This window comes from Ambystoma mexicanum, chromosome 2p, assembly GCF_040938575.1.
Source record: "Ambystoma mexicanum isolate Mex_15411 chromosome 2p, UKY_AmexF1_1, whole genome shotgun sequence".
Classification (NCBI taxonomy): Eukaryota; Metazoa; Chordata; class Amphibia; order Caudata; family Ambystomatidae; genus Ambystoma; species Ambystoma mexicanum.
In genome coordinates this window covers 185,306,002-185,450,180 of record NC_090923.1, presented here as the reverse complement: position 1 = coordinate 185,450,180, position 144,179 = coordinate 185,306,002, and positions in this window count along the sequence as shown.

Here is a 144,179-nt window from a genome sequence, read left to right as displayed (position 1 = left end):
TACTACTTCTAGGGGACCTTAACATGGGTTTTAATGACCCACAAGACAAACACGCAAACAGCACTGCCAATATCTTGTCAGAACTTGGTCTTACCCATAGAGTTAACTCACTGAAACACAATAAAGGTAGAATACTTGACTGGGAGGCCGACTATAATTGCAACGCCACCATTACCTCTATCACCCCTCAAGACTGGACTGGCCACCACCTCCTGTCATTCACGCTAGCCACCATCATGTCTTCACCCAAACATATGCCCATCGCTCCCCCACGCTAACAAGGAACAAAAAGAATATTACAGCTGATAGATTTATCCCTCGCATTCTGCCCACCCTTAACTCTTTACCCGACAGTACGGATCCTAGCCTGCTAGTCGATGAGTACAACAAAATGATGACAGCATCACTTGACTCTATTGCTCCCCTCAAAATGAGACAAAGCAAACCTAAAGTACACGTCAACACTTGGTTTACCCCTCACTTCAAAACCCTATGCTTGGAAAAAAGAAGATGCAAGGCCTCTTGGAGACTACTTCCATCTGTGGAAAATAGAACTAACCTAAATAATATATCATCTCTCTATAAAAAAGAAATCTGTTTGGCTAAACGAGAATCCTACAATAACTGTATCACACAAGCTAACTCCAGTAGTAAGGGGTTATTTGTAATTTTAGAAGAATTAGAAACATGAATCTTAGTGCACGATACCTGCACTAAAGACAAAACCTGGTGTTCCAACATCCAGTACGCCCTAACCAACAAATGTACCACCCTTCAAGACAAATTGCAAAAATAAAAGCCTCCCCAGCTACCTTGACACCACCCAACAATTTCCCTGTGACCCTTCACAACTCATCAACCTGTTTCAGCTTCTCCAAAATCTCCACGCCTGAGGTTGAAAAAGTCATATTATCACTCAAACCCTCCAATTGCCAGGGTGACCAATGTTCAGCCCAATTCATTAAAGAAAATGATGTGTTATATATAAAGCGCCTTTATCCAAAGCACTTTACAGAGCACATATTTTACATACAATATCACCCAACCGAAATTGGTACTCATTTATCGACCTCGGAAGGATGAAAGGCTGAGTTGGCCTTGCTGGGATTCAAACCTGCAGATCACGCTCAGATCGCAGAAACAAGCGTTCAACCCGCTGAGCTATCTTACTGGCTTGGGCAAGATGCAGCAAGGGATCTGGCACCTTTATATCTAAGCTCATTAAGGCCTCATTTACCTCAGGTACCATCCCAATTAATCTTAAAGAATCATGGGTACTACTACTCCTGAAAAAACAGATGCTAGACCCGACCATACCAACAAACTACCGGCCCATTACCCAAGTGCTATTGCTTGTTAAAATACTAGATAAGGTTGCATATCTACAAATTCAGAAGTACTTGGAACTTCACCATTTACTTGGAGCTCGCCAATCAGGTTTCTGCCCACAATATGGAACGGAAACTGCATTAATTGACCTCAAGGCTCAAATTGACGAGCTTAGGGACAAGGGAAAATCAGCCCTACTCCTTCTCCTTGACCTCTCGGCTGCATTTGACCTGGTAGACCACAAGGTCTTATGTAGCCATCTAGAGTCAGATGCGCATTTCTCCAAGGAAGCCATAGCTTGGATTGAATCATTCTTAAGTAACAGGACCATGAGAGACTTCTCACCTTCAGCAGCTGAAGACCCCACACCCATTACATGCGGAGTGCCCCAGGGATCTTTCATCTCACCCACCTTGTACAACATATTCACCAAGCCCCTTTTCGATGATCTGGACCTTCTTGGTATCACCTACACCAACTACGCAGATGATACACAGATTCTCCTACCACTTTCTGGGGATTATGTCAAGGATTTGGCCTTGGTGAACAGAGTCTATGTCATCATCCAGGCATGGATGGCAGCACACGGTCTATGCCTGAATGATGACACAACTGAACTCATCATCCTGGGCACCGCCTCCAACCTCAAAAAACTAGGCCATGAATATACCGCCTTCATCATTGATGGTAACTCTATCAAAGTTGCCAATAAAGTAAACACCTTAGGCTTTTACCTTGATTCTACTCTTACATTCACCAAACAAGTAAACACCATGGCATCTGCCACTGCATATACATGCAAATTTATCAGAGCTGGCAAACCATTTCTTTCCAAGAATAGTTGTATTACCCTCGCCATAGCCCTCATCCTGTCCAAACTGGACTACTGCAACGCCCTATACATCAGGTCCAATAAACACATCATTAAAAGAATTCAAACTCTCCAAAACAATGCCCTCAGAGCTGCCCTCGGCATAGCATGGAGAGAACACATTACTGAGACCAGGAGACTAAGAAATTGCCTATCTACCAATGACAAAATTCAACTGAAAACTGCCTCGCTTACCCACAAATGTCTGAATAATGCTGCGCCTTGTTACCTTACCGAAAGAATCCACAGAAAACATTTGCTTAGACCATCTATAACAGCCAACACAATTGCCTTATTGTCCCTAGATTTAAGCTCTCCAAGGTCGGAGGCAGCAGCTTCCCCGTCAAGGCCGCCCATCTCTGGAACTCCTTGCCTCCACCCCTACGAACAACTTTAACTTCAGACAAAACTGCATCAAGTGGCTTAAAGCGAACGACCACTAAGGACCTTGTCACCTACCTTTATCGCATTGTAAATAGATATCAGAGTTTTGTTATTAAGATGTTTGTATAGTGATTTTCGTCTTTACCTTTCATTTGCTTACGTGATATTATGTTTCTGTACTCCTTATCTATTGATTTGTATATATTTCATGTATAACATAAATTGTGAGCCTTCTTGTAACACTGCGCCCTGATACCCTTGGGTCTGGCATGCAATACAAATGAATAAACAAACAAACACGGGACAGCTTCCCTGGATTTACGTGGTGCAGGAACAGCGCTGAGTCGCTGGTCGGGGAAGCCACTGAGTGCTGAGCAGATAGAGGCAGAAGGAAAGCACTAGGACCGACACGATTCCAAAGATGATGTCAGGTGCAGGCAACACAGGAGGAGTCACGCAAGGATGACAGGAACAGGCAGGACTCCAGCATAGAGGAGGAAAGAGGAAGTAAGGAGAGAATACAGGCTCCAAGGAGACAGAGAAGGCAAGGCAAGCAGACCTCCAGTAACAAGACTGGATTAAAGAGAAAAAGGCAAGGTAACAGAAGGCTAGAAGCAAAAACACCTGTGGAGTACATTCAGACATGTCCGTTCTGTTAAGAGGAAGAGTTTAAATGGCCAAATACCGCAGGTGGCGTTGCCATGGTTCCCCATGACGCTGATGCATCTGTGCATGCGAGAGAGACCAGTGCAGTGTCTCCATGCATGCCCGCAGTAATCAACATGGCGACGGTCTGTGCTTGTGCTAGGACGTCGAGGAAATGCCGGTGCAGGGCTGGATTCCTGGCCCCAAAGCCTGATGCCCGAGAACCCTCCTGCTGCTGAGCTGCCACTGCGGGTACAATCGCCAGGTAGGTTTCCCCAGGCCGCGGCAGTGACAAGTCCGGCACCTGACAGGAGAGAACCATTACTGGCAAGGATGTCCCAGCTGCCTCTGGGTTATCTCACCTCAATAGTGTTACTAACAGTACTATATGTAGCAGTGCTACGAGCAGTAGTATTAGTATTGAGTAATGCTACTTCTACTAATTCTGCTGCCTGTAGTAGTCACAGTGCCAGTAGTAGTGCTACCACAGAGGTCGTTATTGGCAGTAAGAATGAAGCAGCTACTACTACTACTACTATTACTACTACTACTGATACTGGTAATGGTATTTGTAGTAGTAGCAGCAGCTTTAGTGCTAATAATACCAATAGTAGCATTAGTAGCATTACTACTTTTAGAAGTAGTGGTACCAGTACTCCTCCTACCAGTAGATCTTGTAATACTATTCATAGTAATGCAGAAATAAAGTGCTATGGCCTGTACTACTAGTAATACTACTACAAGTAGCACTGGTGGCTTGTCACTACCAATACTGATATTACCAGTAGTTGTTATAGCAACAGCAATAATAACACTTGCATAAATATTATTAGGATCAGAAGTACTAGTACTAGTATTACTACTGGGAGTATTATTAATAGTTATACTACCAAGAGCAGTTGTGCTACATCTCTGGTGCTTGGGTGAGGCTGGTGCTGCGGCACTGTAAGTCATTTTAAAAAGTAAATTTTTCCTGCACCGCAACATGTGTCCCTTATCCCCTTCACCTTGTCCTAGTCCTTCCATGATTCCCATTACATCCTCCCTCCCTCCCATTGTGCATCGCATTGGCCCCTTGTCCGCTGCTACAGAGGGTCTCCAGACCTCGTAGCCCCCAGCACCATTTCACATCCTCGGTGCTGGGGTGAGGCTAGTGCTGAGGCACTGTAAGTCATTTAAAAAAGGTAATCTTTCTTGCGCTGCATCCCATTAGCCACCTGGTCCTTTTAGTGGGCCGCGCAAGCCAGCCCCTTCTGTGTCAGCCCTCTTGGCCAAGGACCAGAGGCTAAGGACAGCTCCAGTGGAAGCATTTCCAGATGGTGTCTGCCGTCGAACGCCAGGGAAGCAAGAAGCCTGCAGCCGTCATTCTGCTGCGACAAATCAGGAAAGTTGAATCTGGGTGTTTTGCATTGCTGCTGTGTTTAAAATACTAGGCCTCTTTCCCCCTTTTTGGAAAGTTGAATCTGGGTGTTTACATTGCTGCTGTGTATGAAAACTAGGCCTTTTCCGCCCTTTTTGGGAAAGGTGAATCTGGGTGTTTTGCAATGCAAGTATGTTTGAAAACTAGGCCTTTTCCCCTTGCTGGGTCACTTGTTTTCTCCTCCTGTGTCTTCCCTGTTGTTATGACCCCGGCTCCCCCCCATCCTGTGTTGTGTGGTGCTGGGCTGTGCGTCTCTCTCACTCTTCTCTCGCACCCTCCTCCTGCGACCTTCCTTCTTCGCACCCTCTATGGTGCTCTCCATTTCTCCCATCTTCTCAAACTGCTTCTCTATCTCCTATCCTATCCCTCTCACTAAGTCTGGAAGGAAGAAATTCAAGAGGGACATTCTGGTTGCCAACCCAGTCCTCCCTATCACTGATACCTACATCAGTCCTTCCTCCAAATAGACTCCCACCAACATCATCAATGTTGTTCCCTGTGGACCCCTCATATGGTCTTGGCTCTCTCTCCTATCTCTTCCTCTCCCATTAATGGTGGCACTTGGTGTGAGGTCTCTTGGCCTTCTTCCACTCCTCCAAGACCATCATTAATGTCTACCTGAATGGGACCGTCTTGGGCCAAGGCACCTAGTCCTTCCTTTTCCCGCCACTCCTACTATCACTTCTCTGGCGCCTCTGCCACCTTCTTCTTCTGCTGCCTCTCTGGCACCATCCTCCTCCTCTCTGACTACCTTGCTACCACCTGCTATCATCTCTGCCCACTCACGGGCCCCTCTATCACTTCCGCCGGGTATACCTCAAGCCTGTACCCCTCCCCGGAAGTCTTTCAAATGTGGCAACCTACTCCATGTTGCCACTCTCAACTCATGCTCCGCTGTCAAACACTCCTCTGACATCTGGCACCTCCTCGAAGAGCTTGACCTGGAGGACCTCACTCTCACTGAGACTCGGTTTGCGGCCAGCTCGGTCACAAATGTTGACACTCTCCTCCCTGATGGTTACAAGTTCCTCTCTGTGCCCAGAACCAACCGACCCAGAGGGGGAGTAGCTCTCATCTTTCTGGAGTGGGTTCCTGCCTCTGTCATTCCTATGCATGCCTACTCCTCCTTTGAATGCCTGGTCTGCAGGCTCTTTATCTCTCATGGCCTCTCTCTGATTGTGGCCACCATCTACAGGCCACCTGGCCAGGCTGCCCTATTCCTCTCTGAGTGGGCTGACCTCTGCTCCTCTGTCCTTGTCTCTACAGATCCTATCCTTCCTCTGGGCTCTTCCACAACATCTGCGACTGTCTCTCTCTCTCCCCATTCTACCCTCTGGTCTGACACACACTGCCAGACACACGTTTTATGTTCTCATCTCCTCAGACATCCCTCTCTCTAACCCTCTCACTACTCCTCTCTCTTGGACTGACCACTTTCTTCTTTCCTCTCACCTGATACTCTTTGTCCCCCAGGCAAAGCTCACCCTTGGACGACTGCCTACCTTCTCGGTCATTTGGACCCTTTGATGTGTGAGTCTGTGGATGCCTTTGTCTCTACTTTCTCTGCTCTTCCTACTCCTGTGGCTGACTCACACCCTGGCCCAGCCTTTTCTAACTTGCATCTTGCTATTTTCAACACTCTGGACATCCTTGCCCCTGCCAAGAGAATCCATCTGAAGCCTAGCTCTGAGTACACCGCTTGGTACGACTCCGAATTCGACGCCCTGAAATGCCAGTTTAGGGTGGCTGAGAGGAAGTGGAGGGATTTGGGTGCATCCTCTGACAAATTGGCCTGCCGCCCTGCTACAAAGGCAATAAAACAGACTCTCTGTCCGGTCAAAGAAGAGAGTCCACATCCAAGCCTGTGTCTCTGCGGCCTCTAACAACATGGCCGTACTCTTTAAAATCTGTGAGGACCTGGCCAATCCTTCTGCAGTTTCCACTTCTCCTGTCTCCTCTCAGGCTCTCTGTACGGTCCTGGCTTCTCACTTCACTACTAAAACTCAGGACATCCTGTCCTCACTCTCCCCTTCCTCTCCCTCTACCTCTATTGGCCCCTTCTGACTGTCTGGCGCTCTCCTCCTCCTTTCTCCTCTTTCTCTCTGATAACACCTGACAATCTTTCTAGAAAAGTGTGATCTGTGAAAGTGTCATCCAAACAGGTGCTCCCCTGCTCCTCTAGAACCCTCAAGGACCACATTAACACCCTCTCTCCAACCCTGACCGATTTCTGAAATCACTCCTTTCCACTGTAACTTAAAGGCATGGTCTAGTAAAAAATGTTATTGTCCCTAAGGGTTGGCCATGTTTTTTTAAGCCTAAGTGGCTCGATTTTAGAAAACTTTCCTATGGACCTTACCCGAGTTTTCGTCCATTAAACGCACGCGAAAACAAGCACCAGGGAGCCGCCATTTTCTGATAATCCTATCTTTTCCCCGATCGCCCTGGCTGACCTGCTTTTGCAGCACTAAATCAATTCCCCCACCGCTGAGCCTGACATTATCAAAACATTCATATTCCCCGCCTCTCCCCGTGATGTTACTGTGCTGCGTAGGCAAACGCGCCCAGTCGTCTTCTGCGCGACTCCACACAGTACCCGAAAACCAACACAGATCAACTCACAACACAGCGCGCCACAATTCGGAATATGAAACTGTACTTTAAAATGAAACAGCAACACGGTACATTTGGTAAAGTACATTTATTTGACATTAAATGTTTAGAGAATATTCAGCAATTGACATATGAACTCCGGAAGCCATTTATTTTCTTTTATCTGTATCCGCAATAACTGTTCCGTTTCATCTTGAGTCACGCGCTGTTCCTTTATGGTACACAGGGTGTTCATTTTCGTAAAAAGAATCACTTTGGAAGCACGGTGAACCGCAAGGCTGTTCCATCAACTAGGCACTAGTCCAGCCTAAAGGTTGATATGTTGCTTCTAGCCACTAGTACAGCGTAAGGGCATGTGGGCCCTTGGCGATCGTCCCATAATATGGTGATCGTGCTCCAGTTGTTGACACGAAGCTGCAGGTGTCTGCTGAAGAATCCATCCGCCGGTGTCTCAAACAGATGGCAGTGGCAGAAAGGGATCAAATACCTGTTATGAAAACAAAAAAATGATAATTAGTCTCGCTAGCCGAACTTCATTAATATTACTCATTTTATTTATTACGGCCGATCAGAAACTATTTGCTTGCAAGGATAGTTCAATGGAGTATGTTCGTCTCTAAAATCAATGCGAAAAGTAACGAGATAAATCGAGGCCAACACACAATGATAAACGACAGTCTACATGCGTGAGGAATGATATGATATATGATATGGCATTTGTAACGCGCCTATACTCAAGTGTTTCTAGGCGTAACGAGGCAGGTGGGGAACAAGGGCAGACAGACAATGATCCTACTAGGCCAGGTGTCTTTCTGATCGCGCATGGGGAAGGGCTGTACATGGTTAGTTGAATACAATTAAATAAAAGGGCCAGCTGGTGGCAAGTGCAAGGTAAATGCCGGGAGAAGGGGCTGAAGGATATAGAGACAGTCCCGTAGTGCAGGGAAAAGTGGCTGGGCCAAGGACCGAGATTGGTGAGACCAGTGGACCTGCATGCCCATGTGCCCACTACGAACAGTTTTACTTGCTTTTCCTAGCTCTTCATTCATTCATTTATTCATGCATCCATTCATTAAATCTTCATTCCGGTATAAAAGCGTGTAAAGATTTACTTACATTATATTTGAAATTTCCATTGTGTCTCTTCGTAATGCAGTCTGTAAAACGGACCGTGCTCTTGACAATGATTTTTCGTATACTGACCTAAAACTGAAACTCGGTCTAGTTTCTGAATTTTCTGCCTTATCGTCTCTTACGTTATTGCGCACTCCCTTCAAATGTAGTTCTTTCGGCATGGTACCTGTCTCAAGGTCAAAAAACAATAGACCCTTATACTTCCAGTGCAACTTGTCGGCCTCATCTGGGCGCTGTCCTTCGCATTCTTTATTTGCAACATCACGTAGTATAGGCATCTGTGAGAACTTGAAGTTTAGAATCCGTCTATGTAGTGCGCCTCAATGTGCAAATGCGAACTGGCTTCTCTCCCAAATGCCACGGACCGCTTGGCTGGCGCGTTCTAAGTGCCCCAATTTTGTCCCCGTTGTCTGCGAGCTTTGCAGCCCAAATTGAGACATTTAATTTTTGGCGGAAGGTCAGGGAAAGTATAAAGTACCACAGGAGTTGAGTTAAAAGTGAGATTTATTGTTTGTTTGTTTGTTTTATTATTTGCAATACGCAAGCCTCTCCTCCATTAACAGTGCGCAGCATTTACATTTACATGAGATGAGACATGAGAAAAATATATACATACACATATGTGAGGTGAATAGAGAGAATTCAAAGATGACACCCAGCTTGTTCGCCACCCATGATGGTGAAGGTAGGGGTTAGGTTTACCGGTACACTGTACAATAACATTTATTTACAAAAAGACAATTGTATTGCAATTATTTAAACCGGGATTTGTACTTCACAATCAGCTGTGCTTCGGGTGGGCATGGCACAGTCGCAATGTTCAGTGGCAATGGATCACTGCTCTGCACAGAAACATCCAAAATTCCATATCTGTGCTTCTCTAACACAGCAACAATAAGGCCTTTCACAAAGTCGAACTGCATTTCTTCATAGACTGGTTTGATCACCCATTGCTTACTTCATTTTGAAAACACCTTAGTGTAGCGAGGCATCGTTACTTTACCCCTAGTCCTAGATTGTTCACGTCCCACATTGCTGTTATGGGCCAAGACCGCTAGTAGAGTGCGATGTTTCATGCCCCGAAAGCTAAAATGCAAGCGCTTTGGCCTGTACTTTAGGCACATATTGTGGAACACCTCCAAATCTCCTGTGTGACAGAATTCTGTCAGTCCTCTCAAATCTCTTGATAGAGTTTTGTCGAAAACAATCTTCTCAATGGCTTTGTGTGTCGGTGAAGATGGAATCAACCACTTCTTCTTCCGTGCCTCCTCTGGGGACAAAGGGCCATGTTCACATTGATGGAAATGTTCATTTGCTGTCCAGCGGTGAACGTTGGTACAGTGGTGCATCAGTGACCGCCATTTTTCAAGTAGTATTTCCACTGACCCCTCACAAGTTTTTGAGCTCCACCAAAGATGGTTGGTGATAGAATGTGACCACTGCAAAATACTTTCAAAACCTTTTTTTTTTCCCTGCAGCCGAGATTTTCTTATTGATTGATTTAGCAAGATGCCATACGTCAAATTGATGTTTAATATGTGGGAACTGCTCTCTCATTGTCTTGGCAATTGAAACGTGTCTATCCGTGGCTATGAGGTCGATGTGCATTCCCCTTGATTGTAGATATTCCACTGATTTTATAAAACCTAGTTTCTCCATGGCCACTGAGGATGTACATTGTGTTACCTGCACGACCACCAAACTCACAATTTTCTTACTATCCATGTCCTGAAAGTGGTAGGTGCAGTACTTGGCAGAAAATCCAGGGCTGTCGCACTGTCCATCGCCCGCTAGCCTGAATCGTTTGCCTTCGAATGTACTTGCTAGAGACAATTGTTCAATTTTCCAAGCATCACTAATGGCCGGAAACAGATAATCACGTTGGTATGTGTAGTACAGCGCTTTAGAAATGAAATGGAGTCCCACAAACTGAAAGAAAGCCTCTAACTTTCTAAAACTGGAGCCACTAAAAAGTGATGCAGCTGCACACAGTAGATTGCCTGCTGGCAGTTTCCCCAGCATCGGTTGTGCAGACCATGAGAACCTATGATTTAATCTACAGGCGGCATTTATTTTGACATTACTGCCTTTTATTTGACGAGTCACATTAATCAATTGCTTCCCACATACTACTTTCCCTCTAATGGAATGCACACATTTCAGCATACTTATAATTTCCATCAAACAACTGTCGAATACAATGTATTTGCTCTCTTTTATTAGACTGCCATCCTGCGTCAACGTTGTTTCGGCCTTTGACGTTGTGGAGATTTCAACACATTGGAAAGTAATATCGCTGATATCAAGTTCTGATGCGTCTGTGGATGCTGCTGCTGGTTCATTCTCTGTCATTTCAACATCTATAACTTCCACATTGATGGGAGAACACAACAATGTCGACAGGTTTTTTGGTGGCAAATTTCTGGCGGGTGTAGATTGTGTAAATTGATCTGCAACTACTTCAGAGCTATCTTCAATACATTCAATAACATCTTCTTGTGGTGGTGCGGTCGCACTGTAGCTATGCTCCAATGCAACTTTGCTGTAGTCTCCAAACACAATTAATTCATGTTCTGGCCATTGGACATGAGCATCTCGAGCCTGAACATGCCTCGCCTCAATTAATAGTTCCTCCATAGTGTACACGGTCTGGCAAGCCACATCTCTCATTCGCTTCACTCTCTGTGTGTGTATAGTTCTGACACCCACGGGTAACTGGAGGAGAGATTGGAAAAGGGAAGTTCAGTTTAAACACAAGATGGAGTGTAGTAGAATTGACTGAAAAAAACATAAAATAGTCCCCAGCACAAACATTTTTGTAAAGTTATGAACTGTTTGTAACTAACCTTTTTTTGGTTTTTTTTCTTTGCAACTTTTTTGACTCGACCGTCAACATCAGCACGCTGTAGCTCCGATTCGTTTTTCGCATGTCCTCCCTTCCTCTTACGCTGCAACGACTATATTTTCTGTATCCGCATAAACAGCACGGAATGAGGCTCCATCGTCTCCCTGAAACATAGTACTTTCATTGCTATGTATCAAAATATTGTTAGCATAAAACACACGTGAGGACGAACACACAGGTACATCTCAATAGCCAAATACGATTTAAACATTGTGTGCAACAATCAAACGACAAGTATTCGACCAGTGATGATCTATTTCGATGGAACTGTCAGTATCCATACCTCTGGCTCTGCATGGACTGCCATGAATGGTTTTATTGGAGAGGAGGCATCCGCATCTCCCTGAAACACAGTACTTGCATTAGTATGCTTTTCAATATTGGAAACACAACATGGGGTCGACGGCACAGGTACATATAAAGAGATAACCGCAAATGATGCATTGTCCAAAAGAATCAAGGAAAATCCAAATAAGATCACATTTCATCGACTTATTTCAACGATTCCTTTACATCTGCATCATCTAAATGAGATGTTGTGATTGTGGTGGAAGCTCCGTCGTCTCCCTGAAACACAGTACTTGGATTAGTATGGTTTTCAATATTGGAAACATAACACACACTTGGGGTCGAACGCACAGGTACATATAAAGAGATAACCGCGAAAGATGCATTGTCCAAAAGAATCAAGGAAAATCCAAATATGATCACATTTCATCGACTTATTTCAACGATTCCTTTACATCTGCATCATCTAAATGAGATGTTGTGATTGTGGTGGAAGCTCCGTCGTCTCCCTGAAACACAGTACTTGGATTAGTATGGTTTTCAATATTGGAAACATAACACACACTTGGGGTCGAACGCACAGGTACATATAAAGAGATAACCGCGAAAGATGCATTGTCCAAAAGAATCAAGGAAAATCCAAATATGATCACATTTCATCGACTTATTTCAACGATTCCTTTACATCTGCATCATCTAAATGAGATGTTGTGATTGTGGTGGAAGCTTCGTCGTCTCCCTGAAACACAGCACTTGCGTTAATAGGGAAGAAAGTATAGCAAATGGAATCACGTTATATGATCACGCATGATGGAGCTGTCATTATCCATACCTCGTGCTGCTGAAGAATATCTATGGATGTTGCAAATGTAGTGCGCACTTTCGAAAGCTGTTGCGCCGATTCGTATACTTGAATGTCAGGCTCTGCATCAGGTGCAGGGGTTGACGCTCCATCAACTGCCTGAAACATAGTACTTGCATTAGTGAGGATTACAATTGTGACAACATAACACACACCTGGGGTCGACAGCACAGGTACATATCAACGGCGAACCACGAATGAAACATTGTGTAGAACAATCAAACGACAAGAATTCCAGCTCTGATGATGATGCTCGATGGAGCTGTCAGTATCCATACCTCCTGATGTTGAAAAACATCTAGAAATGTTGTAGATGTGGCGGACGCTTCAGCATCTCCCTGAAAGACAGTACTTGCATTAGTATGGATAACACTAATTATAATTGAAAACAAACACCAGTGGACGATAACTAAGGTGTATATCAATTGGAAAGCAGTAACCAAACATTCGGTAAAATAATTACACAATAGAATAAAACTATTACTGGACATGCATAAAACAAATATGTAGCGGATTAGCCTAGTAAGATTACCTGATACGCGCTAGAAGTGGTTGATAATTGCGACCACGTCAAGGATGTAGAATGTTCTTGCTTCAGATTCAAGGGATAGTCAAGAAGTTGTAAAGGTCAATTAATGATTGATAATGAAATGCCAATATTAAAAATAGCCATGTAAGCCGACAGAATACTTGAAAAATGCTCAATGCAGCACAGTTCCCTGTCCCCATATATATATACATTGCGTTTGTGGGTTATGAAATCGAAAAAGAATATATTGATAAATGTCATTATTCAAAAAACTATACACTCATATCAATATCGAAATTATTACAAGGGATAGAACACCTACAATATCAATTAATCCATTCGGCTACACACTACTGCAAGGCCGAAAGCTAAATCCGGACACTTGACTCACCGGTGGCAGAATGTGGACGAATAGAGTGGGAATAGCGTTTTCGCGCAATTTCCGTGTCGTTCGCCGTTTATTCTTCTTTGTTACCCAAGAAGTTGTGTACATGTCCAAGGAAAAGTGCCGGCTGCAGATGCGGTATCGATCACCCCTCTTGTCCTCTAAGACTTGTTGGACTCTACTTTCCAGCTCATCCAGTGGATATCCGCAATGTCTGACCCATTTTCTTATTCGATCAACAGTTTTCGGGAATACATGCATTGTAGTTCCTTCGGATTTCGCATGGGTCTTCGAAGGGCAACCGCTAATCGAACAGGCAGGCATTGTTGATAAATCTGAAAAGTAAATATCGACATTATTATACAATCTTCAAGAGTAAAGATTTGATACAAAAGTAAATGAATCATACAATGATCAATGCAAGGTTTGTTTTGGTCGCAGGAACTATACCAGTTCATTATGTGCTGCTTAGTATTTGCATAAGTTGCAGAAATGTATAATTGATGTGACTGAAACCTGAACATGTGACTCGTCCCTTGGATGTTCTGTCTTGCACGAGAAGGAAACATGCTTACATTATAGACTGGACCCCCGAAGGATGCAATTCAATGACAATAGACACAGATGAAAATAAATAGATCTATTGATAGCATAGCAATGGAAACTCAAGTCAATACCAATGAGACCAATGAACATAGCACTATTGTGTACTCTACTCGAAAATAGATAGAAATTTAAAACTCTGCGAAATATGACCAGGATACATGGCCTTACCTTGACCAACAAACAGTTGGATTCAGCAAGCAGAGCAGTATGTTGCGGGAGAATAGGTGGATGACCACAGGTAGCGCACTGATGGGTATGCTTGAAGCGGTCACAGAAGTTCACGGATAGCACGACGACGAGCAGATTAGCATAGATCTCAGTGGTTCCCAAAAGCACGTTCAGGAGTTGACTTGCAAAGCACAAAGATGTTCTCATGAGACATATCAAGTGGTTTTTAAAGTATTAGAAACTGGGGTGTGTTTGTGAATGAATGACGTATGTATGTCGTGGTATTAGGGGGGTGGCCTGCTTGAAGGGGAGGCCTGCCTGGAGACACGGGGTCTGAGGAGGCCATGTGACCGATGGCCCCTTGGCGTGGGACACCTTTTGAAGTATACATGCAGTTTGGCACCTTGGCCTTTCGCGCCCCTGACAGCCCCCCATGCCAGCGCTCATCCCCGGGTGTGAACCGCCTTTGATAGAGGGGGGTGGGATGGATGGGCCTGGGCGTGCAGATAAGGCACAGGAAGACTGCTGAATGGAGACACACTTATGTGTATTGCAGGGGGGCGGCCTGCCTCAGCGGAGGCCTGCCTGGAGACACGGGGTCTGAGGAGACCATGTGAACAATGGCCCCTTGGCGTGGGACACCTTTTGAAGTGTACATGTAGTTTGGCACCTTGGCCGTTTGCGCCCGTCACAGCCCCCCATGCCAGCGCGCATCCACCGGCGCGAACCGCCTTTGATACAGGGGGTGGGGTGGATGGCCCTGGGGCTTGCAGATAAGGCACAGGAAGACTGCTGAATGGAGACACGCTTATGTGGATAGCAGGGGGGCGGCCTGCTTCAAGGGGAGGCCTGGCTGGAGACACGGGGTCTGAGGAGGCCATGTGACCGATGGCCCCTTGGCGTGGGACACCTTTTGAAGTGTACATGTAGTTTGGCACCTTGGCCGTTTGCGCCCGTCACAGCCCCCCATGCCAGCGCGCATCCACCGGCGCGAACCGCCTTTGATACAGGGGGGTGGGATGGATGGCCCTGGGGCGTGCAGATAAGGCACAGGAAGACTGCTGAATAGAGACACACTTATGTGGATTGCAGGGGGGCGGCCTGCCTCAGGGGAGCCTGCCTGGAGACACAGGGTCTGAGGAGACCATGTGAACAATGGCCCCTAGGCTTGGGACACCTTTTGAAGTGTACATGTAGTTTGGCACCTTGGCCTTTCGCGCCCCTGACAGCCCCCCATGCCAGCGCGCATCCACCGGCGCGAACCGCCTTTATATCAATATACAGTATATCGCCTTTATATCAATGATAGTATATCATTGCTTATCAATAACAAATGCCACATACCGGAGATTCTTGTGAGCACAGACCCACACTTCAACCGGTGTATTATAGTGGTCAAGACTGTTTAATCCAATGGTAAATGTTAGTATAGATATATGTGTGACTTTTATAGAGACATAACCTACTGAAAGACTTTGAACAAGTGTGTTTTAGTGCATGCATTATCGAGAATATGTTATGTTAGCTTAGATAGATAGTGACCACCCTGCTTCACAGCAACCGGACCTTCACCCATTCGGAGCACAGATGTCTGACGTCCATCCTTGAATGGAGACACACTTGATTTATTTAAAAAATCGAGACAACCGTTGTTAAAATATATGTGGTGTTTTATTTTGTATCTTATTTTCATGACACAAAAATACAAGACTTTAAAGATTATACAGGTCAGGTTGCAGCACAGCGAGAGAAAATCCCCTGTACTGACCGCTGTCACTCGGGAACGTTTCTCTAATGGCACGAACGGCACAGGCGGGTATCACTATTCGAACGCGGTGTCCAAGCATCCCGTGAAGCCACCATGTAAAGGAACTATAGGCCACCAGCCTGTACCGCCTGTGAAAAGGAATGAAACAAACTGTTTTTAAATTACCAAGATAAGTTTAATAAACGTTTGTTGTCAATGACAATTCTTGTAACTAATGGCATTTTACACGGACAAATGCTATCTAGACAATGCACACTATTCAACGACTTACATGCGTTACAATGATATGTAGATGTAATTTTGGATATAGTAGAAGACCATGAAATAGGAGTGGCATGACAAGCAGAGTATACTTACTCGTTACTCGGATTACGAGGACAAACAGTTGCTCGAAGTTCGTGCATCAGCACCATCATTATTCTCAACACGGCCCGTGTGAGGCAGGCTGCCCTGAAGTCTGGCAGCTCGGTGATGCATTGCGGTCGTGGCTCGCCTTCCGAAATGTAGGCCAGGCATCCCGAGTTTTCTCGGCAGCAGCAGTTCTCGTCCTCAGTTGGCATTAGCTCGCACCGATTGCATGTGCACCAGGTGGAGACGCCGTCCATTCGACTAGGCCCAGGCTCTTCATCTGTTGATTCGTCCTGCCAACTGCCGTCCGAATCCCCTTCATTTTCGCGTGCTTCCCTTTCCAGTAGTTCCTCCTCTGTATACTCGGGCTCGTACATGTAGGGCATTATTGTAGCCATTGTGTGTTAAACAAACTAAAATAATTTATAGCGGTGGTACTGGTATCTGTTCGCACGTGCTACAAGCGGCAAAGGTAGCTGAATAGAGCACTGAAACGAGTCACAGAATACTCAAAGTAACACAGAGAGACGAATGGAATCGAAAATCGGCTGCTGTGTGTTGTGAAACGGTCTGTTTATACTTATTGAAGAGAGAGGCGTCCTGCCATTTCCATGGCGACACGTCATTAGCTGAAGCGCAGCGAATGTTGACACGAGACGTGCTTTGGCGTTGGGAAATGGGCGGTACGAGTCTGCTGATGACAGGCTCAGGGGCGGGGGAATTGATTTAGTGCCGCAAAAGCAGGTCAGCCAGGGCGATCGGGGAAAAGATAGGATTATCAGAAAATGGCGGCTCCCTGGTGCTTGTTTTCGCGTGCGTTTAATGGACGAAAACTTGGGTAAGGTCCATAGGAAAGTTTTCTAAAATCGAGCCACTTAGGCTTAAAAAAACATGGCCGACCCATAGGGACAATAACATTTTTTACTAGACCATGCCTTTAACCCCTCTCTCCTCAAGCACTCCCTTGTGCACCCTCTCCTAAAAAAGCCTTCTACCGATCGTACCTGTCCGGCTAACTACTGCCGGATCTCTATCACTCCTTTCATGGGAAAATATCTGGAAAAACTGGCCATCTACCAGCTTACTCTTCACAATGAAACGGTTGGTTGTCTCCATGTTCATCAGTCTGGCTTCAGAGCAGTCAGAGACATGGAAACTGCTCTCCTGAACACCCAGGAAGATCCGCTCTCCAATCTCAACTCCAGCATCCCTTCTGTCCTCGTCCTTCTTGCCCTTTCCCCTGTTTTCGACACAGTCAATCACACCATCCTGGGAATCATGGATCAGGCCCTGGAGTGGCTGACCTCTTTCCTCCCAGGTCCAACTTCGGTCCTTTCTCTCCACCACATCTCTCTCTCTCTCTGCATGTGGTGTTCCCCAAGACTCCAACCTCTCACCCTGACTCTTCAATCTCTACATGGCTCTTTTGGCCCACCTAATCTCTACCTTCTGCTCCATCTTTCAGTGTTATTTGGATGACACACAGCTCTCTTTCAGGATCCCTACAGTCTCTCCCCTCTCGCGAGCATTCCTGACTGTCTATTTGCGATTCAGGAGTGGTGTGGCTCTAATGATGTCTGCCTTAATGCCTTTAAGATGGAGATCCTTCTCATCGGGACCCCTGCTCCCACTTTTCCTCTCTCACTCTGTCCGCCCTCCATGGGCCCTCTTGCTTTGACTTCCTGTGAGTCAAAAAACCTTGGGGTCATCTTCGACTCCACTCTCGCCTTCTCTCCTCACATCACAGACCTTTCCAAAAGGCCCATTACCAGCTGCACCTCCTCAAAGGTACTCTTCATTTTAGCACTTTCCCCCAAAACCTCATTGTCTCCAGATCCCTGGTTCTGTCTAGGTTGGACTATTGTAACAGCCTCTTTCTCAACCTGTCTTCCTCTACTCTCTGCCCTCTGCAACTAATCCAGAACAGGACTGTGAGACTTATCCTTGGCCTCAACCCGAGGGACCATATCTCTCCAGCCCTGAAATCTCTGCATTGGCTACCGGTGGCTGCAAGGATCAAGTTGAAGACCCTCTGCATCGTCCACACGGCTTTCTGAAGCCGGGGCTCGCACTACATCCAACACTCTTCCTAAAAACCTTCCTTCTCAAGCCTTTCTCTCTGCTGCCTCCAACTCTCTTAGGATAAGACACTTCTCCAGGCAGAGAGTAGTAGGCAGATCACCTTCCTCTGCAGGTCCCTCCCTCTGGAACTGTCTCCCTGCCCATCTCAAACTTGAGCTGGACCACCTGAAGTTCTGGAAGCAGCTCCAGACTTTCCTTTTCTCCTCTGCTTTCTCTCTCTCTCTCCCCTGCTGACCTACTGCCTGCTGCACTGACTGGTTTCTTGGATACCCTCAGAGTTCTCACTAGGTACCAGGCTCCTTTATGACCAGTCTCCCCCATACTGCCTCCCGGCCTGTTGTGCACTAGGGGCTGTAACTGTAATCTCTACAGCCCCCTCCCTCCTTGCACTTACCCAGAGCCGCGTTGCCCCAACTGCACTTACTCAGAGCAATGCTTCCCTGATCGCACTTTCCCTTTCCCTCTCCCTTGCACTTCTCCTGTCCCCTACCCCTGCTCCTTGCACTACCACACTTGCATGATCTGAATGACACAAGGCCTAGTAAGATTGGTTGTCTTGTCTTCCCTCCGTACCCTCCCTTGTCTTGTCGTGCCTAGAAACACATGTGTACAGGCGGGTTATAAATGACTTATCATATCATTTCATATCCTACTGTAGTGATAGGAGTGTTAGTGTTAATATTGGTGGCAGTACCCATTCTAAGAGCACCATAGCACCTTGCCACGGATCAATAGCGGCCATTATGCACACTCGACTGAGGCTCTAGCCCATAAATCAGCCTTCAGCCCCATAACACCCACAGCCACGAACTATAATGATACATTATTGCAGTGCTTCAGAGCAGGAGCAATCCAGTATGATGCACTACATACAAATATTATGCACAATATGCAAACATATCACCAGACATAAAGTCCTAAAAAAAAATAACCATGTCCAACATGTGCAACACCTATGCATGTCGAAGACTAAAGATTAAATGTTTTCATCATGAAAAGACTTTTAGGCCTGGATACATGGATCTAGGTGTTGGGCTGTACGCAACGCATACAGTGCGCATGCTTACCGAATAAAAACCAAAGGAATTAAAAAATATGACCTTTTGTGTTTATTATTCCCTTCCTGCTAAAACAGTTTTCACATAACTGCTGGTACTTCACACCCACGTTCTTACACCATGGAGTACATAGGCGCCCTTTCTTAAACTCTCTGCAACACTTAAGCCTTGACAATTCGAGAGTAATTTAGTTGCACAGATATGTGTGGGAAGTTAAGCCGAACATATTTATGCATACCCAGGTGTAGAGATATCGCCAGACCCGTAGTCTTGTGAGATCTCATGTGAAAGCAGAAGTGCGAAGCTCCGCGCGCGGGAACGGCGAGTTTGGATTGAGTGTTCACTAAACTTCCCACCTGCCACCAACAACACCACGGCCCCTTCCTGACAGCCCAAGTGGAAGGTTCACTAATGGAGATAATGTAATTTACGTATGTAGTGCACACATGCGTGCATACAGCATGCACTCAAAGGCATACCTGCCTAACCTCCGGAATTTTGCCAGAGAGTCCGGAATTTTAAGCATTTCTCCCGGTCTCTGGAAAAGTCCCTTGAATCTCAGGAATTTTGAGATTCTTTCCGGACCCGTCATTTTCTCCACCTGATTGGCTGCCGCCGGTAGCCAAACGGGTGGAGAAGTGGTCGGGACCCGGAAACGGCGCGAAATGTTCGTGCCCACTGCCCGTATCAGTAAGCAAAATGAAGGCGGCGCCGCAGCAGAAATAATACTGCTTTCAATCCAAGTCATTGGTTTGAAAGCAGCATTATTTCTGCTGCGGCGCCGCCTTCATTTTGCCTACCATATCATTGAATGAATGAATGATTTTCAGTGCTATGGTAAGTGCGTGCTATGGTAAGTAAAATGAACGCGGCACCGCCGCCGTAATAGTGCTTTCCATCCAATGACATGGATTGAAAGCACTATTATTTCGGGGGCGGCGCCACCTTCATTTTGCTTATTATAGCATTGAATTAATTATTTTCAATGCTATATTAAGCAAACTGAAGGCTACAACAACCGAGTTTAACTTTTTGACAGGTGGGCAGGTGTGTGGGCGCAGTGGCGCCCCCAGCCATTTTTCACAGGGGTGGCCTGATGAGGCCACATGAAATCTTGGGGTGGCACACCAAAACAAACACATAACTGAATTTCAGGAAATCTCTTATGGTGATGTAGTATATAGTCCAGTTGAAAACTATGTGTATATGAGAGAACGAATTGCACATTGATATAGTTCCATGGATTATTTAACAGTTAACTAATTAATGTATCTGATGAGCATAGACTAATACCAGTACCACATTCAAGCATGCACACAATCCCAAAATACAGCCCACGAGACACCAAACTCGAAAAATCCTTATGCTACAAGTAAAACACTCCACACACACATAGAACAAAAAATAAACTAAATTATAACAAAGCTTGCTACCACTAATAGGGAATCCACATAGTTTCTCCTCTTGTATTCATGCACAGCCCATCCATGCAAAGAAATATGATATGCCATAAGTGCAACTAGTCAACGTGAATTCACTAAACATAACGCAAAAACATGCCGATGTTACATGTTGCTACCACACCAGGAATAGACCAGCCAAATCTGAGTGGCTACTCAAGTAGATGTACTTAGTGTACAAATTAAGTTTGGAGCCACTAAAGACCCAGCTAGCAGGGAATGTTCCACGTGGAGTAAAGATCGTGGAAGAGAACAGCTGAATTATCCTGTTTTGTGGAAAGGGACAGTTGCAGAAAAGGAACAAAGAATGGCGAATCTGGGAATAACACCTGCAGCCAAGTTGTTGGACAGCCAGGGAGAACCCATTACAGAGTGGGAAGACTTGTTCAAGTTTTATTTACTAGCAATGGGTGGCAACACATTTTCGGATGGACCCAAACATACCACATTAATGAACTGCTCGGGCAAAGAGGCAGTAAGTAAGCCTTATTAAGAATACCTTGGATCCACTTCCAGCAGCGCAAGCTATAAAAGCAGTGGTGACCAAGAAGAACAAAGCTCCAAGTGCTCGAGGAAGTCCATTAGTGGGAACAAGCTTCAAATGTGCTTGTTTCCTGTATGAATTCATAGGTCACATGGTGTCGGACCCAGGTTGTTCAGCAATAAAAGGGGTGTGCTGGAAATATAGCAGGAGAGGACAGTTTGCTAAAGTGTCACAATCATATTATTCAGGGAGGAAGCAACCCGGACAGAAAGCTCGAGTGAACATGGATGAGGCAAGAGAATATTCTATGGTGGTGGTCAGGGGAGTATCCAGCATTGCGAGAGTGGGGGTGTGAGCCACTGAAAAAGTCCTGCTACTTTCCCCCCAAATGCAGTGCCCTCAATTCCGTACGGTCTCACTCGCACCCCCAATCCACCCACACCTGCCCCAATCTACTTTTTTGGTAACATTAGTGGCCGATGGCATTTTAACACAACAAAAAAAAGAAAATTGCAGAATCATTACAGATGCAGGGAACTCATCTATTAGAGCTCTGTCCAGGCTCTCTGGGGCAAAATACATGCAAACCTCCAAATGTGCATAAGGATTGCACCATTAGAAATGACTTGACAGAAATGGAAATTTCAAGGAATATCATCAGTCTTTGATACTTGGAGGTACCATGGAAGTGCCTTTAGAATAAGGTGCCATAAGCAAGCACTTGCAACCACACCAAAAGATATTCACATCATGACAGCTCTGCTGAAATGGAAAGAACTGTACTCATGTTTGTATTAAGTAAAATGCATATCGTCGTTACAGAAACACTATTTTCAATTCAACAACAAAATAAAACCTCTACCTTTGGCGATGGTGAAACGAAGACGTAAACCACTGGCCAGACCCTGCACAATTGTTCCTAAAAGCCTTTTGAGCACAGCAACCTACATGCAGTCTAGTCGAGGATGGAAACTCGGAAATAAACACAGCCTGGCTGGAAGCATGAGCCAATGCAGAAATGCGCATGTCCAGGCTCAGGATGTGTTTATTTCCGGGTGCGTATGCCGCCATTTTGCTTAGGCCTGCCGTCTGCTTGTCTGCGTTTCTGCAAGATGAGTGCCCGTTCAAGTGTTCTCACCTTTCGGCTTTGTTTAGTGTCACAGTGGCCTCTCAGGTTCTGAGGATCTAGGTATGCACAGTGTGCTTATTCCGATACTTATTGGGAAGTATTGCAGGATAGTGGCTGTCATGGGTAGTCATTGCATGCACAGCCATGTCTGCAGTGAAAGCAAGGCTCATTTCCTGCAGCCATCAGTGGGAAGTGCAAATTCCCAATTTTGAGATATACTGTACAGATGTTCCAATTTTTAAATGGAATTTAATTGAATTTCTTTATCCCACGTATACATCTTAACCTGTGTTTGGGTCAGTTCTTGCTTACAATTATGCATCAAGAAACATACATGCACTTTTCCTAGTACGTGCAGTGCAGATGCAGCGTGGTAATAAACATGTTCTTATAGTGCTCTCAGCATCACTCTTTGGTTCCAGTTCTGAATTGCTTTCACTTGGGTTCCCTACCCAAACCAGTTAAATAATTAAATATCCATTATCCTTCATGATGGACAGGTTGGTACTGCATATCTATATTGTTTGGGGGATAGGAAAAACTCTATAGTAAAATTTACTTTAGTTTTCATGTAATGCTTGATACAGGGTTTAAGTTATTTTGAATACTCCCAAGTGTGCCAAATGAGGGGATTTAGGACAAGCGATATAAGGTGATTTGCCAAGAATCACACAAATTGCTTCAGTGGAGCTGGCATTAGAACTCTGGCCTCCCTGTTCAGACATCAATTTAGCAGCCCTTTGTTGAGTAAAGGTACAAATAGGAGACATCAATGCTCTCATTTACATAGGCCGGGTGGATAGCTCAGGGGCAACTTGACAACATACATAGAAACACAGGTTGGGATCCTGGTCTTGCACTTAGAATACCTCTCTGGTGTAAAGCGTGTTATAAAAGAATAATTATAAAGATACCCTGGTAACACATGCTCCCTACCGTCACCCAGGGATCTTTTTATTTTCCCAAGGGTATCATGAATTCAGCTATGGTATGCATTTTGTAGATAGGTAGGTGTACAGGGGCCTTCACTACATGTTGAGTTGTAGTATTTGTGCTGAAGATTCTTTATGGTCCCGTTTGGCAGGGTAGATTGCAGTTTTCAGTGCTTGTGACTAATGGCGCCTCCCCTGTTCAATGGGCTAAATGTTTGCACAGCTGAAGCAATGACGACCTGCTCAATGCGTGTGTGTGAGTGTTTGGGGGCAGAGGTGCATGGGGGTCTTCACTTTTAATCTTTCCTGCTGTAGTCATTTCATAATCTTTCCTGGTATGTTTTAAAAAGATAGTTTAAAACCTGAGAGGGAAATAGTCCACGTGGCCGTGGTGCTTGCGGCATGGAAGGGCCTGTGTCTGGATGGGATGGCAAAATGGCCTTTCACCCAGAGCAACAACAAAAACGTTCACTGCCACAGCTCCAGTGCTTATTCTCGTGTGCACTCAGTACTAACAATAATTTGTAGCGTGGAGTGAAGGGTTTCATGTTCATACATCTCTATGTAGTGGGCTGAGAGAAAGAGGGTGTTCTGGAAGGACAACAGCATAAATTCAAATCTCAGCAAGTTTTTTGCTTGTTTGTTCAGAATATAGAGGGACCCAACTCGAAAGGAAAATGTAACTAATTTAAGCCGTGACTTGGACGGAGTGGGGGCAGTCACTTTCCCTGCTCGTGCTTTCTCCCCCCCCTCTGTAGTCGCTGAATCCCCAGTCCACCTGCTCTTGCTTCCTCCCTCTCATCATCTTTTGTGTCCTCTCTCCCACATGATGCCTTTCTATTTCTCCACCTCAGGCCCTCACTCGGGGTTCACTGACTGAGCATGTGAGATCAGTCAGCAATGGGGGGGCCACCATCATACGTGCCTCTCTAACCCCGGGCCGAGGCAAAAAAGCAAAAATAAAAAGACATTTCTTTTCGCACCAAACTGTGCATGTTATTTGTCCATGCACAGTTCAGTGCGGAAAAAAAAATATTATTTTGTTTGCTTTTTTGCAGGGTGGCCGATGGGGGGGCCAGCATTTTTATAAGGGTGGCCATGGCCCCCCTTGGCCACCCCCTGGGGGCGCCCCTGTGTGGGCGGAGCCGTGTGTGGCTGTGGGCGGGGCTTAAATCTCAGGAATTTTGATTTTCAAATGTAGGCAGGTATGCTCGAAGGTTGCACTTCGCATTTGGGACTTAAATTCTTGAATTGCATATAATGTTTTACTGGATAATGTATGACTTTTTTTTAGTTTACTGCACATTATTTATTTGTTTCTAACGCACTGAAAACCCGACAGGCATCAGGGCGGCAAACCAAGACACAAATGCACAATAAAGGAACGGGACAACCTAGGAGCGTGTCAGGATAGACGATTATTCAAATAGGGTCGTTTTTAGTTTGTGTAAAAAGCAGTAAATCTTCTACTTGTCGCAATGTTTGAGGAAGTGCATTCCAAACTGTAGCTGCAAGGAAAGGAAAAGATCCTCCATTTCCCGGGGTTCGGTTCAGCATGCGGCAGACCAGTAAAGGACTGTTGCTTCATCTCAGCAGTCTATGTGGGTGGTAGTGTATTTGTTTTTCTTTCAGGTAGGAATGGGCTTTACCATAGACACACTTGTGTACCATGGCCAGGATCTGGAAGAATACTCTAGAGTTCACTGGGAGTCAATGGAGTTTTTTCCTATGCTCGGAAATATTGATTGTTTTATTTTTATCTATGTATTTTGCATGTGTAAGGCGCTTATACATCAAGTCATTTGTGGTTCAATGCACCCACAATGAAAGAGGGAGGCAGTGCTACTAGGCCTTGTGAGCATTCAGAATGTGCGAGTGCAGAGAGAGAAGGGAAGGGTGACGCGGGAGAGGGGTTAGTGCTAGGAATAGCACAGAGGGAAGTGCTAGGGAGTAAGCTGCAAGCAGCTGTTAAGTGACTGGCAGAGGCGGGGAGCGCTAGAGAGCCCAGCCAAGATGGCTGCAAGCCCGTGAGCTCCCACACACCTACATAGATACAGCAATTATTGGAAGGTTTTCCCTGATGAAACTTAATATCCAGAAGTAGCGCTGTGCAGTGTAAGCCCACACCTGTCACAACCCTCGCCCCAAAACCCCCTCTGGCAAACCCATTGGCCAGGTGGTGTCAGGACTTGGGCCTCTAGAGCCTGGCATCCTCTTCCAAAACCCGCTTGGGGCCAGTCCTGGCGCCTATGGTGCCCAGGCTCATACACCATGAAAAACAATGTGCTTGGGAACTATTTTATTGTGTTGTCAGCCAACATGGAGGCATCCACATAGCTTGGTTCCTCAGAACCAAGCTATGCGGTCTAGTGTTTTGGGTGTGGCAGCGTAGGGACTACTTTACCTGGACTATTTTGTTGGGGTTATTTAAACTACACCCAAGCAAGACAACACGCTTCTCGTTACTTTGCAGCTTGCAACGTGACGCTCACAGTGTCCAGGTATACTCCCGAACCTCGGAGAAGCAAAACCTGCATGGAGACAAAAGGAACATCATTAGCAGCAGCATCTTAACTGCAGTCTTCATCTTTAAACACTCGCAGCTACTGAGAACAGCTTTCCTTGGATCTGCACGCCTCCCAGACTGCACGACCTGAAAGAGGAAGGTAGAGGCAACATTAAGAAAGCAGAAGAGACATTGCAAATTATGAACAGCTCAAAAGGCTTACCTGGCTGGTCGCCTCTCGGCTAGCACCACTCCGGAAAATTCCAAACGCGCTGAAGAACACCGCGACCTGCAAGGAAAGAAGACAAAACAGGTTAGCAAAGGCAAGCCATCGCAGCGCTGCGCATAGCGCTTACTTACCGCATCATAGCGCTCTTAAAGCGCCATCATTTACCAGCGGGGCTCAACCAAGCCAGTTCGCCGCGCTGAAGCTCTGCATACCTAAGGGAGAAAAAGAGACATTATTAAACAAGAGAGGCATGCAGGATAGCAACAATACTAAAGAACAGCAATAAGACCTACTTGAACGAAATCAAAGGGGCTGGCGTCAGTGAAGTAACTGGACCGCACACGCCCACGAAAGACAACGCGCCCCTGCAAGAAGGCAGGACGGAGAGCATGCCTAACTCTACCACAAGGTGAGGAGATGGCCCCTGAGGGGCTGAAATCATTCGGGGGTGGAGGGAGGACACTTACCCCGGTCGGCCAGTCCTGAACACAGTCCTCCTGTATTTTCAGGCAGAACCTTCCCCGCAGACCACATCTGGGCAAAACTGAGAAGCATACCAACGAGTAACCCGGCTGGGTGGCATCCCTGTGGATACCAGGTGAGCGTAACAACACCTCCTGTGGGGTGAAATCCTGGAATCAATCGGAGACTGCAAGGTGTAGCACCTAGAAACACATGGAAGCCCTGAGACAGGACCGCTCGAAGTGAGTGAGGAGGAGCAGTCCTTGGGCACAGAGACGCAGTGTTAGGGAGAATTCTCTTTAAGGCTAATTTCCCTTACCTATAGAGTCCCCCAGCAGCTTTGGTGGATTTGAAGGGTTTATTTTTTTCTCCTAATAAGACCATTTTTTCCCACTCTTTCCCACTCTTATACAGATTGCTAGTGTACGTTTTAAGCTATCTTGTGTGCTTATGGTCTATGGGGTTTTTCTGACCCTCATAGGAATCATCTTTTTCACATGTGTGTTACACAGCACACTCAGTGCAGTAACACAGGGGCGTCATAGTGACTCCCAAACATAGACTCCATACCCTGGGACTGACTACTGTCTCCCAGGGCATGTAAAGTCCCCATTGACTTTACTAGTCAATAATTATGAACTAAACCAGTACAACCCATCTTAATATGGAAGTACTGGAAAGGGTTAATAGTTTTTCCCTAGTGTTCATTTTCGAGGGGGTACCATACAGTCCCTCTCTCAAAAGTTTCTGACTGGTGGCAGTGGTTACTGCCGTAAATATTCGACCGCAAATATTTTCCTATGGGATTTTCCCATTGTTCGAGGCTACCACTTTTACTGACAGCCTCTAACACACCGCCGGTTTATTTTAATATTACCTTTAATCCAGTGTTTTATTTTTGCCAGAACTTTAATAATATTTCTTTCTCGTGTCTTTCTCTGAAATCCTAACCCAGGTCGGGGATCCTTTGTTCGTCCTTTTGGTGGGCCTCTGCCCAGAAGCCCTCCTCTCGGCGCCCTGAGTCTGGGGTAGACAGGATGTGTGGGAGGGGGAATAGGCACCCTGGACAGCGTTGCCTACGTAACCCAAGTCGCACTCTGCCCTGATAGGCTGGGGGGGTTCTCCCACCAGGAGAGCCACCCCATTGTGTGAGTGACAGCTAAACTGTATGAATGGGGGTCTTGCTGCATAAAAGCAGGGTCCTGAGGACTGGAGGACAAGATGTTGCCACTGGAACTAGAAACACGAAGAGGAGAGAAGCTGAAGACATCTGCAACGACTGAACCACCGGTGAAGCCCTGCTGCAGATCCTCACCACTTTTCTCCAACGACTCGAGAAGATCTTTGCCTGCAAGAGTCTTCTTCCCTTGAGCTGATGGGGCCAACCAGTTCACCAATTGCCTTCCAGGACCTGTCTTGGTCGAATCGCCAGTGCTCTGCACTCGGAGACCGGATAGCCAGGCACCCGTCCACCACAACCGCGATTTAAAGGAGCGTACCTTTTATTTGTTTTGGCAGCACCGCCGCTGGCTTCATCCCTGGGCAGTGCAGTAACTCGAAACTTCCTCCATGACGAGAGCCTCTCTTCCTCTGCTGGATCTCCCGAAATGCAGGAACTGCCAGGAACTACCGCCACCGCAGGAGCCTCTTTCACTTTAAAGGTACATTGTTCGCCAGGTCTCCTGTTTCGTTGGGTATCGCTAAAGGTGTTTTAAATCCTTTACTTACCTATTGGGTTGGCTGCCCCTATCGTCTAACATTGTCTTTTACCTTCTGCAACCGCCTTTTCAATTCGTTAAACAAAGACTTGGCTGCAGCTACTAGAACAGTTTGATCCTGGGCACATTGCCTTTTACCATTGACTCTGGCACACGCCTAATGACTCTGGCTAAATCTGTTACAACTGCCTTCTCTAGATTGCTTTTCACCTAGAAATGTGTTGGTTCACCTAACTCTTAAAACCACCTTTTTCCTTCCCCTTTTTAAACTTGTGAAGTGCCATTTTGCTCTGTTTTCACCTCATTATTGCATATGCTAAAGTACTGCCTTTCCTAACTTGTTCACAATCTACTTGGGAAGTGTTGCTGGTGTGTTAAAGAGTCTAAACCTGTATAACTTGACTTTTCCCTCCCTTCTGAGAAATTGTTAGAGTGCCATTTCTGCTTGGTTTACACTGTGCCGTTTTGCTCAGTTTGCACTCTTGCTCAAACTTGTCTACAATTTAAATAGGGAGTTGTGTATACTTTTCTTGACTGATTTAACTTGCTTTAATAGTAGTGATTTGTGTGTGAACATCAGAGTGTATAAAATAAATATATATTCTTTTTGATACAAAGCTTTGGTCAGTGTTTCGTTGTGCCATAGTACTGAAGCCCTAATGTGTAAACGCTGAATACTGCTCATCTCCCTCTTGGGATAAGTCTGACTGCTCAGCCACAGCTATCAACTAAATCTTTGTGGCACAGACTGGTAGCAAAGGGGATTTCCTTGCATATACCTGTAGACTTAATCTTCTGTAGTGATCCCTAAGGGAACTGCACAGGATTCTGCCTAACACGCGGCACACCCCAGACCTGAAGCGGGGAGGCACTGCAGTGAGAAGGTGGGATTTGAGCAAGTTTGGCGTTGGGGGCACATCCCGACCACCGACCACCACTGGATGGACCCCTGTGGGGAGACCAGACATTGAGTCCCCAGGCTGTGGCGAAGCACAAAGGGGTGACCACGCTTTGCGGGGTGCTGGTGTGCTCTGTGTATAGAGGGCGCAGGCCTGCTGCTGGTGCCGGCCAGAGCTCCGGTGGCCATCCTCGGATGACCGATGAGGAACCAACACCAATGTGAGGCGCTATCCGGATGGCACGGTGGGGAGACAGCGGAACCCACTCTCTGGAGCAACAGAGATTATATGCACTGCAAGGGAGGCTCCATACCGCAGCACACGCCTGAGTCGACAGCGGTGGGGGCAGCTGAGGAGACGCTGGGCACTGGGGATGTGCTGCTCATTTAAGGGGTGGGATCCCCCTACCATTCACTACTGCTTCCAACGCAGTGGATCCGGTGCTCCCATGTGGAGGATATTGGGCACCGAGTCGTCAGAGACACCCTGTGGCAAAGGGGGGCTAGGGCCCTTCCCTGTGACCGAGTTCTGATCTTCCCACCTGGAGTGGGGGGATGACGTGTGAGTCTCCCCATCACAAGTCACCCTTGCCTACACAAAACAGACTATGTTGGTACAAGTGAACCTGCGGGGAGGGGTAAAAATGTACTCAAGTGTCCCTGCACTGCCGCGGTTGACTGCGCCCGTATCATCATTTCAAAAGAAATTATGCAGCGGGGATACACACACACGATCTGGAAAACAGCCAAGCCTCATCCCCACTCTGTGGCCAGGGTGGAATGAGCCTGCAGCAGTGAATAGGAATATCGAATAAGTGGAAGCAAAGGGACGGTGCTGGCATCGCTCGGTGTCCCAGTACCCACAAGCAGACCTGGCACAGCGCGCACTGCATGCACTACAAGACAGGACATAACATGCAGCACGGAGGACATGAACGAGCGCCTTCTCCCAAGCAGCAAAGCTACGCTTTTATATCGCTGATAGCTGCTGAAGCTGGAAAGAGACCTTCCAAGGCATTGGCTGCCCGGACAAACTACGGCCGGACTTGGAACCTCGGCTACATTGAAACTGGGTCTGCATAGTGGTCGGCTGGGAAAGCGCATTCCCAAATGACTGCACACGCGGTAGGCAGAGCCCAGTCATTAGTGCAGGATCTGAACGCCTCGCCTGTGTGGAGTCCCGCCATCGCTGCAACTAATGTGACACTGTGACTTGTGAGGGGGTTGTCGGGGGGGAGAATTCTGCCGGGGTCGGCCGGGCCGTCCGCAGACCTCCAGGCAGAGAGGCCCCAACTCCTCCCGTATAACCCAAAAAAGATAGAGTATGAGACACACGCAAGAAGCAAGGTGACTCTGCTGTTTATTAGACAAAACGGCAGGGATGGGTCAAGGAGCGTACACGTCCGTCCTGACACACACACAATCGTGGGGCTCGCAGGCCCTTTTTACCTTAGTATGACGCGCTACTTGCGTCATTTTACAAAGTTTAGTAAAAAACCTATTTCCACTCTGGATTGGTTACTCGAGTGGTAGGGTTAGTATAGCGCACATATAGAGAACAGTGTTAGTGGCTGAGGGTTAGTCAGGTGGTATACCTGGGCTGTCCCTTCAATTTGATACATGAAAATTGTTACATGAAGACCTCTGAGGATTGGTCAATGTTAATGGCGTCAGTGATAAGAGCCCCCTGTTCTGATTGGTCCGCTCGCGAGCCTCCCAGTCTGGGACTATCGCTGTTCCCAGCTCGCGGTGCACCTGTAATTTGCAACAATGTTTTAATATGGGTAGGTGTAAACAATGTGAGGATCTATTCATATGTTGGGAGGTCGACTACTCCCACTGCTGCAGATGTCCAATGAGTCTTTTAATTGTATCTGCCGGTGTCTTCAAACGTGGGATTCAGGCATCTTCTTCCTCCTTGGCTTGGCATCTTGTCAGGTTTGGCTTTGTCACGTGACGTGGGACCGTGTTTGAGGCAAAATTCAACATAATTAATATTGTTTTTCCTACGGTGTGCCTGGTTTATCTTGCAGGTGCGACCTTGGCGTTGGCTTGCAGCCTGCGAGATTGCAACATCGTGCCCTTGGCGGTGTGCTCTCGCCGGGCTCATTGTGCAGGGTCAGCAACCCAGTTCTTGCTCATTCAATGTTCATGGAAGCTTTTGCTTGCGGCCTACTTGGGCCTGGTGCGTAGGTGGAACCGTTTGATGCAGAGCGCTTTAGGTTACGGTATCATATTGCTTTATCCTCAGTATCGTGTCCGTTATATTCTTCATTATGGTACATGTCTCTTAGAAGAAGCGTGAGCAAGCCTTTTTAGATAAGTTTATTGTGCGTCTTGCGTTTCTGCATTTTGAGAGCCTATGTGGAAAATAATAAAGATGCACGTCCGTGAGTATGTCTGTCGCCTACGTCATAGCACTGAGTATATTCTTCGTGTGAATTGGTGTGGGAGTGGCCGGTGTGTATATTTGCACAGGTGTGCTGACCGTGGCCAGGTCGTCATGGCATCTCTAACGACATGTAGGTTTAGTCGAGTTGGTCCGTGCCGCAGGTGTCGGCATGGACAGGGCGAGCTGCTGGGCAGGAAGATGGGCACATCCGTATGTTCCTGTACCAGGGTATTTGGTCGTCTGGTAGACAGGCAAACTCCTCTCGTGGCGGGTGTCTAGGCCGTGATCCTCTAGGCCAAGCACGAGGGGGGAAGGGCGGGAGCCTGGTCTTCCATTCTCCCGCTTCAGGGTAAACATATCCTAGCGATCACCTAAGTCTGCAACAGACTGTGCCATCTGCACCCAGGGCCAGCTACTAATTTTGGGCACCAACACAAGCAGGGTGCTGGGTGGAAACCTGACTCCCCAGCTTAGAGTCCACATAGAGAACGTTGGCGTGGAAGACACTGCCAGCCAAGTGGTAACGGGGGGCACAGCATCAGTTCATTATTGTAGGATTGCACTACCTTGATGGAGCCCTTACCTTTGCTCAATGACTCGCTGATGATAATCCCTGGGTCTGTTGTGAGGGAGCCATAGGAGCTTCTACAGGGGGACACCCGACAACTGCAATAAAAGGCACACAGTGAGACAGAGGGTTAATCATCACACTGTGAGCCCACATCACTCAAACCCCAGAACAATCGAGGTAATCCAGGACATTAAGGAAATGTTTAACCAACTACAATCCAGCATACAGTCCCTGGACGGGAAAATGGATACTCTAACCTGCAAGGCAGGTCGACACATGCAAGTCCGCTTAGACAAGCCCCGTGAGAGACTCCATACTGCACATCTCTGATTCCCTTGATGCCCTCCATGCCGATGGTACTGGTGCATTTCTCCCATCTGGTGAGCTTGATGGGGGAGTGGGGCCCGCCGCCTGTTGCTAGCCCCTGGCTCCGATTGGCAGACAGTATATTCCTCACACAGAGGGATAGGTCATCCCACCGCTTCTTGATGTCATTTACCGTGCGGGTGATGGTGGCCGACCGCACTGACCTTCCTGGCCACTTCCTCCCATATCTCCTTTTTCCTTATTTGTGCGTGTCACCTGAGATCTGCAGCAAAAACCACATCAGCATTCTCAAGCAATGTGTCTGCCAACATGTTCAGTTCGTCTTCAGAAAAGCGCACCTTGCGCTGATGGGCGGCACCTTTCTTGATTTATTTGGGCATTCTGGTAGAGATGTATGTGGTGTTTTGGGGGTCCAGGTCCTGTGTGTGGAGGATTGTAATGGATTGTGTTTTTCAAGATGGCCGCCGTTGAATTTCCTGTTCCAGTGCAATGACGTTACTTCCGGTTCCAGTATTGCCGAGCCCGGTATTGCTGGACCCGGTATTGCCAGTGCCCGTTATTTAGGGGTGGACAGAGGTGGAGGAGGTGGAGGCGCATTACATGATGCCGCTAATGGGGGTATAAGAGTTGTTAGCGGCAAGCCGGTATGAACGTTACTGGCATGCCGGTACGCGCGTGCACGCCTTCTCGTAATCGCCCACTGTTAGCGGCGTCAGAGCTACTCGGACGTGGTATTGCCTCCATGCCGGTAAGGATTCGTTTTTACCGTGAATCTCGTAATGAGGCCCAATGTCTTTCCTCCGCTTTCTCCCAATAGGTGATATGCGGCCCAGCAGTAGTTGCGGTGCATGAATCGGAGCCAGTGGGAAGAGAATGGAGTTTGCAATGCTCCGATGGAAGGTGAGTGTTGATTTAAGGTCTTGCGTGAGGATTTGTCAAAGCGCAACCTTAAACATAATGGGCCTCATTACGAGGTTGGAGGTAGCCATGGAGCTATTAGCTCCTAATTAGCTCTTAGGGTTTTGGAGGCACCCATCCAAAACCCTTCCGACACCGCCCTGGTGAATTGAGCAATTACCGGTCCATTCCGAGGTCAGAGGGACTGGTAATTCCCCATTCACCAGGGCCATTCCCCATTCCCATTTGAGCCCCCATAGGGCTCAATGGGAATGGGGAAGGCGCTAATAACGGTACCGCAAATTGCGGTACCGTTATTAGCTCTAGAGTCCCTTTGCGGGTCCCGTCCTTAACGTCTGCAAAAACCAGGCGTTAAGGAAGGACCCGCAAAGGGAACTCGTAGTAGGGAGGTAAGGGATTACCGGCACCAGTGCCCTTACCGGTGCCGGTAATCCCTTACCTCCCACCTCGTAATGAGGACCAATGTCTTTTGCGAATTCTAACCTGTCTTTCTCGCTTTCTCTTGCAGGTTCCGTCTTCCAATGGATTGCTCATGGTAGAACGATGTCGGCGTGAACGCTGCGTTCCGGAGGTCCAAGCGGGCGAAGAATTCCTGAGTCTACGGTGATGCTGACCGGTAGCTGGAAACCAATATGGATGTGCTCAAGCTGCGGTAGCTGGAAGCAGATAAAGATGCACTTAGGCTGCGGTAGCTGGAAGCAGGTAAGGATGCGCTCTGCCTGCAGTAGCCGGAAGCAGGTAAGGATGCGCTCAGGCGGCGGTGACCGTTACGCTGCTATAAGCAGATTAACGCAAAGCGCTTGGCTGCAGGCGGGGCAGGTTTAAATAGCCTGGCTCCGGCCACGCCCCTTAGTTCAGACTCATGGCCCCACCCTGCCACTCCTACAGGATACTGCACATGCAGCCCATCTCCTCCTCAAGGCCATGCCCGAACTGGGTGCACGTGGTGGTCCCTGTAGTATAGACAAACACTTTGCACAAAAATACAAGTGTGCAATGCATACTTATTCATGTGCCTGGCGCCAAAGGTGCCAGGACTGGGTCAAACTGGACCCTCTATGTTGTGGGGTCTGTGGGTCCTGGCCAGTGGCCATGACAGGTAGAGACCAAATTTGGAAGGAGCTGGGACTGCCACAGATACTTTTCATCGTATTTCACATATGCAAGGGGTGTGAGCACCCTCATACACAGCTCTGTGGGGTTCCGCCAGACCAACGTTAAAGACTGGGTGGGAAGGGTGCTTGTGGTGCAGGGTACTATTCAGGGGAAACGTTACACCTTAATCAATTACTATGGCTCGAACCAAGATACTACAGGCATGCTGGACTGGATAGAACAGCAGTTGGGGAACCTACCTGAAGGGGAGCTAATCTGGGCCGGCGACTTCAATGCAGTGATGGACCGTCCATGTGGTCGGACAGGGGATAGTCAACACACAGGAAGCAGATGAACAAGTAAATTACAGGGGATGGGCCTTATGTTGGAGATAGAAGATGTATGGAGGGTTAGAAACCGGAATGCACATCAATACATGCACCACTCTGCACCCCATAACTCAGCGTCGCAGTTAGACTTCTTTCTGATATCACAGTCACTGCTGGAACAGGTTGGAGAGGTTGTAATCCTAGCCCGCACCCTGTCGGACCACACCCCTGTGCAGCTAACAATTGAACTATCAGGCCATGCAAGAGAGAGACCCCCCTGGAGGTTCAAAAGTAAAGGCCTCACAGACACAGTGGGGGTCATTACGAGTGTGGCGGTAAGGGGTTAACGGCACCGGTAAAGGTGCCGGAGCCATCAACCCCTTACCGCCGCATTACAAGTCTGCTTGTGGGAACCCGCTAAGGATGCCTGGTTTTACCAGGCAATCTTAGCGGGTCCCGCGAGCATACCAGGGTGCTAACAACGGGCCTGTTATTAACGGGCCCGTTGTTAGCACCCTCCCCATTCCCATTGAGCCCTGTGGGGACTCGAATGGGAATGGGGATGGGTTCCTTGAATGAGGAATTACTGGGCACTCCAAGGTCGGCATGGCCCAGTAATTCCTCATTCAAGGAACACGGACCCGGTACCCGGTAAGGGGGTAGCCATGCCGCTAATAGCGGCATGGTTACCTCCTAACTCGTAATGACCCCCAGTGTTTCAGGAGGGCTTGACGGCAGCCATAGACTCCTTTTTTAAATTAGCAAGGGATCAGTGAAATCCGCTCGGACATTATGGGAAAGTTTTAAATGTGTGATCAGATGGGAATGTATATCCAGGGAATCGGGATTATGAAGCAAATTAGGAAGTAGCTGGCCACCAAATAACGTAACATAAAGGCAACGTAAGCGGCCTCGCCCACCCCACTGCTCCTCCTACTGCCCGATATCTTATCAACCTTGACAATAGAATCTAAGCCAAAGTGTTAGCGGCCCGTCTATCACCCTTGCTGCAAACAATGGTGAAATCGGATCAAACTGGTTTCATACCAGGGCGCTCCATCTCATATGGACTCAGGAGGATGTTCGGGCTGATCCCTGTGGTGCGACAAGACGACTCAGTAGTGGCAGCTTTGCTCAATGCCACCAAGGCGTTCGATTCCATCGAATCGCCGTTTCTGTTCTCTGTGCTGTGCCGTATGGGAATAGGGGAGCGGGTCATAGCTATGGTGTCATTATTGTATACCCGCCCGGTTGCCAAGGTATCTCAATTGATGCGGCAGGATATCTGTGATTAAAATGACATTACTTCCCAGATTTCTATATGTTTTCTTAAACACCCCCATAGCGGTACACAGGGAAAACTTCAGGGAACTGAAATCAGCAGTGTCACAGTTCATATGGGCAGGTAAATAAGCCAGGGTCTCTTGGGACAAACTTAAGTCGCCCATACAGAAAGGGGGCCTAACGTTGCCTGAGTTTGAAACGTACTGTAATGTGGCACAGGCAGGATTTCTCCTCTATTGGTTCGGTGTGGGGGGGAGATACAAGGCACGTTGCAATAGAAAGGGCAATTGCAGCGCCAGCCTTGTTGAGGTCTGTAATTTTCACAGTGCGGGGCAGAGCACACCGGGTACACAACATGTTAAAATGTAACCTGCAAGGCCTGGACATGCATAGAATATAAGATCGGGGTGAGGTTCTCTATTCTCCCAGGCTTCCGGTGATACAAATTCCAGACGTCCCTATCACTAGTGAAGTGGATTTGTGTCCCTGATGAAACGGCTAGAAGTGACACACTTTGAAGAGCTTTTCCCCAATTGGATGTTTTTAACACTGGAAACGTTGAAGGAGAAAGGGGGACTATATGCATTGGATGTATTCTTATATTATAGACTGAAGATGACCTTACGTGAGCTATTCTCCACCTTCCACAGACAGTGCACAGGTTAATCGCATACTTGATAGAATGCTCCAAGGGGGTCTGGGTAGCAGGGTAACATCAGGACTATACACCATGAGCCTCCAGTAGAGCAGGGAGGGGGTGGCCTCTCCTTGAGTTAAATGGGAACTGACCCTGGGGTGAGAGATCTTGGAAGAGGTGTGAGATGACTAGAAAGGGGGCCATCAACGCAAGATTCAAATTAATCAATTAACCTGCACCAATATTATTACACACTGCACCAACTGACAGAATACTTCCCAGACACGTCAGGTAAATGTATCAGATGTGACAACGCATCGGCAGACTTTCACCATGAGGCCTGGGGATGCTCTATTATCCTCTAATTTTGGGAGCAGGTGTTTGATCAGTGGCATCACAGGGCAGGAATTGGAACCAGATCCATTGACGGCTCTCTTGGGTTACACTTAACTGATACCCAAGTACACTAGGAAGTTGCCCTTCATACTGGCCAGGCGGCGGGTGGCAATGCTGTCGGGGGGCGATGCAGAGCCTGAGGATAGCTCAGTGGAGAGAGGACATTTTATATTGTGATGATATGGAAAGCGGATGGGGCTCCCTGACCCGTAACCGACATGGAGACAGACACGTGTGGGACGCTTATATGCAATTTCTGCTCAGACAACCCGAGGAAGGGGAGTCGGATCCCTCCACATCCTAGTCTCAACCGCGGAAACTGGTGGGGTTGAGGCACGCCTGGTACATATGTTCAGATCTCCTCCAACATACAATCATCACTACTAGCGGAAGCAGAGGAACCAAAGCGACATTATATGATATATGTACAAAGCATAGTTCTGTAAACAAGATGTATCATGCAAAATGTGGGACGTGCCAAAGGGACATGTTGGCACATGGTGCCTGTTTTGTTTTAAATGCCAATAAAAAGAATTTCAAAAAAAGTGACTGGCAGAGATCACTCGGTAAGAGTGGTCAGCTGCCAATAAATAAGAGCAGGCCTGTGGTGGCATAGGCCAGTGGGTGCCAAGGCAAGTGCTGGGAGAGGGTGGAGGGTGAAGGCGATTGGAGGTGGGAGGCAGGATCCAGGTGGATGCAAAAGTGCCCTGGTCACAAATCTCAGTGACTGTGAGGATTAGCAAAGGAGAGAGAGGGGGATGGAGGAGGTGAGGGGGAAGGAAGAGGTGAAGAGGAAAGTCTTGAGGAGCATCCGGTATTTGAGGAGATCTGGCACAAGAGGAAGGGGGAGGCTTGTGAACTCAGAGACCTGAGTCCTGTAAGAGGAGGTAGCAATACTTAGAGGTGGATGGGGATGCAGAAGTTACTCAAACATCAATAATCAAAACGACTCAGGAAGTTGGCAAAACTTGATTCTGTTTTAATATCAATTATCTAAAACAGGGAGTACAACAGACATCATCCGAGGTACACACGATCTCAATACATTTTAGAAAAACTTAACATTTATAGCAAAAATGTGTCATCATTGACGTCACACTATGTGGCAAACTAAGAAAACTTATCTTGGAAAGTGATAGGCTCTCAGTGAACATCAAAGTATATGTTCTATATAGCTGGGGGTTGTGATGGACCATCTAAGGTCAGGCGGGCAACTAAACCCACCCCTAGTGAACAGTCATCTTCATCATCACAAAATACATGACGATTAATTGGTTAGACAAACTATAGGGCTCCTTAATACGTGGCCCTCTACAATTGGTTGGCACACTTGTACCCTTCTGGAATATTCCCCACGCTAGCAGCATGCAGGCTAGCATCCCAGGTTGGAGTGGTCTTGCCTCCCCACCATTTAGCCAAACATCTATCATCACCCCTACAGTCTGCCAGTCAGTTAAGGCTTTGAACTTGGCCTTGCAGAAGCTGTCTGTACCTGAGAATTAAAGGGAGTGTGGCATTGTCTTGTCTTCTGGTTTCGGTGTAGCTTGACCCAAGCTATTTCGTTCTTGATCATGTGACTGGAGACCACTCTTTCAAGCCTTTTGCTGCATTTAATTCTATTAAATGATGAGCTCTTGATGCCTTCAGTGTTCTCACGTTCGTTGTAGCCTTTTTGACAGGCGCTCAACTCACTGTGGCCTCGACTTCTTGGTGCTGGGTCAGCCACGCCTTTCTTGAATTTCTCCTTCGCCATCAGTCTAATTCCAACTGCGCCACACTGAAATCCTTTCTGCTCATGGGGTTTCAAGCCTTGCTAAATTGCATTGTGGAATATCCAGGTTCTCTACATTCCTATGTATATACATTGGTGTATCGCCACAATCTATTTACTATGTAAACAGTCTCATGAATTCTTTTCCTACTTGCATTTCAGCATCTGTACAGGTATAAAATGACTTTGCATTTTCTTTGGTGCTTCTTTGCATGAACATCTTCATTTCAATCCAGAAATGTTGCTTCAACTTCCATGCTTTTATCTTCAGTTTCTATGGGTTGTATATATCTTCTTATCACGTGTGTCTTTTCAAGGTGTGTCAGTTCTGCTTCGTGTGAAATCACCAGTGTTCTTTCTCGCTCATATGCATACATCTTCCGGAACCCCATCCAAAAGAACACTGTTTCTTCGTGCATGCATATAGGGTTTTCTTAAAGGGTACCTTGTCTCAAGAATTCTTCGCGGTACAGGCGTCCTTATTGGTAATGCATGTATTACCATTTCTGGTTCCCAACAAATAGGCATCATGGGGGCAGAGCTTTTGATGGGGGTAGTTGGCTCCTCCTCTATACTGTTCCATAGGAGGGAGCCAGCCGAGGAAAGCGATCGGCCACCAGCTCGCTGTTTAGTGAACTGCTTAACACGCAGAGAGTTGGTGCCTTAGGAACATAAAGATCTGGAGGGAGAGTATTTAGTAAGAGCCAGTTGTAGATAGCTTGGTCCCTGGCACCAGACAGCCTTATGGATGATGCAGAGGGATTTGAATTTGATCCTTGTAGCAACCGGGAGCCAGTGGAGAGTTTTTACGGCTGGAGAGCTGCAGTCCCTGTACTTGAGGCCAAGGATAAGTCTTGCAGACCTATTCTGCATTAGCTGGAGGCGATGTAGAGAGGAAGAGAATATATTAAAGAAGAGTCTATTGCAGGAGTCTACCCTAAATATGTTCACAGCGGCTCACGATTTTGATAACACGCATTGCATTGTTCTGGACTTTCTGAAGTTTTCTAGTATTACCTTTAGTTACACCCCCTAATTACAGTAATCAAGTCAGGAGAGAATCACTGCTCTGGCCAGAGTTTTGCAATTCTTCTTGGAGATTAAGGGTTTGACTTGCCTGAGCAGCTTCAGATGGTATTGCATGTTCTTTAATAGGTTGTTGAACTTAAGTTGGAGCTCAAGGAGGTGTCCAAGTAGGTGCTGAGAGTTTTAACCTTGCTCAGGGTCGGAATGGTACAGCTATCAATACCAAAATTAGCGTAGCAGGGGTCTAGTTTAGATCTGATGTGGGGTGGGCCAAAAAAGTAGGATCTTGATCTTGGAGTTGTTTAGACACATCTGGGGCAGTCATCCACTGCTTAACCTCTTGATAGATGATGTTAAGTTTGGTGGAGTCTAGATCATAATCTCCATCTAGGTTAAGTAATACTTATGTGTCATCTGCGTAGTGTAAGAATTGGGCAGATGTCTGGAGAAAGAGAATTCCATAGAAGTGGAGCAAGAAGAGAGGAAGAGCGAGAGGAAGCACAGCGAGGATGAGGAGTCACAAGGGTAGTCGAGGAGGCAGAGCGGAGATCCTGAGAAGGCTTATAGAGTTGGATAAAGGAGGGTAGATACAGTGGTGTCTTACCATTGATAGATTTGTGAATCAAGAGAAGAAATTCAAATCTGGCCCTGTTTTGCATCATCAGGCATCCAGCCTGGTGATGGTACGAGGAAGTAGGTGTGAAGTGAAAGAGTTCATAAAGAGTCCTGGTAGCAAGTTAATCTTTTCAAGAGGACAGGACGCATAATTGGGGAGACCAAAGAGGATGCTGGCACAGTAGTCCAGTTTAGAGAAGACAAACTTGGTGGTGTTGAAGGGAAGGAGGTGCCTGATTTTGCTAATATTTACGAGGTTGAGGTGAGCTAATGTACCAGTTTTGGAGATGAAAGAGAAGATGTGAGAAGGGTTATAGATGACGCTGAGGTTTATTGATGAAGAAGAGTAGGGGAAAGTGTCAGGAGGGAACAGGATAGGCAGAGGAATAGATAAGAGAGAGCATTTGGCAGGGAAGAAGAGTACCTATGTCTTGGTATAGTTTAACAACAGAGAGTGCAAAGCCATCGAATATGTAATGGCAGAGAGACAGGTTGACATTTTGATAGAGATGCCATGACAGAGATCAGAGGAGAGTTCAGGAAAAGAGAAGAAAATGTGGGTCTCATCTGTGAAGAGTTGGTACGAGAACTCAAAGGAGGAAATTAGTGCCCCAAGAGCAGAAATGGAGAGTGTAAAGAGGAGCGGACCCAAGACAGAGCATTGTGGAACACCAACAGTTAGAGGAGTGAGTTGAGAGAGGTTGTTGCTCCATGAGACAGAGAATTGGTGAGGTGCAAGGCAGGGTTCAATCCAGGAAAGGGCTTGAGCGCGAATCCGAAGAAAAAAGAGAGTATTAAGGAGATCAGAGTGATCAACAGTGTCAAAGGCAGTAGAAAGGTCAAGGATACTTACGATAGAGGATAGGTTTGAGTGCTTAGCAGAGGCGATGAAGTTGGACACATTCATCAGAGCCGTTTGCGTAGAGTGACAGGAGCAGAAACCTGCTTGTAGGGGGTCTCAAAGGTTGTGGATGTCTAATTAATTGGTAAGACGATTGAACGCAAACCTTTCAAGCACTTTAGGGTAGTGCAGAAGGAGAGACATATCATTTCTTTACGTATAATTTCTCCCAAAATGTGACCAAACTTCCTGAAATGTCCAGAATCACAAAGTCGGACCTCAAAATGTTTTTCTGCCATTTCCTAATGTTTAGGTGGATATTTGCAACATTAGAAACTAATACTGCTAGTTTCACTAAAATGTGACGTATTTGTTTTCCACTTCATCTGATCATTGACATTCATTTTTATGAATTACACCTTTGTACACTGGCAGGATTTGTATTTCACACACCCATGCCAAAAGACATCTTGGCAAGCATAGCATAACAGGGTGCAAGGACAGGTCACTTTTCAAAGAGCAGATTCTCTATTTTCTGAATTTGCCTCATGAAAAATTCAAGATAAGCGGTGACTCTCTTGTGAAATGGGGTGATGGATGCCTCTGCAGCTAAGAGATTTAATAAATATTATAACAATCTGTTTTTGTGATGTAGACGCCTCAGCAATCGGTGTGCGCAGTAATGTATTGACTGGATAATGCAAATCATTTCTTGTAGGTTATTTTCTGCTTCCTCTAGAGGAGTCTGTTCCCAAAGTTCTGCTTATGATGCATTTCAAGTAGCTTCAAGATATTGTTTCATACATAACTCTGAGTTCTGTCAATGTTAGATATCATAATGTTGCTATTTCTATTTTGTTTTCCGTTTTCTTTGTTATACAATGCAGGTAACAGTGTTTTGGTATCTCAGTGCTAAATAACTATGCAAATTGCTGAGCAGGGTATGGAAATAAAATTGGTGGAGCTCCACCTGCATTCGTGTGGATTTGGTGCAATATTATTGGAAACTTGTTGAGAATTCCAAAGGAAAGTGTCCTCAAGTGAGAATTCTCAGCCACCATAGAAGAAGGACCGGACAGTTTGAAGTGGAAAGAAAGAAAATGTAGGTAGCACTACAAGGGCACTAACAGAGAATAGTGGAATGTACCGTTTGCAACGCTGAGCGTGTGTGATGCTTTTCTCAAGGGAGCTCCAACAACAACTGTTCAGGCCATTATTGATATAGTCACAGGTTTTCATGTTTTGAGGAATCCTTTGGGACGCTATAGGTTACAGATCATATATTTATGAGATGGAAGACATGGCGGTAACCAATCTTCTGACTATCTTAAGTTGAGCTGAGAAGGTGAAATAGTGAATAATGCAGTGAATGGACGGAACGGGTTAAACACATGTAGGCCATGTTGATGCCATAGTGTAGGACTGTCACAGTCACGCCAATTGTATCTTTTCACAATTCTAATGGCAAAAGGACAGGGACCCATGCAAAACTGCAAAAATGTGTTTTCTTTTCTCCCTGTTGGGCTTCAACCGATTGTGGGACATCCAGCCATCAATGGCAGCAAAACATTTAGCAAATGGAGAAGGACCTGGTTGTGAGCGGTGTACATAAGGAAACAAGGCCCGGAGGATTGAATCAACTGAGCCAAATGTGCCATGTAAAGGTTGTAGAGATGGGAATTAAGTGTTTAGAACTGTGGTAATGTAAAGAAAATAGGAACCCAAAACCTGAACAACAAAAAGAATCCAAAAGGCCAAATAGTCACTGCACATCTCTGCAAGGGAAAATAAGGTTTATCGCATGCAAAAAGGTCTCAGACCGTGCTGTTGAACCAAACTGACACGGAGCGTGTCACTCGCCTCAAGTTGCAGGTTATATAGCGGTAAACCGCAGAATGTGGTTATATGGGTTACAATGTTAACCCACCACCCTCATTGGCTACTGCCTATAGAACATGCTAATGTCCCTCTATAGTCCTTAGACCGATTGGCCACACCTTATCTAAATCCATTCCCCTAGACACGTGGTCCTCTACATCGTCCAAGTATGAGATGGATAGTTTTGAACTTATTGGCATATTAATACATTAGGGGTCATGCCGAGGTTGGAGGTAAGGGATTACCGGCGCCTGTAAGGGCACCGATGGCGGTAATCCCTTACCTCCGTATTCGGAGTTCCCTTTGCGGGTCCCTCTTTACCTCCTGCTTTTAGCAGGAGTAAATTACGGGACCCGCAAAGTGACCTTGGAGTAAATTACGGCACCGTAATTTACGGTGCCGTAATTACCTCCTTCCCCATTCCCATTGAGCCCTATGGGGGCAGAAATGGGGATGGGGAAGGGCTATGGTGAATGGGGAATTACCGGTCCATCCAACCTTGGAATGGACCGGAAATTACTCCATTCACCATGCCGGTATTCCATGGAGTAAATAGCTCCATGGTTGCCAACCATGGAGCTATTTACTCCATGGTGTAGTCCTAACTCGGAATGAGGGCCATTGAGACTTCCACGTGATGGGCATCCCTACGATCCAGCTGCGATCAGTGTAAACTGCAGAAGCCAACTATGTTTTGATAAGACAATAGGCCTTCTCATTATACCAGACACCCAACAACAGAATATGTATAATACTGACAGGAATACACTTACACCTTAGGTCTGAGAGGCAGATCCTAGGTCCTAGGTCTTGAAGGAATTTCCTAGAACAATGAGCCAGACTAGATGCTCTTGCAGCATTATATGGTCTTTGTTGGGACTTCTGAGGAGAGTTTCAAAACGAATTAAGCAAAAGTCCCACTACACCATATTTTGGAAAAGATAACAGGGTGCCTCACCTGTGCCCTTCAAAATGAAGTTTCAAACCAGGTGGTAGAAAACAATCAGATAGCGAAGAACACATAACAACTATTTGACTAGCTGAACATTTAGAAAGTTGAAGTCATATTTGTGCTTTTCAATGATCCTTTTCATACATTACAGCATTTCTATAAGTGTGTGATATCCAAGAGTTTTGGCTTGCTGTATAAAGTGGGGATCGACAACAAGGCTAGAGTGAGAGATGGCGTTTATGGAGAGGATCATTTTAGGGCTAGACAACACGTTGGAACTGTATAATTAAAGAAGACTGAACTTACATCTGCCAACGTCTTCCTTTCATTGCCCACGATACAATGTTTCTTACCAGTACCAGGGGAACTGCTGATTCCATGGAAGAAGGGGCTTTGAGCATGATTCTCAAGCTACACACGGTTCCCAAATTGGCTGTAGAGAGCAAGAAACCGCTTCTCATTCATTGCCATGGGCCAACTCCTCAGGACCAGTTTGAATAGATGCCATTTCTGGCCCAAGTGGAAAACACACGACTCAATGATTATGATACATCTAGCTGATGGAATCTTTTCCCAGAAACAACAGGATTTACCACAGCACCAGTCTGAAATAGCATCTAGAGTTAAACAGTATGGTTGAGAGATGAAACCTTGTCATTAAAAGGAGCAAACAAGCGACACTCATCTATGGTATAACATGGTGGCAGGAGGTTACTGACATTGTAGTGGCCAATAGATTCACCCATCATTCAATTACAGGGATTTCCCCTTTTGAGCTACTAAGAGGCAGGAAACCCAGCAAAATGGCTGGGGATAGCCAACCAGTTGAAATTGGTCTAAACAAAGTAAGGAAGAGAACCATGGAAAGACAAGTGAGTAACAAAGTATTGTGTGATAAGTGGAAAGCAGTCTCTATGAGAGAATGCAACATGGGGATTGGGTACGCATCATGCTACCAAATAACCTAAGTGGTTAATCACAAGCATGATCACAGCCTTGCAAGTTAATAGAAGTATTGCACAGGGACATCAAAACATGAGACAATAGTGTTTGGAATATGAGCAGGGTGCATAGAATTAGCAGGAGTAGCACGGATGACATGGGGCAACAACAAAACCATTAGGGGAATGGAACAAAATCACATAATTGCAAGACAAGTGAGATAGAGCAAGGGCTAGTACCACACAGAGACACACAAGATCATTACACAGCCTCTAGCTGCAAGGTCGTGTTTGATAAACACAAGAGAGGGAGTATGTAACCCCAATATTTAGAAGCTTATGTGTAATAGTAAGCAGGAAGGGGCACATCCACCACCAATACCCCAATAGCCATATCAGCACCTGCAACCCAAAACCCCAGTCACTATACTCATACGCGTAGGTATCATATTGAAAAGCAATTGAGAGAAGGGAGCTGTGTGTCGTCCATGAGCAGTGGAATGTAGAATGAAGGGTAGATCACGAGCAAGGGTGGAGTGAGAGATGACAGTTACGAGAGGATGATGGTGGAACCCAAGAGAGGTGAGTAATGCATCAGAGCTGTATAATTAAAGAAGACTAAAGTTACCTTATGCCAGTCTGCCACTTCAAGGTATAGCAGTGTGTCAGTTTTACAAAAACATCTGTCACCATCTCTATAAGCATTTTACCGGACAACATCAAACAATCATACACTACTAGAAAGTATAAGATACCAAGAGACCAAGCCCATTTATAAGGCATTCAGACACTCCCAGAGGATACAGGGTACTAAGAGACTAACAGACAAAACAAGACAAGCACAGACCAGCAGAAACTTTAGAGCACTGATAGACTAACATGCACCAACAGACACCCAGAAGCGAGCAGACTATAAAATACCCATATACACTAGAGCTCACAGGGAGACCAAAGGAGGCTCTAAGAAAACTAGAGACCAGCACACATCCAAGGGCTTGCTGAAGCTATAAAAGAACCAGAGGAGAACAGACACTTACTGAAAAAGGGACAATTAGAAACTTTTGGATCTCCACAGACTATTGAATATAGAAAGACTCCAAGAGAGAAATGTATACTTTCAAGCAACTAAAGACAAACAGACACTATGGGCCTCATTACAAGCCAGGCGAAATGGGTTACCGGGGTCCGCTAATGGGTGCGGACACATTATTCCCATTCCGCCTGATTACGAGGTCCCCTCGCGGGACCCGGTAAGGACGCCTGGTAAAACCAGGCATCGTTTCCGGGTCCCGCGAGGGGACCAGGGAGCTAATAACAGGCCGGTCGTAATCGGCCCGTTGTTAGCTCCCTCTCCCATTCCCATTGAGCCCTAAGGGGCCTCGAATGGGAATGGGGAATGTCCGGGCCAGGGTTCCCTGAGGGAGGAATTACTGGGCCCTCCGAACTCAGAATGGCCCGGTAATTCCCCATTCAGGGAACCCGGACCCGGTTTTGGAGGCAGCCATGCCGCCAATAGTGGCATGGCTACCGCCAAACCCATAATGAGGCCCTATAAGTTGACCTGAGTTCAAGCAGTTCTATGGGGCATACAGATACTAAATGATAGATATTGTAAGACACCTAGAAATCAGCAACCTTGTTTTATTTGATCAGACTACTACAGTTTATGCATAGCTATCTGAACAGGTCACTATTAGCCAATGTTATGGTTCCATTGTATCAACCTCAGAAGAATGGAGAGCTGTGTTGTCTCTGGGATTCAATCCTGAGATCTACAGGTCACAATCAGATCGCAGGAGTGAGCATTTAAATACCTTACATATCTGAGAGCTGCTTTAAGAACCCAAGTATTAACTATTGCTCAAGTAGAAGGACTATCTGTCAGAGTGCATGACTCTGGAAAAGGCAGTGTAATGTATGTGTTCACTGTAAATTCACATGCATCAGTGAATGGCTTTTCAATACTAATGAATGTATAATCCATGCCAATATTCCATAATTGAATTGAAAAGGTATGTAAAAGGGAGGGGTTGATAGAGAGAGGAGTTGAGGAGATTGAGAGTTAAGGAGAGTCAGAGTAAGATAGACAGGAAGAGAGACAAGGCAGAGAAATAAATAAAGGGGGGAAAGAGAAGGGCATTTAAAGATAGAGAGAGCAGAAGAGTGGACAGGAGAGAGGGTGATAGGTAGAAAAACGAAGGCACACCAGTCACTGGCAATGATTAGATGTGGCACAGTAAATACACACTGGAGGCTTATGCAGGGATCCAATCCCTGCCTTATTCTACTGCTTAAGAATGGCAGGGGGTCTTTAATCTGAGGCTGGTGATGCCTCATCATGGCCTATGCATGACTTGTGTATGACCTGTGTATGTGAGTAATTCAGCACAATGAGAGCCACTGCAGGACCTAAATGTGCAATTTTGCAACCCAAAACCCTTTTGACGATGCTCAAAGGTCCACACTCTGTCATCTGGGTTCCGCATCTCAAATCATAGTTCTTCAGTCTTTGAGGAATGGCAAGTAATCCAGGAGGCTGCAACTTGACCCCCTCGACCGAGCAGGAGTGGGTGGTATAGGTGACTGACTGAAATCGGTCTCCTCATCGTTACCCAATAGGCCGATGGCTGGGATAACTGTAAAATGAGTCGGTTGCCATCTTTGAGTTCATCATTGCTAGTGTTGCTCCATGGAGTCACAGAAGAAACAACGCCAGTCCATTGACCCCCACTCAGCCTCTTGAAATGCATCGAGTTGGGGGTCATAGACCCTTCTGGACTCTCAGTGGAGATTATATCCCGCTTCATTTCCATGACAGTCAGGAGGATACATTCAAGGTGGGAACTCGCCTTCGCTTCAGTTTACCTTATACCTATCAGGACCCGGCCTACTGGTCATATGGTAGGATCCATAGAACATCATGTGTTGCTCCTGTGGGTATTGTTTCCTTTGTCTACTCTATATTGGGTTGTTGGTGGGTCTGGTTGTATTCCTGGACCCATGGGATAGTAGGATGGTATGGTTGACGTGGGCGGCCGACTGCTTGGGGAAGTCGAGTGAATCCTGTGGATTAGGGCAGAGCCAGGTACTAGGGCATCAGTCTTTTTACAGCAGAAATTCCACTTCAAATTTGTTTAACTGTGTTTTGTTATTTCTGAATGTCTGACGCAAAATGCAGGGGAGGGATTTGAGTGAGGAACTATGGGATGGGGAGGGGACTAGGTGGGCAGGTGTTAGGGGATGTGGGAGTCTCTGCCTGCATTGTTCAGCAAAAATAAGTCTATAAAAAATGTGGTTAAAAATACTGCAGTTACTTTTTTTGCAGAAATAACACATTGAACTATGCGGTAGCTCCTCCGGAATTTGTAGAGCTCCAGTTCTAGCTTCCGTGTCTTGTGCAATGCGATGACTTTGTTCGTTGATTTCATGTATCATTCTGCATCTCTGTTGAATTAAGGTGAATATGTACTGATGCCAGGATGCCAATGCGAGGCAATTCATGAAAGCTTTGGAACGACTTCCCTTGAATAGGCGGGCCATTGTCTTTTTGCCTTGGCAATAAACAGGAGTTGACGCTGACTTCTTCCCAGGGTCTGTGCACCCTTTCATGTGTGCATTTGAAGGAGTACAATCAGCATAGCTGGTGCATAGCATGGACACAGGTATCACCTGGAATCACACTTTCTCATGAAGCAGTGGTTTTGTCTGGATGATGGCTACCACTGGTGTGATCATTGAATGACTCTCATGGTCAGTGATGCCAGGATGGGCCTCATTACAACTCTGGCGGTAGCCGTGCCGTTAAAACCAGAGTTGCATTTTTTCCGGCACCAGCGAATGGGCAAGAACCGGGTCATGCTGAGCTTGGCGGACCCGGTAATTGCCCATTTGCTGGTGCCAGAAACATGGGACTCCCCATCCCCATTTGGCCCAATAGGGCTGAATGGGGATGGGGAGCTCGGATGCACCGGCACACACAGAGTTGTGCCGGTGCATCCAACGTGCTGTGCTTCCCAGGTGCCGGTCAGCCCACCAGGAAAAACCTGGCAGGTTGACAGGCACCTGCGAGCACAGCCTGTAGTATGGCGGTCCGGGAACTACGATATAGGCATGCTTACCGGTACCGTAGTTCCCGGACAGCCATGCTCATAATGAGGCCTGATGATGAGTATTTGGGATACTGTATTTATGACTGCAAGCTTGATTCCTTCAGAAAATACGTCACACTGACTTCCTTACACCATGATAATATCATATTTAATTAGGTCAACAACGAGGCCAAGACGTTAGGAGGCTGGCCTTATATATTTTTTAAAACATCTCTGATTGGTGCATTGTTTTAACTTTTGCAAGAATTAGCCGAGCTGCGGAACCTTTACTTTTGAATTAATGGTATTGTTGTAATGAAAGTCTTCCTTTGTTACCATCCCTCAGGTTTAGCTACAGAGCTTTTGTAGTGCTTTTTCTAACCTATCATCTTGGGGACTTAATGTCTCGCCCTTCTTGATCTTTAGAGGACTCAACCTTAAGGCATATAACCCAATTTTACTAGAAGCAGGAATTTCGTAGATGTTGTCAAACCACATGAACTTTACTTACTCTTTTCCCATCTCACATTAAAGGACATTACCTGAATTTAAAACTAGCTGGAAATGTGGATCTTTAATAGCTTGTTGCCAGTTTGGTTCCTTGATCTGACCCTCATGTCAGACATTTCTCCATTGTTTTTCTCCCTGACTCTATGCCTCCTTGTTCGGACTCTCACAGAAAGATGAGATGAAAAAAGAACAAGTTTCTTTCTACTGTGGTAAACAATGTGCTCTTGGAGCTTAATTTCCTGAGACATCCTCCACGCCATGCTTTTTATTTTATAATTCTCTTTCTTAGGCTTTGTATGAGGTTATTAACAAAGTCGCTCCTGTTAGGTCTTTTCAAATTAACCCTGAATCCAAAGCTTGTCCCGTATTTAACTGGGAGATTTTAGAGCTTAAGCGAAAGCTTAGAATTTTTAGAGACTAAATAGAGGAAAACTAGACATCCAGCTGAGAAGCCTTTTTGCAAGGTAGCTTTTACTTCTTGTAAAAAGACATTTTTTGTGGCTAAAAGAGTTGATCTACCTGAAAAAAATCTGTAAATCTAGGAACAGTGCTAAACAACTGTTTTGGGTAATTCAGGAGAGTTTGTCCCTTTCATTTATTAAGTGGGACTTTACACCTTCAATGGAAAATTGTGAGGACCTTAATTTATGTTTTGCTAACTTATTTATGAGGAACTTGAGTAGGATGTGTCTCCAACTTTGTATACTCATGCTGAATGACAGTAGAGGAGTCATGTTCTGTCAGTCAGCGTGTTGACATTGTGCAGACAGGTGTGTCATATGGTCCCCTGTAGCTCCGTGGTCCATGCTGAGGGTTGAACCAGAATAGGTAAGTGTATGTTGTATATGAAATGTGTGTGTATGTATGTATGTGTGCGCATTTGTATGTGGGTGTGTTTGTTATTATGTATATGTTCATGCACAGAGTTGTTTGAATGATATATGAATGGGTGAAAGAGAGTGCTGTATGAGAGCGTGTGTGTCTGAGTGTGCAAAGAGGAAGCAGGGCTGATAAATGTAGGGGTGGGTGCTTCTGAAGGCATGGCATTCCTTTTTGCCTTACCCTTCATGCACAGAAAAGAAACGTTACTGTTCATGAAGGGTAATGCAAACATGGTACATGTTATTAGGTAGCATGACAGGCCTAGATTTGTGGTGCCAGTCTGGATTTACATTCTTACTGTGGAATGGCATTTTGGATAAAGCAAACATGATGTGTGTTATTACATGGCTATGCTGACCTGCATTGGTAGCATCAGTCTGCCCATATATTCTTAGAGTATCATTGCATTTTTGCAGTGGGCATCAAGGGTAAAAGCAAACAGAAATGTTGGTATATTCAGTCTGGATATACATCCTTTTTGTGGTATGGTATTTTGTACTAGCTGGAAGGTCTTATATGATAATACTGGTATATATTGGTGCAGCCTGCATGGGTGCGTATGGGCAGAGCCAGCCTGAAAATATGTGTTTACTGGCATATGTTGTTGGCAAAGGCTGCATGGAAATATGTTGGAAACTGCTCCTGTGCACTGTTGGTGACTTGTATCTATTGGGTTTATTCATGTGCTACCGTACAAACACGATTTGTATACACTGTGGCATTTTACTCAATGTTTCAAAGAAAGTACTGCAAAATACATCATTTAAGCCATTATTTGAAAGCTTTTCATGGGGGGAAAACCCTCCCAAACCCTGCTTCATTGGTTCTGGCTCCCTCAGTCGCTCCCACATATTCGGGACAAACATTTACGCTGATCTTATTAAAAAATTCACCAGCCACCACTGGTTTACTCTTTTGCTGCATGAGAACATGCTGAGGCTTTTGGTCCCTGACTGTCAATGTTGTTTAATCTCTACTTAACCTCTGAATTCGTACCTTGGGGTCTGAGGAGCTCTACCAGGACCCTGCTAATAAAGCAGCCTGGTTGAGATCTTAGACTTTCTAATAACTACCAACCTATTGCAAGGTGGCTTGGAGAGCTAAGGTTTCTGAGAAGGTTGTAGTAAAACAACTCCAAGTCGAACTTGATACTACCAAAGGCCTGGACCCATACAGTCCGGTTTCTAGCCTTTGCATGGGACAGAAACTACCCTTTTGTCGGTGTATGACAATATTTTCAGCCAGGCCGTTTGAGGACACCTCTACCTTCTTGTACTTTTAGACCTACCTGCGGTTCTTGATCCCATGGACCACAGTCTGGTATGTAGCCAGCTCTCTCAAATGGCTGTGGGGAGCTGAACCACTTTAAAATGAATGGCTCAGATCTTTTGGAACTGAACTGGAACATCCGGTGGAACTTGGCCACTTTCGGTCCACTTCCCTTTCGATCAACTTCGTCCTGTGCGGTGCAGCAGAGAACTCCCTTACCGCCACTTCTTTTTAATATTTATATGGACCTATTCTTCTTAAACTACCAAGATCCTAAAGACTTAAACGTCACGCTTATGCAAATGACATTCGGACCATGCTTAGAGTGACTAGTCCTTATGACTTAGCCCCATGTCTTGATTCGGCCAATGGTTGAATGCAGAGCAGTGGGAAAAAGCTGAATTCCTCGAAGAATCTAAAGTGAGGTCACTCTTTTTGGCGCATGTTCAGAAAATGGTAAGAGAAGCAGTGGCAGGTATGAGATTGGCATTTGCCAAGCACTGCCATAATGATCCTACCTGAAGATCAAAAAACTGAAATAAATGTATCATTATCTCGTTATATGATAGCAGTGCCTAGCATATGCCAACCAAATACCTATTCTTAAGCCAAAATATTTGGCTTTGTCAATATTTGTTTATAACAGAACCTCAGTGCATGTAACATATATAAATAAAATGGCTAACAACACACTTGGTTAAGATATTTTTATTACACCAGTGGTGCATTTATAGCTACAATTAAGCCATTTACTTTCAGGAGACTGCCTAGAAAAAAACTGGCAAGCCAAAGTTTGATGTTACTGCTTGATAGACCTAATTTAAAGAGCTAAGAGGGTGGGTTTTGGGGAGGAAGGGGCAGCTGGTGGGCGGGAATAGCTTACTGATTAGCATGGCCATGGACAGTCAATTGGCCGGAAAATAACCAAACAGCACCCACATGTGCAATTGAATGAAGCTAGACCTTTGCTGCTGCATTTGATGTACCTGTTCTGCATGTCTTTGTGTCAGGATGTCTTTGTGTGTGTGTGTCTGCATGTCTTTGTGTCAGGGGTGAACAACTGCTGCCACTGTTTACATCTGAGTTGTTTGTGGCTGCAAGGAACACTTGGTTAAAATATTTGTATTACACCAGCAGCAGATGTACAGCTGCATTTAGGCCATTAACTCTCAGAAGACTGCTTCGAAATAACATTGGTAGGTGCTATACAACACAAAGTTCTATGTTACTGCTTTATAGAACTAGCTGAAAGCAATCTCAGAAGGATGTTTTATGTACAGGAAGGGGCAGGCAGTTGGTTGGAATGCTAACAAGATCAGCATGGCCATACTCAGTCAATGGGTGGGTAAACAGCCAAACCACACCGACCAGCAGTTTGGCACTCTTCATAAGTCATCTTTCTCTAGCCGTACGCTCATGCAATAGCTTAGGCATATAGGGGATGCTTAAGCCAAAACTAAAGAGGAACACACTGCACCATGCATAGATAATGATCATTATACAAGAGTTTTCTGCGAAATATGTATCAAAAGAATACTCTTCGGCCCAAAATATCTTGTGAAACAGCAAAACTTCCCAGATGATTAAAGAAAGCCTCCCAATGAATTACCGTGATGCAATATCTCGGGTAGTATAGCTCAGTGTCAACGTGCTCGTCTTGGGAGCAAGACGACGCAGCGCTTAGAAACCTCTTTGGTACTAAGCACGTTATAAAAAAAAACAGTTATATAATGTAAGGATTTTACAATGAGTCTAAGTGATCTCATGAAAATGGCAAAATTGATGATATGGTGCACTACCCTAAAAGCTTTTAGCCTCCACGCTGCAAATCGGCTACAAGCTCACAGAGCGATGGAGACTTCTTAAGACCAGTGTCACAATTGATGGGATTTAGCAGAGGTGGAAGGAAGCCTGAGATACAATCATTCTTAAAGGCGACATGCCGTTTTTTACGAAAATAACATATTTTTTCCTTACTGTTAATGTTTTGTCTTCTGCCTATATTCCCCTCCATCTTTGTTCAAACATTTGTGTATGCTTATTTCTGTCTACATTTGTACTCTATTTTATGTGCTTCTTTCAAGCCTTTAATGTGTTCAACTTGTTTTGCATGCAATGTACCTTCCCCTCCTGCACTTCCCTTCCTCCCCCTCTGCCCCCCTTTCATGTATAGCACTTGCACATTCCATTTCGTCTCACGACCTAGTCAGAACGTTTTTTTGTTTTGTCTCCTTCCCTTCTACCCCTCTGCCTACACATCCCCTCTTCCCCCTCTCGCCTGTTCTTATGTTTAGCACTTCCACGTTCCGAATGTCTCAAGACCTTTTAAGAAATTATTTTTGTTTTTCACTCTCTTCCTTTCTATCCTCCCTATTTTGATGCACCTTGAAACTCCATTGTTGCTGTATAGTGCGAATAACAAATAACCAATAAATAAATAAATAAATAGGAAGTGACATCAGAGAAGGAGAGGAAGTGCAGTCTGCAGGTCCATTACAGCTGAAAAGAGACTAAGGGCCTCATTACGACCCAGGCGGTAAGGGGTTTACGCCAGCGTAAACATCGCCGACCCTTACCGCCTGAGTACGAGATCCCTTAGCGCCATGGCGGATTTAACACCTGCTTTTAGCAGGTGTTAAAATCCATGGCGCTAAGGGACCTTGATGTTAATTACGCCACCGTAATTTACGGTGGCGTAATTAACGCCTTCCCCACTCCCATTATGCCCTATGGGGCAAAAATGGGAATGGGGAAGGGTAAATGGGGATTGGGGACTTACCACCCCGCCAAGGTCGGAATGGGGCGGTAAGTCCGCCAACCACCATGGCGGAGTTGGCAACTTAGCGCCATGGTCCATGGTGCCAATAGCGCCATGGACCTCCGCCAAGGTCGTAATGAGGCCCTAAGTAAAAGATTTAATTTTCTCTCACTTTACACACAGGAGTTTATATACCTCCTAATCCTTCCCCATCTAAATTAGTCATACCAGTAGTAGTAGTGCTCTCTCCAATACTAGTAATAGTACTGCTCGCATCAGCTGCACCACTACTGCCAGCAGTAGCATCACGGCCACTCATAGCTCGGACAGTCTAAGACTAACCACTCCCCAGGTAAAACATGTCTCTTTCTGCCCCCATTTTTCACAGCCCATTTGCTAACCAGGATATTTGATTTTATCCCTCTTCCTATATTGCTATATTCCTGATATTATTAAGGTATTACTATGAATATTGTGTTTTTCTGCTTATCACTGTTTACAATTGGTATGTTATAATTATTTTGATTGAACACTGTTGTTGCTATATCCAACGTCTGGGTTTGTAATTTCATTGTACATCAGTCTGCTACCCTAGGGTTAGGATGCTTTTTATTCATTTTATGAATAGAATAACTGAATAGTGCTATTGTCTGTAGCATTAATAGTAATGCTATTGTCATTAGCAGTACATTTAGTAACAATGAATACCACTAGTATTAGTAATATCAATTTAATCATTTTATTTATTTATTTATTTATTTATTTATTTAGATTTTTAGAGCACTCTGCAGCCCAAAGGCATTGTGGCACTTTACAAGAAAGTGTACGAAGGCTTAATTGATGGAAAGGAGAATACAAGCTTGGTTACAAAGCATGTAATAGAAATTATACAAGGGACAGAGTCAGACTTAGAGCAAGCGTAACGGACAAAGACTGCATGAAATACACGTTGATGAGTCAAACACATAGGGCCTCATCACGAGTTGGGCAGTAACGCCGGTGCTATTAGCGCCGGCGCTAATAGCCCCGGCCCTAATAGCCCTACTGCCAAACCCCCCGGCGCAATTACCGCCGGATCACGGGTTTGGTGGAAGGGTTATTGCCCATTCCCCATTGGGCCCATTCGGGAATTCCTCATTCCCCATTGGGCCCAATGGGGAAAATTTGCACTATTACCGCCGGCGGATTTCCCGCCGGCGGTAATATCGCTGAAAATCGGCAATTTTGTCGCGGATTTCCCCCCAGCTCAAAGCTGGGGAGAAATACACCAAGGCCATGATCTGGCGGACCCTTAAATGCAGCGGTAATAGCGCTACCGCCGCATTTAAGGGTTACCGCCAGACTCATGATGAGGCCCATAGTCTCGTTTTGATGGCTTTGCGGAAGGCCATGTGGGAGTCAATCATCATGAGGTGCACTGGAAGGGCATTCCAGAATGCAGCAGGCCATGGTAGAGAAGCTGGTGCCGCCTGCCTGCACTCTCCTGGTCTTGGGTGTGGCGATCAGGTTGGTGTAGGCCTTCCTATTAGGCCTAGAGAAAGAAAGTTTCTCAATTCGAGGTGTGAGGTAAGGAGGTGCTAGGTCATGGATGCATTTATGTGCCAGTGAGAGGGTTTTAAAGACATTCTTCTCTTTGACCAGGAGCCAGTGCACCTGCCTCCTTATTTTGGAGATGTGGTCTTTCCTGGAGATCCCAGTTGCAGCCCTGAGGGCATTGTTCTGGACCACCTGTAGTTTGGCAATGTTTTTTCCAGAGGTCCCTACAAGGAGTGCATTGCAGTAATCGAGTCTTGATCTGATGATTGCCCTGGCAATGGTGAGGCAGTTGGGTGGGGAGAGGAAGGGATTCGCTGCATTAAGTAACTTGGAGAAGTAGGCCGATGAGGAGACAATGGCGCTGACTTGTCTGTTCATAGTCAGGTAGGAAGTCGAGATAAACACCCAGTGTTTTGATGGTTTGAGACACTGTGATGGGGATGTTGTCTATGGTGAAGGAGCAGTATTTATTATCCAAGTTGCCCAGCATGGTGGGCGACCCAATCAGATGGAGTTCAGTTTTGTCGCTGTTGAGGCATAACCACTTCTCTGCCATCCAGGATTGGATCTTGGAGTAGATTGAGTTAAGGATGTTGCTATCGGCCTCATAGTCTCCTGAGAGGGGGATGAGCACCTGTGTGTCATCTGCATAATTTGTATATGAGATGCCCAGGGAGTCCAGAATGTTGAACAGGGGCCTGGTGAACAGGTTGTAGAGAGTGGGTGCAATGCGGGACCCCTGAGGGACTCCACATTTAATGTGACTGGGGGTGGCACAAGCTAAGTCGGAGAAAACTTTCATGGCCCTGTCTTTAAGGAATGATGTGATCCAGGCACACGCCTTAGGGGAGAATGTCGGGGGGAAATTCTGCCGGGGTCGGCCGGGCCGTCCGCAGACCTCCAGGCAGGGAGGCCCCAACTCCTCCCGTGTGTATCCCAGATAAGATGAGATAGAGTATGAGACGCACACAAGGAGCAAGGTGACTCTGCTGTTTATTAGACAAAACGGCAGGGATGGGTCAAGGAGCGCACGCGTTCGTCCTGACACACACACAATTATGGGGCTCGCAGGCCCTTTTTACTGTATTATGACGCGCTACTTGCGTCACTTCAGAAAGTTAACAAAAAACCTATCGCCACTCTTAATTGGATGTTCGAGTGGTAGGGTTAGTATAGCACACATATAGAGAAAGATATTAGTGGATAAGGTGTAGTCAGGTGGTATATCTGGGTTGTCCCTACAATAAGATACATGAAAATTGTTACATGAAGGCTCCTGAGGATTGGCTAAATGTGCTGGCGTCAGTGATAAGAGCCCCAAGTTCTGATTGGTGCACCCGTGAGCTTCCCAGCCTGGGACCACCGTCGTTCCCAGCTCTCGGTGTACCTGTAAGTTGCAACAATGTTTCACTATGGGTACATGCAGACAATGTGAGGACTTATTCATAGCTAGACGGGGTACCGTTCCCACTGTTGCAGATGTCCATTGAGCCTTTCAAGTGTATCTGCCAGTGTCTCGTAGCGAGGGATCCAGACGCCTCTGTTCTCCAGGGTTTGGCATCTCGTCAGGTTCGGCTTGATCACGTGGGGAGGGACCGTGAAAGAGGCATAATTCTGCACAATTAATATTGTTTTTCTACTGTGCGTCTGGTTTAATTTGTCGGTGTGACTTTAACGTTGGTGCGCGGAGTGCGAGATTGCAACATCGTGCCTTTGATGATTTGCTCTTGGAACGTGGGTTTGCAACATTGCGACCTTGGCTGGTTGCTTCGCCAAGCTCATTCTGTAGGATCAGCAACTGACTCTTGTCTTGTTGATGTCCACGGGAGCTCTTGTTTGAGGCCTACTTTGGCCCGGTGCATAAGTTGTTCGTTTGGTGCACAGGTGCTTTAGGTTATAGGAGCATATAATTCCATAATCGGTATTGTCTTTATTATATTTCTCATCGTTGTACCTGATTTCAAAGAGAAGCGTAAGCAAGCTAATAAAAGTTCATGACGCGTCTTGCGTTTCTGCATTCTAAAAGCCTATATAAAAATAATAAAGATGCACGTCCGTGAATATGCCTGTCGCCTACGTCATAGCACTGAGTATATTCTTCGTGTAGGTTGGTGTGGGAATGTCCAGTGTGTATATTTGTACAGATGTGCTTCCCGTTGTCTAGGTCGTCATGGCATCTCTAACGACGTGTAGATTTTAGTCTAGTTGATCCGTGCCGCAGGTGTCGGCATGGCCAGTGCGGGCTGCTGGGCAAGCAGATGGACACATCCGTATGTTCCTGTACCAGGGTACCTGGTCGTCTGGTAAATGGGCAAACTCTTCTCGTGGCGGGTGTTTGGGTCGTGACCCTCTAGGCCAAGCGCGAGAGGTGAAGGACGGGAGCCTGGTTTTCCATTCTCCCACTTCAGTCCCCCCTCTGGTCGACTTGTCGACCACAAACATATCCTTCTCGTTATCTCCTCTTACTCGCCATATCTTGGTTATTCCTCCGAGATGTCCATAGTGGTTTACATGATCTTCAAATGACCAATACATATATTCACAGGTACCCCCAGGAGTACAATATACCCATCTTCCTATGTAGCTCCTGGGGTTTCTTGGGTTCTCGGTCTTTACTGACGGTGGGTCTAGATGGTTGGTAATTATTTGGGTGCGCAGCTTCTCCCTTTCCTGTATAATTACACCTGTATGCTGGCCGTCATCTGCTGGCATCAAGGGGTGCATTCCCACCATTTCCAGCAATTCGTCAGTATTGCGTGCCTTTCGTGCCTTCCAAAATCTAATTATGATCAGGGTAGCTCCAGCCAATATGGTGCAGCCCACTATTATTTTCAGTCCATCTGACAGCCAGGATGGCATCCATGACCATAATAGTGAAAACCAGCTCTCATCCTTGTTCACACCATTGCTTTCATCCGTCATTTTAGAGTGCATTTGGGCTAATTGTGAAACTGCTTCTGTCAGTGTACCATTGTCAGCATCATTGGCAGGTATGAACGTGCAGCATGATTGTCCTATCTTTGCACAAACTCCTCCTTCCATTGCTGTGAGAAGGTCCAATACATATCTGTTCTGTAGTGCTACCATCCTTACAGCTCGCAGCTCTTCTTTTATTGCGTTGAACCCATTTACTGTAGAATTGATGGTCATCATTAGTTCCCATCTAGTTATTTGGAGCCATTTTGCGTTTGCGTAAGCCTGTAATCCCGGGTGTATTATTGAGGAGAAGAACATTGCTGCTCTGCTGAATAGTCTGTGTTCTGGCGGTATTGATGTTAGTGCCGTTTCCGACCTTCCCCATAGGTAATTTCCTGTCAGCGGCTCTCCTTGTCTTTTTCTTCTATTTAGGACAGTGTCATTGCTGTTGGTCCTGTTCCTTTGCTCCTCCTGGAGTGGTGCAGATCTCTTTCTTCTCTTATCCCCCTCATTCATTCTAGGAAATTTCGCCACATCGACGTGCTTCTTAGGTACCACTAGTGATGGTACATTGACGTGTACCATTGTGCACACACCATTCCACAGGGGAGGCAGTGTATGGTATGCCTTTTCTCCACAGGCCCAATAATGATCCATTATTACTGCTGTTCCTGCTCCCCCCTCAGGTAACTCCGTCACACTTGCGCAATTGATGTTATATCCTACGTCCACCTCTCCTTTATGCTGGTAACATACCTTGGGCGCAGTCAACGGTAGTATCGTTATTGGGTCTTCATCTTCTTCTACCCATGTGAGCATTGGTACATACTTGATCCACGTCGTCCAACATCGGTGATTGTGTGTCTCGATGGTTGAGATAGTTTCTTTTGTTACCATGTTGCTGCCAATCACTCCTATCTCCCAGCTGTTATCCAGATACACCTTTCCCGTTATCGTCAGTAGCGGCCTCTCCCAGCATCCTTGTTTACCCGGAATTTCAGTGGCGTACCAATCACATGGTAGATACTTCAGTGTTACTTTCTGTGTTTCTCCTTTTGCAGGGCCACTTGTTATATATTTGAATGCTTCAGCATGTAAACTGGTCTTGTGATAACTCAAGTAGGTCTTGAGGAAGTTGTTTTCATATGGGTATGAGTCTCGTGTTTTCCATGTCATGTGCACTACAGTTCCTTGAAATCTTCCTTTCGTCTGGAACAGTGCCAAGTATATTATGCACTGTGCTACCTTCTCATTTATTTCTGTAGCAACAAATGTTCGTGACGCACTCATGGCGTATGGTATTAATGAGCAGACGTAGCAGCTATCCTCAGTTGTCTGCTTACCAATGCGGGTCATGTGTTGGTACCATATATTGTTTGTGACGTGTGCTGAATCTTGTACATAATTATCAATACCTTTATTGTCTGAGTATGTGCTGCGTTTAACTCTATTTTTCTTTGGTGTAATGTTACTACTACCACCTGACGTAACACCTGTTGCAGCAAGGAACGGGGGTATATTAGGTTTGGGTGCAGCAACAAAATTGATAGCACAGCTATACTGCCATACAGAAGCAGCCAAAAATCCGGTGATTATCAAAATCCCTATTATTTTTATTACAATTGCTAATCTCACCGGCATTTTGCTCTTACCTTGCTGCAGTCCTGGCAGCTTATTCTTGCGACGTTAAAGTTGCCCGCCTAAAAATTCTCAGAAATGCTCGTTTTAAATGTTAGTTTTGTTTTCTTTAAGCTCTCCCTATCAAATAGTCATTCAGTGCCCAGGCGAAGAGCTGCTCCCACGCTACTCTAAGTGATTGGTCTCTTAAGACCGGCAAGTATGGGCGGAGGTGGGGCATGTAATATTCTATGGCCAGGAGGAAGGCTGTGTAGTAAACACGTACCCTTCTTCTTTTTAGGTATGTTGGCCTTTTTATTTCGTATACAAATTGGTGTGACAATTCTTCTGGGTAGTTATCGTCTGGGAGTACCATCTACGCCTGGACAGTGGACTTTGTTAGTTATCTTTCTACTTAACAATACAATAATACGCAGTTCCTGTATGTGCGAGAGAGAAAGAGAACATTCACGTGTTTACATGTGTATTTGTGCGACCAAGTTCTTTTAGTTTATGTTACAACTGTCCTGGGGGGGGGATGGCGTAATTATTTTTACTCTTTGAACGTGTGACCATGGGGTGGGCAGTGTAGTGATCACCCCTTTCTTCGTCAGTTATCGTCTCTGGGGTGTCTGGGTAGTGAGAAGGTAAGGGAACAATTGGGTCGTTATCTGTGGTAGAACTTCCTTCCGCTGTCAGGGATGTTGTTGCTGTTGTTCCAATGGACCTGTCGTTGGCGCTGGGGCGGGTCTGCAGTTTGTATATCTTTACATCATGTAGGTGGTTCCAAGCACGCTTATCCTTTAGTTTTACTGCTCTTGTTGATACGTCTTCTACCAGATGTGGACCGGTGAACCTTTTATCGTTCCATCTTCTATTGAAATTGCGAAGTAGCACGTGGTCACCTTTGGCAATTTTGCACAAGTTCTCTTTTTCTAATTCTGTACTGGCGCCTTCTTCTTTATCTCTGGTGGACCCGCCCCGTGTGCGCTCGAGCTGTTGAGACACAAACACAACACTAGTAATCAAAGATGACACATATTGATACATTTCATCACCTAGTATATTCGCTGAACTTTCGTGGTCAGTGAATGCCCTTGACGTTGGCGTTAGAGGAAGGCGCATTTGACGTCCAGTAACCACCTCGTGTGGGGTGAGGTGGTGGTCGGACCCTGGCCTGTTCCTCAGCTCGAACAATGCTAACGGAAGGCAATACAACCAACTTTTCTTTGTTGTTTGTTGTATCTTTGCAATTGCCTCCTTCAATAAGCCATTTAGGCGTTCACATACGCCATTAGCCTGTGGGTGATATGCACATGCAAATTTGTGCTTTATGCTCAGCAGGGCTGTGATATGTTGGAACATTTCGTTTGCGAAATGTGGGCCATTATCTGATCTTAATACTTCGCACACTCCCCACCTGGGGAAGACCTCTCTTACTATGAATTTGGCTGCTCTAAATGCATCTGGGTGTGAACAGGGCCCTGCTTCAATCCACCTAGAAAATGGGCATACTACTACAATCATGTATCTATTACCTTGACATATGTTGATCATATCAACATAGTCAATGTGGAGGTGCCGAAAGGGTCCTTCTGGCCGGGGTATGGTACCTCTTATCACTTTTAGGGTATGACCGGCCGTAAACTGTTGGCATGTGAGACAATTGCTGATAAAATTTGAAACATGAGAATTTAACTCGGGACAGAACCAATCATCTCTAATTCGTGCTGCAATTATTTCCTTGCCTGTATGGGCTGGGTGATGTAATTGGCTCAGGGCGGCATTTAAAAGTGCCAATGGTATTACAACTTTCCCAGTACCACTCTGGCGCCATAGTGCGTCGGTTGGTGACATTGTACATCCTCTTTTTACCCATATTTCCTTTTCGGCCATTGGTGCTGCTGCTTGTAATTCCATAATCTGTGTGGCTGGGAGATGGGTATACCCTTCTCTTATTAACATCTCCCTAGCCATTCCCCTCCCTCTCCCTCTCTGTGAGTCTGTGGGGTCCCATATCTCACCAAAGTATGCAGCATATTTCGCATGTGCGTCTGCTGCTGCATTCCCTTTTGAGACATGGTCTTCACCATTGGTGTGTGCGGTGCATTTTACTAGGGCTAGCTCTTGGGGGTCGTTTATTACTTCAATTAATTCAGCCAACAAGAGGGCATGTTGCACTGGAGTGCCGTCAGCTCTCCTAAACCCTCTTCTCCTCCATTTTGTTAGCCCTGAGTGGACAGTGGATGTAACATATGCACTGTCGGAATATATTGTTACACGTTTGTTAAAACTTTCTTTCAATGCCAATATTAGTGCAACTAGTTCAGCGGCTTGAGCAGAGTAATGCTGTGGTAACTGTACACATTTCATAGCCACACACACCGGAGCCTCCATCATTTTTACCACTGCTGCCCCAGTTCTCCTTATCCCATCTCCTTGATCAATAGTTGATGACCCATCAATAAACAAAAGCTCACCTCCCTCTAGTGCATTCTCTTCAACTTTTCTAGTACATGAATACATTTCATTTAGTTGGGTGCAGTCGTGGGCGTAATCTCCCTCCTCAATTATTTCTGCTAGGAATCTTGCAGGGTTAACAGTGCTACATCTAACAATCGCTAGTTCAGCCCTAGACAAAATGATCTCATAACCTGATGCCCTTTGTGTCGTTAGTGTGGACTTGGGTTTATTCAATATTGCAAATAATGCATGTTCCACAAACAGTGTAGTTGGACACCCCATGGTTATTGCTGATGCCTTTTCTACTGCAAAAGCAGCTGCAGCGAGGCCTTGTTCGCAAGGGAAGTGGCCTAACATCACGGGGTCTAAGTGACCGCTATAAAATGCTACTGGTTTATAGCCCATGCTTGTTTTTTGGGCCAATACTGCTTTCATTACTGCTGAGTCGCAATGTGAAAATATAAAAAATCGTCGCTCATAGTCTGGGGATGCCAGTACTGGAGCTGTTGATATCGCGTCCTTCAATTCGTCAAATGCCTCCCTCATTTCCATAGTCCACCCCAACCTTTTCTCCCCTTTATTTGCTTCCTTCAACCCCTCAAGCAGGGGTCCTATGTATGAGCTGTAATCAAATACCCATGCTCTACAGTAGTTGCATAGCCCCAAAAATTGCTGCAGTTCTCTCACAGTCTGTGGCATGGGAGTGCTTGATATGGCCTGTGCTCTTTGTGGTGCAATCTTTCTTCCATATTGGGATATCAGTTGGCCAATGTACAGTACCTGTTCCTGACAGTATTGTATTTTTTCCATGTCTACTTTATACCCTTTTTCAGCCAATATAGTCAACATTTTTAACGAGTCCTCTCTGCATTTACTTTCATTTGTACTGCAAATTATTATGTCATCCACATATTGTAACACTGTGCTTTCCACCTCAACGTTACCCAAATCCATCTGTATAACTCTATTGAAAATTGAGGGTGATTCACAATACCCTTGTGGTAACCTGGTATGTTTCCATTTAGTATTTCGGTAAGTGAAACTTGTTAGATCTTGTGAGTCGGGGTGTAGTGGTATTGAGAAAAAAGCATTTTTAAGATCTATTACTGTAAATCGTGATGCCTCTGCTGGAATGCCACACAATATTGTGGCCGGGTTTGCTGTTACTGGATATTCTGCTTCCACTATGTTGTTCAAGGGCCTTAGGTCCTGTATGAAGCGCCAAGACCCCCCTTTAGCCTTGCGCACTGGGTACACAGCCGTGTTACATGGTGATTCTGAGGGGACCAATATGCCATTGTTTATAAGGGCCGTTATAGTTTCATATATGCCCTCATCTGCCTCTTTTGACAATGGGTACTGTTTTACTCTTGGTAGTATTGCACCTTTTTTCAATTTTATCCGTACACCCCCTATGCTTTTAATGCATCCTACGTCATAAGGGCTAATGGTCCATAATGATTTGGGCACCTTTGCCATATCCTCCTTAAAGAAGGGGACTGGGGTGCATGCAGGTGCCTCAAGTGCCATAGCAATTTTCTGCGCTATATGTTTGTGAGCCACTCGTACCCATATTTCTACACTCATCATGAACACCATTTCCCCCTCCTCTTTTTCTTCTGAAAACAGTTCCTCATCTGACACCTGGGTCAACCTACATCCTTCTGCTAGTGCAATCACTGCCCTCCATGCTCTTCCTTCTTTGTCTTGGGCGTGCACAGCAATATACTCAGCTGTTGTAATAATGCTTTCAATGTCTATTGCAAACACTTTTCCTTCCTGTTCATTAACAGGTGTTTCTGGTCGGAACAGGTAAGCTGCTGGCCTCCTCCATATTTTACCTTCTATCCCTGGCATCCATGCAATTGCCATGTCTGTCCCATACTGGAATATCTCGCCATCTATTGGTTCCGCCCTAATCGCTGTCTGCCCACAGTATGCTTGCATAATCTGTCGTGCTGCTAGCATGTTAATCCCTGGAGTAGAGCAAATTATACCATCCTCTGTAAAGGAGATTGTCATATTTAACCTATTCATTATGTCCCTCCCCAGTATATTTACTGGTGAGGCACTATAATACAATAGTGGAACTGACAGATCGTAATCTCCGATAGATAAGGGAACGTTATCAGTAAAAGGAACCAATCCTTTAGCCCCAGAAAATCCTTGGGTGTTCATGGCTTCGCCTGACATCTTAAATTTACCTTCCCTTATGCAAGACCGGGTTGCCCCGGTGTCAACAAGGAAAGATAATTTTTTGTCACCTATCGTTACCTCTATGCGTGGCTCCTCCGCACTATTAGGTGTTACTGACAGGATGGGACACACCAAGGCCGTCTGTGGGCTGTCCTATTGGGGGTACAATGATTGGCCATTTCCCGTGTAAGGGTTGTGTCCCAATACCGTCACCCTACCCAATTGTGTTTGTTCATTTTGGGGTTGTTGTGTTATCACTACTTGTTGTTGTGGCAGTGGCTGTTGTTGTGTTAATTGCTGTTGCTGCAGTGGCTGTTGTTGTGTTAATTGCTGTTGCTGCAGTGGCTGTTGTTGTGTTAATTGCTGTTGCTGCATGCCCTGCTGTTCTTGCGATGGCCTAGGTTGTGCCTGCTCATTCCATGCTGGTGTCCCTGGCCTGACCCTACACGTGCGTGACATGTGTCCTAGTAGTCCACAACTCCAACACACGGGTGGTTCTCTGTTTTGCCATGGAAAGCTCCCTGTGTTGTCCTGGTATACCTGTTGCCCTGTGGGGTATGAACTTCCAACTCCCCCCACCTGCTGTTGGGTATTATATCCGTATCCTCTCCCTCTCATAAATCCTCCTCTCCCTCTGTTATACCCATAATACCCAGCTCCTTGCATCTGGTACCCTCCTCCCACGTTTTGTGCGTGTAATTGTAGTGGCGGCATTTGCTGTATTATACTTTGTCGAGGTGCTATTAGAGCTGGGTCTTGTGCAGCCACTATTTGCGTGGGGCTTTGGGCCATTGTTGTGGGCGCAGTTATTAGTGCCCCCTCCATTGTATATTTAGTTAATTTTTTCTGTACTAGTTTGGCCTCTTCCGTTTTCCTGTCCTCTTCCTTTTGTTTCATTTTTCCTTGCCATATCCTGCAGTGATGTACTATTGTCAGCTGTATTTCAGGCCATGGTTTTACTTCCATTCCCACTACTTTCTTTAGTTGTTTCTGTACTCCTTCTGGGAGCCCTTGTACTAGTATATGATAAAATATGGCTGGTGTTTTATCCCATTGTTCTCTCGTTTCCATGCGCCACTTTTCTTGAATATCCTGTATATAATCAACGGGATCTTCATTCTCACGCATCTTACGGGAAGTGATTGCTCCTATATCTGATGTGTCTGGGTACTGTACTCTCAGTGCCTGCCATAGCGCATGTCTGCAGTTTGCAAATGGCGCCCCATCATGCGATGTGTTTGTTATTGTTATCCCATGGAATCCCGCTCTCTTCCAAATGTCGTCCGCTCTATCCCCTAATATTGATATTAACAGGCCTTTCACATCTCCTACTGCTAGTTTCTGCCCTGCGGTGTGTTTTTCCATTTCATATATCCACTTACCCGCACCTCCACTTAGTGATGGGAGCCTACATTTTATATTTTCTTTATCCGTATGCTTCCATGGTACATACTGCGGTCTAACCCCTCCTCTCTCCAACAGTGGCATTAAGTTGTGTCCTGTATCACCCTTTATGTTCCATAATATTGAGTCCTCACACCCCTCCTCCTCCCCTATTTCCCTTACCACATCAAATTCTTCCTTGCTACCCCTCCTCCTACCTACCTCTCCTTCCCTTCCCCTTTTTTCGTCATCCTCTGTGCTTAATATGGGTATGCTTATCTGTCTGTCTTGCCTGCGGCTAGGGAGGTCTCTAAGCCGGCACGCATAGGGAGTCACTTCGTCCATGAATGGCGCAAGCTTTATTTTGCGCAGCGTGCGTGTGGTTGTTGAACATGTAGGGTGCGATGGGGGAGGGCGTGATGGAGATGGCGATGGTGTGGTTTCATGGGTTTGTTTTTCCACTAGTTGTTGCACCCTCTCCTCACTTTGTTCCAGCTCCTCCCTTCTCTTACGGATCCATGGCGAGTCTATATTGGTTCTAGTGAGGTACAGCTTATCTAAGCTTTCCCTTTCACTCTTTCTTCCTACCCTTTCTACTCCTTCTTCCTCCTCACTGCAAAAATCATTCATAGATGGTATCCCCCACTCTGTTCTTTTCCCTTTTACTGTTACTGTTTCTAAGTCTATTCGCTCCATTTCTCCTCTTCCTTTGTTATCAACTGTTCCCCCAGGTGTTGATGTTGTCGCTACTTCTCTACTTCTATATACATCCCCCCATTTTTCACTCTCCTTATTTCTCCCTCCTCTTTCCCCATCACTCCTCTCCTCCATTTCCCTACTATTTTCCTCCCTTTTCCTTTTTAATTCCTCCATCACTTCGTTGCTCATCTGTTCCAATATTCTTTCATCTTCTTTCTTTCTTTCCCATTTCACCCTTTCTCTTTCTATTGCTTTCTCTTCTTCATATTTCTTAGCTGCCTCTGATACTACCCTCCTCCTCCATATTTCCAATTCCCTTTCCTTTTCCTCTTCTTCCTTCTTTTTTTCTCTCAATACTACTCTTGACACCCTTTCTGCTGCTGCTCTTACCCTTCCATCTTCTATCCTTTGCTCCTCATTTCGTTCCCTTAATTTGTCCAATTCGTTTTTACCCTCTTTCCTTTTCCTCACTCTCTCTTTTTCCCCCTTCTCAAGCTGTGTTAGTAATTCATTCTGCTCATCCCTTAGTTTTGCCAATTTTTCCTCCAAAATCTCTTCTCTTTGTATTAGTAGCTCCTCCCCCTTCATCTCACTCTCCCTTCTACTATCCTCGCCTGTTCTCTTTACAGCCTCCCTTTCTTCTCCCGTTAGTGATCCCCGTAATTTTAATAATATCTGTGCAGCTACCCACTCATCATGTCCTATCTCTACAATCTGTTCTTCTCCAATCCTCCCCTCCCCCACTATCTTCCTGTGAGCCACATATGGTGGAGGGCTGTAAGCCGGGTTCGAGTATCCTTCAGCCGCCCTTAACTGTCCTTCCATTTCTCCTAGTTCTCTTAAAGGTTACAACCCTTCTCTCTCAGTTTTCACTCCCGGTGTTATGGGTATCTCGTTGCTCGGTTCCTTTTTTATGTCTTCTAAAGTGTCAATCTTTTCTCTTCCCTCTCCTTCATTTTCCGCATTCTTTTTCCTTTCACACCCCTTTTCCCCATCCGTTCCCTCCTTCATAATCTCCTTTACTTCCGGTGTTTCTCCCACAGAGAACATTCCATTTGGTCCTGGTCGGGATCCCTGGAACATCCTCCATAAGTTAAACACCTCCATATGGCTCGCCAACTTCTTCCCCTTGTATGTATTATGCAGATGGTTTAGCAATGAATGTTGGGCATATGGATCGAAACTACCATTAGGCGGCCATGGTGTTAACATTTTGTTATCCGTCCCCTGGGTCCACTCTATGCTGTACTTAATTAATTTCTCCCTATGGGGTGGCAGTGTTGTGCATATGTGTTGTAGTGGGGTAGTGAGGGTGTTCCCCCACCCTCCTGACCCTTTCCCAAATGACATAGTTGTGCCCTACTTGTTACTCCTCCCTTCGTTATCAGTTTACAATTTACAACCTTATATTGTTTACCTGGCCCCGTAAGTGTGGGGACTTACGACAATCCTTTACAAAGTATGCAATAATAATAAAAAAAAACAAGAAATAATAAAACACAAATATATATATATATGTATAATTTTGTATTGTATATTCCTTCCCCTACGGCCCCCTGCGGCCGAAGCGCACGCAGCCCCCTGTGGCTGCGTACCCCTTACGACGATCTTATACAGTCGTCCTTATTCCTCGTTCTCCTCCCCCTTTTACATTTGCCGTGGCTGGCGTTCTCCGTGCTCAGCCACGCCCCTCTCCCCTTCTCCTCTTCCAATCCACTCGTTTATTGTTTATCTTCTTATCCGCTCCCTCATCATTTTTCTCTTCCCCACCACTTTCAAAACTCAATGTTCCTTGTGCTCGTGATATCCTATAAAATCCCTACTGGTGACGTCACCGATGTCTCTACGCTACTAGTACAGTCTCATTATTAGTTTCAAAATACACTTGCAATTTATCCCCGCTAACCCTACAGCTGTCTTCCTGTCTCTCCTGGAACAAGGTAATCTCATCAATAATATAATTGGACTGCACACGCTGCGTCGCCTCGCGTGTGATACGCCCCTCAACAGGAGGGCTTAACCAGCCAATTATCTTCCGTATTTGGCAACTATGCAACTAGCTACCCCCTACAGGGAAACGTCATCTACCTATCGAGTTTCTTGCTCGAACAATAGGAAACCTCATCTACCTATCGAGTTTCTTGCTCGATCAATAGGAAACCTCATCTACCTATCGAGTTTCTTGCTCGAACAATAGGGAACCTCATCTACTCATTGATCAATAAATGCCAAATCGTAGGAAACCACACACGCCCACCCCTACACGTTAGTCGCGACCACACGTGATGTTTCGTGCTCCGCCCCCCTCTTTCACGTCACTGCTCTCGCACTCTTTTCACTCCCTTTCATTCCATTGCCAACACTATATTGTCAACCCTTCGCCGCGCACCTGTGCAACACCTCCCTCCTCCCTTATTTAATTCCTCCCCCCTCCCTCACAATTTCGCATTGCTCGTTGTGTGTGCCATGCTCACCAAGTTCTCTCGATGCAGGGCCGCTCGACTGCGTGCACCCCTCCAAGCGGCTCGCCACCTCCCCTCGTCTAGACCACGTCTGGACACTCGCCAACCGCGGGCGGGATACTTCTCAACCGGCTCCCGAGGGCCAATATCCGGATTGCGCTGTCCGGTCTTCTCGCAGCTCCGCGATGGTCCTGTAGTCCTCAGAAGGGGGCAACGGCAGAGGGGGCCGCGCCGCCGGGCCTCCTCGCAACGGGAGTGCCTGGAAAAAGTAAAAATAAAAGTCGATCTTAAACAGATCTCAGCAGTGCCTCCAACTTGTCGGGGGGAAATTCTGCCGGGGTCGGCCGGGCCGTCCGCAGACCTCCAGGCAGGGAGGCCCCAACTCCTCCCGTGTGTATCCCAGATAAGATGAGATAGAGTATGAGACGCACACAAGGAGCAAGGTGACTCTGCTGTTTATTAGACAAAACGGCAGGGATGGGTCAAGGAGCGCACGCGTTCGTCCTGACACACACACAATTATGGGGCTCGCAGGCCCTTTTTACTGTATTATGACGCGCTACTTGCGTCACTTCAGAAAGTTAACAAAAAACCTATCGCCACTCTTAATTGGATGTTCGAGTGGTAGGGTTAGTATAGCACACATATAGAGAAAGATATTAGTGGATAAGATGTAGTCAGGTGGTATATCTGGGTTGTCCCTACAATAAGATACATGAAAATTGTTACATGAAGGCTCCTGAGGATTGGCTAAATGTGCTGGCGTCAGTGATAAGAGCCCCAAGTTCTGATTGGTGCACCCGTGAGCTTCCCAGCCTGGGACCACCGTCGTTCCCAGCTCTCGGTGTACCTGTAAGTTGCAACAATGTTTCACTATGGGTACATGCAGACAATGTGAGGACTTATTCATAGCTAGACGGGGTACCGTTCCCACTGTTGCAGATGTCCATTGAGCCTTTCAAGTGTATCTGCCAGTGTCTCGTAGCGAGGGATCCAGACGCCTCTGTTCTCCAGGGTTTGGCATCTCGTCAGGTTCGGCTTGATCACGTGGGGAGGGACCGTGAAAGAGGCATAATTCTGCACAATTAATATTGTTTTTCTACTGTGCGTCTGGTTTAATTTGTCGGTGTGACTTTAACGTTGGTGCGCGGAGTGCGAGATTGCAACATCGTGCCTTTGATGATTTGCTCTTGGAACGTGGGTTTGCAACATTGCGACCTTGGCTGGTTGCTTCGCCAAGCTCATTCTGTAGGATCAGCAACTGACTCTTGTCTTGTTGATGTCCACGGGAGCTCTTGTTTGAGGCCTACTTTGGCCCGGTGCATAAGTTGTTCGTTTGGTGCACAGGTGCTTTAGGTTATAGGAGCATATAATTCCATAATCGGTATTGTCTTTATTATATTTCTCATCGTTGTACCTGATTTCAAAGAGAAGCGTAAGCAAGCTAATAAAAGTTCATGACGCGTCTTGCGTTTCTGCATTCTAAAAGCCTATATAAAAATAATAAAGATGCACGTCCGTGAATATGCCTGTCGCCTACGTCATAGCACTGAGTATATTCTTCGTGTAGGTTGGTGTGGGAATGTCCAGTGTGTATATTTGTACAGATGTGCTTCCCGTTGTCTAGGTCGTCATGGCATCTCTAACGACGTGTAGATTTTAGTCTAGTTGATCCGTGCCGCAGGTGTCGGCATGGCCAGTGCGGGCTGCTGGGCAAGCAGATGGACACATCCGTATGTTCCTGTACCAGGGTACCTGGTCGTCTGGTAAATGGGCAAACTCTTCTCGTGGCGGGTGTTTGGGTCGTGACCCTCTAGGCCAAGCGCGAGAGGTGAAGGACGGGAGCCTGGTTTTCCATTCTCCCACTTCAAGAAGTTGGCTGTTTTGGAGAGATGGTGCCAGAGGGTGTTGTGGTCAACCAAATCGAATGCCGCCGATAAGTCAAGGAGTAAGTTACTAAACGAGCTTTTAATGCCATATCCAGAGATAACAAAACTGAGATCATTCAGGCCAAAGCGGCGTCCTTCAATACCAGGACTGCCAATGCCAAATCAGGGACAAAAGACATTTTCACAACTATTAGAGAGCTGGAAAAGCCATCTGTCCCTCCTCCTACTTTTCTAAAGGATGATGAATGGTGCAACAACATTCAATCGGCTATGCTAGACAAACTGAACACCCAACATTCCAAAATTCTTGCCCACCAAAAGGCGCTTAGCCACATGATCACTGACCTAAACAACAACCAACCTGTGGCCACGCAACCAACCCATCCACCTCCTTCGAATTTAAGGAAATGAGTGAAACAGAAGTCACTGCCCTTCTCAAATCAATCAAACCCTCCAACTGCAAAGGAGACGTCTGTCTGGCACAACTCATTAAAGATTGTGCCCCCACCTTGGTCCCTTTCCTAACAGCATTTATTAACGCCTCCTTCCAAACCGGCCATGTCCCTACTGGCCTTAAAGAAGCTTGGGTACGTCCGCTCCTCAAGAAACTTCCATTGACCCTTTGGTCCCAGGGACTATAGGCCCATCACCACTGTCCCCTTCCTTCTGAAAATTCTGGACAAAGCAGCCTACCTGCAAGTCCAAAAATACCTTGAGGACAACGGCCTCCTGGGCCTCTGGCAGTCTAGCTTCTGTCCACGACATGGCACCGAAATGGCTCGTTGACCTGAAAAATCAAATGGATGACCTTAGAGACGCAGGCAAACCAGAGGGCATTGTTTTTTTTTATCCAGGCAGAGGGCGCAAGCCTCTTCTTTGAGCGTAATTCCAACAGCTCTTGAGAGAACCAGGTATTAGAATGCTTGGTTTTCTTTGCTTTCCATAGGGTTAGGGGAGCGATCGTGTCAACGGCTTGGGAGATTGCGAGTTTGAATGCCGTGACAAAGGTGTCCGGGTCCTCTGGGAAAGGGGGCTGCAGGGTAGGCACATTCAGGAAGGGGGAGATATTTTCCGCTGTAAGTTAACGCAAGCTTCTGGTAAGTGCCGCAGGTAGTGGGATCACAGGAGTCTGAGGTTTAATAAGAGTGTTAAGGTCAAATTGCAGGCTGTGGTGGTCTGACCATGGGATAGGGGTATTACTGATGAGATCAACGGAGCAGTTGTGGTGACTGACCCAATCGAGTGTGCAAGTGTGAAGTCCAAGATTAAGATCGCCTAGGAGCAAGACTTTGGAAGTTTTTTTCAGATTATCTGCGAGAGCATGCAGCAAGGCCTTCTGGAATTCAGTACTCGGACCGGGCGGTCTATAGACTAAGTGAATGGCAATGGTGCAGTTGGTAGAGATGTTGATTTTAATATGAAGGTAATCACAGTAGTTACTGAGCTGCCCTTCAATCTTCCTAATATTAAGGGAGTCTCTGGCGATGAGAGCAACTCCGCCCCCTCTCTTAAGGGGACGGTCTTGTCTGAGTATGGTGTACCCTTCTGGGATGGCGAGGGTGATGGCAGGGCCAGATGCGTCATTGAGCCAGGTTTCAGTGATCATGAGGAGGTCAATGTTATCCTTGATGATATGACCATGGATATCTATGGCATGTGCTGGTACTGAGCGGGCGTTGACAAGGGCACATTTAAGCGTGGTGTTGGGCAAAGGAGTGGATATGGCAGATTTAGGATGTGGCAGGGGCGGGCAGAGGGGTGATGGAGCCTGGCGGTGGTCGCATGCACAGTTTGAGGCATGGGTGGTGACACAGAAGTAACATCATGGGCACATAGGTTGGCATCAGGCTGGTACAAAGCTTGAGACATTGGAGGTAACACAGTAATAGTATCATGGACACATAGGTTGGCAGCAGGCAAGTGTGCAGTTTGAGGCATGAGTGGTGGCACAGAAATAGCATCTTGGGCACTTAGATTGGCATCAGGCTGGTACACAGTTTGAGACATTGGAGGTAACACAGTAATAGTATCATGGACACATAGGTTGGCAGCAGGCAAGTGCACAGTTTGAGGCATTGAGGAGGAGTAGGTGAGGGGCGAGGCACCTGCATGAACGTTAAAGTTGTCATATAAGTCCATATCATGCTGCGTTTGCACGGGTGTGGTACCTGTAATTACTGCAGTATTGGGCTTGTGGTGTCTGCAGATGGTAGCAGCGGGACGGTGGAGGCCAGCTTAGTAGAGATTCCTTCTCGACTACTTCGCTGTGATGAGTCTCGGAGGGAGGAGTTCTGCAAGCTTAAAGGAGCCGTGGATCCCGATGGGCCGCACAGGCGAGCCCGTGGAGAGGTGCAGGTAGGCGCTTGGGGCACAGGAAGTGTGGCAGATTGTAGGTCAGGGTACAGGTGGGCAGGACAGAGGACGGGGCGTGCCTCAGAAGTCACAGGAACTGATGCTTGAGAGCTGGCCATAGGGGTGTGGGCAACCAAAGGATGACACAGATTGGAGCAGCCTTGGCCCTGGATGGGGCCGGTGGAGTGGAGGAGCCTGCCTCCCAGCCAGAGGATACGGTCGCATGAAGTCGGAGTGTAGGTACGGGGTGGGCACGGAAAAGTGTGCGCACGGAGTCGGGCGTTCCTGGTAGCGCATGGAACATTTGCACGGGGTATGGCTGTAGCGATGCCTTGACTTACACGGGGGAGTCTAGCCGTACCGGAGGCGGGACCCTTAACTTGATGGAATGTGCTGGGGGCTCTGAATCGCAACGTCGAGCAGCGGAGAGCTGCTGAAAGGGAGCTGGGCCTTTTCTCTCAGCCTTCGCTCTGCGGCTTCGCCTCGCGGTGCTCCTCCCCTCCATTTAAAGCAGGAGGGGAGGGCCTGCAGAGGTGTGGGGCTGAATCAGGTCGCATTAGGGTAATTTGTTTACCGGTTGCCTTGGAAACGCAGGCGACAGCCATTTTAGCATCTCGGGCAGCCTCGTGGGTTCCAATGGGTGCTGTATTTCTGTTAGAGCACTCCTGTGCTTTTTGGATCGTCGGATCAGCTGGCAGGATCAACAGCTGATGGTTCCCTCTCAGCGGAGCTGCTGAGAGAGAGCTGGGCCTTTTCTCTCAGCCTTCGATCTGCGGCTTTGCATCGCGGTGCACCTTCCCTCCATTTAAAGCTGGAAGGGAGGGCTTGCAGAGGTGTTGGCCCGAATCAAGTTGTGTTGGGGTAATTTGTTTACCCTTTGTATTGGAAACACAGGCGGCGCCCATCTTAGCATCTCGGGCAGCCTCGTGGGTTCCAATGGGTGCCGTATTTCTGTTAGAGCACTCCTGTAATATCTGGATCGTCGGATCAGCTGGCAGGATCAACAGCTGATGGTTCCCTCGCAGCGCAGCTGCTGAGAGGGAGCTGGGCCTTTTCTCTCGGCCTTCGCTCTGCGGCTTCAGTTGTAGTATATGTAGTATTGCAATACTAATAATACTTCTACCATTAGAAGTCACAGTAATAATACAACTGCTACTGGTTGTACTACTCCTACTCCTTATGTTATGTTGTATTAAAGGTTCTTATACTGTGCACGTTGGCCACCTGCACAGTCTGTTGGTGCTCTGGCCGATCTGTAAAGCAAGGAGGGAGGTGGATAAGTTAGTAGGACTGAACGGCAAAATAGAACAAGAGAGATGTGATGCGTTGTTATCAGCTTCAGTTCGGTGATGCCATTCACTGACCATGGGTGTGTTTTTTGGTTGTTAGCCGCCTTGTTGCGAGACTATGGGCCTCATTACGACCCTGGCGGTAAGGGGTTTACGCCAGCGTTAGCTGCGCCGACCCCTTACCGCCAATTACGAGGTCCCCTAGCGCCATGGTGCTTTTAACACCTGCTTTTAGCAGGTGTTAAAATCCATGGCGCTAAGGGACCATGGAGTTAATTACGCCACCGTAATTTACGGTGGCGTAATTAACGCCTTCCCCACTCCCATTATGCCCTATGGGGCAAAAATGGGAATGGGGAAGGGTAAATGGGGATTGGGGACTTACCGCCCCGCCAAGGTCGGAATGGGGCGGTAAGTCCGCCAACCACCATGGCGTAAACGTAGTTTACGCCATGGTGGTAAAGTCACGGCCCAGGCGGTAACTTACCGCCTGGGTCGTAATGAGGCCCTATGTGTTGTTTGTTTCGTCGTTGTGTTGTTGTGAAGTGCGTGCAGTTTGTTGTGCTGTAGAGGGTTGGTTGTGTTTAGTTCAGAGTTTGAGGCAATGTAAGCAGAAGGTCGAGTTTTTAGTACGGTTATTTAGGGCAGTACCTTTCCTACCCCTGCTGGTTTGACTAAATGCGGCCCATATCTCTTCCCCTGTCGTACATTCTGGTGTGCAGCAATTACCACCCCTACAGGTTTCTCCGGGTGTGATGTGTTCCCTGTGCACTGCAGTCCATCCGTCCAAGATATGGCTCACTAACACAAATGGGCTAAATGTAACATATGCCTCACTGACACAAATGGGCAAGACGCGAGACATGGCTCACTGATCAAATGGGCTGAATGCTACATATGGCACACTATCACAGATGGGCCAAATTCAACACATGACTCACTGACACAGATGGGCTAAATGCAATACATGACTCACTGACACAGATGGGCTAAATGCCTGATATGGCTCCCTAACACAGGTGGGCTAAATGCGAAATATGGCTCCCTAACACAGATGGGATAAATGTGAGATATGGCTCACTGACACAGATGGGCTAAATGCAACATATGGCTCACTGACACAAAGGGGCTAAAAGAGAGAGATGGCTCACTTACTCAAATGGGCTAAATGTGAGGTATGGCTCATTACACAGATAGGCTAAAAACAACACACGACTCCCTGACACAGATGGGCTAAATATGAGCTATGGCCCACTGACACAAATGGGCTAAATGCAATTTATTACTGACTGACACAGATGGGTTAAATGCAACATATGGCTCACTGACACACATGGGTTAGACGAGAGACATAGATCACTGACCCAAATGGGCTAAATGCTACACATGGCTCACTAACACAGATGGGCCAAATGCAAGACATGACTCACTGACACAGATGGGCTAAATGTGAGATATGGCTCACTGACACAGATGTGCTGAAAGTGAGATATGACACACTGACACAAATGGTAAAAATGCCTAATATGGCTCCCTAACACAGATGGGCTAAATGTGAGATATGGCTCCCTAACACAGTTAGGCTAAATGCGAGATACGGCTCACTAGTACAGAGAGGCTAAATGCAGCATATGGCTCACTGACACAAATGGGCTAAATGCGAGATATGAATGACTAACATGAATGTTCTATGTTCTTACCTTATCAGTCGCTGCTGGTTGATGCAGCCTGCAGGCAAACACGGGCAAACACAGAGTGGCCTATTTCTTCAGGAGCTGCCCTTTGCCTTGTGACCCTTAGCCAGTGGCTGCCCAGGCAGAGGATGCACTGAGTGGAAGTCTAGAAATGGGCCTCTAAGGCCCCATCAAGAGCACAGTGGGTGGGCTGGGAGGTAGGCAGGATTGCCGGAGATCCTGGAAGCCAAATAAGAGGCTGTGCTCAGATGAAATTTAATTACGGGAGTGACTCCCTTACAGGGTCGTGGGCCTTAAGACCCACTTACCCTAAATCTGGTGCAGAAATGCCTCTGGAGAGGCTTCCATGCTGCTGATCACTCTCATTGGAAACAATGGGGCTCAAAGGCCAATCAGGAGCACAGTAGGTGTGCTGGGAGGTGGGAGGGATTGCAGGAGACCCAGGAAGCCAAATGAAGAGGTGTCTGAGGGGGAGACTAGCACTGAGGTGCATGGGTGACATTTAATTATGGATGTGACTCCCTCGCAGGGTCGCTGGACCTTAAGACCCCCTTACCCTAAATCTGACACCGAAATGCCTCTGCATAGGTCTGTGTGCTGTTGACCAGCCTCATTGGAATCCATGGGGCTCTAAGGCCCAATCAGGAGCACCATGTGCGGGATGGGAGGCAGACAGGATTGTTGGAGAACCAGGAAGCCAAATGAGGGGCTGTGGGAAGGGGAGACTAGCGCTGAGGTGCAGGGTCACTGGGCCTTAAGATATACTTACCCTAAATCTGATGCAGAAATACCTCTGAAGAGGCCTGCATGCTGCTGACCAACCTATTCGGAATCAATGGGGCTCTATGGCCCAAACAGGAGCACATTGGGTGGGCTGGGCGTCAGGTGGGATTGCCGGAGAACCAGGAAGCCAAATGAGAGCCTGTGAGAGGGGGAGACTAGCACTGAGGTGCATGGGTGACATTTTATTATTGATGCAACTCCCTCGCAGGGTTGCTGGGCCTTAAGACCCACTTACGCTAAATCCGAAACAGAAATGCCTCTCGAGAGGCCTGCATGCTGCTGGCCAGTCTTGTTAGAATCAATGGGGCTCTAAGACCCAATCAGGAGCACAGTGGGTGGGCTGGGAGATGGGCAGGATTGCCGGAGAACCGGGAAGCCAAAAGAGGGGCTGTGGGAGGGCGAGACTAGTGCTGAGGTGCGTGGGTGAAATTTAATTATGTATATGACTCCCTCACAGGATCGCTGCGCCTTAAGTCCCACTTACCCTAAATTTGATGCAGAAATCCTTTAAAGGCTCTTAGTAACACTAATATTGCTACTGCTACTAGTACTGGTTGTTGCAATGTACGTTGTAGTAGTAGTAGCTTTAATACCACTACTAACAGCAGTAATGGAATTACTATCAGGTGTAGGTGTAGCTGCAGTGGTAGGGTTACTAGAAAAAATAGTAGTACAATTACTATTTCCTATAGGAGTAAAAACACTATTAGTTCTACTAATAGCATCGAAAGTAATACTAATACTACTAAAAGTTATGCTACTACTATTGGTAGTGCTACTGGTGTTATGACTTCCACTGGCAATAGAACTAGAATCTGTTGTACTAGCTGTAGCACTACTACTATTAGTACTAATTCTATTAGTCCAGTAGTAGTAGTAGTAATAATAGCAGGAGTAGCAGTAGTAATGGCAATAGTAGTATATCTACAACAGTTAGTAGTTCTACTACTATTGGAGTAGTAATACTAGTTGTGCTAATAAAATAAGTAGTGCTAGTCATGGTAGCAGTAATGTAGCAAAAGCAGTACTACATGTAAGGAACTCATGGTGACAACAGTAAAGACAGTCACAAGTGATCACAGTTCAAGGGTGTTTATTAAACTGAGTTTGCAGGTTGAAAAACGCCTAATCTAAACCTAAAGCTAATATGGGAGCAAGCTACAACCATCAAATGAAAAATAAGACAGTCCTAGTGGCGTCTTGTCAAATAAAGTGGCATATACTTTAATAAAAACTATTGCAAGTTCTTACAGCTAAATACAAAAAGAGTGTGGGACGGGATTCACAAGAATGAAAATAGTGTTCACAAATGATAAGTCAGGATGAGTTAGCCAGGATTCTTGGTAGCTGAGAGTCTCCCTTCTCCATGTTTTGAGCATAGGACAAGGAGGGACTCCTGAGCACAGCACACATTCGAGCTTCCCCAGCACGAGACGACAGTTCCGCTTCTCACATATCAGGACCGTCGATGGTCAAGTCCCTTTTCTCGGTTCCATATGTTAATATCCCTGCAGAAATATCACCATACAAAAATATCGCCATATTTTTGCTGCAATATTAAGGCATGGATCCTGCGGGGGACACCCCTGCAACCGCTGCATTATTTTTAAAGGAGCGGGGGACACCCCTGCAACCCCCGCTCCCAAGAACCCCAAAAACAATACCCCCAAAAAATATTGCCTATGGCTGTTCCAGACGACCATATATACAGCAATATTTTTGGTGGGGATAATATGTAGTGATACCCTTTTCTCTTAAAAGTCTCTTTTCTTTGAGTACCTGATGCATTCAAAAATAACAAATCAAAGTTCCTTTTTTAAATGGATGCTGGATGATGACGTTTCACCTCTGGATCCCCTTCTTCTGGACTGAGTTCCACAAACAGTTCCTAGCGATATCAGGACCTTCGGTGGTTAACTCTCTTGCTTCTGAGGGCCCGATAGATTCAAAATAACAAACAAAAGTTCCTTTCAGATTGCACTTGGGGTGATGATTCTTCACCCCTGGGTCCCCCTCTTCTGGGCTCAAACCCCTCTCGAATATTAGTCTCCCTCCATCGGTTTCACTCTCGATTGTATACAAAAAGATCTCTCTGTTGCATTCACTTGTCAATGGGGTGCTGGCTTTTCACCCCTGGATCCCCCTCTTCCGGGCTCAGATTCCGCTCGAATGTTAGCCTCCTCCCTTCGTCGGGTTCACTGTAGCTTTTTCCCAAATGATCTCACTGCTGCATTCACAAGGACAGCCGGCCAATTGAAAATGGTTTCACTCAGGCACATCTAGAGACAAAGGACAGCCATGTTTCGGGATCCTCCCTCACTTCCTGGCTTTCCAGACACAATGGAGCCTGAGCGGGTTTCAGGGCTGAAGCCCGTCAAAGGCAAACTACACAAAGGACTCAAACCTGATGCAATCAACAGCATAAAAGCCCAAAAGAAATTAACTAACACAAAATGGTGAAAAAGGAAGACAGGGGCCATTCTGAGAAAATGGTCACCCTTGGGTGCAGCACTGCAGCTGAGGTATCAGCCTGCAGATACATGTCACTAGGTAGTAAAAAAAGAGACCACTGCCACCAACCATTCAAGTAAGTTATTGTAACAAAATGTTACATGATGAATGGGTTAAAGAATTACTATGTAAACCCCCAGAACTCCATATAGGGTGGATTGTGTTGGACCCACCCATAAAGTAAAGGTAAATAAGACCGGGGTCATCTTACTATTTTTGGGAACAGTAGTTTACCCAAGAAAATTTAGCTAAACATTTAGGACTTCTCAGTGGCACTGCACAAAAGGTACTGCGTGTTACAATGCAAAAGCAGATGCCTATGGAGTTTACCAGACTCCATAAAACAGTAAGGAACATAGAAAATCTTAGTCAGGAAAACACATGAGTGAGTGGGAAAAAGGCCCCACTCACGCAGGAATAAAAATTAAAAAGCCCTGAGTCCAGCAAAAGAACTGGGGGTCTCTAATGTTAAAGGGAATTGGCACAGAAATAAAAATTCTCCCTAACAGTGACGTTAGTAGAATGTGTGCTAGTGTCTGCAGCCATTTATTACTAATGTCACCCGTTTAAATCTATTCTGAAAAAAGTGGCATTTTTAAAAGCAATTTGACAGCCCACAGTGTGCGCACAGGTACTGCCCTCAAAAAGAAAAAGAGTCAAACAGAGCTCTTCCAGTCTGAGCTTGGGGGAACTGGGAAGGCTCTCAGCAGCGGACAAGTAAGATCGTGAATATTCCCTGTCCCAGACAGGTTGTCTACAAGATGTGGGACTGAGGCCATTAAATCAGGACAGTCCTGAGGTAAATAATGGAAGGTCGGCCACCCTATACAGAGTTCGAAGTGAGATGAGACTAAGAGGAACTACTCTCTTTGAAATTCATAATTTCACTTGCTCTCCTGCTGATCTAGAAAAATGTAAAGTATAACAATGTTATCATTGCTTTTTGACTCTTCTGTCCTGGTGGCTGGTGTCACGGGAGGGAATTTGTCCTGATTAAAAAGGACAATGCATCCTCAGCTTAATCATTTGCCAAAGGCAAGTCATTCCATTGTAAATGTCATCGCTCTTTAAACTGGAGTAGTAAAAAAATACATGTTTTCAGGCTATACACACAAAAACACTTGTTTAGTGCATGATCTAAATGTGACCCTTTTTACACAATCAATAGCTGCACTGAAAACATGCTGTGGTTGTGTTTATCGAGGCTTGGCCCTTGAGACGCCTGGTAGCTTTCAGAATTTCTCCTTAATCACATAGGGCCTAATTACACGGACGGCGGTGGACCAAGGTGCTATTAGCACCTTGGTCCATGCCGGTAAAATACCGGCACCGCCTTGGTGGAAAGGGGAATTACCGCCTCATTCCAAGGTTGGTGGGGCGGTAATTTCCCCTTCCCCCATTGCCCTTCCCCATTCCCATTTTTGCCCCATAGGGCATAATGGGAATGGGGAAGGTGATAATTATGGCAGCGCAAATTGCGGTACCGTAATTAGCTCCCTGGTTCCTTTGCGGGTCGGTTTTTAACGCCTGCAAAAAGCAGGCGTTAAAGTCTCCAACCCGCAAAGGGACCTCGTAGTAAGGCGATAAGGGTTAACGGTCACCTGTACCATTAACGGTGACCGTTAACCCTTACCGCCGTCCGTGTAATGAGGCCCATAGAGTATAGCCTGTAAAAAAGCTGGGCAAGTTCAGCCCTTGACTCAAACATCAGTGCGCAATCGTAGTCACAGATTCAAATACTAGCCGAGTGGTCTCATCCTGCCATTCTTCTAAAATGTCGATTAAGCAAGTACCATTAAAGCACGTGAGATTAACAACTGATATTATAGTGCTTAGGAGCAGGAAGAATCCAGCATGAAGCGCTATATATAAAAGTATGATATCGTTATTAAATAGTCATGAACGTGATATTTTTGTAAAGATTTGATTTAGATTTTGAAATGTGTAATGTGCATATGCCAAGTGAGCCGTGCAGAGACTGCACCTGGGTGCAGATGAAACAATAGAGCAGATCATACAGATGTGTATTGCTTGCTTTGATAGAAGGGTGGATTTACATAAATAAATGTGTTTTCAGTTTTTTTTCGAAAGATAGACAAAGGCTCAGTTTGTCGTAGGTTCAGTGGCAGGGAGTTCCAAGAGCGAGGGCCGGTAGAGGAAAAGTGTCTATCCCCCAGGGAGTGGTCCTAGAACAGGGAACCACCAAAAGACCCTGTCCCATAGATTGCAGGGATCGGTTGGGGCAGTGAGTAACAATCTTGGATGTCCAGCCAGGCCGTGAATGCATGTAAAAACCATGCAGAGGATCTTGAACATCATCCTATGCTGTACCCGAGGCCAATGAAGGCTTCTTCAGAACTGCGAAATGGCAGGTATGCATGGCAACGTAAAAATCGATCTCACCCCAAAATTCAGAGCAAACTGCAACTTGTATCTCGGTATTCCCATCAGAAGGGCATTGCAATAGTCCAACTTAGAGTTTGTGAGTGTGCCAACTACAATGTGGCGATCCTTCTCAGAGATGAGAGGGAGTAGGGGCTGTAGAGGCTTAAGTTGAAACGATACAGACTTGACGGTCTGGTTGATGATTTCTCACAGTTTGGGTGAATTTAGTGGGGATCCCAGAAAGAGTTGGGCAAGGGACGGAATGTAAAACACTTGCTAGCTTATTTCTTTAACCAAAGACAATGCTCTCTGTTTTTGATGGATTCAATTGGAGCTTGTTTTGCAGCATCCAGCTTTGTCTTTTGTCTGCACTTGTTACTACTTGCTCCATTGCCCCCAGTGGTTGCTTTAGCTGGACATAGATCTGGGCGTCATCAGCATATGAGTGATAGCATACATCACACTGAGAAAAGATGCCCATTTCTCTCTGGCACACATGCGCGCTGCTTAACCACAGCTCTATCACACCTCACCTAGGATCAGAGAGTCCTGATGTTGTTACCTGGGTTATGTCACTTTAAGTGTCATTTATTTTGCTTCTCGTTCTTAAAAATTCTTCATGTCAAATGCCAGAATAAGCCCCTTCTCCCCAATAGCTCCCCAAAAAGCTCACTTTTTTCATTGTTCCTATGTTGGAAATTATACTGGATAAGTGGATAGAGCTGTACTCAGCATGACTCCTAACTCCTGTCAGGGCATTAATAGCCAGCATAAATAATTAACATCATTCTTGAACCTATGCATCTTTTTTTGGTGTTATCGGTATGAATCCAATTACATGTTTTGTTGAATCTCATTTGAATCTCTACATTATCACACATTTGCAGATAAAAGGAGCGCACATTTTATTCTTCCCCTAAGCAAATCCAAACTCTGGCTACTTTAGAGTCCCTTTCTGCCTCCCAAACAGCCTCTGCAGATCCTGGAGCTTCATGGGCAGAGGGAGACATGCAGGTCTGCCAAGAAGTATTGTGCTACATAAAAATTCAGGGCTTTCCCCTCCACACCCTCAGTGTAGGATTTTCAGAACACAGCTGTACTGCACCACTATTTCCTTTAATTCTGTGGTATTGTACATCAATGGGGGGAGAAGGGCGCACAGTCATGGAAGATGTCATAGTGGGGTGAAAACTAAAGGTACCCTCTCATGCATGGACACTGAACAGAAAAATGCCCGCCCATTCCCTGAATTCGGAACAACGAAACCTTTAAGAAATGACACCTAAACGGTGACATGTTTGCTCCAACCAAAACAGTAAAGTGGGAGGGCCACTTCTGTTAGCTGTCTGACTGCCCCCATCGAACCCCCAATACACCTCCCAATGCCCCTTGATAACTTCTCTGCCTTCCTCTGTCCATCCCCAACCTGTCAAAATACTAACACGTTTTCAACAGAACCACGTCCTTTCATCTGTGTTCTTTTTTTAAATCGGACTTCTGCATTGTGCATTCTCCACTTTTTATTTCTTACATTTTATTGTCATTGCTTATCTTTGGGTCTGACTAAATGTGCTTTAGCACTCTAGTCTTTATGATACCTATTGGAGAGACCATGGTGCCAATCAGTTGTTCCAATGTGCAAAATAAGTTTGCCGGTCCAGTAACAACGATACCGGTAAGCTTGACGTTGTTACCGGACCGGCAAACTGCGAGTTCTGCTCGCGGGTGCCTTTCTGCCCGCCAGGACTGGCCTGGCGGTTGTACCGGCACCCGCGAGCAGAGCATGTCGCATGCACCGGCACCATTCTGATTGGTCCCGGGGCATCAGACCTCCCCATTCCCATTGAGCCCTATGGGGCTAAAATGGGAATGGGGTGCATATTTTTCCGGCGCCCGTGGATGGGCAATTACCAGGTCTGGTGGGGCCGTAATGACCCGGTAATTGCCCATTTGCGGGTGCTGGAAAAATCACAAGTTTGGCTGCAGCCTGCCGGTTTTACTGGCAAGGCTACCGCCAAATTTGTAATGAGGCTGTGCTGAAGCCTTTGTTACAGTGGCTGCCATTTTATAGTAGTAAATGGAACTGTGTACGTTGGGGACAGATTGTTGAAATATGCTCTAAAGAGCTTGTTTTGCATCCATGCTTCTATTTGTGCGGCATTACGGTACGTTTGCTGTTATCGGTATCTTTACTAGAAGTTGTGCTTTATATTATTTTGTATTTTGCTATTATTATGATTGTGTCGCGTTGTGATGGCATCTGCAGACTTACACATGTTCCCATATCATTAGCCCACTAAGTGCACACAGACATCATTCTGAACGTGCCCGATGCTGTGCCCTAGACCCGCATTCACCTTTTCAGTTTGCGTGTCATTGTAGCTGCCATGTTTGGAAGGAGGAGAGTCCACTCTCACCATTGGCATTGCAAAATACTGCCCATCTCTTAAAGCACAAAAGGCTCCCTTATTGAAATGGCAACTAAAAGAAACGTGTTCTGTTAACATCTGTTAACTCAGCAGCTCCTGCTGCCACTGGGCGTCTTTAACCACAGCCAACCCCACCTCCATGACTCCTGCATTTCTCTATTGTCTTAATTCCCCTATATTCGCTCACGGTGACTGAGAAACATTTGATTTCCAATACCGCCACTATGCAGGCACTCCTTGGCCTCTAATACATGCCAGCATTCCCCGTTCCAGTCGGAGGATGCTCGCCATGAATACAGCCAGACATCAATTCACACTCGTGCATTTATCAACATAATTATCCCCACTTACTCATTCAATCAATCTCACTCATCCATCGATCCGTGATGAATCCGCACAACTGCAGCCATTCCTCAGTTCACACAGACGCACCTCTCCATGCAACCATCTACACCCACCTTTCCGCACACGCACATAGATACATTTACAAAACGGCATCCATCATCCATTCGCACCATCAATCACACTCATCCATGCTTCCGTCCATAAACACACACTTAAAGCCAGAACAATTTGGGCTAGCAATGCTTCTTTTGAATGACGCTTTGAATTCTCTCTTGTTGCCTTTCACCAACGTATTCCATCTCTTGTTTTGTCTCTTTGAAATAACCCACAATCAATATGCACATTACATCTCAGAAAGAGCAATTGGTTGCTGTGCACACAATGTGCTGCACTTACTTTATTTTAAACACAAGTGGATGCTGTCCTCCACATACGACCAATGCTGGTATAGCTCACATTGACCTATAGCAGGAGACTCAAAAGACAATAGCTGCACCTGGGTAATAGAAGTGCCTTAATAATTGAAGATGAGCAATCATTCAATTACAAATGCAACATCAAACAGCTGGCTCAATACGTCAAGCTCATAATGAAAACAGGCTCCATCATGTGCGCGTGCATTTGTTTATGGTTCAAATCTGGTTGCAGCCCAAACATGTTTCGAGCCCTCCAGGGCTCTTTTTCAGGCCTTTCTTAATTAGCAACATGTAAAACCTCCTGACTAGAATTGTTCAGCTGAGATTTTTAATGATTTAAATAAATAAAATGTGTTACTGTGAATTCTGTACCGATCTGGCAGCATTATAAAAGTTTTCTTCTTACTTTCTCCTTGTTTGGTTACATTAATGTTAACTAGTCCTGAAATGCATGGAAAAGTGCCTTTCAGCTGGGTAGATCAAGGGCGGTCCATGATGGTCCCTCCAAAGACAAACATGGGCATACGTCCCAAAAGGCTCTTCAATCACGTACCGCGTTCACCTGGACTGGAAAAAAGCCTGCAAGAAAGTAGCAACGTGTCATCTTTTGTTACTACTTTTTCAACTTATGTTTGGGTAATGATAATGATTTGTTATGTGTCTCCCCTGCTGATCTGCTTTCTCTCTCGGCAATCCTGCACCTGGCCCCCCTCTGCCCTTCGGGCCCAGGTACCTGCACACCCTGCCACCATCCTGCACTGCCCCCTGGCCATCCCTTGCACTGGGGCCTGTATCTGTACCCGTACAGGCCCCCCACTCTTTTTCCACACTTATCAGATTCTCCCTATCTGACTAACCTTGCACTTGCCACGCCAGGCTGCACCACCACTGTTTTGGATCACCTTATATATTTATTTATTTACTTACTTATTATATCTTATCCTCTCTTATGCTCTAACACTTTCCAATTTCTCACCCTCCCATGCACTTATCCCCTTTTCCCTTCACCATGCACTTGCCCGTTCTCAATGTCACTGGGCCTAGTAAGATCGTTGTTTCTGTTCTCTCCCCTATTCCCCTCCTTTTGCCTGGTCGCGCTCTGAAACACCTGTGTACGAGCACGATATAAATAAAATATCATATCATATAGCACTTTCGACAAAGGGCTTACATAGAACCATTTACATACAATTATCACCCAACCGAAGTTGGTAGTCATTTATCGACCTCTGAAGGATAAAAGGCGGAGATGGCTTTGCAAAGATTCGAACCTGCGGCCTGCAGATCACTCACAGATCGCAGCAGCGAGTGCTAATCCCACTGAGCAATCTTACCAAGATATGGTATATTTTGAATTTTGAAGTCTGCCAAAGAGCAGCACCGTCTGAAATGAAGAGCATATAGAGAGGGGTGGTGGGAGGGAGTGAGGTAAAGAGAAATACTGAGAGGCACAGAGACTGGGGGTGGGATTGCAGAAAATATCCTCAGGGGTGATATTTTCTTGGTTGGAAGTCATTTAGAGGAGGTGCTCATTTTCCACTGTTCCCCTCCGGGTCCCTAGTGGAAGAGGACCAGTGAATGTCTGTAAAAATGGGGGTTCAGAATCAGCCCTGTGAAAAGATTCGGAGAGGTCGAGCCAAACTCTATCTGGGTAGTGTGACTGAGCATCCAGGCCTAGACTTAGGAGGGCATGAGAGCGGAGAAGGGTTCAGTTAAGCACACACAGAGCATTCTTAACAATTCAAGTTAGGAAGAGTGTACACAAATATAGTAGGACTTGGACAACTCATCATTTAAAAACCACAGGTTAGTAAAACACTAAAAACATAAACACATTCACTATTAATATATATATAGGGCCTGCAGTTATGGTTAAGTTGCTCAACCCATAGGAAGAGCACATTTTGTGCGGCTTATAACATGCTCCCCCTGCCCCTGGACCAATCCTCACGAACCTTTGCAGACAAAGTATAAAGCCCTGTCAGATCGATGTTGCAAAGTTTGGTGATGTTTCGTCAAGGGGAGTGGTGGCAAACTGATAGGGGGTCCCAAAATGTGTGTTTTTTCCCATAGACGCAATAGCCGTACCTCTCTATGGAACAAGGGGGAACCAAAACAGGTGTTTTACTCACCCCCTCTACTCCAATTTGCTCAGGGTATGATATGATATGATATGGCATTTGTAACGCGCCTATACACAAGTGTTTCAAGTCCACTGTAGAAGTTCCTGAATTTGTGGGGCATTCTGAATTCGTGTCGTGGTACCATTGGGGGAAGCCCAGGGGTCACGAGTGCAGAGGTCTCTTCAGGCGTCAGGTTCTTGAGTCAGGCTAGTTGGCAGTTTCGTGCTCCGATGGACCGGATTCTGGACAGCTGGGCATTCAGAACATACCAACTTCGAGACCACCACTTCTGAAATGACCTCAGAGGATTCCCAGGATTCAACACAGGTGGCGAGCAGCGATGGCTACTTGTTCAAAATGGCAGAAGACTACCCCAGTGCTGAGAACAAAGAAGCTGGTCCTGCGAGGACCCTCTTTGTGGAGGAGAGATGCTTTTCACAGAAATGCTTCTTGGTCTATAACATCTGCAGAGTCCCAATGCTCAATATGGGACACTGACCATTGCAGCAAAGTAGCCCAGGAGAACGTCTGGCTAGCCCACAAGATGGTACTGGGCTCCAATGGCTGGATGTTCGAGCAGAGGTTGTGACTGGTTGTTCCCATCGGTCCACGGTCAAAGCACCAATGAAGTTCTACTTGAGATTTGCAGAGAGGCAGGGCTTCATGGGGCAAATCAAGAAAGGGCTACTGGTGATCTTCCAAGCACTAGTTCTGAGGTTTCTTCAGGCTACTCTCTTTCCTAGCAATCTTGGATTCAATCTGCTGTGCGGCTGCAGGAGACCTCCTTTTATCCAACCCACCAATGGCAAGAATCTGCTAAATTCAAATTGCTGGGGCTGTCCAATCGTGGACAGCCTCTTGTCATTGCATCTGTCCAGCAACAGAAATGTTTTGTCAATGATGGGTCCAGACAGGCCCATCCCCCAACATCCGGCCACAAACACAGACCACAACTTTACCAGCACAATCTGGAGCTTTCCCCGGGAAAGGGCTTGCCACACATGAAAAAAGTTCATAAGCATGCAAAAAAGAAAACACTGTAGAGGTATCTGCTTTCTCTGCCTTTCCAGGACACTTCATTCAAGTAACGTTAGCGGAAAAAAGAGAGTCCCTGATGTCTTATGCAGGGAAAGCAGCAAAAAGTATAATCGTTCCTAACAGGGTCGCAATACAGACCTGGCCCCTGACAATGAGCCTGATGCAGCCACTCCCATGGCTTATTCTGGCTTTATTTCCTCTTCCTGAAATGAAGGAAGATTAGAAGGAAAAAAGAGAGGAGAGGCGAGGAGAGGTGATAGAGACTACTGTAGATGCCAAGAAAAGGAGAAACAATGAGAAGAGGGGAGAGGAGAGGGGAGGAGAGACGGGAAGGGAAAGGAAAGGAAAGGAAAGGAAAGGAAAGGAAAGGAAAGGAAAGGAAAGGAAAGGAAAGGAAAGGAAAGGAAAGGAAAGGAAAGGAAAGGAAAGGACCAGCCATTCAGCTTAGATCTGTAGTATTTTTTTAAACAAGGACACTGAACAATTAAAACATTTTCACTGCCTTACAATAACACTTGTGTAAACATGGGCTAATGTAGTGAAAAGTTAGCAGTGGATAAAATTATGTATGAACAACTACATGATACGATCCGGGGTAGAGCTAGGCCATAGAAGAAAGAATGTGATAAAGAGCGCTGTTACCAGTTCAATGTATGCGATCCAGCCCCACGTCACGATGCACGGGGAAGTAATCAGCACACAGTCCCTGCTCCTCAGACAGTCACACAGAACTCGCCAGTATCGGATAATGAATGCATTGTTGTATGGCTTTTCGTTTTTAGCCTGGACTCTCCTGCCATCTAGTGCTTAAAACGTTCACTGCTCGCGGAAGTTCGAAAATGAAAGTTGCACAACATGTTGTTCAATGTTCATGCGGACTTTCCAAAGCTGCAAAGTGGATGGAGTCCAGCCAAGGTGGCCCAGCATCGCCATCCTGCCAATCTCAAGCAGCTATAATTATTTTCCAGAAATAATGATCCTCATAACAGAATAATGAAAAATGTTTCCAACCATGGGTCTTGAAATTAGGAATGATTATGACGTCCTAATCTGTTAGAAGTATAATACAAACTAATGAAAACCTGCAATTACCTGTTCACTGCTCTTTCGTGCCCCTGTTGATCCTACTTGTTAAAAATTCTATTTAATAAACGTTTGCATTATTTATGAGAATAAAAGGTGTGTGCTTTTCATCGTCCACGCAAACAAATTATATTGAAATCTCCCACACTGGGGCGTTTTTTCCAAGTGCATATGACCACACACTCTTTGTAGATAGTACGCAGGTGGAAAGTCAATATTCTAAAGGAGGTGGCCAGGCGTTGTTGTGCCCCCCCATGTTACAATTGCTGTCTTTTGTGCTGCTTGGGGTCTATTCCCACTGGGGCAGCGACGTCTTTATGGGAGGGCAAAAGGGGCACTTACCCCAGGCCCCCACCTTGGAGGGTGGGTCCACAAGGCTGCCATATCTAAAGAAATCACGGACATTGTTCACCAAACTTAAATAGTTCCTTTTATGACATGCTGCGGATACTCTAAACCTATTTTGTATCTGTTGTTGACCGGCACATTCTGCTCTGCTATCTGTGTTCACTTTGGCATACCTAGTTTGTGGATTGACTGCAGCCCAACTCCTGTAGCATTCCTCCTATAGTTGAAGGGGTTCTAGAGAGAAATGAATGGACCAAATATCACAGGCCTCTGGCAAGCATATTTAAAGGTCTGCTTATTTGACACAAAAAAGGTTTACCCTTTTGTACAATTCAAAGGTTTTTCTGTATGCCTATAAATACCAATTTCACAAGCCTGTGTTTTGGGCTTATTTAAAGCTTTAAAATACAACATAGAAACCTGGATAACAATATATTAGGATCACATCAACTAAAATGCTGGTACTCATGTATTTCCCTTGATGATGGAGACAATAAAGCTAGAATCATTCCCATTATGCAGAATATGCTTCTATAACATTTTGTTGTTAGAAATAGCCATGTTGGATTATGTGAATTGTGTACTTTTCAGGTCAGCTCTATAATAAAATGAGATTATTTTAGTTCATGGTAAGAACTGGAAAAGAAAATGGTATAGTGCAGACATTACATAGTGGGTGCAAATCCCAGCCTCTCCTCTTAACCAATGTCTGATCCTGGTCCTCTCATTTAATTTCGTACTGCCTAGTCTGTCAAAAATACCAGTCCCAAAATTGTTACCCTTCAGAGAGATTTTGTTCTCAGGGTTTCATCGTCAAAAAAGTCTCACTCATGGTTTCACTATCTATAGTGTTGCTTCCGCTGTAATAGCAGTGAGCATTGATATATTGCACACCAGAGCTACTTTTCTCTCTAATTGCAGCACTTCCTGAAATCCATGACCCTCGTCTAATCTCGGTATGCCTGAATATGGACTCGTTCCTGGTAGTTTCTAATCTTCATCCACTAGCTATCCTATGGTATCGGAATCTTTCTCCTTGCTTTCAATTGGTTTCTGGGATATCCATGCATGAGCACATCTGCATTCTTTTATGCACCTTATCCGGTCTATTCTGGACCATAGGCACCTTGATCATAAGATCTGTGTTCTGCATTTATACTATGGCCAGTCTACCTTCTGCGTGCCTGCTTTTGATGACAAGTGTCCTCTACCTATGCTAGAAACCAAGTCCCCTTGTTGTTGACTGCTAAGGTTGTCCTTGAAATGCTACTTATTTATCATTCAGATTACAGCAAGAGTGAAGAGGGTAGTGGAACATAGAGGGAGGACCCATGATTAGTTTGATTGTTGCAAAGCAGCACATCAAGCTATGGGTTGTGAATACAATGAAGGGGGGGGGGCGTGACCAGATATTTTGGATCTTTTAATCCCTTTGGTTCAGTGGAAGGGGCCCCAAAGATGTCCGTGCACTGCAGAGTGTATAGGAGGAGCTAATATTAATTGGATTGTGTGTTTATTTGTATGTATTTGCTGCATTTATTGAAGGCACAAGGTGCTTCACCCAGAAACACTTACAAAAGGAAACATCAGTAAATGGGGCAGTCCTGAGGCGGTGCCGTACATTAGCGGGAAAGATAGTGAGTAACTGAATGGGAGAGGTGGTGGCATAATTGATAGAGAATCCGTGGACAGGCTACACCACTCATTTGATCATACATGAGGTACTATTTACACTGGAGTTGGGGTAAATCAGGGTATAATGTGGAGCAATGTGGGAGTGAGTGGAGGGCGTGTCTTTAACGCCTAGTAGGTAGATCTTCAGGGCTGATTTGAAGGAATGGATCATAGAAGCATTTTTTACATTTTGGGGAATGGAGTTCAAGTGGTTTAGGGAAAGAAGAGAAGAGGAGGTGAACTGAGAAGAAACACAGGGCAGTCGGGGGTGAGAGAGGTTACGGGGTGAACTGGAATGAAGTTTGAATGGAGAAGAATATCGGCAGAGAATGTGAGGTACCGGGTGCAAGCTCGTGCAGGGAGTTGGACACAAGGAAAAGGAACTTAAAGAGCGACTGGTTTTTACTTGGGAGCCAATCTGCATGAATGTGATGGTTAGCAGGGGGTGAAAAATGAGGCAGAATGCAAAGAGAGGCAAAAGTAAGTTCTTAGTCAAGCAGGGAGGAGTAGAGGGGTAAGCCAAAGAAGCATGGAAGTTTTGGTAGAGTTCTATGTGAGAAGAAGGCACATTTTCTTGAAATTAAGTCGGTTAATGCTGGTCGCCATCGAGGTAGACATAATGAAGTGGTGGATGTTAAGTCCACTGTGCAAAAGTACCCTGAGGTCATGCACGTTATGGAAGGGGAATGGGTGAACGAGGGTGAGGCGGTAGTTAGGCAAGGAGATAGATGACATCAGTCTTTGAAGAATAAAACATCAGGCAAGAAAGTGCCTTTCAGTGGTGGATCTCAGGGATAGAGTCGATATGCAGGCTGAGAGGTCAGGAGTGAAAGTGTAAAAGGAGTAGAGTTGAGTGTCATCCACAAAAGGTGGCAGGAGAACCCAAAGAACAAATGACTTACTATAATGCTGTTTCTGATGGATGTTCCTCCCACGGATTTCTCATCTATGTTAGTTATCTCCCAGTGCTACCTGCTCTTCTGAAACTTTTCTGGGGTGGCAGAACAGCTCTGCTAAACACATCTACGCATCCCACGCCAGACATGATGTTGGGGTTAGTATATATAGAAGCGCTGCGCCCCATTATCACAGATCCAGCCTTTTTCCTTATCACTCTGACAGTGAGGGACCACAAACTAATGTGAACTAGCTGCCCCAAGAGGGTCAGGTATGGAGGGCGATGAGGAATCTGTGAGAGTAGCGACCATCAGAAAGAGTATGTCATTTGTTCTTCAAATTGATTCCTTCCTCCCACAGATTCCTCATCTATGATAGACTCCCAAAGTAGTACAACGGTCTGGAGGAGGGAGATTAACAAAGACACCACCTAAACCACAAAAACCGGAAGGGCAGCTCTGTCAAAATGAGCATCTTGACCAGATATAGAATTCAAGCAGTAATGCTTAGCAAACGTGTGCGAAGAAGCCCACATGGCCACTTGGCAAATATCCAGAACAGGTAATCTACTTTGCAGAGCCGCGGTGGCAGCCACCCTCTGGTAGAAAGAGCTCCTAGAACCTCAGGGACTTGCTTGCCGGACAGATCATAGCATTCCGAGATGCAGAGAATAATTGATCAAGAAAGGGTCTGTTTGGTGACAGCCATGCCAGCTCGAGCACCCGTGTGACTAACGAAAAGTTGCTGTGTCTGACAGGTAGAACTTGAGGGACCCCACTGGACGCAGCTGATGGAAATGCTCCTCTGCCTTGCAAGGATGAAGTGGAGGAAAGAAGACGGGTAGAGGGACCTTTTGAGAGAGATGTAAATCAGCGACCACCTTTGGAAGGAAGGAGGGTCCAACTCTCAATATCGCGGTCTCCTTGGAGACAACCTAAGTAGTGAGTATTAACAGACAGAGTCTAGACATCACTCACCCATATGGCGGAAGTGATGGTAACCAGGAAAATCACCTTAGGGGTGAGCAGACTTAAAAAGCAAGAATGATGGGGCTCAAACAGAGTCCCCATTAAAACATCAACACTAAATTTAAATCCCACACTGGCACAACAAACTGACATGGGGAAAACATACTGGAAAGATCCCATAGGAACTGAATGACTGTGGGATTGTGAAAAGGAGTCCTGCTCCTGGGTCCTCTTGAAGACCGAAATGGCCACAGGATTCCCCTTCACTGTACCAATCTGTAAACCAATTCCGGGCCAAAGACAGGGTACCATGTTCTCCGGAACCAGCCGGAGCAAGCAGGATCATCATGGACCAGAACAGATGCAGTCATCTGAGGACCAGCAGATAATGACAGTACTCGGCGAGAATGCATAGAGTGGGTCAAAGTCACATTCGACCATCAAGGCATCCTCCAGAGCATCATGCAGAGAACATTTCCTGGAACATAACAACCTGCACTTTCTGTTGAAGTTAAAGTGGGCCACCTGGGGAGTACCACAGTGGGAGAAAATCTCCTCCAGAACTTCCTGGCAGAGCTCCCGCTCATGGGAGGCTGATGACTGTCTGCTCAGTGAATCCGCCAGAATGTTCTCATTGCCGGCCAGATGGGCCACAGTCAGAGGCACGCTGTTCTCCAGAGCGCAGAACCACAATTGCATTGCTTCTCTGCACAGAGGCAAGGAGCCCACACCACCCTTCTTGTTGAGGTAATGCATGGCTACAGTATTGTTTAAGCGACAAGGGCCAGCAGAGTGATGTGTTCCTGGCACTCTGATGAGGACCAGAGCCCACTCCCCATAAGGCCTTCGAGGTGAGAGCCCCAACCTTTCAGGCATGCATGTATGACCAAAGTCACTTGTGGGCAATGTAGATGAAAAAGTGACCTGTTCAGGAGGTTACCTTTTAGGGGCCACCATTGAAGGTCTCTGGACACTCTCTCTGAGACCAGTTGGAGGGTTCAAACTCAGTCCCAAAACAAAGGTGAACTGCCCTGAGCACCATGGGCCTAAATGTGCAGAGCATTGAACACATTGTGGAATGGCAGAGAGGCCAGCTATGCATTTTCAAACTACAAAAGATAGAGGTCATAGAAATGTGGGCCTTTTTGGGTATCCAGTCTTTCCATCGAATTAGGGTTATTTTTTTAAAATGGGGGTTGGGGAGTGAGGTTAGGGAAAAAGGACCCCTTGGAGTTGGGGAGGCTTGGGTGGGACACCCCCCCAATAAACAATAAGCATTACAAATTTGAGGGAGCTGTCAAGTGCTGAAATGCATTATAGATATCAGCACTGGACAAGGGTTAATGTTTGAAAATGGGGGTCGGGGTGGGAGGTTAGGGAAAGGGGACCCCTGGGAGTTGGGGGGTTTGGTGGAACACCCCCCAATAAATAAACAACACACACCACAAGTTAGAAGGAGCCTTCCAGTGCTGAAATACATTATATATTTCAGCACTGGACAGCTCCCTCTGACTGGTGTAGTGTGCACTTTCATTTAATTTTCTAGGACTGGGGACCTTTATTTCATTTTATTGGATCCCCCCAATAAAATAAAAGTGTGCACTACACAAGTTACACGGAGTTGTCCATATTTCAGCACCGGACAGCTCCATGTAACGTTATAACATCGACTTTCCATGCAAAAAAATGTAAAGTATTTATATAACGAAACCCTTTTCGATGAAAGGGTTTCGATGCATACTTTGCACTTTATGTATGGTAATTCGATGGAAAATGTTTTGTTGCATAAATTTCGATGCATTCCATTTTCGATGGAATGCATTCGATGCAAAGACTAGTAACCTCTTTTTGCAATGGAAAACCAGGGACATGGAATATGAAACCACACTGCAGAAGGGAATGCAACGGCAGCATTTTATTCTCAAATGCCACATCAAAATGCTGTGTCGAGAGAAATAAAATTAAATAGGCCTTGCATTTCAGTGACTAGGCCAAAGGCCTGAAACTACTTTTCATCACATATGACTGATGTCTAAAGTACAAACTTGCTGACACAGAGAGCAAAGAATGAAGGGAATCTTTGCAAAAATGAAAACAGTTACGATGGAAAAGTGTGCATTTGCAGCTTAGAAAAGTGAACACATGGGAAAACAAATCTCTGGTACCAAAGTCATGTGAATAAATATTAGGATATAAAGATGAACATTGAACGCATGATGCAAGATATAAAAAGGCCACATATGTAAACAAAACCATCATCATTAAAATGACAAGTTTCTGTTCAGAAGAATTGTTTTCAGTTTCTGTTCAGAACACTGAAACAGTGACCTTCCCCTTATGTTCTATCAATCTAAAACATGGGTGCACAACTTACGGCCCGCGGGCCAGTTGCGGCCCGCCATGCTGTTATGTCCAGACCGTCAGCAACAAAGACTTTCCTAATGGAGGGCGGCCCGTGGCCGCCCTCCATTAGGAAAAATCTTTGTTGGTCTTCCTGGCCGGACAAAACACTGGCCCTCATTGGCTCAGTACACATGCACCACGTAGCTCCTATGAGCCACGTAGTGCGTGTGTGCTGCACCAATGGAGTGCCAGCACTACGGCTGGCGTGGTCAGTAAGGCTTGATGCCGGAAGGCATTTCAGCCTTGACACACCAGCCATAGTACCGGAAACATTACCAGCGTTCCAGATAGCCTGCCTGCCAGCACGTCCGATAAGTACATATTTGTGGGGGGGCTGTTTGTTTGTGTGTGTCAGGTCTTTGTCCTGCCTGTATGTTTATGTGTCGGGTCTGTCCTGCCTGTATGTTTGTGTATGCTGTGGTGGGGGGCTGTCGGGTCTGCCTGAGTGTTTGTTTTTGTGTGAAAGTGCAGTGTATGTTGTGATGCGGGGGTGGGGGGAGTGTCGGGTCTGCCTGAGTGTTTGCTTTTGTGTGAAAGTGTAATGTATGTTGAGATGCCGGGGTGGGGGGTGTCAGGTCTGCCTGAGTGTTTGTTTTTGTGTGAAAGTGCAGTGTATGTAGAGACGCGGGGGGGGGGGGTGTCGGGTCTGCCTGAGTGTTTGTTTTTGAGTGATAGTGCAATGTATTTTGTGATGCGGGGGTGGGGGGTTGTCGGGTCGGCCTGAGTGTTTCTTTTTGTGTGAAAGTGCAGTGTATGTTGAGATGCGGGGGTGTCGGGCCTGCCTGAGTGTTTGTGTGAAATTGCAATGTATGTTGAGATGCCGGGGTGGGGGAGTTGTCGGGTCGGCCTGAGTGTTTGTTTTTGTGAGAAAGTGCAGTGTATGTTGAGATGCAGGGGTGGGGGGGTGTCGGGTCTGCCTGAGTGTTTGTTTTTGAGTGATAGTGTAATGTATTTTGTGATGCGGGGGTGGGGGGTTGTCGGGTCGGCCTGAGTGTTTCTTTTTGTGTGAAAGTGCAGTGTATGTTGAGATGCGGGGGTGTCGGGTCTGCCTGAGTGTTTGTGTGAAATTGCAATGTATGTTGAGATGCGGGGGTGGGGGAGTTGTCGGGTCGGCCTGAGTGTTTGTTTTTGTGAGAAAGTGCAGTGTATGTTGAGATGCAGGGGTGGGGGGGTGTCGGGTCTGCCTGAGTGTTTGTTTTTGTGTGAAAGTGCAGTGTATGTTGAGATGCAGGGGGGGGGTGTCGGGTCTGCCTGAGTGTTTGTTTTTGAGTGATAGTGCAATGTATTTTGTGATACGGGGGTGGGGGGTTGTCGGGTCGGCCTGAGTGTTTCTTTTTGTGTGAAAGTGCAGTGTATGTTGAGATGCGGGGGTGTCGGGTCTGCCTGAGTGTTTGTGTGAAATTGCAATGTATGTTGAGATGCGGGGGTGGGGGAGTTGTCGGGTCGGCCTGAGTGTTTGTTTTTGTGAGAAAGTGCAGTGTATGTTGAGATGCAGGGGTGGGGGGGTGTCGGGTCTGCCTGAGTGTTTGTTTTTGTGTGAAAGTGCAATGTATGTTGAGATGCGGGGTGGGGGGAGGGTGTCAGGTCTGCATGAGTGTTCGTTTTTGTGTGAAAGTGCAATGTATGTTGTGATGCAGGGGTGGGGTGGGGTGTCGGGTCTGCCTGAGTGTTTGTTTTTGTGTGAAAGTGCAGTGTATGTTGAGATGCAGGGGTGGGGGGGTGTCGGGTCTGCCTGAGTGTTTGTTTTTGTGAGAAAGTGCAGTGTATGTTGAGATGCAGGGGTGGGGGGGTGTCGGGTCTGCCTGAGTGTTTGTTTTTGTGTGAAAGTGCAATGTATGTTGAGATGCGGGGTGGGGGGAGGGTGTCAGGTCTGCATGAGTGTTCGTTTTTGTGTGAAAGTGCAATGTATGTTGTGATGCAGGGGTGGGGTGGGGTGTCGGGTCTGCCTGAGTGTTTGTTTTTGAGTGATAGTGCAATGTATTTTGTGATGCGGGGGTGGGGGGGTGTCGGGTCTGCCTGAGTGTTTGTTTTTGTGTGAAAGTGCAGTGTATGTTGTGATGCGGGGGTGGGGGGAGTGTCGGGTCTGCCTGAGTGTTTGTTTTTGTGTGAAAGTGCAATGTATGTTGAGATGCATTGTTGGGAGGGGGGTAGGTCTGCCTGAGTGTTTGTTTTTGTGGAAAAGTGCTGTGTATGTTGAGATGCGGGGGTGAGGGGTGTCGGGTCTGCCTGAGTGTTTGCTTTTGTGTGAAAGTGCAATGTATGTCGAGATGCCGGGGTGGGGGGTGTCAGGTCTGCCTGAGTGTTTGTTTTTGTGTGAAAGTGCAGTGTATGTAGAGATGCGGGGGGGGGGGTGTCGGGTCTGCCTGAGTGTTTGTTTTTGAGTGATAGTGCAATGTATTTTGTGATGCGGGGGTGGGGGGTTGTCGGGTCGGCCTGAGTGTTTCTTTTTGTGTGCCTGCCTGAGTGTTTGTGTGAAATTGCAATGTATGTTGAGATGCGGGGGTGGGGGAGTTGTCGGGTCGGCCTGAGTGTTTGTTTTTGTGAGAAAGTGCAGTGTATGTTGAAATGCAGGGGTGGGGGGGGGGTGTCGGGTCTGCCTGAGTGTTTGTTTTTGAGTGATAGTGTAATGTATTTTGTGATGCGGGGGTGGGGGGTTGTCGGGTCGGCCTGAGTGTTTCTTTTTGTGTGAAAGTGCAGTGTATGTTGAGATGCGGGGGTGTCGGGTCTGCCTGAGTGTTTGTGTGAAATTGCAATGTATGTTGAGATGCGGGGGTGGGGGAGTTGTCGGGTCGGCCTGAGTGTTTGTTTTTGTGAGAAAGTGCAGTGTATGTTGAGATGCAGGGGTGGGGGGGGGGGTGTCGGGTCTGCCTGAGTGTTTGTTTTTGTGTGAAAGTGCAGTGTATGTTGAGATGCAGGGGGGGGGGTGTCGGGTCTGCCTGAGTGTTTGTTTTTGAGTGATAGTGCAATGTATTTTGTGATACGGGGGTGGGGGGTTGTCGGGTCGGCCTGAGTGTTTCTTTTTGTGTGAAAGTGCAGTGTATGTTGAGATGCGGGGGTGTCGGGTCTGCCTGAGTGTTTGTGTGAAATTGCAATGTATGTTGAGATGCGGGGGTGGGGGAGTTGTCGGGTCGGCCTGAGTGTTTGTTTTTGTGAGAAAGTGCAGTGTATGTTGAGATGCAGGGGTGGGGGGGTGTCGGGTCTGCCTGAGTGTTTGTTTTTGTGTGAAAGTGCAATGTATGTTGAGATGCGGGGTGGGGGGAGGGTGTCAGGTCTGCATGAGTGTTCGTTTTTGTGTGAAAGTGCAATGTATGTTGTGATGCAGGGGTGGGGTGGGGTGTCGGGTCTGCCTGAGTGTTTGTTTTTGAGTGATAGTGCAATGTATTTTGTGATGCGGGGGTGGGGGGGTGTCGGGTCTGCCTGAGTGTTTGTTTTTGTGTGAAATTGCAGTGTATGTTGAGATACAGGGGTGGGGGGTGGCTGGTCTGCCTAAGTGTTTGTTTTTGAGTGATAGTGCAATGTATGTTGTGATGCAGGGGTGGGAGGGAGTGTCAGGTCTGCCTAAGTTTTTGTTTTTGTTTGAAAGTGCAGTGTATGTTGAGATGCAGGGGTGGAGGGGTGGTGGGGTGCCGGGTCTGCTTGAGTGTTTCTTTTTGAGTGATAGTGCAATGTATGTTGTGATGCAGGGGTGGGGGGTGTCGGTCTTCCTGAGTGTTTGTTTTTGAGTGATAGTGCAATGTATGTTGTGATGCAGGGGTGGGGGGTGTCGGGTCTGCCTGAGTGTTTGTTTTTGTGCGAAAGTGCAGTGTATGTTGAGATGCGGGGTGGAGGTTCAGGTCTGTATGGGTGCATGGTATATGCTTGTGAGTTTGTATGCTGAGTTAGGGGTGGAGGTCTATATGGGTGCATGGTGTATGCTTGTGAGTTTGTATGTTGAGTTGGGGGTGGGGGATTCGGGCCTGTATGGTTGCATGGTGTATGCTTGTGAGTTTGTATGCTGAGTTGGGTGGTGGGGGTCTGGGTCTGTATGGGTGCATGGTGTATTGGTGTATGCTTGTGAGTTAGTATGCTGAGTTGGAGGGTGGGGGGTTCGGGCCTGTATGGGTGCATGGTGTATGCTTGTGAATTTGTGAGCTGGGGCGAGGGGCGAGGGGCTGTATGGGTGCATGGGGCATTGGTGTATGCTTGTGAGTTTGTATGCTGAGTTGGGGGGTGGGGGAGTTCAAGTCTGTATGGGTGCATGGTGTATGCTTGTGAGTTTGTGTGCTGAGTTGGGGGTGGGGGGTTCGGGCCTGTATGGGTGCATGGTATATGTTTGTGTGCTGAGTTGGGGGGTGGGGGGTTCCGGTTTGTATGGGTGCATGGCGTATGTTTGTGTGCTGAGTTGGGGGATTAGGGGTTCGGGCCTATATGGTTGCATGGTGTATTGCTGCATGCTTGTGAGTTTGTATGCCGAGTTGGTGGCTGGGGGGTTCGGACCTTTATGGGTGCATGGTGTATTGGTGTATGCTTGTGAGTTTGTATGCTGAGTTGGGGGCTGGGGGGTTTGGGTCTGTTTGGGTGCATGGTGTATTGGCGTATGCTTGTGAGTTTGTATGCTAAGTTGGGGGGTGAGGGTTTCAGGTCTGTATGGGTATGTATGGGTATGTATGCATGGTGCATGCTTGGTAGTCTGTATGCGAGATGGGAGTGGGGGGTGTGGGTCCGTATGGGTATGTATGCATGGTGCATGCTTGGTAGTCTGTATGGTGAGGGGTTCGAGTCTGTATGGTTATGTATGCATGCATGGTGTATGCTTGTTAGTCTGTATGCTGGGGAGGGGTGTTCGGGTTTGTAGGGGGTAGAGGGTGAGATTGTGCATTCAGGATCCAGGGGGGAAGGGGTCTAAGTGTGTGCAGTGGAGTACAAACATCAGAACTGCTGGTGAGGTACCGGGAGGCAGCAGAAACGGTGATCGTGGACTGAAACCCACATTCCTGGCCTCCTGATTAGTCAGTGCCTCTCTCCCCTGGATACCAATACATCACTTACCCATGGCGGCAATTACTTAATCTGCCGCAAAGTCTAGTGATGGAAGGTTTTAACAATCATGTTTCTCTATAAATGGCCCACACATCCTACTTCAAAAACCATCGAGGGGTTATCTCAGATGAAACAGCAGACAGAGGAGTCCTGATGGCCGCTCCCAGCTCCATGGCATACAGCTATGGGAAAATGCCTCTCGAGATAGAGGCACAAACATTTCCTTATCATTTCTTTCTCCACACCATACCACCAGTGCAAAACCTACTGAATTCCTTGTGTCTATTTAACACTGCATGGCCTTTCTTTCCTTAATGTTCTGCTCAATGAAAAACAGTATCTATTGCCAGTGATTCACTGTTCCCAGGCTGGGCGCTCCCCATCACCAAACACAAAACAATCTATTGCTGGTCATCCACCGCACCCTGACCAGGCTCTCCCAATCACCAAACAGAAAAAATCTATTAGTTTGGTTGGGGGGTGGTGGCCATGGGGCACAGTGTTCGGTTGGGGAGTGGGGGCCATGGGCATAGTGTTTGGTTAGGGGCCATGGGGCATAGTTTTGGTTGGGGGCCATGGGGCATAGTGTTTGGTTGAGGGGTGGGGTCATGGGGCATAGTGTTTGGTTGGGGAGTGGGGGCCATGGGGCATATTGTTTGGTTTGGGGGCCATGGAGCAGATTGTTTGGTTGGGGGCCATGGGGAATAGTGTTCAATTGAGGGGTGGGGGCCATGGGGCATAGTGTTTGGTTGGGGGCCATGGGGCATAGTGTTTGGTTGAGGGGTGGGGCCATGGGGCATAGTGTTTGGTTGGGGGGTGGGGGACATGGGGCATAGTGTTTGGTTGAGGGGTGGGGGCCATGGGGCATAGTGTTTGGTTGGGGGCCATGAGGCATAGTGTTTGGTTGAGGGGTGGGGGCCATGGGGCATAGTGTTTGGTTGGGGAGTGGGGCCCATGGAGCATATTGTTTGGTTGGGGGCTATGAGCATAGTGTTTGGTTGAGGGTAGGGGCCATGGGTCGTGGTGCTTGGTTGGGGGTTGCACTCCAAGAGTGAACCCAATAACAAAGCTAAAACAGGCACACTTAGGAGATCTACATCCTTTGCTTTTTGTGGACACCTGACTCAACGAAGGCCATACTCCTCTTGCCCAACCCAAAGAGAAAAGTTGAGCAGTCGAAAATAACGGAATGTCCAATCAAGGGTCAACAAAATATATATACTTTAATTAAACAGACGATATGCAATAACTAAATGGAAATAAATGATAACAATGGAAAATGTGTAGTACAAAATGTAAGTTTGAAATACAAAAAAAAACACTGTTACTCCTCAAAAACGTATTCTTTTTTCCATGTGTTTAATGAAAAGGGGGGGGGGGTTGAAAAAGCCACTTGCTATGCCGTGCCCTGCCGTGCCTACCGCCCCACCCACATTTACTTTTCGGCCCACCATAGGCATCATGTAAGGTGCTTTCGGCCCTCTGTCAAAATCAGTTGTGCACCCCTGATCTAAAACATCTTTTTGAAGCCACAGCAGTGACAAAGAAGGAATTTATGGTGACGTGATCTCATGACAACTGGGCAAATAATGGCAGCCTTTAATGAACTCAAATTTGTGGTCCCACTCACCGAGCTGATGACTTTTGACAGACACCAGAAGGTGTTTTATAAGGTAAGAGGTGGATCTTGCCTTTCTGCTCTGAAAGATAAGGATCCAAATGGGCATGTGCTCCGGGAGAAAGAATGTAAATGACTGCATTGCAGGCTTGAGTCAACAAAGGCCAGGCCTGGACAAAGATCTTGGGAACAAAGAAAATCTGCCAGGTAACTAAAGGGAAAATATGCATGTCAAATATTGTTACATAGAAGTGTATGTAGGATCACATTTTGTTCATTTTTTCAGGAACCTTAAGGCACACTTAAATCATTCAAATATCATTATGAAGCTTATGGAAAGCTCCATCCAATGATTTAACTCTCATAAACATTCAACCTTGAGAACTAAAGCTACCACCTAAACTGTGTTTGGAGTTCCCCAGAAAATGTCATAAAGCAGAGATTTCGGAGATGATAGCTTATTAGATTAGATATCTGTATAGCCAATTTTGTGTTGATAACTATTATATTTGGTGTATACATAAGGAAAAACTCTAATTCGAACCTGCAACTTTGTGCCGACATGGGACATGTTTCAATGAGTTGGGGCATGATGAGAAAAACCTATGTATATATATATATGTATATATATATATATATATAGATAGATATATATCTATATATATATATATATACATTATATATATATATTGTTATGCTTAACTATAAAGTAAAAATATTCACCACGTTGGAGTTTTGAAGTGCAAAACTGAAATGTGAGGAAATGGAAATTGAAGGGGTTGGACTGATCCCTCCCCGAATTTGGTCTTGGTAAATGATGGAACCAATCAAAAGAAAAGGGTCTAGGACTGTGTTATGGGGATGGAAAATAGTGGTTGAATCCCAATTAAGAGCCAATAAACTGACCCTTCCTAATTTGAATAATTGGGTGTGTGATGATTGGTTCATAAGGTGTTGCACAAAGGGAATGGAAGAGAACTGCCTGATATCATCTGAGTGGGACTACTGCTGACCAAATTGTTGGAGGAGACTAGGGAAGGACTACAATCTGGCCGGGGTCTATACAAGGAGAAGCAGATAGAGAGATTAATGCAGGGGGTCATTCTTGACTGAACCTGGAGAGGCCTCTAACCCAGTCCTGATGTTTCCCTTGAGCATCCAGAAGGAGTGAGGACTTTTCCATGTGAGATGAAACACAAAGATATTTTATGTAAGTACATTTGTACAACCAAACCAAGTCTTGTGGGAATCTGTTTGATTTAATATATTCCCATTTTTGATGGGGTGGGCAGACTAAGTAGACCCATAATATTTTTACCATATCATAATTTAATTAACTCCCCTAAAGCCAACTAACACTGAGTGATTTTGTTGAAATTCGAATTCAACAACATTGCTTCCAGTGTGAATAAAAGAAAATAGTCTGTTAAAGTAATTGGCGAGTCATATTTTCTTCTCGCCAACCCCAAAACTCCCTAAAAGGAGGGGCACATGAAAAACACAATTCCTAACCGTTGACCATTTCTCAGACCCTGCCTTAAAGCAGAGGAGTGCTGAATGTCAACTGGATATCTAGATGTTTGTGCTTGTACAGAAAAGTGTCTTGCAAATTCAAAAAAGTGAAGTCCCTGAGTGAAAAGCATACTCTCTATTGAGAGTGGGAAAGTGATTCCTGGAAGATAAGAGAGTCTCTGTTGCATTCTGCTGAAGGAAGAATGGTTCTATATCTATAAAAGTGTTTTGTTTTATATGTCTGTTGTGCTCCAACACTGCTATTTATGTATAACATTAATGTAACGCCCAGACCCAAGAGTATCATAGTGTTTGGTACAGTAATAGAGAGACAGTGTAAAAGATAAAGCAGTTAGTCACATTTGTCGGGATAAAAGAGCCAGGTTTTAACCAGCTTTTTGAACGTGGTGTACGATTGTACATTTCTGATGGCTGCTGGGAGTGAGTTCCAGAGCATGAGAGCAGAGACCCCAAAGCTAGCGCCTCCTGCTCTTTTGCTCCTATAGCACTGGAGCTTGATCTCAAAGAGGACACAGACGTTTGTTGAGATATAGAGGTGCATCTTTATAGACACACCTGTGGGCTATAGTCAGTGCTTTAAAGTCAATTATTTGAGCCTTGCTAGGTAGCCAGCGGCCTTTGCATCTGGCGGCTAAGATTTGGTTGGATCGCTGTAGTCCAAAGGCTGCACAAAGTGCTTTATTTTGCAGAAGTTGCAGTTTTTCCAGATTTGCTGCAGAGGTGCCCAAAAGGAGAACTTTGCTGTAATCCAGTTTGGAAAGAATAAGAGCTCGAGTAAGTATGAGACAGTTGCTTGGGGAAAGGAATTACCTTCACAGGGAGATGAGTCTGGACGTGTAGGCAGTAGAGGATGCCAGGGTGTTAACATGTTTGGTCATAGATAGCACTGCTTCCAAATGGACCCCCAATGTCTTAGCCTGTTTCAGGACTGGGATAAAATCGATGCAGAAGGAGGTAAGGCGGTGCCCAGTTTTTTCAACCAGAAGGGAGAACCAACAATGAGGAGCTTGGTTTTCTCATCGTTTAGGCAAAGGTTGTGGGTCTCCATCCAGTTTTGTATGTTACTGTACACTGAGTTGATTGAGGTAGTGTCCTGGGAATAGTCACCTGTGGGAAAAGTCACTCTCTCCATAACATGCAAAGTAAGTGCCATCTCCTCTGCAGCAGCCTATTCAACAGAATTGCTCAACGCCGCTAGGCCCTTCCTTACCAGCGACAACTGTCTAACGATCATCTGGGCAGTGGTGGGTGCCAGGCTTGACTACTGCAATGTCCTATTCGATGGCAGGTCTACTCGGAATATTAAATACTCCAAACTTTCCAAAACAATGCCTTACGTGCCGCCCTCAATATTCTCGGTCAGAGCATTTCTCTGCCCCCCGCAGATCAGCTCACTGGCTACCTATCGGTGAAACAATTCTATTCAAGAGATCCTCTCGATCACCCATAAGTGCATTGTCAAGTCAATCTTATTGGGTTCGGAAAATATCCAAAGTTCAATCCAGCAGACACAACAGAGCCCAAAACTCCCACAGGCTGGTCCAACCCAAATTGAGGCAATGCAGGAGGACCAGTTTCCCAGTCTTTGCAGCCAAGCATTGGAACTCTCTCCCACCTTCCCTAAGAGCGGAAGAATCCTACTGGGCCTTCCGTGAAGCCCTCAAAACATGGCTGTTTACTTAAACCTACTTGACCTCCACACTCTACTTCACGCACGTACTCAAGACTATAAGTTTACTATTGTAACCAATCCATCTATGTTTTCTACAACTGTATCTATATATTCACAACTGTATCTGTGTTTACGCCTTACCTTGGGCCCCATGTAACTGATTCAAGCGCTGCTAGCTGGAAAGGGATGCAAAGCAAGCCCAGCGGGAAGCCAGGTAAAAGGCAGGCTGGCTCAAGAGAGCTCTGCAGAGGAAAGCTGGAGCTTCCCTCTGAACTGGAGAAGCAGCTGGGGAGAGCCGGAGGAGCACCGCAGAGTGAACCGCAGCATATCAGGGGCTGGCGGTGTCAGGGAGGCAGTGAAGTGCATCGATGCGATCGGCAGGTGAGAAGGAAGCTGTCCATAGAGCTGTGGGAGAACCGGCAGGACAGAGCACACTTCCAAGAGACATGATAGGTACTGCAGCCCCACATCCATCACTCGTCGGACACGGCACGCAACACCGGAGAGTCTGCCCAGGATCGCTTGGAGTCCTGGACCATACCGACACTGGTTTCATGGGGATATTTACAATTTATGGCAAGCGGCAAAAGGAAAGAGAATGTAATTAGATGCAATCCCTCATTTAAGTGCATTTGAGAAAAATACAGAATAAGTACAACAAGCAGGTAATGAAGAGAAAATATTAATGTCATTTGAGTGAATTGGACGAAGCTGAGATGGAAAAGCAATGTTAATAAGCAAAGTCGAGTAATAAAGCATTAGTGCATTTTTTGGAATAAGCATTGTCAAGCAGATATTATTGGCCATTATTGAAAGAAGTGAATGATTGAGAACAGTGAACCTGAATATAATAAAAACCTGGCAACAAAGGTGTCAAAGGTTTGGATCAGAAGAGCTGAAACAGTATATAGGTTTCCTAGAAGAAGAGTGTACTGGGAAGCTTATGATGGTTTGTGCAAAAAGGGCTTTAAATGAAATTTCCTAGCAGGAGAGTGTACTGGGAAGCGTGTGTCAGTCATTGCAAGTGAAAGCTTCTAAAATAGTGAATAGTGATGAAAGAAGAAACAATAAAGCTTCAAGGGCAAGTGAAAGGAATAAGGGAAGCTTTATTGTGAAGCTGGAACTGTGGTAAAATACTTATGAAGTAGAGGCGAGAAAGCTGTTTGTCAGTTGTGTGACCCTCAATGGGTGGACCGTGTGGTCCAACAACTGGGCCTAGACCAAATACACCCTACCAAGGACAGGCCACTTTGTGATTGAATAAAGGAAAAGCTGTGTAAGTGAATCTGAGGAATTGAACTTATAAACAGGTGAAAGATAACCAAATTGAAGAGATGGGCAGTGACTCAAAGAGTTGTGTCATTTTGGAACATTGAACATTCTGAGGAATTGTGCTATTGTGGAACTGTGATAGACTTGAAAGCTTGGGGAAGGGAACCCCTCTTTTGTGAAGTGAACTGTTTGAACTTTGGAGAAGGGACTACCCTTTTCCACCGGAGAGCTGAAAGAAGCTCTAAACTTTAATTTGACCAATTTTCATGTGATGCTGACATCCCTACACATTGTATACAATTAGATGTGAGGGCAAGTATAGTTTTTGGACACAGACAGACATGTGCTTTGGACTTCCTGACACAGACTATCATTAGTTTAAGTTAGGTATGGAAATCCCACCTTAGTATTGGGCAAGGTAGGCCATTTTGCAACCCTCAACTTTTAGGCAATAAAAGTTTGTATATAAAATTGTATTGAGTTGCCTGTGACTACTTCACGATACCTTCACGGTTGGTACCTGCAAAGTGATATGTATGCATCAATGTGTGTATTCCAATTATGGATATGTGTCTTTCAATCAAACTCCTTTACTGCTTCTTAATTCTAAAACATCTTTATTGATATCTTCACATTCCTTCAGCAATGAGTGAGGCTGACAGTCCTGGCCAATGCATTTTGGACATTAAGGTCTATCTTCAGGGCCTTCAACTGTAAATAGTATACTACATACAATTAAAATGTGACCCTTGAGTGGAGATACCTCAATAAGAAATGCTACATAACAGAAAACCTAAAAACCAATGACAAGGTCATACCTGTCTTTAAGCAGGAATGGAAAACGCCTCAGTGAGACATGTTAGAAAACATGCTCCATTAGGATGGCATCTATGGATCATCAAACAAACAGTAATTGTGAAATTATATCTCACATCGAGGAAAAAACTATAAACAGACCATGTTTATGTATAGACTCAAATACACAACCGAAAACTAAATTCTGAGAGTCCACATAGCTTTTCCCACAGGGAAATAGGTAAACACTGTATTTGCTCAGGCTCAAGAAGCAAAGTCTGGAAAGAAAGAATTACACAAATACAATGTTTTTTAAAGATAAAACTAACTGCTTCAATAACTGCCTATTTCTCCACTTAGTCTTACATGTTATTCAATCAGCAAATGCATTGTATTCAACTCACCAGAAAAGAGTGTACCTTGTGCCACCAAATGCAGCACTACTTCCAAGTGCATTCATGTGAGCAGTCCTTTATATATTCGTGGAATAGTGGATTGCGAATGTCAGAAAAAACGTTCACACAATTACGCAATCATGTCATTGCGTCCCGACGCGATGACATCAAAGCCCGAGGATGGTGACATGCCTAGCGTTATTATGTCGATTTTTGTATCTACTGCAATTTAAAGTTGTGTGCTGACATGCTCTGAGATGAGTATATTCACCCAGGGTTGTCCAACTCCAGGCCTTGAGGACCAGAATCCTGTCGGGTTTTCAGAATATCATTAATTAATATTCATGAGAAGAAATATGCATACATTTAGAATCATTGAATGCAAATTTACCTCATGAATATTAATGAGTGGTATCCTGAAAATCTGCTGTTTCCAGCCCTCGAGGCCTGGAGTTGGATAACCTTAACCTATACAATGGGCCTCATTAGGACCCAGGCGGTAAGGGGTTTACGGCGGCGTAAACAGCGCCGACCCTTACCGCCTGATTCCGAGGTCCCTTAGCGCCATGGAGATTTTAACACCTGCTTTTAGCAGGTGTTAAAATCCATGGCGCTAAGGGACCTTGTTGTTAATTACGCCACCGTAATTTACGGTGGCGTAATTAACGCCTTCCCCACTCCCATTATGCCCTATGGGGCAAAAATGGGAATGGGGAAGGGTAAATGGATTAATGGGGACTTACCGCCCCACTCACCTCGGAATGGGGCGGTCAGTCCGCCAACCACCATGGCGTGAACGTAGTTTACGCCATGGTGGTAAAGGTACGACCCAGGCGGTAACTTACCGCCTGGGTCGTAATGAGGCCCAATCAATTTTAGAAAGTTGTGTACTTTACAGTTAAATACAGCAAGAGTAAACAATTAGTTCCTTCTAATGACACATCGAGGAAATAAACAATGACAGCAATTACAGAGCATGTCGGCACATAATATATTCCTCTGCACCCAGCTCCAGGCTTCGTTGCAGGGCACAGCATTGGTGCTGGTGATTCCCTACTGAAGGGCTCAGCCTTAACCTGCTGGCCTTGGAAATGGCTTTGAAATTGGTCATGGAGCCTCTTATACTGCACCCAGTATTTGAAGATCTCCTGTTGCACTTTCATCTTCAAGCACATCCTTTATGTCCCAACAGTTCTCTACAACTGATGGCTTAACTGGTGTCAGGGTACGCTGGTTTTACAAGAGGCATTTCGGAGACAGCTTTGTCACGTATCAGGAGTCCCGGCTCCCGATACAGTCAGGGCACAAAATGCAAACTGGGTGGTGTGGGATCACATGTAAGTACAGAGGGGTCTGGATCTCTTTCACACCAGATTAACATAGGTAGTACATTTGATTGATGACTAATCTTCCTTACAATTCTATACATGTGTACAGATTATTTTGTCCAGGCATGCTTTGGTCAGCGATTTTCTGCTAGGGGGATATCCACTAGTTTGCAAGTTTCCCATGGCATAATGATCTCTAGTCCTTAACCTCCTAGTTTCCTTGTTCAGGGAGGGGCCTGACAAATCTGACTTGTCCATTCAGGATTTTGCTGTGAAGCTGAAGGTTTTAATGTGTTTGGTCTCCTGATGTCAAGGCTTGACAGCTATTTATTTTCCTTGTTTTCTTTTTTTTCTGCCTAATATTGCATGATGCATTGTTTGCATGCTGGTGTAGCCAGGATGGCCTGCTCTGAAAGTCCTATGGTCAGTTACTTATTTCTTGTCACAAACCCGATCATCTGGTCTCTTCTCAAACAGTGGCTAGGTCAGTTATGGTGCAAGCAGTGTCTCATACCTCCATCTTTGGGGCCCATTCTGCAAAGGGGCCATGTATTCCAAGGCATTTGGGTCTGGGGCCAGACTTCAAGGCATTCTTCAGTCAGCTGACTGGTCCAATGACCGAACTGTCCATAAGTTTCATTGTCAGCCAACTATCTTTCTTGTATGACATCAATGTACCATTATTATGTTCTGTGATGGAAGGCTGGAGCTGCAAAGTGTGCACTGACATTAGTTGACAGAGAACAAAGGCGCCTTGTCTACGCTCGATTTCCTGGACAAATAACATAAACATTATCATTTGCCGGCTGGCTCTCTTCGTGTCTGTGTGTACAAGCCGAACTTGAACACGGGGGAAAAGCTGCTGGTTCCATGTCATTTCATCACGGGATGTCTTTTCGCAGGGTTTTTTACCGCAAATCTTAATCGAAAAAACCCATCAAATTTTTTTACATTTATTCTTGGGGGGTCCCACCAACCCCCGATTCCGTTTCTGTTTTTATCTATTACCAAAAACCAACATCCCATACATATATGTTTTTAACACCCCCAAAAAAAAATCGATGCGTTTTTTTGATAAAAAATTTGCAGTAAAAAACCCCGCCAAAAAAACGTCCGGCGATGAAAGGACTTTGTACCAAGCTGCTGCAACCTTTGACACCAGGACTACCATGGGTGTCATTTTAGGGGGGTACAGGGGTGTCTGCCCCCCCAACTTTCATGACACACCATTTTGTCCCCATTCCCTTTTCTTCAGATGTCATGTCCCCCCCAGCATTTTCAGCAAAGTTACTCTACAGAAGGATGGTCATTTGCTCAAGGGAACGACTGTGCTGCTGTCTAACCTGAGCCTTGGAGTGCACCCCACTCTTAAACACCCTGAATCAACATTACAGGAGCCGTGTGAGCCCTGGCCATGAGGGAACCAGCTTGGAGAAGAAAGGGGGAAAAAGCACTGCATCACTACAGTAAATGAGAATGTTCATGAGACTACCTCCCTTAATAGTGGCACTGGGTGATTAATGTATTTGAGCCCTGATGTGCATAGAAAGGTCCTACGCACCCAAGATGAATATCATGAGGGAACGACGCAAATGCTACACACTCTATCAGCAGGCAGGTGAGAGCATAGTGTAATATGCATCAATGTGTATGACTCCTTCTATGATGTCCATTTGGGCCCTTTTTCAGTGAAGTAATGAATGATCAGCTCATGGTGAGGCTTAGAGACAGACTAGGGGAAATGTATGGTTGCATCATGGAGGCTATCGCAGCCTAGACGAAGCCCATTGATCAGAATAAGCCTTTAGCTGAAGAATTGGGGGAAGATAACTGATGTACAAACTGTTCCAAAGTTCATCAAGCGTCAGAGTCCAAATAAATGCAGCAATGACCGTATAAAGGTGAGTACCACAAAACAAAAGGTTGAAGTGCTTAAGGCTCCCTGAGCCACTGGGGCAACTCCAAGTCATGCCCGGCTAAAGGTACATTATTTTTGACTATTGGTAAATAGGACACCTCCTTAAGGTTTGTAGGTCAATACAAGACATTTAGAAACCATACCAATCCCAACCCAAAGTGGCATATGTGGAGGAAGAAGACTCAGACCCACAGATGGACAGCCTAACAATCAAGACCATTAATTGTCTTGCAGAGCTAACTCCAAGCTCCACTGAAGGACCCACATCCAGGGACAAAATCTGCGTTACAGGCTCTGTGATCCGGGTCTTATCTGATTCTAGATCTTAGTACACAATTAACGTTAGGAAACTTTACAATAAAATATTTGAGAACCTAGTGGGTCTCCTCAAACCAGCAGACATCAATCTAAGAGGCTACTCAGGATATGACTTGCACAGTATTTTCAGCACCAGGATACAAATGCACTGCACTCGGCTAAGTAGGCTGGGAAGTGCACTGTGGGCTGTCAGACACAAGGGCCAGCATTTAATTTTCAACTGCCAAATATTCCAATATGGTCTACAAAATAGTAAAAATAAAAATATTAATTTTGCCCGTTGTTTCAGTGACAAGGCCAAAGGAAATGAGGCCTACTTTCCATTACAGGTGACAAATGCACTAAAGGGCCGATTTGCTAAAACAGGGAGCTGCCACTGAGAAGTCTGTGCATTTAGCAACTTGGATGGAAGTATGAACACATCAAACATGAAACTTCATTTCCAGAGTAATTTCACATATATCAAAATGTAAGGTTGGACATTAATGGCATCGGGCAGGCGAAAAATACATATGATGTGATGTAAATATTAAAGCAGGCCTCATGAAAAGAAAGAAAAATGCAGGTTTTAAAAGCACTTGTTTCTGTTCACAAGAACTGACTTCAGCCTGTTGTGGAACATTCATAATAACCTTCGCGCCCATCAGACCACAAAGGTCAAACACCCCTTCACCTCTCTATCTGGAAACTCTTTAAAGCTCAACAGAGCCAGGAAGGGGGCAGAGCTTGTGTCTATGACAGAGGTTATTGGGGTGAAATGACCAACTCGGAGCAAATAAAGATGGAGAACATGGATATTTGAACTCTGTAAAATACAGAAAATTAAATTAAGTTCCTGGATGAATGTTGTCAGGCACCAAAGAATCTCACATGAGTCAGGGGCCTCTGCTCAAGGAGATAAGAAAACGTTTGCTCTGGTCTTAGCCTTGAAGCTGGAGCTTCTCTCTGAACTGGAGAAGCAGTTGGGGAGAGCCGGAGGAGCACCGTAGATTGAACCGCAGCATAGCAGGGACTGGCAATGTCAGGGAGGCAGTGAAGTGCATCGACGAGACTGGCAGGTGAGAAGGAATCTGTCCATAGAGCTGTTGGAGGACCGGCAGGACAGACCACGCTTCCAAAAGACATGATAGGTACTGTAGCCTCACACCACTCGTCGGACATGGCAAGCAACACCGGTGAGTCTGCCCAGGAGGGCTCGGAGTCCTAGGGCATACCGACACTGGTTTCATGGGGATTTTTACAATATATGGCAAGAGGCAAAAGGAAAGAGACTGTAATTACATGCCATCCCAAATTTAAGTGCATTTGAGAAAAATACAGAATAAGTACAACAAGCAAGTAATGTACTTTGATAAAGCAAAAGAAAATATTAATGTCATTTGTGTGAATTGGACGAAGCTGAGATGGAAAAGCAATGTTATTTTATTTATTTATTTTATTTATTTGGATTTGTATAGTGCACATCTGCCCAGGGGCATCATGGCGCTGGTCAGGTAGGCTCACTTAGTACATGTCATATCAAGATGCATACCCTACAACAGGTATGTGGTTTGAGCGGTTTATATACAATAGTTACAAGTGTAGTTGATATATACTGTTGTCACAAAAACAATATGAACGTTGTTATTACACAGATGTCACCTATGAACAATATGGAGAGAGCAGATCAGCGTTAGTTGAAGAGGGTGGGTTTTAGCTGTTTGCGGAAAGCTTGGTATGATTTTTCGTTCCTGAGTGCCATGGGAAGGGCGTTCCAATTTTTTGGAGCTAGGTGCTGGAAGCTGGATCCCCCTGCTTGACTTCTTTTGAAGGTAGGTACATAGGTCTGGTTAGACAAATGTGATCTGGTGGGTCTGGAGGATGGGATGTGGGTGATCCTTTCAGATAGATAGGGTGAGGCGTCAGCGGAGAGGCATCTGTGAGTAATAGCCATGGATTTGAAGAGGATCCGTTCTTTTATAGGTAACCAGTGGGCCTCTTTTCTAGCATGGGAAATGTGTTTCCTTTTCAGAATACTCAGGGCTGTTCTTAATGCGTTGTTCTGCGTGACTTGTATTTATTTTTATGTTTTTGTCGAATTGCCCAGGAAGAGGGCATTTAAGTCGTCCAACTTGGTGCCTACTATGGCTCTGGCTATTGACAGGCAGTTTTTTGTTGAGAGGAAAGGTTTTACAGCATTAATTACCTTGCTGGTAAGTGCAGCAGAAGACGCTATGTCATTTACTTGACGTGACATGGATAGTGTTGAATCATGATATACTCCGAGGGTTTTTACAGCCGAAGAGACTGTGATGGTGGAGTTATCGATTTTGAAGGTTTTGTATTGAGCTGGGAGTTTGTTTAGGGTTTCTTTGGTGCCAACTATAAGGATCTCTGTTTTGTCTCTGTTTAGGCATAGGCCATTGGCTGCCATCCAAGTTTGGATGGCTGTATAGATCTTGGTTAGTGCCACGGCGTCTTGTTCGGTTTATAGTGAAAAAAACGAATTACAAAATCTCGAAAAAAAAAGCTCGAATTCAAAATCTCGAAAAAAAAAATCTCGAATTTTTTTTTTAATACGTTTTTATTTCGAAATGGGGGGGTTCCCCCCCAACCCCCCTTTTTTTTTTACCCTTTTTTTATACTTACCTGAACCCACAAATACATATAAATAAATAAATAAATAATTCGAAAAAAAATTTTTTCGAAATTTTGGATTCGAGATTTTGGTAATTCGATATTTTGTTTTCGGTTTTTTGACCGACCACCGTCTTGTTCATAGATGCCTGGGAGGGAACTTGAGTATCATCGGCATAGTTGGTGTAGGCTATGTGGCGGCGATCTAGGTCATTGAAAAGTGGGAGAGTGAAGATATTGTATAGTGTGGGAGCAGTGCATGAGCCTTGTGGGACACCAGATGGTGGTGGGGGTGGCGCAGGCAGAGTCTGAGAAGACTGTCATAAGTCGACCTTCGAGGTAGGAAGTAACCCATGAGATGGCTTGCGGAGAGAAGTAGGCTTCGTTTTTGAGTCGCGTGCCTAAGATGTCATGGTTGACCAGGTCAAAGGCAGCAGACAGGTCCAGCAGAAGCAGGAGTGCTGGTTTACCTTTGTTCATGATGTCATTGAGTTGTACTTTAAGGTTGAATTGGGCCGACTCTGTCCCATGTCCTGGGCGGAAGCCTGATTGTCTTTTCCCTAAGATATGGTTTTCTTACAGGTATTGTTGGATTTGCGTGTAGGCCACCTTGTCCAAGATCTTGAGCAAGAAGGGGACGGTGGTGATAGGTCTATAATTGTTAGCATTTTTGGGATCTAGGGTGGGTTTTTTGAGAAGTGGGCGCACCCACGCTTCTTTTAGGCTGTCTGGAACTGAGTTAGCATTGAAGGAGGCATTGATGAATGATTTGAGAAATGGTGCCAGTGTTTCTACGCAGTCTTTGTCTAGTTTGGCGGGGCAGGCATCGCCTTTGCAGTTAGACGGCTTGATTTTGTTCACAATTTCTATTATATCTAGTTCCGAGACTCTCTAAATTTGAATGGCGTGATGGTTTTTTTGCTTTCTTTGACCTCAGGCACAGTTTCCTCGTGTGCAGTTGATAGTAGGTGCTGAGTGAGGTTTTTGTGGTGGTCTAGAATTTTATTCTGGAGGAGCTCGATTTTGTTAAGGAGGGCGGCCTGTATGGTGTTGCACCAAGCTTGATCTTGAACGATTTCTTGACTTGGTGGCAGGTGTGGATAGTTCCTTAAATATGGCGAAGAGCTCTTTAGATTCTGAACTGGCATTGGAGATTCTGTCGTTATAGGAAGTGGACTTTGCTGTAATGATGGCTTTTTTATATTGGGTGGCCAAGGATTTATAAGAGGATAGTGAGGAGGCGCAAGGTGAGCTTTGCCAAAAGTTCAGTGCTTTGCATTTTTTGGTGCGTAGTTCTTTTAGTTCTGATGAGAACCAGGTGTTGGAGTGTTTGATGTTTTTGGATTTTTTCTTTTGGAGAGGGGCGATGATGTCTATAGCTGTACTAATAGTGGATTTGTAGACGTCCGTCAGTACTGCAGGGTCTGAGGTGGCTGAGAGGTTGTTAGTGAGAGTGACTAGATACGGTAGGATCCTTTCTTTAGTAAGGTTTCTGGTGCTTCTTGCCAAGGCTGGTGGTGCGAGGCTGATTTTTTTCTCTGTGCTTGCGGGGGTGGGGATGAAGAAGTGAATAAGCGAATGGTCAGACCAAGGGATAGGTGTGATGGACCTGATATTGATGCTACAGTTGTGGTCAGCTAACCAATCCAAAGCCTAGTTCTTGTAGTGCTAGAGCTAGTGCTGTGGATGGTCTGTCCTTCTTGTCGTTAAATCCCAGGGTGAGATCGCCTAGGAGGATAGCTTTGGTGGTTGTTTTTAGATTGTCAGCTAGCAGGTGAGTAAGGTTTTCATGGAAGTCAGATATGGGGCCAGGAGGGCGGTATACTAGGTTGATGGTAATGGTGGAGTTCGCTGATAGTGAGATCTTAGCGGTGAGGGAGTCAATGTTGTCTCCAAGTTCCTATGAGGATTGTCTTATTTCTAGGTGTTCTTTGACTATGAGGGCTACTACCCCACTTGTGGTTAATGGTCTGTCCTGTCTAAGCATGGTGTACCCTGGTGGGATAGCTAATGAGAGGGTAGGGCCAGCGGCACTGTGGAGCCAGGTTTCCATGATGGCTGAGATGCCGAAGTTGGTTAGAAGGTCATAGATTTCTGTGGCGTGGGCAGGAAGGGAGCGGGCATTAATCAGAGCACATTGCAAGTTGGAGGGTGTCATGGCGGTTGACTGTTAATAAGCAAAGTTGAGTAATAAAGCATAAGTGAATTTTTTGGAAGAATCATTGTCAAGAGTCAAGCAGAAATTATTGGTCATTATTGAAAGAAGGGAATGATTCAGAACAGTGAACCTCAATATAAGAAACACCTGGCAACAAAGGTGTCAAAGGTTTGGAACTGAAGAGCTGAAACAGTATATAAGTTTCCTAGAAGAAGAGTGTACTGGGAAGCCTATGGTGGCTTGTGGAAAAGGGGCTTCAAATGAAATTTCCTAGCAGGAGAGTGTACTGCGAATCTTGTGTTGGTCATTGCAAGTGAACGCTACTAAACTAGTGAATAGTGATGAAAGAAGAAACAATAAAGCTTCAAGGGCAAGTGAAAGGAATAAGTCAAGCTTTATTGTGAAGCTGGAACTGTGGTAAAACACTTATGAAGCAGATGCGAGAAAGGTGTTTGTCGGTTGTGTGACCCTTAATGGGTGGACCGTGTGGTCCAACAACAGGGCCTAGACCAAATACACCCTACCTAGGACAAGCCACTTTGTGATTGAATAAAGGAAAATCCGGTCTAAGTGAAACTGAGGAATTGAACTTATAAACTGGTGAAAGAAAACCAAATTGAAGGGATGGGCAGTGTCTCAAAGACTTGTGTCATTTTGGAACATTGAACATTCTGAGGAATTGTGTTATTGTGGAACTGTGATAAACTTGAAAGCTTGGGGAAGGGAACCCCTCTTTTGTGAAGTGAACTGTTTGAACTTTGGAGAAGGGACAACCCTTTTCCACCGGAGAACTGAAAGAAGCTCTGAACTTTAATTTGACCACTTTTCATTTGATGCTGACATCCCTACACATTTTATAGAATTAGATGTGAGGGCAAGTATAGTTTTTGTTCACAGACAGACATGTGCTTTGGACTTCCTGACACAGACTATCATTACTTTAAGTTAGGTATGGAAATCCCACCTTAGTATTCGGCAAGTTAGGCCATTTTGCAACCCTCAACTTTTAGGTAATAAAAATTTGTATATAAAATTGTATTTAGTTGTCTGTGTCTACTTCACGATACCTTCACGGTTGGTACCTGCAAAGTGATATGTATGCATCAATGTGTGTATTCCAATTATGGATATGTGTCTTTCAATCAAACTCCTTTACTGCTTCTTAATTCTAAAACATCTTTATTGATATCTTCACATTCCTTCAACAATGAGTGAGGCTGACAGTCCTGGCCAATGCATTTTGGACATTAAGGTCTATCTTCAGGGCCTTCAACTGTAAATAGTATACTACATACAATTAAAATGTGACCCTTGAGTGGAGATACCTCAATAAGAAATGCTACATAACAGAAAACCTAAAAACCAATGACAATGTCATACCTGTCTTTAAGCAGGAATGGAAAACGCCTCAGTGAGACATGTTAGAAAACATGCTCCATTAGGATGGCATCTATGGATCATCAAACAAACAGTAATTGTGAAATTATATCTCACATCAAGGGAAATACTATAAACAGACCATTTTTATGTATAGACTCCAAAATCACAACCGAAAACTAAATTCTGAGAATCCACATAGCTTTTCCCACAGGGAAATAGGTAAACACTGTGTTTGCTCAGGCTCAAGAATGCAAAATCTGCAAAGAAGGAATTACACAAAAACAATGTTTTTTAAAGATAAAACTAACTGCTTCAATAACTGCCTATTTCTCCACTTAGTCTTACATGTTATTCAATCAGCAAATATATTGTATTCAACTCACCAGAAAAGAGTGTACCTCGTGCCACCAAATGCAGCACTACTTCCAAGTGCATTCATGTGAGCAGTCCTTTATATATTCCTGGAATAGAAGATTGCGAATGTCAGAAAAAACGTTCACACAATTACGCAATCATGTCATTGCGTCCCGACGGGATGACATCAAAGCCCGAGGATGGTGACATGCCTAGCGTTATTATGTCGATTTTTGTATCTACTGCAATTTAAAGTTGTGTGCTGACATGCTCTGAGATGCACGCAGGGTTGTTCAACTCGAGGCCTTGAGAACCAGAATCCTGTCGGGTTTTCAGAATATCCTTCATTAATATTCATGAGAAGAAATATGCATACATTTAGAATCATTGAATGAAAATTTACCTCATGAATATTAATGAGTGGTATCCTGAAAATCCGCTATGTGTCCAGCCCTCGAGGCCTGGAGTTGGATAACCTTAACCTATACAATCAATTTAAGAAGTTGTGTACTTTACAGTTAAATACAGCAAGAGTAAACAATTAGTTCTTTCTAATGACACATCGAGGAAATAAACAATGACAGCAATTACAGAGCATGTCGGCACATAATATATTCCTCTGCACCCAGCTCCAGGCTCCGTTGCAGGGCACAGCATTGGTGCTGGTGATTCCCTACTGAAGGGCTTGACCTTAACCTGCTGGCCTTGGAAATGGCTTTGAAATTGGGCATGGAGCCCCTTATACTGCACCCAGTATTTGAAGATCTCCTGTTGGACTTTCATCTTCAAGCACATCCTTTATGTCCCAACAGTTCTCTACAACTGATGGCTTAACTGGTGTCAGGGTACGCTGGTTTACAAGAGGCATTTCGGAGGCAGCTTTGTCACGTATCAGGAGTCCCGGCTCCCGATACAGTCAGGGCACAAAATGCAAACTGTGTGGTGGGGGATCACGGGTAAGTACAGAAGGGTCTGGATCTCTTTCATACCTGATTAACATAGGTAGTACATTTGATTGATGACTAATCTCCCTTTCAATGCTATACATGTGTACAGATTATTTTGTCCAGGCATGCTTTGGTCAGCGATTTTCTGCTAGGGGGATATCCACTAGTTTGCAAGTTTCCCATGGCACAAGGATCTCTAGTCCTTAACCTCCTAGTTTCCTTGTTCAGGGAGGGGCCTGACAAATCTGACTTGTCAATTCAGGATTTTTGCTGTGAAGCTGATGGTTTTAATGTATTTGGTCTCCTGATGTCAGAGGTCGAAATGGGCGGGAGCGGTCGGGAGCGGTGCTCCTATACTTTTTATTTTTCAGTTTCACTGTTCCTATACTTTTATTTTAAAAAGAAACCATTCCGGAACGGTTTAGTTTTAAAATAAAAGTGTAGGAAGAAGTTGAAGCTTGCACTTCAGTGCACTGCACTGAACATTCCCTTAAATAGTAGGTGAGTTTGTTTGGGAGTTTGGACTGTGTGTGGGAGGGAGCGCAGCAATGGGGTTTGTGGAGAGTGGGGCAGACTGGCAGGGAACATAGCTCCACTACTTCTATTCGTACACGTCGACCACTGCCTGATGTCAAGGCTCGACAGCTATTTATTTTCCTTGTTTTCTTTTTTTTCTGCCTAATATTGCATGATGCATTGTTTGCGTGCTGGTGTAGTCAGGATGGCCTGCTCTGAAAGTCCTATGGTCAGTTACTTGTTTCTTGTCACAAACCGGATCATCTGGTCTCTTCTCACACACAGAGGCTAGGTCAGTTATGGTGCAAGCAGTGTCTCATAGCTCCATCTTTGGGGCCCATTCTGCAAAGGGGCCATGTATTCCAAGGCATTTTGGGTCTGGGGCCAGACTTGACGGCATTCTTCAGTCAGCTGACTGGTCCAATGACCGAACTGTCCATAAGTTTCATTGTCAGCCAACTATCTTTCTTGTATGACATCAATGTACCATTATTATGTTCTGTGATGGAAGGCTGGAGCTGCAAAGTGTGCACTGACATTAGTTGACAGAGAACAAAGGAGCCTCATCTACGCTCGATTTCCTGGACAAATAACATAAACATTATCATTTGCCGGCTGGCTCTCTTCGTGTCTGTGTGTACAAGCCGAACTTGAACACGGGGGAAAAGCTGCTGGTTCCATGTCATTTCATCACGGGATGTCTTTTCGCAGGGTTTTTTACCGCAAATTTTTTATCGAAAAAACCCATCAAATTTTTTTTACATTTATTTTTGGGGGGTCCCACCAACCCCCGATTCCGTTTCTGTTTTTATCTATTACCAAAAACCAACATCCCATACATATATGTTTTTAACCCCTCCCAAAAAAAATCGATCCGTTTTTTTGATAAAAAATTTGCATTAAAAAACCCAGCCAAAAAACGTCCCGTGCTGAAAGGACGTTGTACCAAGCTGCTGCAACCTTTGACACCAGGACTACCATGGGTGTCATTTTAGGGGGGTATCGGGGTGTCTGTCCCCCCCCAACTTTCATGACACACCATTTTCTCCCCATTCTTTTGGCTTGGGCACCTTTTCTCCAGATGTCATGTCCCCCCCAACATTTTCAGCAAAGTTACTCCACTGAGGCCTTCAGAGGGATGGTCCTTTGCTCAAGTGAACGACTGTGCTGCTGTCTAACCTGAGCCTTGGAGTGCACCCCGCTCTGAAACACCCCAATTTAACATTACAGGAGCCGTGTGAGACCTGGCCATGAGGCAACGAACTTGGAGAATAAAGGGAGAAAAAGCACTGCATCACTACAGTAAATGAGAATGTTCATGAGACTACCTCCCTTAATAGTGGCACTGGGTGATTAATGTATTTGAGCCTTGAAGTGCATAGAAAGGTCCTACGCACCCAAGATGAATATCATGAGGGAACGACGTGAATGCTACCCACTCTATCAGCAGGCAGGTGAGAGCATAGTATAATATGCATAGATGTGTATGACTCCTTCTATGATGTCCATTTGGGCCCTTTTTCAGTGAAGTAATGAATGATCAGCTCATGGTGAGGCTTAGAGACAGACTAGGGGAAATGTATGGTTGCATCATGGAGGCTATCGCAGCCTAGACAAAGCCCATTGATCAGAATAAGGCTTTAGCTGAAGAATTGGGGGCAGATAACTGATGTACAAACTGTTCCAAAGTTCATCAAGCGTCAAGAGTCCAAATAAATGCAGCAATGACCGTATAAAGGTGAGTACCACAAAACAAAAGGTTGGAGTGCTTAAGGCTCCCTGAGCCACTGGGGCAACTCCAAGTCATGCCCGGCTAAAGGTACATTATTTTTGACTATTGGTAAATAGGACACTTCCTTAAGGTTTGTAGGTCAATACAAGACATTTAGAAACCATACCAATCCCAACCCAAAGTGGCATATGTGCAGGAAGAAGACTCACACCCACAGATGGACAGCCTAACAATCAAGACCATTAATTGTCTTGCAGAGATAACTCCAAGCTCCACTGAAGGACCCACATCCAGGGACAAAATCTGCGTTATAGGCTCCGTGATCTGGGTCTTATCTGATTCTAGATCTTAGTACACAATTAACGTTAGGAAACTTTACAATAAAATATTTGAGAACCTAGTGGGTCTCCTCAAACCAGCAGACATCAATCTAAGAGGCTACTCAGGATATGACTTGCACAGTATTTTCAGCACCAGGATACAAATGCACTGCACTCGGCTAAGTAGGCTGGGAAGTGCACTGTGGGCTGTCAGACACAAGGGCCAGCATTTAATTTTCAACTGCCAAATATTCCAATATGGTCTACAAAATAGTAAAAATAAAAATATTAATTTTGCCCGTTGTTTCAGTGACAAGGCCAAAAGAAATGAGGCCTACTTTCCATTACAGGTGACAAATGCACTGAAGGGCCGATTTGCTAAAACAGGGAGCTGCCACTGAGAAGTCTGTGCATTTAGCAACTTGGATGGAAGTATGAACACATCAAACATGAAACTTCATTGCCAGAGTAATTTCACATATATCAAAATGTAAGGTTGGACATTAATGGCATCGGGCAGGCGAAAAATACATATGATGTGATGTAAATATTAAAGCAGGCCTCACGAAAAGAAAGAAAAATGCAGGATTTAAATGCACTTGTTTCTGTTCACAAGAACTGACTTCAGCCTGTTGTGGAACATTCATAATAACCTCCCCGCCCATCAGACCACAAAGGTCAAACACCCCTTCACCTCTCTATCTGGAAACTCTTTGAAGCTCAACAGAGCCAGGAAGGGGGCAGAGCTTGTGTCTGTGACAGAGGTTATTGGGGTGAAATGACCAACTCGGAGCAAATAAAGATGCAGAACGTGGATATTTGAACTCTGTAAAATACAGATAAATTAAATTCCCTTTGTGGTGAAGTTCCTGGATGAATGTTTTCAGGCACCAAAGAATCTCACATGAATCAGGGGCCTCTGCTAAAGGAGATAAGAAAACGTTTGCTCTGGTTTTAGCCTTGAAAGAATGTTAAGTGATCGTACTGCAGACTAAGGGCAACATTACGAGTTCAGCGGTAACCCACTGGTGCTACCGGCGGGTTGCCACTGAACTCATAACCCCATTCGGCCACCTGATATCCCAGTGCCACCGGGACATTACAAGTCCCGGCGGCCCGGGATGTCAGGCAGCGGAAAGTGTAGTTCCCCATTCCCGTGGAGTCCCATTGGACTCCACGGGAATGGGTACACGGAAGCACCGGCACTATTGCTAACAGTGCCAGTGCTTCAGTGAAAGCCATGCCTGCCGGGGCCAGTGCTCATGAACTGGGGAACCATAATAGATTTTGTAAAAACACAATGCTCTTTTGATCACAAAAGAACATACAAAAGATAATAAATCAGATTTGACAGGAAGCAGTGAGCTTCTTGAAATGGGGTGAGGTTGAAGGACAATTCTGACCAGATTGTTGAGGGGAGTAAATGGAACAGTCACCAGGGCCAATACATAAATGGACATACATAGAATAAGGAAAACAAACATTGCACATTTTTAAGTGCAGGTAGGTGGTATGGCCAGCTGTCCTTGAGATGAGACCATGATGGGTGAAGTGCTAGAGAGGAGGCAGAGTAAGTGAGGGACTGTACAAGGAAGTAGGTGTGAATTGAGGGAGTTGAAAGAGAGTCGTGGTAGCGAAGTTAATGATCTTGTCTAGATAAAGAGATGGTTCAGACCATTCCATAACGGAACAAAAAAAACCTATCTGTGGATAGGAATCCCCTCACAATTCAACCTTGAGAACTAGAATTATGAGCTAAAATGTGATTGTAGCTTCCCAGAAAAAGTTACGGATCGGGGAGTCAGGAATAGGGTAGCTTATTGAATCAGATACCTGTCTGTAGAATGGCAAGATTTTAACTGTAGTCCGTTCTACCGAAATCGCAAAAATCTGCTGTTCACACATGCAACCATGTGCCGATGCCAGACACAGGTCATTGCGACTGGCATTATCCAACTAATTTAAATGAATTGTGACCCTTATTTGTAAACTAGAAAAAAAGGGCATGTTGAAGACTTTTAAACTCATATCTGAGTTGTCAGAAATACAATTTCAGATGGGTGGAGCAAGAACTCCCAGAGTTGGGGACTGAAGACCTGTGATCCAATTAAATTGACATCATCATGTAGAGATTTTTGGGGTGTGGGTAGAAGATTTTAAAAGTAGATGCACAGGGGTAAAAGTGACAGACTGACGGAGACAAGAAGGCAAGAAGGAAGGTGAGACTAAAACCTGTAGGACAGAGTCAGGAGAAGGGCTGTTGTCATCCATAATAAGAGGAAGACAGAAGGATTGAGGCTGAGAGTCATTCATAACTAGAGTCAGAAGGGCTTTTGGAGTGTCATTCCTAAGCATGTCCCATTGCTTCCCATGAGATGGCCCAGGAAGCCTGCTCACTTCTGTGCACAATCCCAGAGATTCAAAGTGAGTAAATTTGTCCAACAGAATACACCAATGTGGGGTTCTATTTGACTCAGTGTCTTCCCTTATATAGACATGCACGGGTGGGCATTGAGAGCAGATCTCTAGCATGTTCTTATTATTTAATGATTGTATTCATTCCCACATAGTCAACGGACACTGGGGAGATCTTGGGGATATTTGAAATCTTCAACATCTTTCCACACGTGAATAATGATATAGTCGTTAAAGTAATTGTGGATCACCTATTACCCTTTTATCAAACCAAAAAATCCCCTAAAGGTGAGGGGTGCATTTAAAAAACGAAATTCCGAATTGTTCAACATTTCCTGAATCCTGCATTCAAGCAGAGGGGGTCAAAATGGTAAACTGAATCTCTGGGACTGTGCTCTGCAGAAATGTGTCTGCCGGGGCAAGTAAAGGAAAAATAACTAATTTAAAAGCAAACGTTCTCTACAAAGAGGGCGTAAGGAACTCAAAATGGTTTATTTTCACTGCAAAGTGGCAAAGGAAAGGGTTTCATCATCTGTTGAGAAGAGACTGTTATTAAACGTTTTTTTGTGCTAGAACATTGCTAGAAATGTGAAGTGCGCAGGGAGGTCAGAAATAATGTGCGCTGTGCATGTCTATTCTTTTGCCCAACAGAAAGGCGCTCCATGTATGCATCACTGCACTGTCTCCCCTCCACTACAGCTCTCCTCTCCCGCTTGACTGGTCCCACCACCTAGCTGTGCCTTTCTACATCCTGCACACAACCCTAGTCAGAAACCGATCAGACAAACATTCAGGTCCTTCAAGAACTTCCCGGGGAAGGCCCTCATGGAAGATCTCACCAACCTCCACCTTACATGGACTGAACACCCCCAACCGAACTGCGACTTTCTACTGGAAGCAGTCAACACTAGCCTCTCAGCTTCCGTCGACCGACACTGCAAACCGAAATCATCAGCACCCTGGTACACGCAAGAACTCAACCTCAGCAAAAGAGTCATCAGGAAACAAGAGAAAACCTGGCACTCCTCAAGGAACTCCGAGCAACCCGCTGACAACTAGTCAACACAGACAAAGCCTCCTACTATCAGAATACCATAGCAGGAGCCAACAACAAAAGAAGAGCTCTCTTCAAAGCAGTCAAGCACTGCATGAACTCGCTACCCAACCCTGCCATATCATACTCCATTGAAAAATCACCAGTCATTGAAACCTTCTTCATCGACAAAATCAACAAGATTCACTAGTACATAGACTCAAGATCTGCATCCTCAGACCCACCTCACGGCCCTCCTCCCAAAATCTCTAAACCCTGGACAACATCCAAGACACTCGCAACAGAGGACCTGGTAGAAACCCTGACTGTCCTCAAAGCCGATTCATATGCAGACGACATCATCCCATCATACATCCTCAAAACCCTTCACCGCAGAAGCTCTCCTTCCCTAAGTGGGGATCATCAACAGCTCCCTAACTCAAGGCACCTTCCCATTGACCCTAAAAACAATACAAATACTCCCTCTATTAAAGAAACCCACTCTTTATTCCGACAACATAGGTAACTATCGCCCCATCACCCATCTTCCCTTCCTAGGTAAGATCATTGAGAAAGCGGTAGCTGTACAACTGCAGCAAAACATTGACCCAAACAATCTCCTCCACCTGCGAATCCAGGTTCAGACCCAGATGCAGCACAGAGGCAGCAACCATACAGGTGGTCAATGATGCCCAAAACATCCTTTACAAGGGCCACCCCTGTATCCTGGTTCCACTGGACCTCTCAGCTGCTTTCAACACAGTATAGCACCAGGCGCTTATGTATACCCTACATTAGTGCATTAGGGTCAGCAACCTTGTCCTACGCTGGTTCAAGTCATACAAAAAAGGGAAACACAAGATAATGAGCTATTCTGGCCCTCAGGAAGGACACCATAGTCCTATCGGGGGTGCCTTTCCCTAGACGGCGGATGGTGCAACACCTATCTAAGAGGGATAGGTCAAGAAAGTGTCCCTGACTCTATACAAAATGTATAGTTAATTGTGTATCAAACACACTCAATGTTAGAAAAAACAGCCTAAAAAAGGCAACCACTGGAAGTGAAGGTGTCTACGAGAGTGTGATTAGATCTCGTAGGCTGAAACCGGGTTGCATCAACTAGCATGTGGTAACTGGGGTCATCAGGAATTTTTCTGTATGTTTAATCACCCTGATGGCTCCTTTTCTCTGCATGCTGGTGGTTGTCAAAACAAGGAAGGAAAAAATAAACAAAAAAATAAGAGGATTGAGTCTTCTTAAAAATGCAAAGCCCAACACAGCTATAGGGCTTGCTATAGAGAAAACTCACTCTATGTGTGTTTATAGTTAGTTTTCACTGTGCCCCCTATTAGTCTCGGGGGTATCTGGTTATGTTGTGGTGGAGCCACAACTGGTATGGTCGACCAGTTTCGATCGTGCACTGGTAATCAGACCATCTTCTTCAGGACGAAATGTCTTCCAATGTCAATCTAATGGATGTTCCTGCTGGCTTCTGAATCGGGCAGCAACGGCAGGCTGCTTGAAATCCTGGATTCATAGATGTGGTCCAGGAAACGGTGTCTGTTGTAAGAAGGCAATGTGGTCAGAGAGGAAACAATGCCTGAGAGAGCTCTTGATGAATATCCTTTGCGAGCCGGCTGCAGACAACCACCAGCATGCAAAGAAAAGGAGCCATCAGGGTGATTAAACACACAGAAAAAATCTCGAGGACCCCAGTCCCGATGCCTTTTTTATGCTGTTTGTTCTAACATTGAGTGTATTTGATTCACAATTAACTGTACATTTTGTATAGAGTCAGGGACAGTTTCTTCACCTATCTCTCTTAGATAGGCGTTGCACCATCCGCTGTCTAGGGAAAGGCAACCCCGCTAGGGCTAGGGTGTCCTTCCTGAGGGCCAGAAAGGCTCATTATCTTGTTTCTCTTTGTGATTACCCCAAAGTTGCTACAATCACTTGTTTTGACTTTTATCCGCAGATATATATTTTCTTTCTCCCAAGGAACTGTTCTTTTATGTACCAGTACTGTTTTTTACGGTTAGGGAAGGCACTAGTACTTCTGGATTTTTTCAGCCCAATAAACCCTGTTGTTATTTCAAGTCATACCTTGCCAGCCGTTTGTCCAGATGGACTCCTCTAGATCATCAATGCTACCCATCACATGTGTAGTACTGCAGGGTTCCATCCTCTCCCCAGTGATCTTCAATCTATACATGGAGCCACTGGGAGCCTTCCTCGCCACACACAACATCCACATCCAACAATATGCTGATGACACACCTATACCTCAAGATCGACTCCATCAAGGACATCCATAGGCTCAAAACCTGAATCCCACTGATTCAGTCGTGGATGTCCAGTGCATACTTGAAGTTCAACCCCTACAAGACCGAATTTCTACTCCTCACCAACAACACAGAGACATCTAGACCTAGCTATCAACTATGAGCTATGAAGGCTTCACACTCAAGCTCGCCTCCTGTGCCAAGTCCCTTGAGTTCCACATCGACAAACACCTCTCCTTCCAGGCACACATAGCTAAGAAAACTCAGGCAACTTGGTATCAGCTCTCCCTCCTTCGGAAAGTCAAGCCCGTCCACCGTTCAAGCATTGGTCGTATCTTACCTGGATGTGGGCAGTGCACTCCTCAAAGGCCTCCCATCGTCCTCCTTTGTACCCCTGAGAAGTGTCCTACACATGGTCACACGCCTCATCAAGGTTCTACGCAGATACGACCACATCATCCCAGCCCTCATAGAACTTTGCTGGCTCCCACTGCACGCATGAATCACCTTCAAGTCTTGCTGCATCATCTGTAAGGCAGTCACCCTAAAGTCACCCAACTACCTCGTGGAGAAACTCAGCATCTCTGGCAGACAACACACCACCAGAAGTCAGGACACGTGTAGACTTGAAATCTGCTGCTACAAAAAAGAAAGGACCAGAAAACAAGCCTTCTCTGCCTATCCCCCAAGACTATGGAACCTCCTCCCGTAAACATCAGACTTGCCCCAACGCTCCTACAATTCAGAAAAGAACTCAAGACCCACCTCTTCAAGGAGTCTCTCCTCCTCAACATCTAGGCCATCACGTTGCCCCTTGCATCACTTGACTCACTAGATGCCGCCCACCCCTCTGCTCCCCGCCACCAAGTACAGTTGTACCTCTCCTCTGTGTCCCTCTGTATCCTACCCCCTGCTGTATATCTGTTATGTTGTTACCTCTGAAAGCGCTCCGTTATGCATCTAAATTGTTGTATACCTCTGTAAAGCACTATGTTATGTATCTGTATTGTTATATACCTCTGTAAAGTGCTCTGTTGCTTCTCGGAGCTATGTTCGCACTCAATAAACTCAATAATAATAATAATAATAATAATAATAATAATAATAATAATAATAATAATAATAAAATAAATAAGTTAAGCCATTTACAAATTACACTGTCAAATAAAATGATCAAGTCCTGTTCTAGGGTGCCTCATTCATTATACATACATTAGGGGTATCATTGCAAGTGACCCAATCAACTGAAGTATTCGCTAAACTGTGTTTCTCTTAACAAGTCACGAGGGGGGAGTAGAGATCTGAACGAAAACTGTGCAATTTTGTTGTTTTAGAGGCTCTGTGATTTTTCGTTTCCAAAGTCAAACTGTGTTTTCGACTAGTGTTTTCAATGTGTGTGTAATGTCTAATTACGACAGGAAGGAAAGGTTTGTATGTTCATATGCTATAGAATGTTGCATGAAAACACCAATTTGAACATACGGGTAACCACATTCTTGAGAAATGTCTGTGATTTGAGTTAGTGTTGGCAAAGGTTGTTATTATGTCCTTCGCGAAATAGGATGATGCACAACCACATTGTTAACTTTATCATATCGTCAATTTTATTTGAGGTTATCTGTATGTATATCTTTGGACCCATGAGTCTGAGATGAGTTTTTTAGAATTAATTGTAAAGTTTATATTTTAAGACATGTTTTCTTTTATCTGTTAGGTATGTTTCTGATTCTCTCTCTTTTATTCACCTATTTTGTAAAAATGTACATTAATTGTGGATTGTATTTTATATACTTCTTGTTTCTTTTTGTAAAGGTTTATAATAAACCAAAACAAATAAATAAAAAATAAAAAAAGGTTTGTGCCTCTTGATAATCAGTATGTATATTTGGATTTTGTCTGGTAATAAAAAGCAAATAAATTATATTCTTTCTGCTTGAATGAAGACAGTTGTTTTCTTTATTGGTTCACCTACCCTGGAATCATTACCGTTCCAATGTCAAGCCCCCATCCCTTCAAACCAAGATAAACATGAAGGAATAATCTTTGGCAAAAACTTTCACTAGAACCACAAACTGACTCATTGGCACAATGTAATGTAACGTAAGCGTTCTTGTGTAGCGGCCGTCTACCTGCACTTGACTCTGTGAGAAGTGGGGTTAATTGGTGGGACAGTGGGAAAGGCAGATTAAAAACTGGTGGTGTTGATGGTTGAAGGTCAGAAGTACCCGGTTCCCGAGTGCCGATGGGTGCAGGTCAGAAGTACCCGGTCCCTGAGTGCCGATGGGTGCAGGTCAGAAGTACCCAGTTCCTGAGTGCCAATCTGCTTTCTATGAATTTGGCTGTGATATTTGGGAGTATGGTATCGCAACAGTCACACCTACAGCTGCACAGCTGCACATCCCTGGGAATATTTTGCCCTGCCTTGGCATGACTGGTTCCATGATTTTACATCACTGACATTCGCTGCATGGGTTTGTGCCCTTCAGTGAATTCCACCATTCACTTTCCCTCGCTTCAAGCCACCTGCCCCACCCATCCTGCTTCTACGAAAGCAGTCTCCCTTCTCCCTCCTTTCTGTAGCCCCGTTTTTCCAGGAAGAGGGGGTCCCCCTTCGCTGCTCCTCTTGCCCTTTTAACACTTAACTGTCTCTGTAGCCGCCATCTTGGTGTAAAGCTGTGCTTCTGCTCCCGCCTCTTCTTCACTGACAGTGCCCCTATCCCTATGCACCCTCCCCACCGACTCCCCGCCCCCCAATTCTTCACTGACTAGTGCCCCTATCCCTATGCACCCTCCCCACCGACTCCCCATCCACCTCTTCTTCACTGACCAGTGCCTCATTCCTATGCACCCTACCCACCAACTCCCCGCCCACCTCTTCTTCACTGAGCCGTGCCCCTATCCCTATGCACCCTCCCCACCGACTCCCCGTCCACCTCTTCTTCATTGACCAGTGCCCCTATCCCTATGCACCCTCCCCACCAACTCCCCGCCCACCTCTTCTTCACTGAGCCGTGCCCCTATCCCTATGCACCCTCCCCACCGACTCCCCGCCCCCCAATTCTTCACTGACTAGTGCCCCTATCCCTATGCACCCTCCCCACCGACTCCCCATCCACCTCTTCTTCACTGACCAGTGCCTCATTCCTATGCACCCTACCCACCAACTCCCCGCCCACCTCTTCTTCACTGAGCCGTGCCCCTATCCCTATGCACCCTCCCCACCGACTCCCCGTCCACCTCTTCTTCATTGACCAGTGCCCCTATCCCTATGCACCCTCCCCACCAACTCCCCGCCCACCTCTTCTTCACTGAGCCGTGCCCCTATCCTTATGCATTCTCCCCACTTACGCCCCGCCCACCTCTTCTTCACTGACTAGTGCCCCTATCCCTATGCACCCTGCCCAACAACTCCCGCCCACCTCTTCTTCACTGACCAGTACACCTATCCCTATGCACCCTCCCCACCGACTCCCCGCCCACCTCTTCTTCACTGACCAGTGCCCCTATCCCTATGCATTCTCCCCACTTACTCCCCGCCCACCTCTTCTTCACTGACCAGTGCCCCTATCCCTATGCACAATCCCCACCGACTCCCCGCCCACCTCTTCTTCACTGAGCAGTGCCCCTATCCCTATGCACCCTCCCCACCGACTCCCCGCCCACCTCTTCTTCACTGACCAGTGCCCCTATCCCTATGCATTCTCCCCACTTACTCCCCGCCCACCTCTTCTTTACTGACTAGTGCCCCTATCCCTATGCACCCTCCCCACTGACTCCCTGCCCACCTCTTCTTCATTGACAAGTGCCCCTATCCCTATGCATACTCCACACTTACTCCCCGCCCACCTCTTCTTCACTGACTAGTGCCCCTATCCCTATGCACCCTGCCCACCGACTCCCCGCCCACCTCTTCTTCACTGGCAAGTACCCCTATCCCTATGCACCCTACCCACCAACTCCCTGCCCACCTCTTCTTCACTGACCAGTGCCCCTATCCCTATGCATCCTCCCCACTTACTCCCCGCCCACCTCTTCTTCACTGACCAGTGCCCCTATCCCTATGCACCCTCCCCAATGACCTCCCGCCCACCTCTTCTTCACTGTACCCCTATTCCTATGCACCCTGCCCACCGACTCCCCTCCCACCTCTTCTTCACTGACCAGTACCCCTATCCCTATGCACCCTACCCACCAACTCCCTGCCCACCTCTTCTTCACTGACCAGTGCCCCTATCCCTATGCATCCTCCCCACTTACTCCCCGCCCACCTCTTCTTCACTGACCAGTGCCCCTATCCCTATGCACCCTCCCCACCGACTCCCCGCCCACCTCTTCTTCACTGACCGGTGCCCCTATCCCTATGCACCCTCCCCACCTACTCCTTGCCCACCCCTTCTTCACTGACCAGTGCCCCTATCCCTATGCACCCTCCCCACCGACTCCCCGCCCACCTCTTCTTCACTGACTAGTGCCCCTATCCCTATGCACCCTCCCCACCGACTCCCCGCCCACCTCTTCTTCACTGACCAGTGCCCCTATCCCTATGTACCCTCCCCACCGACTCCCCGCCCACCTCTTCTTCCCTGACCAGTGCCCCTATCCCTTTGCACCCTTCCCACCAACTCCCCGTCCACTTCTTCTTCACTGACCAGTGCCCCATTCCTATGCACCCTACCCACCGACTCCCTGCCCACCTCTTCTTCACTGACCAGTGCCCCTATCCCTATGCATCCTGCCCACTTACTCCCCGCCCACCTCTTATTCACTGACCAGTGCCCCTATCCCTATGCACCCTCCCCACTGACTCCCCACCCACCTCTTCTTCACTGACCAGTGCCCCTATCCCTATGCACCCTCCCCACCTACTCCTTGCCCACCTCTTCTTCACTGACCAGTGCCCCTATCCCTATGCACGCTCCCCACCGACTCCCCGCCCACCTCTTCTTCACTGAACAGTGCCCCTATTCCTATGCACCCTCCCCACCGACTCCCCGCCCACCTCTTCCTCACTGATCAGTGCCCCATTCCTATGCATCCTACCCACCAACTCCCTGCCCACCTCTTCTTCACTGACCAGTGCCCCTATCCCTATGCATCCTCCCCACTTACTCCCCGCCCACCTCTTCTTCACTGACTAGTGCCCCTATCCCTATGCACCCTCCCCACTGACTCCCTGCCCACCTCTTCTTCACTGACCAGTGCCCTTATCCCTATGCACCCTGCACACTGACCTCCCGCCCAGCTCTTCTTCACTGTGCCCCTATCCCTATGCACCCTCCCCACTGACTCCCCGCCCACCTCTTCTTCACTGACCAGTGCCCCTATCCCTATGCACCCTCCCCACCAACTCCCCGCCCACCTCTTCTTCACTGACCAGTGCCCCATTCCTATGCACCCTACCCACCAACTCATTGCCCACCTCTTCTTCACTGACCAGTGCCCCTATCCCTATGCATCCTCCCCACTTATCCCCACCCACCTCTTCTTCACTGACTAGTGCCCCTATCCCTATGCACCCTCGCCACTGACTCCCTGCCCACCTCTTCTTCACTGACCAGTGCCCTTATCCCTATGCACCCTGCCCACTGACCTCCCACCCAGCTCTTCTTCACTGACCAGTGCCCCTATCCCTATGCATCCTCCCCACTTACTCCCCGCCCACCTCTTCTTCACTGACTAGTGCCCCTATCCATATGCACCCTCCCCACTGACCTCCCGCCCACCTCTTCTTCACTGTGCCCCTACTCCTATGCACCCTTTCCACTGACTCACCGCCCACCTCTTCTTCACTGACCAGCACCCCTATCCCTATGCACCCTCCCCGCCCACTCCCCGCCCACCTCTTCTTCACTGACCAGTGCCCCTATCCCAATGCATCCTCCCCACCGACACCCCGCCCACCTCTTCTTCACTGACCAGTGCCCCTATCCCTATGCACCCTTCCCACCGAGTCCCCGCCCACCTCTTCTTCACTGACCAGTACCCCTATCCCTATGCACCCTCCCCACCGACTCCCCGCCCACCTCTTCTTCACTGACCAGTACCGCTATCCCTATTCACCCTCCCCACTGACCTCCCGCCCACCTCTTCTTCACTGTGCCCTTACTCCTATGCACCCTCCCCACCGACTCCCCACCCAACTCTTCTTCACTGACCAGTACCCCTATCCCTATGCACCCTCCCCACCGACTCCCCGCCCATCTCTTCTTCACTGACCAGTACCCCTATCCTTATGCACCCTCCCCACCGACTCCCCGCCCACCTCTTCTTCACTGACCAGTACCCCTATCCCTATGCACCCTCCCCACCGATTCCCCGCCCACCTCTTCTTCACTGACCAGTGCCCCTATCCCTATGCATTCTCCCCACTTACTCTCCGCCCACCTCTTCTTCACTGACTAGTGCCCCTATCCCTATGCACCCTGCCCACCAACTCCCCGCCCACCTCTTCTTCACTGACCAGTAGACCTATCCCTATGCACCCTCCCCACAGACTCCCCGCCCACTTCTTCTTCACTGACCAGTGCCCCTATCCCTATGCATTCTCCCCACTTACTCCCCGCCCACCTCTTCTTCACTGACGAGTGCCCCTATCCCTATGCACCCTCCCCACCGACTCCCAGCCCACCTCTTCTTCACTGACTAGTGCCCGTATCCCTATGCATCCCCCCACTGACTCCCTGCCCACCTCTTCCTCACTGACCAGTGCCCCTATCCCTATGCATTCTCCCCACTTACTCCCCGCCCACCTCTTCTTCACTGACTAGTGCCCCTATCCCTATGCACCCTGCCCACCGACTCCCCGCCCACCTCTTCTTCACTGGCCAGTACCCCTATCCTTATGCACCCTCCCCACCGACTCCCTGCCCACCTCTTCTTCACTGACCAGTGCCCCTATCCCTATGCACCCTCCCCAATGACCTCCCGCCCACCTCTTCTTCACTGTACCCCTATTCCTATGCACCCTTCCCACCGACTCTCCGCCCACCTCTTCTTCACTGACCAGTACCCCTATCCCTATGCACCCTCCCCACCGACTCCCCGCCCACCTCTTCTTCACTGACCAGTGCCCCTATCCCTATGCACCCTCCCCACCGACTCCCCGCACACCTCTTCTTCCCTGACTAGTGCCCCATTCCTATGCACCCTACCCACCAACTCCCTGCCCACCTCTTCTTCACTGACCAGTGCCCCTATCCCTATGCATCCTCTCCACTTACTCCCCGCCCACCTCTTCTTCACTGACCAGTGCCCCTATCCCTATGCACCCTCCCCACCGACTCTCCGCCCACCTCTTCTTCACTGACCAGTGCCCCTATCCCTATGCACCCTCCCCACCTACTCCTTGCCCACCTCTTCTTCACTGACCAGTGCCCCTATCCATATGCACCCTCCCCACCGACTCCCCGCCCACCTCTTCTTCACTGACCAGTGCCCCTATCCCTATGCACCCTCCCCACCGACTCCCCGCCCACCTCTTCTTCACTGACTAGTGCCCCTATCCCTATGCACCCTGCCCACCGACTCCCCGCCCACCTCTTCTTCACTGGCCAGTACCCCTATCCTTATGCACCCTCCCCACCGACTCCCTGCCCACCTCTTCTTCACTGACCAGTGCCCCTATCCCTATGCACCCTCCCCAATGACCTCCCGCCCACCTCTTCTTCACTGTACCCCTATTCCTATGCACCCTTCCCACCGACTCTCCGCCCACCTCTTCTTCACTGACCAGTACCCCTATCCCTATGCACCCTCCCCACCGACTCCCCGCCCACCTCTTCTTCACTGACCAGTGCCCCTATCCCTATGCACCCTCCCCACCGACTCCCCGCACACCTCTTCTTCCCTGACTAGTGCCCCATTCCTATGCACCCTACCCAACAACTCCCTGCCCACCTCTTCTTCACTGACCAGTGCCCCTATCCCTATGCATCCTCCCCACTTACTCCCCGCCCACCTCTTCTTCACTGACCAGTGCCCCTATCCCTATGCACCCTCCCCACCGACTCCCCGCCCACCTCTTCTTCACTGACCAGTGCCCCTATCCCTATGCACCCTCCCCACCTACTCCTTGCCCACCTCTTCTTCACTGACCAGTGCCCCTATCCATATGCACCCTCCCCACCGACTCCCCGCCCACCTCTTCTTCACTGACCAGTGCCCCTATCCCTATGCACCCTCCCCACCGACTCCCCACCCACCTCTTCTTCACTGACCGGTGCCCCATTCCTATGCACCCTACCCACCAACTCCATGCCCACCTCTTCTTCACTGACCAGTGCCCCTATCCCTATGCATCCTCCCCACTTACTCCCCGCCCACCTCTTCTTCACTGTGCCCCTATCCCTATGCACCCTCCCCACTTACTCCCCGCCCACCTCTTCTTCACTGACCAGTGCCCCTATCCCTATGCATCCTCCCCACTTACTCCCCACCCACCTCTTCGTCACTGACTAGTGCCCCTATACATATGCACACTTCCCACTGACTCCACGCCCACCTCTTCTTCACTGACCAGTACCCCTGTCCCTATGCACCCTCCCCACCGACTCCCCGCCCACCTCTTCTTCACTGACCAGTGCCCCTATCCCTATTCACCCTCCCCACCTACCTCCCGCCCACCTCTTCTTCACTGTGCCCCTACTCCTATGCACCCTTCCCACCGACTCACCGCCCACCTCTTCTTCACTGACCAGTACCCCTATCCCTATGCACCCTCCCCACCGACTCCCCGCCCACCTCTTCTTCACTGACCAGTGCCCATATCCCTATGCACCCTCCCCACCGACACCCCACCCACCTCTTCTTCACTGACCAGTGCCCCTATCCCTATGCACCCTTCCAACCGACTCCCCACCCACCTCTTCTTCACTGACCAGTACCCCTATCCCTATGCACCCTCCCCACCGACTCCCCCGCCCACCTCTTCTTCACTGACCAGTGCCCCTATCCCTATGCATTATCCCCACTTACTCCCCGCCCACCTCTTCTTCACTGACTAGTGCCCCTATCCCTATGCACCCTTCCCACCGACTCCCCGCCCACCTCTTCTTCACTGACCAGTACACCTATCCCTATGCACCCTCCCCACCGACTCCCCGCACACCTCTTCTTCCCTGACTAGTGCCCCATTCCTATGCACCCTACCCACCAACTCCCTGCCCACCTCTTCTTCACTGACCAGTGCCCCTATCCCTATGCACCCTCCCCACCGACTCCCCGCCCCCCAATTCTTCACTGACTAGTGCCCCTATCCCTATGCACCCTCCCCACCGACTCCCCATCCACCTCTTCTTCACTGACCAGTGCCTCATTCCTATGCACCCTACCCACCAACTCCCCGCCCACCTCTTCTTCACTGAGCCGTGCCCCTATCCCTATGCACCCTCCCCACCGACTCCCCGTCCACCTCTTCTTCATTGACCAGTGCCCCTATCCCTATGCACCCTCCCCACCAACTCCCCGCCCACCTCTTCTTCACTGAGCTGTGCCCCTATCCCTATGCACCCTCCCCACCGACTCCCCGCCCCCCAATTCTTCACTGACTAGTGCCCCTATCCCTATGCACCCTCCCCACCGACTCCCCATCCACCTCTTCTTCACTGACCAGTGCCTCATTCCTATGCACCCTACCCACCAACTCCCCGCCCACCTCTTCTTCACTGAGCCGTGCCCCTATCCCTATGCACCCTCCCCACCGACTCCCCGTCCACCTCTTCTTCATTGACCAGTGCCCCTATCCCTATGCACCCTCCCCACCAACTCCCCGCCCACCTCTTCTTCACTGAGCCGTGCCCCTATCCTTATGCATTCTCCCCACTTACTCCCCGCCCACCTCTTCTTCACTGACTAGTGCCCCTATCCCTATGCACCCTGCCCAACAACTCCCCGCCCACCTCTTCTTCACTGACCAGTACACCTATCCCTATGAACCCTCCCCACCGACTCCCCGCCCACCTCTTCTTCACTGACCAGTGCCCCTATCCCTATGCATTCTCCCCACTTACTCCCCGCCCACCTCTTCTTCACTGACCAGTGCCCCTATCCCTATGCACAATCCCCACCGACTCCCCGCCCACCTCTTCTTCACTGAGCAGTGCCCCTATCCCTATGCACCCTCCCCACCGACTCCCCACCCACCTCTTCTTCACTGACCAGTGCCCCTATCCCTATGCATTCTCCCCACTTACTCCCCGCCCACCTCTTCTTTACTGACTAGTGCCCCTATCCCTATGCACCCTCCCCACTGACTCCCTGCCCACCTCTTCTTCATTGACAAGTGCCCCTATCCCTATGCATACTCCACACTTACTCCCCGCCCACCTCTTCTTCACTGACTAGTGCCCCTATCCCTATGCACCCTGCCCACCGACTCCCCGCCCACCTCTTCTTCACTGGCAAGTACCCCTATCCCTATGCACCCTACCCACCAACTCCCTGCCCACCTCTTCTTCACTGACCAGTGCCCCTATCCCTATGCATCCTCCCCACTTACTCCCCGCCCACCTCTTCTTCACTGACCAGTGCCCCTATCCCTATGCACCCTCCCCAATGACCTCCCGCCCACCTCTTCTTCACTGTACCCCTATTCCTATGCACCCTGCCCACCGACTCCCCTCCCACCTCTTCTTCACTGACCAGTACCCCTATCCCTATGCACCCTACCCACCAACTCCCTGCCCACCTCTTCTTCACTGACCAGTGCCCCTATCCCTATGCATCCTCCCCACTTACTCCCCGCCCACCTCTTCTTCACTGACCAGTGCCCCTATCCCTATGCACCCTCCCCACCGACTCCCCGCCCACCTCTTCTTCACTGACCGGTGCCCCTATCCCTATGCACCCTCCCCACCTACTCCTTGCCCACCCCTTCTTCACTGACCAGTGCCCCTATCCCTATGCACCCTCCCCACCGACTCCCCGCCCACCTCTTCTTCACTGACTAGTGCCCCTATCCCTATGCACCCTCCCCACCGACTCCCCGCCCACCTCTTCTTCACTGACCAGTGCCCCTATCCCTATGTACCCTCCCCACCGACTCCCCGCCCACCTCTTCTTCCCTTACCAGTGCCCCTATCCCTTTGCACCCTTCCCACCAACTCCCCGTCCACTTCTTCTTCACTGACCAGTGCCCCATTCCTATGCACCCTACCCACCGACTCCCTGCCCACCTCTTCTTCACTGACCAGTGCCCCTATCCCTATGCATCCTGCCCACTTACTCCCCGCCCACCTCTTATTCACTGACCAGTGCCCCTATCCCTATGCACCCTCCCCACTGACTCCCCACCCACCTCTTCTTCACTGACCAGTGCCCCTATCCCTATGCACCCTCCCCACCTACCCCTTGCCCACCTCTTCTTCACTGACCAGTGCCCCTATCCCTATGCACCCTCCCCACCGACTCCCCGCCCACCTCTTCTTCACTGAACAGTGCCCCTATTCCTATGCACCCTCCCCACCGACTCCCCGCCCACCTCTTCCTCACTGATCAGTGCCCCATTCCTATGCATCCTACCCACCAACTCCCTGCCCACCTCTTCTTCACTGACCAGTGCCCCTATCCCTATGCATCCTCCCCACTTACTCCCCGCCCACCTCTTCTTCACTGACCAGTGCCCCTATCCCAATGCACCCTCCCCACCGACACCCCGCCCACCTCTTCTTCACTGACCAGTGCCCCTATCCCTATGCACCCTTTCCACTGACTCACCGCCCACCTCTTCTTCACTGACCAGCACCCCTATCCCTATGCACCCTCCCCGCCCACTCCCCGCCCACCTCTTCTTCACTGACCAGTGCCCCTATCCCAATGCACCCTCCCCACCGACACCCCGCCCACCTCTTCTTCACTGACCAGTGCCCCTATCCCTATGCACCCTTCCCACCGAGTCCCCGCCCACCTCTTCTTCACTGACCAGTACCCCTATCCCTATGCACCCTCCCCACCGACTCCCCGCCCACCTCTTCTTCACTGACCAGTACCGCTATCCCTATTCACCCTCCCCACTGACCTCCCGCCCACCTCTTCTTCACTGTGCCCTTACTCCTATGCACCCTCCCCACCGACTCCCCGCCCACCTCTTCTTCACTGACCAGTGCCCCTATCCCTATGCATTCTCCCCACTTACTCTCCGCCCACCTCTTCTTCACTGACTAGTGCCCCTATCCCTATGCACCCTGCCCACCAACTCCCCGCCCACCTCTTCTTCACTGACCAGTAGACCTATCCCTATGCACCCTCCCCACAGACTCCCCGCCCACTTCTTCTTCACTGACCAGTGCCCCTATCCCTATGCATTCTCCCCACTTACTCCCCGCCCACCTCTTCTTCACTGACGAGTGCCCCTATCCCTATGCACCCTCCCCACCGACTCCCAGCCCACCTCTTCTTCACTGACTAGTGCCCGTATCCCTATGCATCCCCCCACTGACTCCCTGCCCACCTCTTCCTCACTGACCAGTGCCCCTATCCCTATGCATTCTCCCCACTTACTCCCCGCCCACCTCTTCTTCACTGACTAGTGCCCCTATCCCTATGCACCCTGCCCACCGACTCCCCACCCACCTCTTCTTCACTGGCCAGTACCCCTATCCTTATGCACCCTCCCCACCGACTCCCTGCCCACCTCTTCTTCACTGACCAGTGCCCCTATCCCTATGCACCCTCCCCAATGACCTCCCGCCCACCTCTTCTTCACTGTACCCCTATTCCTATGCACCCTTCCCACCGACTCTCCGCCCACCTCTTCTTCACTGACCAGTACCCCTATCCCTATGCACCCTCCCCACCGACTCCCCGCCCACCTCTTCTTCACTGACCAGTGCCCCTATCCCTATGCACCCTCCCCACCGACTCCCCGCACACCTCTTCTTCCCTGACTAGTGCCCCATTCCTATGCACCCTACCCACCAACTCCCTGCCCACCTCTTCTTCACTGACCAGTGCCCCTATCCCTATGCATCCTCCCCACTTACTCCCCGCCCACCTCTTCTTCACTGACCAGTGCCCCTATCCCTATGCACCCTCCCCACCGACTCCCCGCCCACCTCTTCTTCACTGACCAGTGCCCCTATCCCTATGCACCCTCCCCACCTACTCCTTGCCCACCTCTTCTTCACTGACCAGTGCCCCTATCCATATGCACCCTCCCCACCGACTCCCCGCCCACCTCTTCTTCACTGACCAGTGCCCCTATCCCTATGCACCCTCCCCACCGACTCCCCGCCCACCTCTTCTTCACTGACTAGTGCCCCTATCCCTATGCTCCCTGCCCACCGACTCCCCGCCCACCTCTTTTTCACTGGCCAGTACCCCTATCCTTATGCACCCTCCCCACCGACTCCCTGCCCACCTCTTCTTCACTGACCAGTGCCCCTATCCCTATGCACCCTCCCCAATGACCTCCCGCCCACCTCTTCTTCACTGTACCCCTATTCCTATGCACCCTTCCCACCGACTCTCCGCCCACCTCTTCTTCACTGACCAGTACCCCTATCCCTATGCACCCTCCCCACCGACTCCCCGCCCACCTCTTCTTCACTGACCAGTGCCCCTATCCCTATGCACCCTCCCCACCGACTCCCCGCACACCTCTTCTTCCCTGACTAGTGCCCCATTCCTATGCACCCTACCCACCAACTCCCTGCCCACCTCTTCTTCACTGACCAGTGCCCCTATCCCTATGCATCCTCTCCACTTACTCCCCGCCCACCTCTTCTTCACTGACCAGTGCCCCTATCCCTATGCACCCTCCCCACCGACTCCCCGCCCACGTCTTCTTCACTGACCAGTGCCCCTATCCCTATGCACCTTCCCCACCTACTCCTTGCCCACCTCTTCTTCACTGACCAGTGCCCCTATCCATATGCACCCTCCCCACCGACTCCCCGCCCACCTCTTCTTCACTGACCAGTGCCCCTATCCCTATGCACCCTCCCCACCGACTCCCCACCCACCTCTTCTTCACTGACCAGTGCCCCATTCCTATGCACCCTACCCACCAACTCCATGCCCACCTCTTCTTCACTGACCAGTGCCCCTATCCCTATGCATCCTCCCCACTTACTCCCCGCCCACCTCTTCTTCACTGACCAGTGCCCCATCCCTATGCACCCTCCCCACTGACTCCCTGCCCACCTCTTCTTCACTGACCAGTGCCCTTATCCCTATGCACCCTGCCCACTGACCTCCCACCCAGCTCTTCTTCACTGTGCCCCTATCCCTATGCACCCTCCCCACTTACTCCCTGCCCACCTCTTCTTCACTGACCAGTGCCCCTATCCCTATGCATCCTCCCCACTTACTCCCCACCCACCTCTTCGTCACTGACTAGTGCCCCTATACATATGGACACTTCCCACTGACTCCACGCCCACCTCTTCTTCACTGACCAGTACCCCTGTCCCTATGCACCCTCCCCACCGACTCCCCGCCCACCTCTTCTTCACTGACCAGTGCCCCTATCCCTATTCACCCTCCCCACCTACCTCCCGCCCACCTCTTCTTCACTGTGCCCCTACTCCTATGCACCCTTCCCACCGACTCACCGCCCACCTCTTCTTCACTGACCAGTACCCCTATCCCTATGCACCCTCCCCACCGACTCCCCGCCCACCTCTTCTTCACTGACCAGTGCCCATATCCCTATGCACCCTCCCCACCGACACCCCACCCACCTCTTCTTCACTGACCAGTGCCCCTATCCCTATGCACCCTTCCAACCGACTCCCCACCCACCTCTTCTTCACTGACCAGTACCCCTATCCCTATGCACCCTCCCCACCGACTCCCCCGCCCACCTCTTCTTCACTGACCAGTGCCCCTATCCCTATGCATTATCCCCACTTACTCCCCGCCCACCTCTTCTTCACTGACTAGTGCCCCTATCCCTATGCACCCTTCCCACCGACTCCCGCCCACCTCTTCTTCACTGACCAGTACACCTATCCCTATGCACCCTCCCCACCGACTCCCCGCACACCTCTTCTTCCCTGACTAGTGCCCCATTCCTATGCACCCTACCCACCAACTCCCTGCCCACCTCTTCTTCACTGACCAGTGCCCCTATCCCTATGCATCCTCCCCACTTACTCCCCGCCCACCTCTTCTTCACTGATCAGTGCCCCTATCCCTATGCACCCTCCCCACCGACTCCCCGCCCACCTCTTCTTCACTGACCAGTGCCCCTATCCCTATGCACCCTCCCCACCTACTCCTTGCCCACCTCTTCTTCACTGACCAGTGCCCCTATCCATATGCACCCTCCCCACCGACTCCCCGCCCACCTCTTCTTCACTGACCAGTGCCCCTATCCCTATGCACCCTCCCCACCGACTCCCCGCCCACCTCTTCTTCACTGACTAGTGCCCCTATCCCTATGCACCCTGCCCACCGACTCCCCGCCCACCTCTGCTTCACTGGCCAGTACCCCTATCCTTATGCACCCTCCCCACCGACTCCCTGCCCACCTCTTCTTCACTGACCAGTGCCCCTATCCCTATGCACCCTCCCCAATGACCTCCCGCCCACCTCTTCTTCACTGTACCCCTATTCCTATGCACCCTTCCCACCGACTCTCCGCCCACCTCTTCTTCACTGACCAGTACCCCTATCCCTATGCACCCTCCCCACCGACTCCCCGCCCACCTCTTCTTCACTGACCAGTGCCCCTATCCCTATGCACCCTCCCCACCGACTCCCCGCACACCTCTTCTTCCCTGACTAGTGCCCCATTCCTATGCACCCTACCCACCAACTCCCTGCCCACCTCTTCTTCACTGACCAGTGCCCCTATCCCTATGCATCCTCCCCACTTACTCCCCGCCCACCTCTTCTTCACTGACCAGTGCCCCTTTCCCTATGCACCCTCCCCACCGACTCCCCGCCCACCTCTTCTTCACTGACCAGTGCCCCTATCCCTATGCACCCTCCCCACCTACTCCTTGCCCACCTCTTCTTCACTGA